Raw genomic sequence first — 122,891 nt, forward strand, 5'->3', positions numbered from 1 at the left:
CTGTTTTTAGCTACATATTCAAATTCATATCAATTATAAAATTTTGCTGTGTAGTATGTTATCTAAAAGTAATGAAGGGATAAACTATGTATCTATTATTTGAGAATAAAGTTTTCAAACAAGGAACTTATCATTTTGGAATTCTCCGGGAATTATAAATCAGGCAAGTGCAATGATTTTTACAATAAAATATTTGCTTGTAAATATTTTTTTTTTCATTTGATGATGGTTCTCTACAGAATGGTTTTTTACGTCTGATTAAGAACTATAAGAATAATAAAAAAAGAAACAATATGAAAGTTTTTATTTCAATGTAAAGAATTCTTAAAATCGTTTTTTTTATCCTAAGAATTCTTTATTTTCCGTTTTTTAGTTTATAATTTTTTGATAAAAATTGTTCTCAAAATACTTTTTTTGAAAAATTAAATGGTATAACATTATGTGTTTATGTATACTTCTTGTATATTCCAATGTTTGAAGTAATATGATTCAGAAAAGTATGGAATAAAAATTCGGTACTTACGTATTAACGCCACCGCCGCTACAGATTTGGCGGTTTTTAAGTGCCGCCAATCTACACTTAAAATTTTTGCGACAATTCATAAAATAAAACACTTTATTTAAAATCAAAATAGTCAATCGGATTTCGGTGGAAAATTAGCCGATATAGAGTTTAGCATAGATTCAAAACAATCATATCGCCATATGGACTCTGATAAATAAGATTCCAAATGAAATAACATTTCCAAAACGTACGTTTACCAAGATAAAGTTTCATGTTGTGGGAATTGGTACATTTTCGTTTTTTCGGTAAAATATTTCCCTCCTGAAAAAATAAAATTGCATCTTGTTTTGTTGTTGGCAAATCCCAAAGACGAATTTTCGTAGCACTAAAAATGGCGACAAAAAAGAATTGTTTTTTTGTTTTTGTTTCGTCAGCATTCTTTATTTTACGTTTCTTAGTTTCTAAATAATGATTTTTATTGAAATTTGAAATTTTTTGATAAAAATTGTCGTCAAAAAACTTTGTTTACAAAATTAAATTTCATAAAATTATGAGGCTTATGTATACTTTTTGTTCATTTTAATTTTTGAAGTAATATGATTCTTAAAACTATAGAATTTAAAGTTTAAATGGGCCTTTCATGTTATATCATTAAATTTAGTAATACTATTTCTCGGGCATTAGGTTTTAACTCTTATAAGAATATACATATTTTTTTCTATTAATGTACAAATATTTTTCCGATGTGTTTTGGATATTCCTTCTCTAATAAAAAGAGATACCATTTTGTTTTCGGTTGTACAAGAAAGAATATCAAGCATTTTTATTTTTTAAATCTAATAAGCCACATTAAAGAAGGAACGTTGCAATGCTACACGCTACATTAACGACGTCTCCAGAGTAACTGAATGACGGTTCATATAGAAATCGCAGGTATGCGTCTCATACAACAACGCCCCCTATAGTTCGTTGCGATCGCGAATACTTTTATGACTTTTATTATTTTTATGCTAGTGAGAACCAAAACAATATGGAAATGAATGAGGGAAAACTGGATCCTACCACGTGATTTCCCGGCCAATAAAAATGTAGCGTTAAACGTTTAACGCAACCTTGTTGGAAGTCGCATAAGAAGTACAACTATTTATAGATTAACAATACTTTTATTATTTTTATGCTAGTGAGAACCAAAACAATATGGAAATGAATGAGGGAAAACTGGATCCTACCACGTGATTTCCCGGCCAATAAAAATGTAGCGTTAAACGCTTAACGCAACCTTGTTGGAAGTCGCATAAGAAGTATAACTTCAAAAACAATACTTTTATGACTTTTATTATTTTTATGCTAGTGAGAACCAATATGGAAATGAATGAGGGAAAACTGGATCCTACCACGTGATTTACCGGCCAATAAAAATGTCGCGTTAAACGTTTAACGCAACCTTGTTGGAAGTCGCATAAGAACTATTATAGAATAACAATACCTTTATGACTTTTATTATTTTTATGCTAGTGAGAACCAATATGGAAATGAATGAGGGAAAACTGGATCCTACCACGTGATTTACCGGCCAATAGAAATGTCGCGTTAAACGTTTAACGCAACCTTGTTGAAAGTCGAATAAGAAGTATAACTTCAATTATTCCAATAATAGAAGCGCAAAAATTGTAAAATCTTCGCTCCACTTAAAAACTCTGTCTGTGAAGCTTGAAGTTGAACCAGCTTTTGAAAGTTATGCAAAAGATGAATGAAAAAGATATCCAAACTGGTAAATTGTTTTGAATATTAAGTTTAAGTAACTCAATACTTTTATTCAATAATAAATTTAAAAATTTTTAATTAAAATTTTAGGGTTCAATCTATGATGACAAAGCTAAGAACCAATATCAGCTTAAACAATTGTTAATGCAAATAAAATATTTCTTAATTGCATAATTCTTTAAATTAACAATTTTTTAAATAAAGTGTTAATGATATATATGTATGAAAAATATGGTGATGAATAATTCAAAGTATTGTTAAATAAAATTAAAGAATGAGTATTAAAAGCGAATCTCGAATTCATTTACTGAATTTTACAATTTTATATGAAGTAGCATATAGATAATTAATAGATATTATCAAATTTAAAAAAAGTCCTTTATTAATGAATCGGCCATAAAGTGCACAGATAAAGAAGAATAAGGTAATAGTTTGCAATCAAGAGCTCTTCTTGTGTTTGGGGATTTAGAAATAAACCAATGTATGTGTTAATGATCAATAACTAATCGCATTACAGTAAACAAATATTCCAGTAACCCAAAAGTGACGTCATTGAAAGCAAAGACAGCAAAGAATATCATGGTAACCAAAAATGGAGCTTAAGCAAAACTGAATAAAGATTATCACCAAACCACGGGTTTGCTAATTCACCACTACACCTGAAAGGAGAATAAAAATTATCGCCACACCACGGGCTTCTAATTCAGCACTACACCTGAAAAGAAAATACAAATTATCGCCACACCTAGGGCTTCTAATTCCAAACTGCACCTTAACCCAGAATAAAAATTATCGCCAAACCACAGGCTTCTAATTCAACACTACACCTTTACCAAAAATAAAAATTATCACCAAACCAAGGACTTCTTATTCAACCCTACACATTAAAAGAGAATAAAAATTATCGCCACACCAAGGACTTCTAATTCAACACTCCATCTTAATCCAGAATAAAAATTATCGCCATACCAAGGGCTTCTAATTCAACACTACACCTTTACCGAGAATAAAAATTATCGCCAAACCACTGGCTTCTAATTCAGCACTACACCTGAAAAGGGAATAAAAATTATCGTCGCACGAAGGGCTTCTAATTCAATACTACACCTTAATAGAGAATACAAATTATCGCCAAACCAAGGGCTTCTAATTCAACACTACACCTTTACCAAAAATAAAAATTATCACCAAACCAAGGACTTCTTATTCAACCCTACACATTAAAAGAGAATAAAAATTATCGCCACACCAAGGACTTCTAATTCAACACTCCATCTTAATCCAGAATAAAAATTATCGCCAAACCACAGGCTTCTAATTCAACACTACACCTTTACCGAGAATAAAAATTATCGCCAAACCACTGGTTTCTAATTCAGCACTACACCTGAAAAGAGAATAAAAATTATCGTCGCACCAAGGGCTTCTAATTCAATACTACATCTTAACAGATAATACTAATTATCGCCAAACCATGGACTTCTAATTCAACACTACACATTGGAAGAGAATAAAAATTATCGCCACACCAAGGGCTTCTAATTCAGCACTCCATCTTAACCCAGAATAAAAATTATCGCCAAACTACGGGCTTCTAATTCAACACTACACCTTAACAGAGAATACAAATTATCGCCAAACCAATGACTTCTAATTCAACACTACACCTTAACAGAGAGCAAAAATTATTGCCACACCAAGGGTTTCTAATTCAACACTACACCTTAACCGAGAATAAAAATTTTCGCCATATTCAAGTTATCGCCAAATAAGAATTTCGGATTTGGTACTATAAACGAAACGAACTTTAACTGTTATAAATTTATTTAGGTTAATAAGGAAATAGGCAGATCTAAAACAGTAAGCGATACATGTAAAGATTAATTCAAATATAAGAAAAATATTCTGATTATCAGAAACGAGGTTTCAAGAAAACTTAATGAAAATTATCGCCAAGCCAAGGGGACAATGATATTAGGCCTTAAACAACAATAAAAATTCGCGTGTTACTCAAATTATCACTAAATAAAATTTTTTGTTTGAGTACTAAATGAAACGAGCTTTAATTGCTATAATTTCAGCGAAAGTTTATTAAATTAGCTTAATACTGTCTTAGTGGTACGTAGAAGAATTATACAGCTTAGTTAAGAAATGAACATTTAAGTTTAAAAGTTAAAATAAGTCTACATATGATACATGTAATTTGCAATTAAAATGGCCTTTTAAGTGAAAATAGGTTTTATTTACTTTTTTTTTTAACTTTAGACAAACTTTTTTTGGCTATGAATGCTTTTCTTTTCTCAGATACATTTTAGATTTAGACCTCGATTTTGTGACTTAATTTATTTGTCTTAAACTTGAGTACAAAAATATATCGCTCATGGGCTGCAATAGTGGCACAGTTAAAAAAAAAAAAAGGTATTTTGGACTAAGAACAGGTGTAAACATGAAAAGACACATTCTTTTCAGCAGCAATACTATCACATCTCATAATTCAACTTGAAGGTAATCTTAATTGAAGCAAACTAAAGCACTTCATATGCATTTTCATTAGCAATGAAAACTTTAAATCCACTCAAAAACTTGATTTTTTGAGTTGTGCAACTGGTATACAATTGGTGTATCTGAATAGATCTCATCTGCATCGATGCGGGGCACTTCGTGGCTTTGCCGACTCCGAAACCGCCCGGTATTGGAGAGCTAGAGAACGCCTGAGGCTTCAATGACTTCGGTCAATATTTGTAATTGCTTGCTCATTGTTTCATACGGGCTTGTTTTTATAAATGCATGCCATTGGAAATATGAAAAAAATAAAAAAAAGTGCATATAGACGCTTTAGTTGTTCTACCTTAAAAAATTTCTATTAGTTTTCTAAATTTTATAATACTTTCATTTAAAAGATAATATTATTAAGTTAGAAAATAAGAAATTTGTGTTTTAGAAAAAGCGTTAAAGCATTCTATAAGATGTTGTTAAAGCAAAGAGTTTTAGTATCAGAGTTTAAGAAAATTAAACGTCTTGAAACTGATATACCGTTTGGACGATTAAGAATTAGCATATTTTTAATTAAAATTACCTGTGAAAATTAAATTCAGAATTTCTTAATTTTTGATGATTAATATTAGCCTGCATGCTTGTTTCTAGCACAGGTTTTTACTTCATTATTTTACGCTATGAACTTAGTGAACCATTATTAGGCCAAGAAAAAAAAACTCGTTTTTTAATGACATACAAACTACTTAACGTGGCGGGCTGGTAAACATTGAAATATGATCCAAAAAATATTGGCAACATGCAACAGAAAATGACGTGGCAATCGTTGAAGACTTTCAAAAAGTATAAAGAAAGATTAGTCTGTAATAATGGTTTTGAAAAATCGAATTTCGTATTTTCAGTATTGCACCCGACATAAAGTGTTTTTGTCTTTTATCCATACATCTATACATAATAGTAAACGCGGCTGTGTGTGTGTCTGTTTGTCAGTCTGTCTGTTTGTAATCACAATCTATCGCCCCAGAAGCCTCGCCCAGGCACGAAACTCGGCACGTAATTGTGTTTTGACATAATGAGGAAGAATTTTTTTTCTTTTTCAAAAATTTGGATTAGTTTTTTAGTTATCGGTCATTTTGTAAGAAAATCTATGCTTTCTCGTCTTCAAAGAGCCATATTCAAAAATATATTAAGAAATGCATATACATTTCTCCACTCTTATAAATGTATGCTAATGCGAACCTTACAATTGAAATATTAATTTTCGTCAACTTAAACCAATAATATACGAAGGAATTAATAATTTAATTGTAAGGTTCGCATTAGTTTACGTTTATCAAAGTGGAGAAAAGTTTAACTTTTGTATTAAAAATGTGGCAACATATTCGATACGTAAATAGAACGCTTCATATTTGTCGCTGTTTATAATTGTTATAATAAGTTTTTCTTCTTCTTTCCACGCTCTATTTTTATTTCTTAAGCGAAGACGATAATTTTTGTAGAGATATAGAAATAGAAATTCATACCATAAAAAATTAATTCTTTTTCGTGTTCTTTTCATGTATTTAGCATTTTAGTTTTTTTTTCTTAAGCGTTGTAGTATAATATATAAAATAGGAATTTAATTGTTTTTGAAGGATCGATCCCACTTACCTTGGATCTCTTTGGTTTTTCTATTCTTTATTTTAACAGTTTTTATTAAATGCAATTAGTTATTTTCAGAAAGTTTCAGTTTGCAGGTAAGCACTCAGATTTTAATATTGAAGTTTCATGATTTGCTTTCATAGTAATTGTTGTTCTAAAGTATTCGTTGACTTCTTAAAAACCCGATTACTGACATGGCAGAACCGCCTTCCAAAAAACTTTGTATTTTGTCAAAGAAAAAGATATTAAGAGAATCTCAAAGAAGAAGAAAGGCCCAAGAAATTCTGTGGAACGTCAAGGAAGGATGGAACATGACCGAATTTCGACAAGCAATTCTAGAGCCCAAGAAGTATCAGAGAAACGTAAAAGAAGATTAGAAGAGGATCGTGTCTCAACTAGCAGTGCTAGGGCCCGAGAAACATCTGAGGAACGTCAAAAAAGATTGGAAGAGGATCGTGTTTAATATTCAGCTATTGGCCAATGATGAATTCGAAAGCAACTTTTGTATGCTTTTACAATTTCTGAGGCCTTAAAAAAAAAAAAAAAAAATCTCCACCTGATAGTTATATTATAGGTTAGGTTACCATAGGCCTTAGGTTACCATTGCAAATTTACATCTCCAAACATCCTCAAGAGCTATAACACATCTGCAGAACTGGATATGAAGACAAAATTGCAGGACAGGAACACTTTAATTGTCCACTAATCTTCAGATTTCCTGCTATGTTTCAAAAATCTTTATTTGTGAAAACCTTTAGCGTGGTGGACAGCTGGCCGCCTTAGGCGGCTAGTATAATATAAAGATAAATATCATAGATTGTTGACATCGTGTAAAACTGCTAGAGCTTGAAATTTTCATGAATTCTTGAGTAATTTAAAATCTTTTATTTATGTAGATGAGAAACGTATTGAATCGAGAAGTAACAATAATGAGGTTCTGTCTGGTGAAGAAAAAAAGCCCTTTACTCTTGAAATTCTATTCAAAGGTAAGAGAATAATATCATCATTAAGAAAAATATCACTATTATTAGTATTTCTATTAAAGCAAAAGATTTGCTTTAAATGAAAAGTGGTTTGGTTAAGATATTTTTGGTTTAAACTAATAAATCTGCAATTATTTTTTCTTCGCAACGCACCAAAAGATAAATAATTTGCTGGAATCTTGACGATTTTTCACTTTTAAAAACGAGCATGACGGACCGTTTGGTTTCCAGATGAATCAAGCACCTTTTGTCTGCAAAGACACTCACAGTTTCGTCAGAAGTACATAAAAAGTGGGTAAAATTTCTTGAACAGTGTCATTTTTATCCATGTGAAAATTATAATTCTCAAAATTCCCTTTTTAATTACCATAATTCTTATGCACACCATTGAATACATTAACTTAGAACTTCTACCTGCAATGACAATATTTTTTTTCAATTCCAGTTTCTGATGTTAATTGCCACCTCTATCGGAAAGGAAAAGAAGTCAAGGGAAAAGGCATAAAAATAAATGTCACCACGGAAAAGGCTGTCATCACCTTAAAAAGACCTAAATATAACGACAGCGGACATTATGAAGCTCTGCTCAGTAATTCTACCATCAAGGATACATTGAAGTTTTACTTCAGTTTTTATAGTGAGTTCTAGAAATCTAACACTATTACACACACTATATATATATATATATATATATATATATATATATATATATATATATATATATATATATATATATATATATATATATATATATATATATATATATATATATATATATGTATATATATATATATATATATATATATATATATATATATATATATATATATATATATATATATATATATATATATATATATATATATATATATATATATATATATATATATATATACATATAATGGAAGTAAACGTAAAGGTTCTCATCGGGACAAACTGAATTGTTTAAGATATTAAAGAAAAAAAGCAGAAAATAATCTAATCGAATTGAAGTAAGATCAGTGCTCCATTAGGCCAGACTAGGCCATGGCCTGGGGCCCCCAATGATAAGGGGCCCCCTTAAAATGAATTTTTTGAAAATAAATTTTACAAAATTAAGAAAAATAATGATTTTAAAAAGAAAAATCCATTTCAAATTTATATTAATAAAATAGAATAGTTTTTTTTTTATATAATGTTAATCATATTTATTTATTACTTATTAAAATTTAATTTTATCCTTATTTATTTTTATTTTAAATATGCTTTCTTTAATGAAAAGATATATAAATACTTTTATATTTGAATAAATAAAAAATATACGAGGAAAAAAAAATTTAATCCACGGGCCCCAAAATTTTGAATGGCCTAGGGCGCTTAATCCGACTCTGAGTGAGATATAAAAGCTTTAAAATTAGATATACTAATCTAACAGTTAACATAAATCCCTAAAAAGAATAAATATGATCCAACTATATTTCAAAGATACATTCCAATCCAAAATCTTTAACTCACTCATTGTCTCGCAACCCCATAAATATGACAAACCACGAATATAATTTTTAACACTTATATAGCTTTCGGTTACCAATGAATTTCGTCACCGGCAAGATGTGTGTTTTTAGATCAGTTTCCGGATACTTTACTTTAAAACCGGAGCTTATTAACTTCGTCTAAAAATAGACTATTGAACTTGATCTGATGGGAAAAAGAGTATAGCTTTGAATATAGAGATTTTAAAACTTAATAGAAAAAGTCTTATCAAAAGTTTTTAATACCTTTCATTCTAAGTGAATGTAATGTCGGATTCCCTAAAACGGATTCCCGAACGGAAAAAATCGAAATAGAACGATTTTTAGTTGGACAATAGCAACACAACTATTGGTAAACATAAAATTAAATAATTTCTATCGATAGAAGTAACGTGTCTATTTCCGGTGAACTATGTCGGTGCGATGCTATTTCTGGTCATTGCAATTCTCAATCCTTATAAACCACCCTGCATATTATAATTTTGGAAGAGTAAAATATAACTTTCTAAGCATCGCATGATGTTTAACGTTAATGAATGTCTCCAAAAAATTGTAAAAAGGAGGATATAACAAACTTTTTAAGTTCTAAATTAATGCTAAATCGAATTTACATATTGTAATAAATCAAGTCATATGGCGTCCAATAGTTTAAGCAACATGATAAATTCAGTGATTTACGTACATTATTGAGAATCTTCCGTAACTTTAATTTTAGGATTCTACAAAGTGTAGGTTGACCACTTTGAAGGACTACTCAAGAGACCTCCTAAGAATTATTGGGACTCCTTTAAGCCGAGTAAATCCTTCATAAAGTGGAGCGAAAAGAATCGCCAGTTTGGATATAAGACAGGTAAGAGAGTCTGACCCAATTTTAGATTCATTTGCAATTGCTATCGTGAACACTAATAAAGCTAAATTTGTTCCTGCTCAAAATTGCAAAATCAATTGTTTCAAAGATACCATTGCAAAGAAATATAATTAGAATGTGTTAACTATACTACAATGATATTGCTTTTATGACTTTTTAAACAATTATTAAACAATTTTGATTAAACAATTATTGAACAATGATTTTTAAACAATTTTCGAATTACCAAATCCTAGAGATTATGTGCTTCTTCATCTAATACAGTAAGAGAAGGGGCAGATATTCAATGCTATAGTGAGAAATTAAAAATAAATTTTTAAATGACGACAAATTCGACACGAGTTTCCAATTTTAAGGAAAATTATTGAATATAGTTTCTCTTTTTGAAGCAGATTTCTGTTAAGTGAAGTTAGTTTTTAATTTTAAATATCTAGACCACAACCGCTTAATTTTGCAAGGCCAAAATCTTTCATTTTTAAGCGGTATTTAATCTTAGGGAAAAAAGTTATTTTGGTAATTAGCAACCTTAGTTCTGCTTTTAAATCTTAGTGATACTGAGTTTTATTTTCCAATTGAAAAGATAAACAAAATTACTTAGCAAATCAAATAATAGAAAGCGTATTGTCCTTTATCTTTATCTTTTTTTGAAAAAAAAAACGCTTTTTTTTAAAGGAATCTTAAAAAAATGGATTAATCACAAAAGTTAATCATGGGTAAATCAATATTTTTTTGGAATATTTCAAGCATTCATAGCTTTACTAAGAGCAAAAATATAGCTTTAATAAGTTTTGCTTCAGATAGTATCTATTAATACATGAATTAATTACTTAATTAAATGTTAATTTGCACCACTAGGTAGCGCAAATAACTGCTCTGGTTCTAAATAGAACAATGTCTTCCATATTTGAGTCCACCAGTTGAACAAATCCCTTAAAGAAAACAGAAATAACGTTTTTATAGTTTATTTATTATTTTATCAGACTACTTGAAATACACCTCTTATCATGAAACATATTAAAAATTTCTAGTAGAAAAATAAAATCTAAGTATATTATTTTCACATTTTGTTATTAAATTAAAATATTTAACAGAACAGACCAAAATAAAATCTCTATGTTAGAATACCGGCATTTTATTACGGGAATATTGAGCTGGAGTTCCTTAAGCGATGACTACCCCATATATAATTGGGATTTCTTATTTTATGAACAGTTATAGATTGAAGAGATAAAAGCCATGACTAAAAAGTATATTTAAGGGTTTTCTTAAATTTTAATTTTAGATTCTTTTTTTACAGGTCATAGACTTTGGCTTGCAGTTTTCCCAGGAAAGAAGGAAGAGCGTATAAAGCCTTGGCAAGGAATAAATATTTCTCTTCTAAAAAATGAGATCGGCCGTAACATCGTCGCTGAAACAACATTGCCAGATATCTCTATCAGCAGTGTCTGCAATCAAGACTTAGAGAGAATCCCAGAGCCACCTATATCAGGCCAGCTGTCTTTAGCACACTTTGAAGAGAATCCGACATCTTTTGAGAGTGAAGAAGAAGAAAAAGGAAAGCTACCAACAATAGAAGGTGAAGCAAAAGATGCTCAGAACACCATGTCTGAAAGATCATTGGAAGATGAATACCATTTCTGCATTTCAGACCTAGAGAAAAGCGATGAGCTATCAAAATCCAGTCAGCTGTCTTTAGGAGGAATGGTTGAAGAGGCATCAAAACCTTTTGAAAGTGGAGATGAAGAGAAAAGAAAATTACCACCAGAGTTGATTGAGAATGAAGCCAAAATAAGCAATAACATCATGCTTCAAGAAACGCCAGGAGATGGTTGCAATTCTTGCATTCGAGACATAAAGAAAACTTCAGAGCCATTAAAATCAGATCAGCTGCCTTTAGAAAGTTTTGAAGAGATGCCAATTTCTTTTGGAAGGAGTGATTATGAAGAGAAAAAAATGTTGCCAACAGCAGAATTGATTAAAGAGGAAGCAAAGAAAGACCGTTACATCACGCTTGAAACAACGCTAGAAGGTGGTCGGAATTTCAGCATTCAAAACATAAAGGAAAGCTTTGATCTGTCAAGCCAGCTGTCTGTAGGAGATTTGGATGAAGATACACCAAAACTTTTTGAGAGCATGCTGGACACTAAAGGGAATAGTTTTGATCAAAAACTGAAAGAAATATCTTTCACCTCTCAGCTTGAAGGGACACCAAATGCTAAAGAAAGCGGAGATAATGAAAAGGAAATAATGTTACCAACTATTGAGATCAATAAAGATGAAGAGAAGATTTATGACATCATGCCTGAAAGATCAGAGGTAGATGGTTACAATTTCTTCTTTCAAGACCTAAAGAAAAGCTATGAGGCATCAAAATCTAGCCAGCTGTCTTTAGATACATCAAAGCTTTCTGAGAGATTAGACACAGCAGATAAAAAAACAACTAATGAGTCATGTCCTGAAAATAAGGATGAAGAAACTGAGCTGAAGTCTATCTTAAATAATGGTGTCCACTCCCACAGCATGTTGCCAACTGAAGGGATTAGTCCAGATCCAGATATTCCTAAAAACGCCAAACCATCAAAAGCTGGTCGCCGGGATGTACTTTCACCTTTACGGAGAAGATTTAATAAATTTCGCAATAGGTAAATACATTTTGAACTATTCCATTTATCATTATATAAATCCAGGGATATTTGTATGCCAGAAAAAAAACAGAAACTGGTAGTAAAACTATTCCATTTCGAGCTTGTTTTCTCAAAAAACAAATCTATGTGATTACCAATATTTATCAAATTATAGTTTAATAGTTAAATTATTGAACGGTGATGAAATAGCTTGCGAAATTATGTTTAGAACAGTTAAAATGAATTGCTTGATAAAAAAAATTGTCATGAAGTAATTTTTTATTTGTTCGCATATACGTTTTCGAATAAATACGTTACAGTATTTTTTTAAACAAACTTATACAATGACTGAAAAGGAAAAAAAATGATACTATGCCCGTATGATAATAAGTCTTATCTATAGAACTTTATGTAAAGGACTTGATGATCTATAATAGTAATAAGCATTTTAATTTTAGATATTTGAATCTGAGAAAAATGAAATTTTGGAAACAATAGGAGAAATTGCAGTGTTCCAGTTGTTTACAAGTATGAATTTTCATTCCAAATATTTATTACTACATCTCATTTCGTTATAATTGTTGAACAGCCAGTCCAGTGTTTTGGGTTTACGGCTATTAATCTTTAACTCCGTAGCCTTGCAATTTTGAATCCAATTCAGAAGACAAGGGAACTCCTGGATCAAGTATAGGGAGAAATTAGCCTACTTGGAGGACTTTTTTGATGAAACTAACCTGCAATTGCGTTAGACTGAGGGGAAAAAAAGGAAAACCTCTCACGGCTAGCCTGACGGTCAGGGGACTCTAACCCATGAACCTCTGAGGATAATTTGACGTCAGCACCGGGATCAGTGCAAGCCGGATGCGGAATTTGTATTGACCAGATATAGTAGGGATTCGAACCTTGTTCACCTCATTAAAAGACAAACGCTCTATCCCCTGAGCCATCCCGAATCGACTACATCTTATTAGAGTTTATTGTAAGGGGCGAAATTAATGGCTACTCTGACCTTAGGGCATCTAACTATAATTGAGCATATTACTTTCTCAGAAATATTGAATAATTGTTGTCATTTTATAATATTCTGAAAGTTACTTTGTTACACGTTTGTTTCTTAAATTGTTTCATCATTTTTAGAAATGAACCTTGATGTTTACCATATTTTAAGCAATGCTTCAAAAATAACGCTTCGCAATTTTAATATCAACCATTTTCTTTTAATCGTTTAAAATTTTCAGTTTTTGGAAAAGTGGGGAATTGTTTTAAGAAGTGGTAACTGTGAAAAAGAAAACTACAACTGTCCATATATGGCAACGTTACTTTTAATAAGTAACGAGTAAAAGTACAAGTATTTTTAAAAAAAGTAACGAGTAAAAAGTAAAAAGTTCTTATTTTAAAAAGTAACGAGTAGAAAGTACAAGTAAAAGTACAAGTACTAAACAAAAAAAGTAACGATTTAAAAGTTTATTTCAAGGAAACCTAAAATTCAAAGTAACCTAAAATTTTATTGAATAATATTCTTATGTTCTATAATGTTTTTGCAAAATTGTTGCTATTTATTTAATTATTTTTAATTTTGAAAGTTATGGATATTAATTTATTTTTAAATTCGGAAGAATATTATAATATAATTTTATAATATAATCGTATAATAGAATTTCAAAATCAAATATAATTTTAGTATCAAACTTTTTATGGATTTGCACGAAAAAGAAATTTTATCTATTGATTTTAATTTTAATTTATTATTTTTATTTATTTAAATTACCATTGATTTAAAATTATTTTACTCTTTAGAAACGCGTTTTAAAAGCACAAACATAAGCAAAGCAAACAATAGGTTTCACATAGCTTTGTGATCTTTGAGCTAGTAAAAATAATTGAATGTGCAATATAAGTTGAAACAGAAGGTATTTAAACACGAAGTTAACTGTGAATGCATGTATATTGCACATTAATTTTGTAAATTAAAAAAAAAACATAAGCATTTATTTTTAAATTTAATTTCTTTTTTTTTTTAGAAAGCTTACCGAGTTTTAGAAAAAAGTAACGATTTCATTCGATATTTCCGTTACAAATACTTGTACTTTTTTCCTAAAAAAGTAACGAAAGTACAAGTAAAAGTACTAAATTTAAAAAGTAACGAAGTACAAGTAAAAGTACGTACTTTTTACTTGTACCGGCGGTACAAGTAACGAAAGTAAAAGTACTGCCATGTATGCAACTGTCTACTGGTCAGTTGCAAACCTTTCAAATTTTGCTTTATAACTTATTGTTTTTAGTAAAACTAAATAAATGAGCAGTATGAAATCACTATTTTGACAGAGGAAAAACATCTGGCACAAAATATTACAATGCTTCGATCTCTAAATCCAATGACAATTGGTGAATTTTCATATAGTGAGCTGTCATAACAAGATATACATAACATTATTTTCGTATTTGCACAGTGTTGTGGACAACGTACAAAATGGGTTGTGGACAATGCCTGTAAGTTGCCAGAACTATGGGCCTCGTGAGATGTTTCTCAGAAAAGTTAATTTTTCTATGGCTAACTTGCTATGTTTGCCAGAAACAAATTGCTTGTTTACAATAACTTTTGTTCCTTTTTTAAGCAAAAATTATCAAAGTTTAAATTAACTCTCGAAAATGTTTCGCTAATGTAGTTGTCTAAGCATGAAGTTGCTCCATCAAAAAAATAATTTTCTATTGCTTATTTGTCAAGAACGTATGACTTATTTTTTATGACTTGTTGAACTTGCATGACTTATTTTTTTGATATTTTCTAATCCACGAAAAAACTCCTAAACTTTAAGTTTGTCTTCAAAATTGTCTCTCTAAAACATCTTTAACATAAAAGATTGAAAAGATTTTGAGGAAATGTGCGATGAGATTAAATATTTTTCGCATGCTCTTCATGAAATAGTTCTATTATGTTAAGGGTTTAATCATTTTAAGTTTAGTTAAGTGGCGACGAATTAATAATTGCAAAAAAATGTTTTTTACAAGTCTTCAAAAAATTGTATTCCATTGTCACAGGAATTGTAATGTTTAAGAGAGGGTAAAGAGTGTTTTGAATGTGGTTAAAATAATAAATCACTTATGCTGTGTGATGCATAGAAATATGAAAACTAACGAATTTTTCCTTGACGGACAAAATTTTTGTACATATCCTGTGAATTATTAAATTGGCCATGAATGTATTATTATATGCGTGAAAATACTGTAAAAAATAAGATAGTATACTGTTCAGCTATTGCGAGAAAAGAACTGAGGATATCTGTTTCTACGGAATTGAAAGAAAACTGTTTGGAATGAGGAAAAATTGCCTAAAAGATATTAATCTCACAACATAAACCAATGCAAAACGGTTCACCACGGTCCTACATAAGCAAGGTAACAACCAGTACTTGAATCTAGTCTATGGAGGACTTCTCGTGACAGCTGGATAGTAGAATGAGTTTTGTTTATTGCCTTTGTATATAAAGGGTATATTGTAACACACTCGAGCTTTCGGTAGCGTTTCTAATCTGATATTAATTTTGTTTTTAGTAAGACTTCTTTTTCCTCCATTTTGTTCATATTGATTTGAAGTATGCAGTACATATTATCTGCGTGTGACTATAAATACTTGAACACTATTCTAATTCAGTATGTAACTATTTCAAAATTGGCGGAACACATGTAAAAAATCAAAAAAACTTGGATCAAAAAATTCCACCATCCGTACTTGTATTTTTTCTTTAGTAAGTATATTTTTAAATTTGCATTTAAAAAATTCTTTTTTCAATAGGATGATTCTTGTCAACAAATGTTTTGCAATTTCCAGAACTTGTTTATAGATAATATATGAAACACAAATGTATACATTCTTGCTAAACTCATGAAATTTATTTCTCTTTCTGGCAACGAAACGCTGAAATAAACTAAGAGGAAACATTTTACAAAAGCTACTAATTTTAAACAAGTTTCCTCTTTATTACAAACGTCAATATTTTTTGAGTGGGGTTAAGAGAAACAACGAGCCACGAATGCTCAGTGGTTAAGGCACTAAAGTGTCATTATGAAGAACTAGGGTTCGATTCTTGGTGGTAACCCATCCAGTTTTAGATCGATGGTTACCAGCTTGTGCAGGAAGTTAAGACAGCGCTGTGGGTAGTGCTGGCCACACTGTTCCAATCAGGCCATTGATCACGAAACTGTTAAGCCTTAATCTCCATGGACCCCCTGAACCACAATGATCTGTTGCGGGAATACTTTACTAAGAGTAACTTCTATTCTTTTATCTGTTCTTTTGACAAAGGCGATTCAGCTGAAAGCATTATGCACAAAATAAGTGTAGATATACGTTTCCACAACTATTCATTTGAATTTTATTGTGGAAAACCATCTCATTTTCAAACTCGGAAACATATTTCCTTTTTAAAGAATTGAGTTATTTTATTTTTATTTGAAAAGCATGATAGGATATACTAATGTAATATTTTATAAATGCTTGTTCTTTTCATAATTCAAGATATTGTTATTAGAAATATTGTATTTTCTTTTAAAAAATATAACTTTGATGAAATTTTTGCTCGGAGCATGTACAAGGAAATGGTTTCGTTAGAAATAAAGAAAATGCCTCTATATTTGGGTATCCACATTTTAGCTTGTATCAAGAAGTGCTTAATAAATTAGAGATTTTTAATAGATATTACACACCTATTTTCCAAATATATTTTTTAAGTGTTGCATTTTCTTTATTAGTTATTAATCAAAAACAGGAATGAATAAATATTTAAAAAAATTTAATGCATACTTAATGTTTTTTTTTTTTTTGCATCTCAAGGCAAGTTATGAAACTAATGAAAACACTTCGATTCTAACTGCATGTAAATAATATTTCTTTTAGCAGCGAATCTTTTGAAAATTTCACTGGACAAAACTGTTGAGTCAATTGAAAAGATCATATTTGAATACAAATGCTGTTTATCCAGACAAAAAATTTTATTGACCAAAAGGAGTATAAAAAATAAAAAGATTAATTTTTCTTTTAATACCACTCTAACTGCAAAAGCATTCTTAAATAAATATTGCAATAGTACGAATAATTTCAAAACTGCGAGTATTAAAACTTTAAAAAAAATTATTAATTTTCATCGCTTGTTTAGGTCGATTCGAACTTTGCATCGAGAAAAATGATACCATTTATAAAATATTCATATAAAGTCTTTTAAATTATGTCAATGATTTTGCCATGTCAAATCTTCCAAAATATTTGCTGCTCGAAGAAAAATTATTTGCATATTGTTACTATAGAATAGTTTGCATTATTTTGATCAATCCTTGTTTCTAAAAAAAAGTAAACTAATTATTAACTAAGGAAAAGAACTAATTATTTTTTTATTTATTTGTTACGAAAAAGTTTTTAATATAAATTATTAATTACTTTCTTTTTACAGACTACAAATTGAAAAGCAGCAAAACACTGATACAAAAGAAAGTTGAAAAATAAGATAAGATTATTCTGTTGGCTGCAATAATTTGGTTATAAATTGTAAAATAGTGTTCAAGTATTTCATGGAAAATTTAAAACATTTTTTAAAAAAAAGTTTTTTTCAAAACAGTAACGTTATTATTAAAAGAAAGGCTAAAAAAAAATTTTTGGAGAAAAAACACTTCAAGAGACACTTCACAGACTCATCAACAACAAAAGATATAGATTTTCAAAACCCATCTGCCATCTGAAAATCCCAAAACCAAAGATCACACCCATTACTCAACAGTACGAAAATTTTTAATTGATATTGCATGCTTATTTTTAAATTAATGAAGAATTAACTCAGTTCCTTTCAACTCCAAAAATCAAAATTCTGCAAACAATCAAGTCAAAATCTCTGGTAATGTTCTTATTTATGAAACACTTAATAGGTCGGAAATTTTTAATTGATGTTGCATTTCATTTTCCATCCAATATTTATTCAAAATTTTAATCACCGCCTAATTAAATAGCTTTTAATGTTTAGTGGAGTTGAGCTGTAATTTTTCAAAAAGAATTTACAAAACCATTCATGATTCACTAGCTATGCTTATAAATAGCTATATTAATAAGCAAATAAACAAAAATAAATAGCTATATTTTTAGCTATAATGTTGAATAGCTATAATTATATAGTAGCTAGATAATAGCTATATAATGATAGAATTAGCTATAATAGCTAAGATAATAAAAAAGTAAAGTATAAATAATAATAATTAAGTGATCAATGACAAGAGCTGTTGCAGCAGTTCCTTTTACAAAATAAAACGTAAATTCTTTTCTTCAACAAGTTAAAAAAAAAATTAAAGCAATATATCAGCGGCGCTCACAAAACATTCTTTTGGAAAAAAAACATTCATAAAAATAAATAGTAATAATAGTTCATAATAGTAATAATAGTAAATAATAGTTCATTACCCAGCATCTACTTAAAATGCAGCAACTGTAAATTAAAAAGTTCTTACGAAACAGAAAATTACCAAAATTAACAGAATTAAAGTTTTAGGAATAACAAAAGAAATATTCAGAAAATAGTAACAAACTGTGTTTTGCAACATCAATTAAATAGTCCTCTGAAAAATAATTCTTATGAAGACGGATACAATACAATAGAACTGAAAGATGTAAACTAACGATACTGAAACTCATTTATCATCAACAATATCCTAAAAGCCATCAATATCCTAAAATAAACCTCCTCTGAGCAAGAAATAAAAAGTTTTGATCTGCATCTCGGTAAAATAGTTTCATAAAAGAGTTTTAATAATTACCCAGATTACAGCAAGAATACCAACAATCAGACAATAGTAACAAACAACAACCACTAACAATACCAAATAAATAGTTCCAAAAAACATGTCATGGAGTTGAAATTGCTGATAGAATAGAAGTTTTAAAAAAAACATTTAAATATAAATGGTTCTTCGTAGTTTAGCAGACAAAAGTAGTAGACGCTAATTCACCTAAATATCAGTTTATAAACTTCATCACAAAAATATACCAATAGAAGACATGAGCGTAATTTACTATGTCTGCATAACTAATACTATATTCACCAAACAATAACCGATAATAATATTGCTGCAATATCAATTAAATAAGTCGTATTAAAAAACATCTCTCATCGAGTAATGGAGTTTGGATGATAATCTCACAGTAACAATAGAAGTTGAAAAATATTTATAAAAAATGGCTAGTTCAGTAGACAAAAACAGTAGATGCTCAATAAATTAAATATCAGTTCATTAACTACATCCAATAGAAAGCAAGAGCATAATTTATCATGTCTGCATAACTACCAAACAATAATCCCACCAAACAATAATCAACCAAGCAATAGTCCAATTTCGTAGCTACTGCAATATCCACTTTATAGTTCGAAAAAAACGTCTTTCATGGAATAGTGGAATTTGGAATATGGAGTGTAGGTGGAATGATGAAGATCTGAAGGAGTAACATCTCATGGAGTTAATAATAACGTTACTGTTCCCTATAGAAATTAAAGATGCCTATAAATGGCAATCCATAGTTCAACAGATAAAAATGTTAGATGCTCATTAACTTAAATATCAGCTTATAAAGTCAGTATTCCTGGTAGATATATCAATAGAAGGTATGAGCATAATTTCATATGTCTGCATAACTAATTATATAAAAGCTTTGAATTCACTGAACAATAGTTAATTTAAATTTTGATAAAGATTAAAATAGTTAGACGTATTCCATGAAATGCTTGGACTCTATTCATATCAGTGCACTAATATTTACCTGGCTTTGATGAAAATTCTTCACTTATTGTTATGAACTAACCAATAGTTTTTTGCTATTGCACTGTGCATTTATGAATAAAAAGTTATTCTGATATCAGCAATGTCTCTTTTATTAAAACGTGCATTTATTTATCAATTTTGTTTCTCTTTTTCAATATTTTTCTATGTGTTATTCATAAATAGGAACAAAATATTTTCCTTTTTTTACAGGCTTAGTATAAATTTATCAAAACCTATGCTAATTGTAAATGAAGCCTTTATGTAAATCAATTCTCATGCAAAATCATATTTTTAATATTCAAGTGAGATAGTAATGCAAAGTAATATTTAAGCAAGAAAGGGGAAAAAATAGTATCAAAATCAATCGAATCACAAGTGAGGAAAGCGGAATGAAAAATATAATGAGTTTGACTTCCTGAAGAAACTTGGAGGTGTTCAATACCTCTCCTTCTTCTCGGATGATTGAGTGTCCATCCCACTAGTGATCCGACAGATTCCAAAAAAATAAATACTTTTATTCTTCTCTTAATATTCCCTGCTTTAAAAGAATTGCTTCTCGGGGAAACTAACATTTCTGAATTACTATGCTGGTTTTAAAAATACTACTTTATTGACATAAATACACAGAGAATTAAACTACATAATTATACACTCAAAAATAAACATTTAGTAATCACGTGACTTTATGCTGCCATTTATGTATCATTTTGAGAACTATTTCGAACAGAAACAACTTACATCTAAATTTTAAATTCATTACTTTTGTATATAACTCATTAATACAGTGTTGCAGCAAATCCAATATCTAAATCTGTACTATCTAAAATATATCTACAATATTTTTTTACTTTATTTTCTTTAAGCTGCTTTACTTCTCTAACCACAAAAATGTTTCTGTTACGCTGACAAAATATCAAACATGGTGCAATTTAAAATAATCAGCCTCTATGTTTATTTTTAGAATTCTAGCAAAAGATAAGGTAAAGAACTCTTGGCACATTAAAAGTCACAAAATATTAAAATTTAAAAAAGAGAAAACAAAAAAACTGATTAACTCATTAATACAGTGTTGCAGCAAATCCAATATCTAAATCTGTACAATCTAAAAGCTATCTACAATATTTTTTTTTACTTTATTTTCTTTAAGCTGCTTTACTTCTCTAACCACAAAAATGTTTCGGTTACGCTGACAAAATATCAAACATGGTGCAATTTAAAATAATCAGCCTCTATGTTTATTTTTAGAATTCTAGCAAAAGATAAGGTAAAGAACTCTTGGCACATTAAAAGTCACAAAATATTAAAATTTAAAAAAGAGAAAACAAAAAAACTGATTAACTCATTAATACAGTGTTGCAGCAAATCCAATATCTAAATCTGTACAATCTAAAAGCTATCTACAATATTTTTTTTTACTTTATTTTCTTTAAGCTGCTTTACTTCTCTAACCACAAAAATGTTTCGGTTACGCTGACAAAATATCAAACATGGTGCAATTTAAAATAATCAGCCTCTATGTTTATTTTTAGAATTCTAGCAAAAGATAAGGTAAAGAACTCTTGGCACATTAAAAGTCACAAAATATTAAAATTTAAAAAAGAGAAAACAAAAAAACTGAGTGGTAGCGTGAAGATGCATGTGGAAGCACGTTGTAAATTGCTCAAATTGTTTCCTCCCGAAGCAATGAATACAGTCACAAGGGGGGGGGGCAGGAATCTTATTTCATTAAAAAAGACCTTGGAAAAATATAGACTTAAAACACAGCCTATATCCATATTTTATGCATTACTCCGAATTCCCTAGTATAGGTTATACGGAGAAAGATACAAATCCAATAAAAAAAAATATCAGGTTGGTAACGATAGCATATAAATACAGATGTAAGGATTATGCATCAAATTAAAATTTAAAAATCACAAAGGGACTATAAAATTATTTAAGGCTCAGTGAAATGAAATGTCACGTTAGACAATGAATTAAAGGTAAAAAGTGCTAAGTCAAATTCAAAAGTTCAAATAGTAAAATAAAAAGATAATTAAAAGTCAGATCTAGGTTCAAGGTTAAAAAAAATCGAAAAGTTGAAAGTGCAAGAAAAAAATTTGGGAGATAAAATGGGACGAGTGTTAATCAAAGTGATGATTAAAAATCTGGTTAACTCTAAAGATATATAGGTTCTGTTAATCGTCAGGTCACATGAAATCTTTTAATGGGCATTTTATAATTTCGTTAATAACACACCTACAATAAATAGTACAGAACACATTGCATTAGATGTTCCGAATTTATTCCGGCTTAGGAACCTAAAATGATCGAACTTTAATTGATTAATGACTCTAAATAAACCCCAAACAATATAAAACAAAAATTAAATTTATATGCAGCCGTAAACATTTTGACCAAATAATAAGACTATAATTTATATTGATAATATTTAATGTGAAAAAAATTGAATTTTTTTCAATAATCGTTTTGTCGATGAGACTCTTAAATCACTAGGGTTTCATCCTAAGGAGAAAAGCAGTATACAAATATGTGTCCCTGGGATCCATGCTTAATACAGATTCTTGCATGTCCCTTAGTAAATGACAGCCTTCAAAAAAAGTTAGGCTAGTGAGACCAGACTTTTTTTATTGCTTGCTGATGGTACCTGTGTAAAAAAGTCAAAATGGTGCCTAAATACTGTGTATATGCTTTCAGAACATCTTACATAACAGACAATTCAAGAGTTCAAGATTTTGTTCGTAATCTTACTGAATAAGAAGTCAATAACGAAAGATGGCAAGAGAGCTAAAAAGCTGTAAATCATCCTAAGGTGAAAAGAAGTAGATAAATACTTGTCCCTTGGATCCACACTTAATACAGCTTCTTGCATGTCCAGCAGTAAATGGCAGCCTTCGAAAGAAATCGGGCTAGTGAGACCAGATTTTTTTATAGCTTGGCGATGGTACTTGTGAAAAAAGTCACCACAACTGTTTTGGTCTTCCGGCGACATGTTTTCCCACATTTCGTTGGCATGTTGCTCGTGGCGTGACATGATGGATGTCAGTTTGGCATAATCACCAGGTTGCACTATAATTACCCTGATGCCATACTGATCATAGAGTTCAACCCGGAGAGCGTTGTTTAGTCCTTCCAGGGCAAATTTGCTGGCACTGTATACGCTCAGACTAGGGTAAGCAAGGAAGCCGTTGACGCTGGTCATGGTGATTATTCGCCCTGTCAAAAATAAAAAAAAGATTTTATGAATAACACTTCAGCAAATAATACGATTTTAAATTATTCAATTGTAGGATAAACAGATGGAAGTTAACAATATTTTTACAATTTTGTTGGGTGTTCCAAACTGCAAAGTTCCATGAGAGTTCACAAGATACGGTTTGAACTCGATGAGATTTCCGAATAAGGAGAGATACCAACTTTCCCCGGATAGCGGGTAAATATTTTCGAGTGATTGTCTGTTAATGTATGATTATGGATTTTGTAAATTCGATTAATAGGGTTTTGCTCACCATCTCTTCTAAATAATCCGAAGACTTGTGTGATACGCCATTTTGTTACAGTTAAACCTTGTTGAGCCTTTTGAAAAGTCAGAAAAATTAACCGAAAATCTGCAAATTTTAGTTTCTAGTTCTCTACCATTTCTTAAAATATTTTGTTGAATCCGAAGCAGTTGGCATTTCTAACTCTGCTATCATTTTAAAATTTTTATTGGAATTTGACCAAATATAAATCTTAATATCAGATTGCATTATAAGAAATATGTTCATTGGAATACCCAGCAAAAAAGTAAAAATCAAATTTCATCAGGAAACACCATTAAATTACATTGGTACCAAGTGCGCTTAGAATACAAGAAGTAGTAAAAACTTACTTCATTTTTATTTTTTTAATTAATCAGTTATAACTACCTCCAAGACTGACTAATTGAAATTATGAATGTTTATACCGAAAATGGTCTTTAAATCCTTCCCCTTCTTTTACAAAATTATTATTTTACAAATATCATTGGCAATGCGTTTTACTATTATTCAACTGCGCTTAATCTGTTATTGTCGCTTTCGGAGGCAAATGCTGAGATGCTGCATTTTTCGTAAGCTTGTAAACTCTTTTTGTATCCACTTTCAGAATTCTGAAAAATCTTCTCCGTCTGTAGGTGATAGGACCAAGACTAACATAGGCTTCGTGTGCCTGGGGTAATATATCACCTGCTTTGCGTTAGAAATTGACAAGATACCCAAATAAGTTTCTACGAAAATAGACTAAAGCCAGCTGGTTCATTCATTTCTAAAAAATAAAAAAAATTCTAAAAAGTTTCTTCTATTTCTTAAGAACTTTTCTACTAATTCTGCTAAAATTTTACTCACTCTCATTTAAAGTTAGATCAGAGTTAGAGTTATGTTACTCTGTGTGCAAACACATCAATCCTTACGGTTGTGATAGTTTTAGTTTTGTAACACCATGCACAAACATCACTCCTTACTGTTGTGATAGTTTTAGTTTTGTTACTCCTTGTGCTAACATCACTCCTTACACTTGTAACAATAAGTTTTGTTATACAGTGTACAAATATTAGGCCTTACAGTTGTAACTATTTGTGTTGTTAATCCCTGTACAAACAGCACTCCTTAGAGTTGTAACTATTAGTTTTGTTACATTGTGCACAAACATCACTCCTTACAGTTGTGACTACTATTTCTTTTACATCGTGTACAAACATTACTCGTTACAGTTGTGACTATTAGTTTCCTAACACCAGGTACAAATTCATCACTACTTACAGTTGTGACTACTAGTTTTGTTACACCGTTTACAAACATCATTCATTACAGGGATGCCACAGGTGACTATAAATTAAAAAAGTGGTAGAAGCTGAACTAGTTTTTGTTTATTTATTATCTCTTTAATTAGTCAATCGTAACTTACATTTCAAATTATTCATATTTAAATTAAAAACACTCGTTTTAATGACTTTCTATAGTAAACTGAAAAAAGTATGCTAAGAAAAGTTGCAAATTTTAATCTCTTTTAATAGAATATCGGTAACAACTTTTTTTTATTTATTGGTGTACGTGGCAACCCTGCATTACAGTTGTGCATATTAGTTTTGCTACAACGTGTACAAAAGTAGTATATAGTTGGGATGTTGTAACTCAGTCTGATCATTTCTGACTCAATATCGATCGATTCGTAATGTTAAACGCCATAGAGAATTGGTGCTCGACCGAAAGTTTGTTTGACCGGTGGCAACGGCCTGTTCGCTCGATATTCAGCTCTGGTGTGAGTATCGATCGGATTTTTCTATGGGAAATATTTTCTGACTCGGTCTGACAGTGTTTCAAGTTGTTCGTTTTTGTTTGATTTTGTCTGCTCTTGTTTTCTTGCGCTCTCACGCGCCCGTTGCCACGCTCGATATGAAATAAATACGAATCAGACTTTTCTATAACAAATATTGTCTGACTCAGTCTGATGCTGTTTCAATACATTCTTTTTTTTAAAAAAAGTCGGAAATAAACATTTGATAGAAATGAAAATATAAATAAAAACTTACCGTGCTTGTGCAGTGCAGATTATCCTTAATGGTGCGGGCAGGGTGCGGCAGTGCGAAGCGTGGCGGGTGCGAGACGTGGCGGTGCTGTTTATCTTTCTTGTGGAGGAGGTGGAAGCGTTGCCTCAAATGGCGAATAGCTCGCAGATCTCATGAGATAAATCTCTACCTCGCTAAAGTCCCTCCTATCGATTGGGCGATGAGGAAAACAACTATGTAAAAAATGAAGTATCTGCAAGTGCTGGATCGTTCTTTCAATCTCGATATTATTGATTGTGCGATTAGGAAAATAATTATTCATAAAATAAAGGATGTGCAAATGCCCAATCGTTCTTTCGATCTCGATAATTTGAGCTGTTGAAATAAATGTCATAAGTATTTCACATAGATATGTATATTATTTTAAAAGAGAGAGATTAAAGATATAAACATACGTCTGCGACTCATGATGCTAAGTAATGAAGCACACTCTTTTTTGCAACAGTATTTATATGACTTTTCATCGGTCATTCCCTTTCATCCCCCGCATATTTATTTTGCACAGAATAAAAGGAACAGATGCTTATAACGGATTTGTGAATATTTATATTTTCAAAATTTGTCAACATGTGAGCATTAATTCTGACCTTGGCAATGAGTTGGCGCAAAAGTCCCCCCGAGCGCAATGGAATATAAAAGACATTAGGAGGCTTATTATCATTATATCTACATTGGTGTGTTACTGAGATGGATTTCGTGAAAAATGTTCCGCACAAACGAATATCTCTTATTATTTTGCTGAGTTTTGTTTGCATCCTGGAACCGCTGATTTTATCAAAGAGTTGTAATTACGACGGAGAAATAGTAAATTTGAATAATTCGAGTTGCACCTTTTCCGCAAATATCGGAAGAAGGTTGTTTTTCCACATCTGCTCTAACGGAACACTTTTTGATATTCGCTATTTCTGGCGAGACGAGCCGGGTTATTTAAAACCGGAAATCATAGGCGTTCAGTTGAATGAAATAGAATTTCGACGTTTGTGTTTGAAATGCTAAAACTGAAATTTCCAAGTTCGTGTGTGATAGTAGGACCTAGTCAGGCAGGAAAGACGTGCCTGGTTCGTCAAATGATAAAAAACGATGCATACGAAAAATCACCTAGAAAAATTAAATGGTGTTACTTGTATACCGCTCCGTGGTTCCTAGAGGAACCCGATTTTCAATTTATCAGGGGCTTGCCCGATAGTTACGAAGACGGGGATCTTGTTGTCATAGATGATTTTATTCATCATTTGGACGAAAAAATTGCGGATTTATTTGTCGGAAAATCGCATCATTCTGGATTTTGCGTCATCTTGATTCTACAGAATTTGTTTCCTCGCTCCAAGGTGATGCGCGACATCAGTTTAAATTCGCATTATCTCATACTCTTTAAGAACCCGAGAGACGTGAACCAGGTTAACTGTTTGGGGCGACAGCTGTATCCCAGAAACTCTCGCTTTTTAGTCGACGCGTATATAAAAGCCACCACTAAGCCGCACGGTTATTTAGTTGTGGACTTACATCCTCAGACTTCGGAACAACACAGACTGCGAGATAGCTTGTTTCCAGATAGCAGGGGTATTTACTGGACTTTTCAGCCGCAGTAATGGAGAAATTGAAAAAGCATTCCCATTTTCTCAACTATCTATTAAAATTATTCGGAAATTATTCTATTAGCACTTATTCGGAAATTATTCTTCTTGAATATTCATCGGATTATCTGGGATCGCTATTCAGCTGTTTTCGCAAGAGCAGATACATATAAAAAACGAAATAACTAGTTTCGAAAAAAAAAAAAAATGTTTCAAGTTCCGGACTTAGACATATTTTTTTTTTCTTTGGTATAAATAAAGAAAACATCTGTTTATATGCTTTTCGGCTTAAAACACAATTCTTGATTTAAGAAACAGTCAGTTTAAGAAATGGAGTAGTATATTATTCAGCAAATATTATTCGGATGCCGCCGTGCTATGTATAGGCAACTACCGCCTATCGATTATACAAAAATTCGACAACCTAGAAGAAGTAAGTAAAACATACTAAAAGAAAATGGAGCAATCATTTTTTAACAAAATGAATTTTTATTTGATACATCCCGTTTCATTTCTCATAGTGTCGAAACTCGTGTTATTAAACATGATCAACAAATGTATGCAAAAGAACATGCGAGAGTTTGAGGAGTATGTGAAGAAAATTCATTAATTTTCCCGCACCCACCACGCTTGGCACGCCGCACCCGCCACGCTTCGCACTGCCGCACCCTGTCCGCACCATTAAGGATAATCTGCACTGCACAAGCACGGTAAGTTTTTATTTATATTTTCATTTCTATCAAATGTTTATTTCCGACTTTTTTTTAAAAAAAGAATGTATTGAAACAGCATCAGACTGAGTCAGACAATATTTGTTATAGAAAAGTCTGATTCGTATTTATTTCATATCGAGCGTGGCAACGGGCGCGTGAGAGCGCAAGAAGACAAGAGCAGACAAAATCAAACAAAAACGAACAACTTGAAACACTGTCAGACCGAGTCAGAAAATATTTCCCATAGAAAAATCCGATCGATACTCACACCAGAGCTGAATATCGAGCGAACAGGCCGTTGCCACCGGTCAAACAAACTTTCGGTCGAGCACCAATTCTCTATGGCGTTTAACATTACGAATCGATCGATATTGAGTCAGAAATGATCAGACTGAGTTACAACATCCCAACTATATACTACTTACAAACACATCATTCCTTACAGTTGTGACTATTAGTTTTGTTACATCGTGTACAAACACATCATTCCTTACAGTTGTGACTATTAGTTTTGTTACACCGTGTTAATAAAAAAAGAAAAAGAAAGATGAGTAGTACGAAATTTTCATTAACCACAAACCCAATTTTCCCTGCTTTTACATTCAAACTAATGAAAATATGTGCTTACCTTTTGTTTTTCTCAACAGAGGTATGAACGCTTTAGTTAGGCGCATGGTTCCCAAGACATTAACTTGGATTTGAGTTTCGCATTGCTTCCATGTCTGCCATTCAAACAGTCCAAAAATACAAACTCCAGCATTGTTGATCAGAGCCCATAAATCTGTGGTAGAAGAACAATAGGCATGAGGAAAAAAAAATACATTCATACGAAACCTCACTAACTTAAAATATTAATTTTCAGGAAACTATTATTTCTAGATATATATGAAGCGTATATTTGATATAGCTGACAGATATGAAAAAATTTACGGTATAAATTTAAACAAATTTTTTTTTGTTCTATTGACAATAGATATTCCTCATTTAAACTCTTTCATATATGAACAATAGCTTAAATTCTCCCTCTTAATTTTTTTTTCTTTTTTTTTAGTGGAGGGGAGATTAGGTACGAAAAATAACTTGTCTGAACATATTTGCTCCATAACCATAAAATGTTAAGATTATAAGGTGAAATCATTTCCGTTTTTGACCTTACTGCATCGAAAACAGAATTGAGAAAAATTTCTTCCATTTCACCATTTTTTGTATAGCTTTCTTCACTTTAACAGCAGAAAAATTAATTTCCGTTTAAAAAAAAAAAAAAGAATTATGCGATTGCGGAAGGCAACTTACTTTCAATTCGTTATTGACATACAATTTTTGTATTTTCAACATTAGCATTTTGACGTTGTTTTGGAGAACTATCGTTAGAATGGTCTTCGGACTTCTCCTAATATGCCGTATTCTCAGATTTAGCTTTCACTACATATTACGATTAATTGTTTTTAGAAAACATCGGAGAAAAGTAAAATTGTTGGTATGGTTATTTTCATCTCACTTTTACTCGCCAACCATTGCTTTGTTTTGCGATTTGCCAAGTTTTAAACTTTTGCCATTAAATCAAGTACTAAGTATGTGCATATCAGATTTTAGTTAAATTGCAAGATTTTTTATTTAATTACTATGAGCCATGATGGCTCGGGAGATAGAGCGTTCCCCTTCTAACGAGATAAACCGAGTTCGAATACCAGCGATATCTGGTCCATACGAGTTCCACATCCGGCTTGCAACAGCCACATTGCTGACGAAAAATGTCTTCAGTGGTAGACGGATCATGAGTTATAGTCCCCTTGCCGTCAGGCTATCCATAGGAGATTTCCGTGGTCTTCCTCACCATGTAAAGCAAATGCGATTTAGTTCCATCGAAAATTCCTCCACGAAGGCAAATTTCTCACAATACTTCATGCAACAGTTTCATTGTCTTCTGAATTGGATTCAAAATTGCAAGACTACAGAGTTGAACATTAGTAGTCGTAAACCCGAAAATTGGGTCGGCTGTTCAACGATGGTTATAAAATATTTAACTATTACGAGCCATAGTGACTTAGGGAACGAATGGATTGGCCAGTCAAATCCCCTGACCTGAATCCTATTGAAAATGCTTGGGGTGCTCTTGGGAGAGCTATTGCGATGCGCCATTAATAAATTTATAAAATAATAATAATAAATTTTAATAAATTCATTTTAATGGATTTTTATCCACCACTATTTCTAAATAATTCGTAGGCTTATATAATTCACTACTTTATAGTATTGATGTCTTGTTATACCTTTAAAAAGCATACCTGCCAAGATTTATTCTTTTCGAGAATGGATTTTCCAAGTGGTAGTAAAACAATTACCAAAAAAAAATTTTACTCAAAAAGATATTTATATTTTAACCAGGTTGAAAATCGCTATCGTGAAGATAATAGGCTTTTTATATATTTGTTGTAATTATTTATATGTAGTGGTGGTCAAACTCATTTATAATTATTAATGTAACTCAAAAGGTTTAGTGAAATAACATGAATTTTGCTAGCACTTTAAATATGAAAAAAAAAATCTTCCGGAAAAACTGGAAGAGTTGGCAGGTATGAAAAAGGCATGCAAAAATAGTCAAATAATTGCAAAATTTAATCTGTAGTTATTTACCGATTTTTTAATTGTTTTGGTGTGTCCAGAGCAGTTGGCATCTTTGTAAATGACTACCAGATTTTAACAAAATTTTAGTTACAACATTTTTAATGTTTTTTTTTTTTTATATTTTAATATATAAAACCTGAATAAAATTAAATAGTTAGAAATACTGATAGCAATAGTGCGAACTCATTTTACTCCTCTCGATAAATAGCTATAAATAAAATGGCCTATCTACCAGTATTTTGTTTACTTTTTAACTTTTCTATCCAACTTCCAGCCCTGTCATCAAACCTTTCTGATATTATTAAATAAAGTTTCAGCTCAAAATTCTTTTGTTCAGCTTATGATGAACTGCTTACAAAATGAACAATAATTGAAGCACAATAATTCCAAACAGAAATACGTATCTTAAACTACATTTAAATAAAGTTCATAAAGGAAATTTAAAAAGAAAAAGTTGCCGGATATTAAATGTTTGAAGTAAAACTTAATTATAGAGATAGCTATTCACGGTGAACTTTCTAATTTATTATTTTAAATTTAATAATTCCTTTTTGATTTCGAAAAAATTTATTTTAAATCACTTTAACTACCTTTACATGTAAATAATTAACTTAATATTTTAAATCTTTGTTATTCATTTCAAGAATTTTTTAGGTGCTTATGAAATTTAAAAAAATTTCGTCTTACAATTATTAATGCAATTTTAATTTCGAAAAACTTCTTTCAAAAAATACTAATTTTGGCAGCTAAGTAATAATTTATCTTACCTTGATCATTCTGCTTCAGAGAGTCTGTAACTAATTCCACTGCATTCCGCACGCTTTCGTCATTAGTGATGTCTAAAGGAACGATGTGGACGCTATCTGGAAGCGAACCCTTAGCTTTTTCGGGATCCAAACAACCGGCGTAGACTTTGCATCCTAAATCCGCGAAATAAATTGCCAAACGATGACCAATGCCAGTATCACAACCACTAATAAAAATCGCTCGTTCTTTCGCGTCAAGGTATTGATTTCTTCTTTCCTGTCGCCAAAAGGACCATAAAAGCCAAATCAGCAATGTTAAGCCACCGATCAGCAATGTAAATAAAAACATATCGATGCCTCGCTCGATCAGCAGCTTTTTCGTTCCTTCGCTATCATAACGCTGGGGGTAACACTAGAAGCTGGAAAAAATAGCAGTTTTTATATTCTTAAAAAGATAATGAGAAACAAAAACTAGATAAAAAAAAAATATCAAACTGGTTCCCGTATTACTGATCAAAAACAACCCATTTTTTTATCATTTCCCCTGCTTCGATATACAACAACCCCAGGTATACGAAGATGATGATACTAATAACACCTTTTTACATCAGTTCACCTTGAGGGAACCAATACCCCCTATTCCCTCTTTTCTTCCCTCCCACTTAGATTTATCAAAGAAGGTTATGACCTTGAAAAATTGGAATCTATAGAAAGGAAAAGGATAAGAAAATTTTTTGTTGGGCAAGAGGAGAAAATATTCTGAAGCATTCCAAGTCGCTATGAGTTCGGAAAGAAAGAGTTATTCTTTTTTTCTTTTAAACTTGTTCTATATTGATTTAAAAAATAATCACGCGCGAAATACGTGTCTATTACCTCTTCTCAATATTCGCTTTCTAGTTTATCTTGCACTTATGCGTTAGATCGTTTGCGTTAATTATGGGAAAGATAAACGATAAGCTTACAGCTTTCATCGACAGAAAAGGGTTTGGATTGAATTTTAATTAACTTTTAACGCACTTATGTTTTTCAATGTAGGTGGGCTTTCGTATTTATAATTTTAAAACTACAGTTCCAATTTTTTTTTTAACATTATACAAATTTTAGCATCTGTAAAAATTCAAATAGTGGTATCAATTTTGTAATAAAAAAGCTGAAAATTCCTCAGACTCAGCTTTCAATTTAGAATTAAACATTCAAATCCATTGCCTTCGGATCTACGTATACATTTATTTAGAGTAATATATTATTCTAGTTGCTACAAACATGAAAAAAAAAAATGCAGTTTTCCACCTTAATATTTTTTTTTCGCCTTAAATTTAATATTTCTGTAATTTTTTTTTTCAGACGCTAACAAACTAACTCTAGTACATTTACAATAGGAAAGTTTTTGTAAAATTCAGTAACATGATTTAAAAATTTCAGTTATTAAAATTGTATTTATTTAGTTTTATAAATTTATTCGGTTATTTAGATTTATTCTCTGTATAATTATTTTTTTACTTTATTCATTATTTCTAACATTTTAAAAAATAAAGTCCAGAGTAAGCTAACTTAGAAATCAGTAAGCGTTTAATGCAGAGCTCTTAAAGGTCCGCTAAAACATTTATGTGATAGCAAAACTTGAATAATAAAGTCTTTTTTATTAAAGTTTTTAAAAGAATCTTCATAAAACTATATTGATTGCCATAATAATTTAGAAATTATTTCATACACAGAAATCTGATACATATAGAATAAAAATATTATTTTATTTGAATCGGTTACAAAATTATTGAAATTACCTATTGATTTAATGCTTAGCTTATTACCAGTTAAATAATTTTGGTGGACTTTTGGGAGCTTTATTTATGAGTTCTGACTGGAAAAAATAAAAAGAAGTGATCAAGGTTTCATGATATTGATTGTTATTTTATAGATTTTAATTTCCTTTTAACATTTGGATCATAGATAAGGTCAATTGTATATATGTATTTATTTTAGTTAGCAAAATATTGTTGCTTGATATTAATTTATTAAATAATTCCGTTTTCTGAAACGGTATCTACCACTATTCAATTTTTTCCAGACTGCAGCAACTGGTTTACTTTTTAACCTCCTTTTTCATTTATCCGAATGACATGATTGCTACGTCCAAATACATCAACATCTTATTTTTAAGTTACCAATCCTATTAAAATAAGATTAATGAAATAATATAAAAAGTAAAGCGTCATAACTTAAAATGTAAAGTGGTACCTACTCATTAAAAACAATTATTTTAATATTCTATTAATTGCTACTTTTAGCTTAAAATGAGGTCATAGCGTAGATTTTTTTTCAATATGTATTTCATAATTCAAATTTTTATAAGAAAATTTTTATTAATTTAATCCTCTAAACATCTATTAATTACGAGGAAATAATTTTTTTCAGCAGCAAATAAGTCATGGAGGAACTTTGATGAAAAAAAATTAAAATTAAATTTAATTTTAAAAAAAGTTCTAATCAATTGTTATAGGACAGCTGCATAAAAAATTAAAGCACTGGTAGTGAGAAATTGAAGAAAAAAATTGTTCTACAAATTCCTATCTACCAAAGTATATTTACAATTATAAAAGACATGTATCTGGATGCTCAAAATTGTTTAATTCTAAAAATTAAAATGAAAGCGAAACCTTCAAAATTTCCATCAGCCTCGTGAAATATTTGTCACCAGTTTCAAAATTTTTTCTGGCTGTGGTCAGCCCGAGACCTCCATAATGCTTTCAAAATATCAAGTTTTCTGCAAATAAAAAAAATAGCGTTTAGGTCTCTCATGGCATGGAAAGAATTCGGTCTCAAAAGATAAACTTTCAAAACAAGCCCAAAATTTCACTAGATTAAATTTTGCAGTAACTAAAGTTAATAACTTCTCTCGCAAAAATGCTGAATATTTTTTTTTATTTTTTTTTACAATATATATTTGAAGCATGGTAAATTTGTTTTTGGCCTTTCAATTTTATGTTTTGTGAATTTAATTTCAAATTATATGGGCATGTATAATTGGCTCTAACGTATAATAATGAAAAAAACATGCACGAGTTGAGTTACTCACGCACTAATTGATAATTAGCCGAGTGCATAGCTAATAACTTTTTTGAACATTACAAAAATGGATTAATAATAATATTTATAGTTGAATTATAAATTTTTTTCTATTTAATATTTTTACTGATAGATTGCTATACTTATAAATATGAACCATAAAATTTCCTTTAGCAAAAGTAGCTAAATTTAAGATAACCGCACCTTAAAACATGGTTTTTATTTAATTATATAGTTGTTCACATACATATCAGTAAAGTATTTCTAAAGCTTGGAAATGGCTGATTTTTTTATAGTACTATTTTATTTAGAGCAGCTCCGTTGAGGAAAAAGAATAAAAAGAAGCTACTTTAATTCATAGATTTGTTTCGTTTAATACTGTATAGATGGCAGCATTTAAAGTTTCAATCTAGGTTGTTTTTGTTTTTTTTATTAATTTGACTGAATAATATGAGGTTTCTAGGTAAGTGCCATCTATTGAATTAAAACAGAAACACTTAATCACCTTGCGTTTACTGCTTAATGTTGAGAAAAGGTAAAACTAAAATTTTTATGTTTTCTCCATTGCGTCTGATAACAAATAAAATTTCCTTTTTTAATTACGAATTTCTGTTCTCATTCAAAATGTATTTTTACTGTTCAAGAACTATTTTAAAATATATGGAAAAAAAATTTTTAGTTTTGAAATTATTTTCATTTCCAAGCGTTTTCATATTTAATTTACGTACTAAATTTGACAGTTAGGAAAATGGAACTCCATGATCCTTTTTCTCCGTTCTGTTATTTACAGGGAACAAGAATCTCAAACAGTACTGTACTTTTTACTTACATCGCGTTTATTTTTCCGTTTTCATGATTTTAGTGGATGTCCATTTTATATATTTTTTTCTGAATCTCTAATTACAAGCAAAAATATATTTTGGTATTTTTTAATTATGAGAAACAGTCTAACAGTTACTGAAATTATATAATTTGGCATTTTTAATTATGAAAGCAGTCTAATAGTTACTAAAAGAAATCTATTAAATTATAGGAATTATAAATTATAAAATCCAAAAAAAAAACTTCATTCATATTTAAAAATTTATCAATAATTAATTTTGCAAATTAAAGAAATTTCAATGATGGATAACTGTTTCTCTAAGATCTAAATGCTTGTAAATAAGTGCAAATTGGAAAAATTCTTATTTTTAAGTGAGTCGTGTTTGGAAGAATTTACCTTTGACGGAGAAAAAAACAACAGCATTTCCTTCATAATTATAAATTAATAAAATGTTAAATGTAATATTTTTCGTTTATTTATAGCTAATTTAATAGAAAATAACGAAAAATACTTTTTAAAAAATTCTGCGTCAAAGCGTTTATTATCAATTTTTTTTTAAAGTAAATCCTATTCCGCCATTTCGGATTCGTATGAGAAATTATATCTTAAGCATTCGATCAAGAAAATAAAAAAAAATCGGTAAATTTAGAATTTGGGTTACAAACATTTTATAGACCAGTGCACGCTCTTTATTAACAACCATTATGGGAAAGAGTTACGCTTCTTGTTTTTCAGTGGTTCAACCTATGGCCAAGAATACGATTTATTTCACAGGAAGGACCCAATTTCACAGGAAAGACCTACTTTTTCTTTTCCAAAAATTATCTTTTATTCTAAACCTAAAATTCTTCCGAATGAAAAAGTCAGGGGCGGATCTACTTAAGGGCTTTTTGGGCTGCAGCCCAGGGCCCCGTAGATGCAAAGGGCCCCAGTCCTCACTGAAAACAGTAGGTGCTATTTTGAATTAAATAAAATATCTAATATTAAAAAAAAAATATTATAAGGTTGGAAACCCTGAGATCAATCAACCCATGCATGTGCGCGTCTATCGAACGGAATGCTGCTAATAGGGCAGGTCACTACAATGGTGTATAAGCGCTACTAAAACAAAAAAATAAATCCGCGAATTATGTGCCATGTGCTGCGCATTCCCTTAACCTAGTTGGTGAAGAATCTGTTAAGGTTGCAACCGAAATTGTGAACTTTTTTGGAGTAGTGCAAAAAATATACGTTTTCTTTTCTAATTCGCCCCATAGGTGAGAACTGTTAAATCGTGAAATAAAACTCAAATTTACGTTAAAAAGTTTTAGCCAGACCTGATGGTCTTGTCATTATGATGCTGTCAAAGCTTTAAAAATTATTATTAGGACATTATGAAAATTTTCGAAAGTTTCAGCGAAAATGAGGATGAGAAAGTTGATTTCCGGAAAGAGGCATTTAATTTAGTTAATAAAAAAATACAGAGTCCTGGTTTAGATGTTTATGAAGGCAATAAGCTAATTGTGTCCTTGAAGGACTTCGTGAACAACATAAGACACCAATCAGATCAGAAGCTTAATAAATATGAAGAGAAAGCTAAAAAAATTAAGTACTAGTGTGGGAATAGACTACAATGACATAAACAAGAGACGCATCACTCCAAAATTTTCAGATAAGTCTTCAGATAAATTCTCAGTATACGGTGCAGAAAAATTTAAAAGTGACACGCTAAACGTTGAGTTGGATAAGCTGATTATGGTTTAAATAAAAGGAGCCAAGTCTATGAGATTTATAGCAAGAAATTCAAATTTTTAATGGATTTGCAAGACAAAAATATGGAAAACATAAATCTGGAAAGTGTATGTAATATTGTTCATTATTATCCAGATGACGTAGACGAGCATTTAGTGAATGGGTGCATTCAGTTAAAATCTTATTCAGTCTAAGCCAGAGTCTTACACCTCTTGCAGTGAAATTTTTATGCTAATTTATGAAAAGAAACTTGTTGATGTTTTCCCAAACGGCTATACTATCTTAAAGATTTTTTTAACTTTGCCAATCACTAGCTGTAAAGTGGAGCGCTCTTTCTCCAGGATGTCATATATAGAAAACAAATATAGGACAAAACAATGTCGAACCACACACACAAAAATGCAGAAATGTTGCTTTATAATTTATATAACATAACTACACATAACCTGTCAATTTCTTTTGCAATAATGTTGTACAGTTGCTGTTTGAATATACAAATAAAAATAAATAAATAAAAAATAAATAAAATTATTTTATTGTTTTCGATAGTTCTACATCACTATAGAAAACAGTTTTTTTTGACAAAATGGCTATTAGGGCCCCTAAGTAATTTCAGCCCAGGGCCCCACAAATTCACGATCCGCCCATGGAAAAAGTCATACAAATTTGTCGGTTACACTCATTTTGTAAATGAATATGATATGAAATATGGAATTAGCGAATACTGTTGTTTCTGTAATTCCAAAATTCATTTCAATGCATTCACACAAATACGATGCAGATATGTTTCCTCATCTCTTTAAAATTATTATAAATACAAAACTATTAATTTAGAAATGACACTTACCCAATAAATTTCAAGACGTATCGTAGAAAACTGTTAAAAATGTTATTTATTCCCAGAAATGTTGATTGTTTAAAAGAAGAACGGATAAATTATCAGTCTGAATTTTGGTTTTATAAATTTCATCACAAAAAATCACTTCCGTATTGATAAGTAATAACAATTTCACTGAAAACTTCTTTTTTTTCATAAGAAGTGGGTTATCTTTTTAGATACATTTATTAACAATACAGTTGGATTTCTAGTAACGAGTCATTTTTCAGAGTTAAATAATTTTTACACCTCTCAGCCCATTTGAGCTTGGCTTCCTTTTTTGAATGACGGTTCTTTTATTCAAAAAGGAATAAACTGGTAGCAGAAGTATTTCATTCTTCTATTTCATTGATTCTATTCCATCAATGAAATAGAATTTCATTGGTTCAATTATCGTCTACTCGTTTATTTCATTGATCCAATCCTTGCAGAGAGCTTGCTATTTTACTTTCTTTTTTTTTCTCTCGTTTGTTGTAAAATTTCTAATATCATCTCCCATTTCGGTTTTAAATTCATCTAAAGCCTGTTAAGAAAACTGAATTTCTATTTACAAATTAACATCAAAACAAAATCAAGCAAAATCAAAATTACATTTCTTTTAGGTTGTTAACAAAATTAAATTTCTAATATCACATGCCGTTTCGGTTTTAAAGTCATTTTTAAGCCTGTTGACAAAATTAAATATCTGTTAACAGAAACAAAATCAAAATTGAATTTCTGTTAGCTTGTAACAAAATTAAATTTCTGTTGACAAAATTAAATTTCTAATATCCCATAATGCTTCGATTTTAAAGTTATTTTTAAGCCTATTACAAAATTAAATTTCTGTTTACAAAATTATAATCAAAACAAAATCAAATTGAATTTCTGTTCACAAAATTATAATCAAAGCAAAATCAAATTAAATTTCTGTTCACAAAATTATAATCAAAACAAAATCAAATTAAATTTCTTTTGACTGAATTGATTTTATAAAATCCTCTCCCGTTTCGGTTTTAAAGTCATTTTTAAGCCTGTTAACAAAATTGAAATCAAATAAAATCAAAATAAAATTTCTGTTAACCTGCTAACAAAATTAAATTTCTGTTAACAAAATTAAATTTCGAATATCGGTTTTCGAATATCGATTTTCGGTTTTGAAGTCAATTTTAAGCCTGTTAAGAAAATTAAATTTAAATCCATTAAAGATCCTATTATTTATGATAATCGCTGCGTTTACCATATTTTTTGTCAGTGCGACCTTGGCTACATCGAACAAACTGCACACGTTTAAAACTTTCTTGAGCACGATCCATAAGTCCATTTCCAAGAATATGTGAAATTATTAATTGATGTTCATTCATAGACTTTTGGGCCTAATTCCCTTTCAACAATGCCGAAATTATTTCCACTCCAGTCACATCAACTCATCTTGATGCCCTGGAATCTTGTTTTATTCGTATGAATGCTGATTCCGGCATTAATTCCTCAACATGTCTCCATAGCGCATGGCTATGCAGTTTATCCCGATTTGCCTCTCTTAGCTACTGTGGTTTTTAATGTCCCATTTTTTTTCATTTTTATTTAACCGGTTTTCGTTGGCAACTTTAAAGTTGCCAAGTGGCCGATTGGTCAGCATGCCTAACTGCAAATCCCATGGTTGCGGGTTCGAATCCCACGGAGGACATGGATGTTTCTCTCTCTAACTGTTGTTCTCTGTTGTGTGAATGTGGCCAGCCCTGTTAACGGGTATCTTTGGCAGTGTGGCGTGGGTAATGTTGCTCGCCTCCGTGACGTAGATTCACAGGTGCCCTCTAGGTAACGATAAATGAGCAACACTTCCGGCATCTTCAGAGGTAAAGAACGAAAGTTCAGTGCCTGCCTTAAAAAAAATTATAAATAAATATAAAAAATTTTACATTTTATATTTCAAATAATGTGTGTTTCTTCTCATTTACTCCTGGCAAATCATGAAACTAGGCACCTATCTTTGGGCACTTGAAACATGTCGACTATCATTTTCAATTTGTATATTTTTAATGCGAATGAAGTTTTTAATAAAGGTCTGGCTACAATAATATTTCAATGTGTAGCTCAATATTTATTATATAATTCGGATCCGGAGTCAAAGCTGAGTGCGTTTATAATTCTATAGCTGCCAACTTTTACTATTTTTGTTAAAGATTTTTCACGGTAGGGGTAAAAAAGCGAAGTAAAAGTATTAAAGCAATCTCGCAAATTTTTAAATTTCGAAATCACTTTTAGGGTGTTCTATTTCTATTTCTCCATTTCATGGTAGCATAATAATTTTAAATCAATTATTTTTAAAGCAAAAATCATATATTAAAGTAAAAAAGCTTCTTACCACTGGGAAAATCTTTTCATAGAAATCGTAGGCATATGTGTTACTAATGCAAGGATGAAACTGGAGACTAAAATTGTAAACTAATAAAAAAGCAAAAATCTTTTAAAAAATATTAAAATTGACGAATTTTTCTAGCATCTATCATTGAATATTTAGTATAGAATGCAAATGCAGAGTGCTACTTCGTTTTAAAAATGAATAATTTGCATGATTGAGTTCAGTATTGAATGCATATGAGATTTTGTTCTAAAATTGAATAATTTGCTATGTATATCATGGTGGTAATAATGTTATAGTTTTTTTTTCTTATCTTAATATACATAAGCGCTCAGAGCTTTTTGTGTTATCACTTTTTTGCCTTCTTTTCTTCAGAAATGAATGTGCTTTTAAAAGGACGTTAGATATAAAGGATTTAAAATTTTCTCGAAGGTAGGTGCATTTTATTTAATATAAAACACATTTCTTTTGCTCACTACTTAGTAAAAATGTGATTTAAGAAAACCTCAAATGACAGAGTATATGTTCTTGTGTTAGTTAGTAAGTAGTAAAGATTGTCTGGGTTAAAAATCGAAAGGAATATTCATTAAGCAGGTCTGCAAAACTATTATGTTTTTTGAAAAATATTTTATAGACGGGTACACAATTAAAAACTAAAGTTTTCAGAATGTCTGTTAATTTTGTCAACCTTTTAAAAGCCTCACCATAGGAGAGCTGGAACAAAAAGGAGTTTGACGCAAACTTTTGAATCATTTACGTGAAGTCCAGTGGAAAATAGTTTCAAGTGAAATTTACAGAACAGAGAATCTTAACTGAAAAATTTTATCTGCCACTAAAAATAATTTTCCAAAAAAAAAGTTAAAAATCGGCAGTCCTATATTAAATATAGTAAACAATACAGAAAAATTTACAGATATTGTTGTTGTTTATTCACGTCGCACTAGAGCTGCACATTGGGCTATTGGCAACGATCTGGGAAACGTCCCTGAGGATAATCCGAAGACATGCCATCACAATTTTGATCCTCTGCAGAGGGGATGGCACCTTCGCTTTGGTAGCCCGACGACCTGCACGCGAAGTCGAGCACTTTAAGATAGAACAGTTTAACGAGGACTAATACCGCACACCCTCTGTCCCTACGTAGACTAATCCAAGTGGTCACCCACTCTCACACTGACCGCAGCCAGTGATGCTTGACTTCGGTGATCTGCTGGGAACCGTGTCTTTACGATCAGCCCACTGCGGGACTTACTGATATTGAAGCAGTTAATTTATTATTACTGCTACTAAAATATTTACTATCAAAATATTAAGTGAAATATTAAAATATTATGTTAACTATTAAAATATTTACTATTGTATAATAAGTGAACTATTAAAATATTTACAAATTAAAGATGTAACAATAGCAATATTAATTCTTAATATTAAAAAGGTAATAAAAGATTATGAAAATCTAATCAGACCTATGTAACATTTATCAACTTTTTATAATTTTTTTAAGACTGCAGCACTCATGGTAATACATACGCCAATTAATATTTTTTTTTCATCTTGCATTTATAAATTTCTTAATCATTTGCATAAGCTAAGTAGCGCTATTCTTTTTTTCGAAAATTACCTTGACTTTCAAAATCGGGATCGTATGATGCAAAGTTTGATTCGAATTTCATACTACATGTCTCGTTCAGGTTCAATACAAAACCTGTAAACAGTTGAAAGAATTCTACTTAACAAAACTAATAACAGATGAATAAAAACAGAGTTTTAATCAAAAACATCGTCTTCCCCAACATCAAATAGAAGTTGCGTCATGTTGTTTATAAACGTTTGGCGACCTTTTTCTGCTTTCAACGCCAACTATTTATTTTTCATTTCGTTAAAAGAAAGAAGAAAACAAAAAAATAGTTGTTAACAAGCTGCGCAAACGAAAAAAATATTTCAGGTTAAGTTACGCCCAAACTAAACGATGTAAAATGCTGAATAATAATGATATTTCACACGAAAATTAATTTTTCCTTAATTATGCTTTTTTTCTATGTGTAGAATGCCACTTGCAAATAAAAATTTTATGGAATGGTAAAACACTGCCTCAAGCACTATAAGAAAATGATACTCAAATTTCATGAAATTGTCTTCGTTTTTGACGAAACAGTTTCCTGGTATATGCTCCGTTATGTTATATATGCATGTATTTAGTAAAATATATGTTATTTCGTCAATTATATGTCAAGTATATACATGTAATTCTTCGGTTAATGTTATTTTGTCAAAGTGACAAAAGTTATTCAAGTAAACTAATTTCGTCAAAAGCAAAGAAGTTCTTCGCTAATCTAATTTTTTTGACATCTAATGCTGGCTTGTAATTAGAGCGTTTAAAAATATCTATATAAAAGGGACACCAGTGTCCCATCTACTGTTTAAAAAAAAAAGATATTCAAATTTCACGAAATTTTCTTCGTTTTTGAGAATACCGTTTCCTGACTACCGTGTCCTCCGTTATGTAATATATATAAAATATTTCGTTAAATATATATTATATATGTTATTCCCTAGTACATATTATTTCGTCAAGGGGACAAAATAACCATTGTCACTTCTTCAAGGAAACGAAATTCATCAAAAGTTAAGAAATACTCCGTCAATCTAATTTTTTTGACCCATCATGGTGTCTTGTAATTTATTAATTGTCACTGTAAAAAATGGATAATCAAATTTCACGAAGCCGTTTCCTATTATATGCTCCGAGTGAACATTTCTTCATCTTCGTCAAAGTGACGAAATAACTATCGTTACTACTTAAAAGAAATTAATTTCGTCAAAAGTAAAAAAATACGCCAATCTAATTTTTCGACACCTCATAATCCTTAAATTATTGAACACTTCTTTGTGGACAATGTAGATGGCCTACCGTCGCCCCAACATAGATAGATGGACAGATAGAAGCGGGATTTGAACCCGAGACCTTCCTGGTATGAGACCGACTCCCTGACCACCCTTTAACATTCTTTTTGGGGTAACTGTAAGACTGTTTATTATAATTTTTAAAAAAATATTTTTGCTTGAAATTTGAGAGTCAGAAGAAAATACATAAAAGGGGCAATGGATTCTGATACAGATATAATTTTTCTGAAAAATACGGATATAACTTATTTAATTTTTTAACATTAAGGCCTTTGTAACCCTGGAATAAATTGATTAAGCACCGTGTAGCTCAGTTTGAACGTAGAAAAAGGTTAATGCGTACGAAGGAACGTTACTGTTCAAAAAAAGTAAATAAACAAAGTAAATCGAGGACGTTTAAGGTCTCTTAAAATGTAAACAAACGTAATATTATCATCAATGAAACAACAGAAGATGACTTTGCAAGTTGACTATCAGATGTAGTATTCGGTTCGTGGGAGAATATTAGTGGAGGTCAAGTCGCAGACAATGTTGATTTCATCAGTTAAACTCAGTTTAGTCACGTGATGAAAGTTTAGGGAAGTACCTAAATATAGAATAAAAGGATGATAGAAAATAATAAATGCATTAATAAAGGCAGGAAAGGCATTATCAATACGTCGATTGATTTATTCTAAATTTAGTATTAAAACTTGTTTACTAATGATTGCAATTATTATTTGTTTGCAACTAAAGTGTATTGTTCAAAAAAATATTTACCACAACCTAATTTTCGAATTTACTAAACAAATCAGCGTTTCTATAGTTGAACGAAAATAGAAAAAAATCGCCTAAAGTGTTTTTGAAAATTATCAAAACAAGACGAAACTTAGAAATACGCCATCAGTACTTAAAAACTAACAAAACATGTTTTCTATTTTGCTAAAACCACAACACAAATATTTTTAAAAGGTTTAAAAAAATTAAAAAAGGCAGAGACTTGTTTTAGCTAACAATACATCTTAACGCAAGACAAGAAAAGTCATTTCCACGGTTTTACATTGGGGCCCAGTGGGACCATATTATTGCCCATTGTGTGGTCCCAATTCATCCTCAATTTACTGTTTTGCTTTGTATGGTAGTATGCGTAATTAGAACAATATATTTAACCAAATTTCAAAATTGTTGGCTAATGTTATGAGTAGAGCCCTGATTTTGATGACCTGAAAAATCTCAACTAATGCCCTTAAAAATGCCTTAAATAAAGTAAAAATATTGAATTAAAAAAATGTTTTGCTCTTTAAAATTATTATGAGTCATTTAAAAAATATAAAGCAATGCAATACTTGTTCTACGTTCACTAAAGTTTGAAAAATATGTTTTATATCCTAAGATAACAAAAAAAGCAAAATATATTGACACCAAAATATTTTTCTTTTGTATAGAAACTTTGATGGATATAACACCAAAATATTAGTAACATAATATTACTAAATATCAGTATTGCATTGGATTATTAAATGTTTTTTGATAATTTGAAATGTAAACGAGCGTCTCTTGTCTGAAAGTAAATTTTCATTCCTGCAGAAGCTTCTTTCAACGTCTACTGATGCTATAGGTGTGTACTTGAAAAAGACGGTCTCACTTACTGACAATTCTTCTTCAATTTGAAAAGATTTTGCTTCACCTGTTAATATCCTATAGATTTTCTTCATTGTTTGAAAGCCAGTGTAATGATGAAAATTGATAAAAAATAATAAAAATTGGAAAAAATTAACAGAAAACTTTAAAAAATGCATTAAAATGCAAAATACGCCCCAAAATTTAAAGAAAAATGCTATATAAATCTAAAAAAATGCTCTAAAAGACAAAAAATGTCCAAAAATGCAAAAAATGCAAATGTCATCAAAATCCGGGCCTTAGTTATGAGACTATATGGGTCTTAAAATACATTCAGAACATGACCAAAGTTTTTCTAATTTCCGACACATTTGCCGAGCTATTTTTTATGAAGGTTAATCCGAATTTTTTTGGAACAGTGAAAACTTCTTAACTTGAGAGATGCCAATTGCTCTGTACTGTACTGTACTGTATTAAACATCAGGGCATCTGAGGCCGCTTTCGGCGCTTTTCCCATTCATCTTCAACTTGAACTTTGTGGTGTTTCGATGAGGTGGTGGAATGCAAATGAAGTAAAAACGTGTGGATCATTGAGTTCTGACTGTGTAATTATATGCAGATAAGACCATAATGTAAAAGTATGAGGTATAACTTGAGCTAAGCTGATATGGCGAAAATGACGTTATGTATTTGCTATTGCTGTCGAGAATATGATGCGTCACTGCAGTAGTATGCTGCTATTGGTCTGATGTTCTAGTCTTCAGTTAAGTTTTCATATAGGAATATTGCATTGAAATAAGCTGCAGAGCAAGAGGGAGCTTTTTCATTGAATTTGGCAAAACGGCTTTCAGTTAAAAATTAAAAAAAATAAATAAATAAAAGCACTAGAGGACTACTAACTAAAATTTGAAGATTTCATGTTAGTTTTGCCATCTTTTTTAAATACTCAACAAGGCTTAACTGTAAGAAAACGATATATCACATAAGCCTTTGAACTATTTAGAAGTAGTGGCGAGTAAAAAAACTCTTAAAACAAACATAACAAACCAAGAATCATACATTAAAAGACTACCACTCGAAAATATTTATCCGCTGTCAGGAACAATTTTGCATCTCAGTAACTCTATCTTTTTTAAAAAACAGTTAAACTTTCAGTAATTACCATTGATCATTAACATTTAAAAGATATATATATATAGATATCCACTTTTAAAAATACGTGTTTGTAAACTTACCAAGATCCTTAGAAAAATAACCTGCGTCAAATGGTTCTTCCGGAATACCAACTCTATCACAGCCTATATGAAAACTAACGCAGATTTTTTCGATAAAGCCATGGAATGTAAAACAGCAAATTCTTTATTAAATTTTTAGATTTGAAAATTACAGCGAAGATAAAAACTACAAATCAATAGCTGCACGTTTCACCTCTGACGCCTCATGTCAAAACTATAACTAAATAATTACATCAACCCTTCTGAAAATATCGTTTCCTCATGCTGACACAACTCTGTACAACTTCAAACATAGTTCAGAGCAAGCTGCTCATTTTATTTTTGATTCCTGTTTAGTTATTCAAGCAAAGTGCTTGAAGCATTCACAAAAGCAACTCCACTGCCTGCTTACTTCAATATTCAACAAAAATAGAGCTTAAGTTCCGCGATGAATGGGGTAGGGGCCGTTTCCCAGTAAAATTAAAACACTGGGACTAGTCCTTGTAATCTTTGAGACCCCTCATGGTAAAACTCTCGAATATGACACTTCACCTAAATATGTGTAAAGCAATAATCGCGTATGCTTCACCAGCATGGCGCAGAGCACCAGATCACTTATTGGATAAACTTATCATTGTGCAGAATAAAATATTTCAATCAATTAAAAATATTCCCTACTACGTTAGGAATAGAACATTAAAATTTAAGTTATATCTCATTTGACTCTTCCAATATATTGTCACACGGAACACTAATTTTTTCAGTAAAACAGAAAAAATTGACTAAGTAAAATTTACTTCTTAACTGGTGAAACTGGGGAGCAACCCACCAAAAGGCTGTGGGCAGCAGCATGGGAAGTGGCCCTACCAGCCGTGCACAGGGGTGAAAGCGAGACGGAAAAGAGGAAAGGCTGGTAGTAAAACCATTTCAGTTATAGCTAGTTTTGGGGAGGAGTTTACTTATTCTTTTTTTAAATTTTTCAACAATATATACTTTGTCTTGGAAAAGAAGCAGTTTTATATATATGCCAGAATTATAAAAGAAATCTTGATAGTTACAGATATTTCATTTTTTTCGAAAAAAATGCTGGAATGAAATGTTTTACGTACCAGGTTTTTCTCTTTTCCGTCTTGCTATATAAGTGCTTTCACCCATGGCCGTGCACCAATTTCACCATTTTTATTAACACGTTCACGCCGGGTGCTGCGCCTGAAAGCGGGACGGAAAAGAGAAAATACTGGTAGAAGAACTATTACAATATTAGATAATATTCGGGACGAGTTAATCAATTCTCAACAATAACAATTCACTGTAAGAAAATATATCACGACGATGAAGCAATTCAATATAAAAATTGCATCCGTTAAAAACATGGTAGTTATGGATTTTTATTATTCCCGGAAAAAAAACTAAAAACTGAAATTTATTTGTTACCAGTTTTTACTCGGGTGAGCCGCCCGATGAGACAATCTAGCGTGACCCACCGGTGGGTCATCCCGGCGTGAAAGTGTTAATGTTTGTGTCTCCCATGAACTCGACTACACGCCTAACCATGTCATTATCTTATGTCTCATAGTCCTCAGCACAAGTTCGCCAGGGGGCTAGTACTCTGAGCAACCTGTAGATTTTTAAGTATGTCAGTTATCAGTGCAGTTCTTAGGTAGAAGCTACATTTACACAGTTTTTGGTTGCTTTGAGATGACTTACTACCACTTCTGAATTCATCCTACCAAAACACCACTATAATTCACACTGTCTTTGAAAATCTCATGCTAGTATCACTACCAGCATTTACTGACATTACAAAAAGCACCCATCAATTCTCTCCAAAAATATTAAATTCGAATTTTATATACAAATAACTATAATTTTTATAGTGGTAGTATAAAAATTTCCATTACATTAATTTTTCTGAAACCTTTTCGTAATGTATGCGGATGGATAGATAAACCTGTCTCTTTGATCCTCGCTTTGAGGAAACTTATAAACTTCACTTATAAACTTCATCAGAGCCGTCAGATCATTGATATTTGCAAATGCTTTATCAAAACACGAGCTAATTTCTTCAGTAGCATTTTATGAAATTTTTATTTGCATTAAAAATTTGTTATCATCATCATCGAAATATATCTGGGCACCTGGGGCCGTTAACAACCTTTTTCCCATTCGCCTTGTATTGTGGTCTTTAAGGTGGTTCTTTTTGATAATTGGAATATAGATTTAAACCTTGTTATAAATTTTAGAATTTTATATACAAACAATTATAATTTTTATAGTGGTAATTTAAAAATTATTTTTTTGATTATTTTTCTAGAATATCCTTCCATAATATACGAAGATGGATATTTACAGCAATCGCAGCATAGGTGATAGAAGTCGTTTATTATTTTTTTCCTTTTCCTTCAATAACGACGAACTTTTCTCTTATTACGAATCAATGAAACTAGATAATTTAATTACTGCTGAATTTCAGCGATTTAAGTAATAATATTCAGTGTATAAAACTGCAAATAATGTCCTTTTTAAAAAAAAGTAAAATATAAAAACTAAGTATTTCAGTCTTCTCCGACTAATATTCCTAAGTCTAATTAAGTATATGTTGTAACTGTTAATAAATAGGGGCAGTTGCCCCTATTTATTAACACTATTTATTTACACTAGAAAAATAAGAAAATGCTCTTTCAACCAGTACTTAATTTTTCCAAAAATTAACAACCTACTTCTAAACGTTACAGTGGAATCTCAAAAAAGAATTTTTTACAGACCCATGACAATCACAGAGATGTCAACTTGCTCGGACAGCAAATATATATTTTAAAGTGGCAGTTTATCAACTGTGATTCTAGGTTTAATAAATTCCATTTAGTAGATTTTTATCAACCACTATTTCTAAATAATTCGTAAACTTATACAATTCACCACATTAGAGTACTTACGTCATGCTATACCTTTTAAAAAGCAAGCAAAAATAGTAAAATATTTGCAAAATTTACTTCGTAGTTATTTACCGTTTTTTTTAATTATTTTGATTTGTCCGGAGCAGTTGGTATCTCTGCAATCATGTTTAAATTTTAACCAACAACTTAGAATCTTCATTTTGTTTCGAAGGAAAAAAATAATTCAATAAACAAATATATAAAATAAAAAGAGTAAATATTTAATTAGAAATTGCCTTTTAAGGTTTCATTGATTAAAAGTTATTAAATTATCAGTAATGATCTTTGAAAAGATAATATCTAATCAAAATTAAACTAATAACTTATATGAAATTGTATTAAACTGTTCAGCTAAAAAATGGCGACTAAGAAGAAACAGAATTTTTTCTAATTGTTCTTTATTTACTTTTTCAAGTTTTTAAAAACTTCTCACCTAAGTGATGCAATATTTTAACCCTTAGCAGTCCGTTGTCGCCTACAATCAAAAATCACCATTCTGATGTTTAAAAATTTTTAACTTCTAATATTTAGAAACCGTATAGTTTATGAGCTTCATTAAATAAAAAAATGTTATTACGTTCTTAAATGATTTATCGTTTATTTTAATTGAAATTGAATAACGTCATATCTTCTTACGAAAATAAACTACTTCAGGAAAAAAGGTGTCCTTTGCACGTCAATACTTGGAAAAGATAATTCGTTTTTAAAAATATATTACACACTTTGTGACACATCTTTGAGATAATTCCTGGCAAAAGCACTTACTTATCGAATGTGATACTGTATTTACTTCGATAATTTAACAAAAATTTAAAAGCGAAAATGGCATAACTTAAAATGAGCTTTTAACTTGTCACAACAGGGGTAAGCTTAATCTTCGAAATGATAACGCTGATAACATTATTTATCACAGAGGAAACGCCTAAAATTTCTTAGAAAAGTTTATAAGATTTTGACTTAACTTTTGACTTAAGAGACTTAAAATATGTATATTATCTGGCGTTTTTGAAAATTATGCTGTCAAGTCGATTACTTTGAGGTAGACTCATCATAGTTTAACATTACGTCCAACAATTTTATTAGCCTATTTTATTGGTTGTTAAGAACTCGACAATCTTAATCAAAAGTTATCTTTACACATGGAGTTTTAGTTCTTATTTTTTGTGTTGTATATCTACGTGTTATACATATGTTACGTAAACTACAATTCGTACCATAACGCAGATAAGTGCGATTTTCGCTTCTAATGATCTACACGCCACGTAATTTTGACCATGGTCTTGAGGGCAGTGCCTGATCTGGTATAGTTTGGCTATAACAAGAACTCCCCTCACCACGAAGTCTACTCCGCTTGCTACTATGGAAACAAGAAATAGCGCATTTCAAAGAGGGGGGATTCCTTCTCCCCTGATTCTCCTTCTCTAGCCGACCCGAGCAAAAACCTGTTTTAAATAATGACCCAATTGAAATTGAATCCTTGAAATTATCAAACCTTGTAGCCATAGTCCTCGCCACTGCTACGGACGAATGGCTAGGGGAGCTCTTCACATAGTAAAACTATATTCCTATCCCCAAGCAACTAGCAAAACAGTTTTCAGCTGCAAAATATTTTACTAAGGATGGCCTCAGTTAGGTAAAATTTAAAGAGTGATGACAGATTTTTTTTATTTATTTGAGATTATCAATAATTTTATAGGCTTTACTTATAAATATTTTTTGTCGACCATAACTATTCTAAAACATATAGTTTCCTTGATCTTTTTCTACCAATTTTGAAAATTTTTTTCAAAGTGGATATTTTGTTAACGTGCATTTCTGCGCTGAATACACATCAGCTGTTTAGTCAGCCGTTAGGATCGAACTCACCACAAGCGATCATGATATTTTAAGAGAGCACGCCACCGGAACAAGAAGTCAATATATTCCCACTAACTAAATATGTTACTAATATTTAATAAATAGCATGATCAAGGGGACTTATGATCGGCTGTTTAGCTAATAGAATTTTTCTTCGAAAAATTGTTGCATTTTTCTTTGTTAACTCTACTGTAATTCTCAAATAGAATTACAGCAGAGACGGTACAAATTGTGACAAGAAATCGTAATGGGTTACTTGTTATTTAATCAACGGTTATTTATCTAAAAGTTTAACATAATTTTTTTGCCAGTAGAATTACCTATAATTTTCCACATAAAAAAGAATACGCTGTACAATTTTTTAAATGAAACAGATTCTATAGCCTTCCTGGTGGGTATTGTCTGTCCTCAAATAAAAAAGAAAATAAAAATTTGTTGAGAGAAAAATAGCTTAAATTCATAGCAAAATGTACAGATTATTCCTTAATTTATATTTTTAGAATTATGTTAGTAAAAAAAGTAACTCATTACGAGTTTTTCTTTAATATTTAAGTGAGGCAGAAACAAAAACACCATCAAAATTTGTTGAATAATTAGTTCTATAAAGGACGAGATAAAACAAAGACCAAAACCAGTTTGATTGTCTGATGAAATTTAGTATTGTTTTTCAAATATCAGCTTTCAAATTCTCTCCGTTTTATCCTGCAGTCAAACAGGGTTTCCTTCAGAACCACCATTCGCCAACACCAATCTTCAATAATAATTCGTTATATTTTGATAATGTTTTTATGATTATCTTTCCTTAAATATTAAATATAATACTTTTACCTTAACTATTAAACTGCGCCCCTAAATCTCTTTACATTTTAGGAAAGGATTGAAAACTATATATTTTAATAACGGAGATTATGAAAAGTCCTGTCTTTAACCCCCGGGCAGAAGATCGGTACCGATCAAAGGGCACCGGTTTGCTAATTTGCAATCCAGCGGTCTTTAACGACTCGCTCTCTTTTTTGCAGATTTTTCTCTCGGATATAATTGCTACTAATTATAATAGAAGCTTTCATTTCTTTTAAAATTTATTACCTGAACTAAAAAAATGTTAAGAATCTAAATTTCTTTATTAAGTAAAATGCCAGACAAGAGAGCTGGTTGTTAAAGGTAGCTGGAATGGAAATTCGCCAACGAGTCGCCTAAGGAACATTAAATTATTTCCATTTTATTTATTATGGTGTATTTCTCTCGAGTTTGTACGACTTTGCATTGCCGAGAGGTTAACCAGCTGTCACCTAAAGCAGCACTAATACCACGCATAGAAATGTACTTTATTTTGAAGGTACAGTGCCGCTCAAAAGTATCAGTACACCTAGAAACTTATAAAAAAATGGCAAAATTCAAAGTGTCATAACTTCTTTAAAAATGATCAAAAATGCTTCTGCTTTATCTCATTTTGAAGCTTAAAATCTCTACTTTTATGTACTTTAATTGTTTTTAATTAATATATTTTGCAACTATGTACAATTACACTCTAAACAATCATAGAAAATTGTATTAATTATTTGTGAAGTTTGACGCGATGTACGGGCACAAAGTGGTTAGATATTGTTAATTTTTATTATACCATTGAAAAATTTGGACTTTTAGCTTTCATTTAAAAAAAAAATTCCAAAAAAACATGTTTTTTGACGAAGTTATTGTCAAATAAAAAAAAAGTTTTTTTTTCAGAATTTAATGAATTTTCAGCAATTATAATATGATATGAAAATTTTTTAATTAAAATAAATTAAAATTTAATATTTCTCGATAATATTATTTCATAATTTATTATAAAAATTTTAACTTTTTTTTTGGAAAATATAATGATGAAATAAGAATCAACGTACAATGTACATACATGTACATACAATGTACATACAACGTACAATGTACATACATTTTTGTTTTCAAATTTTTTCTGAGAAAAATACGAAAAAATAAATTTCAAAATATTAAATTGTAAACGTTGATTCTTATTTCATTATTATATTTTCCAAAAAAAAAAAGTTAAAATTGTTATAATAAATTATGAAATAATATTATCGAGAAATATTAAATTTTAATTTATTTTAATTAAAAAATTTTCATATCATATTATAATTACACTAAAATTCATTATAATTGCTAAAAAATCATTAAATTCTGAAAAAAAAACCTTTTTTTTATTTGACAATAACTTCGTCAAAAAACATGTTTTTTTGGAAATTTTTTTTTAAATGAAAACTAAAAGTCTAAATTTTTCAATGGTATAATAAAAATTAACAATATCTAACCCCTTTGTGTCCGTACATCGCGTCGAACTTCACAAAAAATTAATACAATTTTCTATGATTGTTTAGAGTGTAATTGTACATAGTTGCAAAATACATTAATTAAAAACAATTAAAGTACATAAAAGTAGAGATTTTAAGCTTAAAAATGAGATAAAGCAGAAGCATTTTTGATCATTTTTAAAGAAGTTATGACACTTTGAATTTTGCCATTTTTTTATAAGTTTCTAGGCGTACTGATACTTTTGAGCGGCACTGTATGTTTAAATACAATTAAATAACAATCAAGTTAAATCAAAATTAAATTAAATCAAAACAAAGTAAAATATGAACAATCAGGGTCCCTCCACCCTCCTAAGCCTCCACACGGTCTTTTATAAGTAGTCCGCGCAGACTGTTTAAAAAGTGAACCAGTTGAGCGCATGAACCCGAAACCTTTTGTAAAAGTAATTGAGAGAAATTCATCATATATATTTGAGAATTGAATCTGTAGTGGTTGACAAGTGAATAAGGCAAACCAATAATGTTCATAAATAAAATAAATTTTTAGTCATATATTTGCTACCACTTTCTTTTTTTAACTAGATTTTGTATTAAGTGACTCGTTCGGAAAGTGGATATCCTTCACAATGGTCTGATCGGACTACCCATAAAAAACCGTGTGGAGGCTTTCAGTTATAGGAGACGTTGCCTCCTCAGCGGACGATAGTAAAATTATCCAATGTTAACCATCTGCGGTGATAAAAAGTTTGAGGAGCACTGACCGTTTTCAGAGAGTTTAAATCATCCTATAGGATAAATCTTAATGATGTTCTTTCTAAATGTCATATATTTTATAAATTAAAATATCAGAAGGCACACGAATTTTTTTTTTCTGTATTCAGCTCTCAAATTGGTTACATCCAATTTCGAATTATAAAATATTCTCGACAAAGGAAACATTCAATAACGGAAACCATTATTTCATCATAAAATAAAATCACGCTTTTGACGCTCTCTCTCTCTATTTATTCCGTGATTATAGGTCAAGGTTAATTATTCAGTACTAAATCCAAATGCTTTGATGTCTTCTTAATCTGCGAACGGGTCAAAGAAACAACGTAGCTAATCAAGTAGTTTACTGCGTTGCGCCCTTTCTTTGTTATCATTTCACCAAGTGTTAAAAGATGGATCTTCACTGGAGCAATATCCGCGAGAATCTACTTTTGCGTTACGTTCTTTTTTTCCTTTTTAACTGGATTAAAGAAACAATGCTTAAAGGAAAAGAGAATGGGTATAAAATATATGACGTTTGCTATTTATGCTAGTTTAGTAGAACTGGCATAAACTGTCCATTCGCGGTGCATTGATTTAGTAGTTGAGAAACCGGGTCAATTTACAGAGAAGTCATTAATTTTTCAATTAATTCTTGCAGTGAAAATTCCAGGAAGGACCACCTCTATTTGCGAACATTTTTTCGGAGTCACGGAATTTTTTGCATAGACTTTGCGTTGAAGAAAACCTTTAGGAGAGACCAATTGAAACCTCTCCCAGTGGCCGGACAAACATCTGCACCAAACGCGGAAAAGGTCAAACAATTACTTGTTTGACCTTTTCAAAATGTACAAATTATTCCTTATTAAAAAATGTACAGATTATTCCTACACGAAAAAATATCATAACAAAATATTTGACAAAATAAATAAGTAGATTGAAATCTATTCAAAATATTTGTGTGAGATTCTAATTTAGAGAGCTCTTTTTGGCCGATGCAACCACGTGTTGCAATCAGAATGCATTAAAGACGATGCTATCAATGATTTACTTTTAGAGTTGAGAGTTAAATTAGAAAGAAAGGCTATTTTAGAAGAAGAAAAAAAAAACAATCAAACAAACCTCTTCTCATCTTTTAACGCTAACTAATTTTTATGATTAAAATTATATGCAAATTTAATATGATTCTAATTTAATAAGATACAAAATTAAATTCAAACTTAAACAAAAAACATAATTGTTTATTTATTTAAAACAGCTTTATAATTCAAAATTGGCAAATTTGTTTTTAAACATAATTATATCAGTTGGGATCATTTTTAAGGACGCTAAATTTTATTCATAGATCCATTTTTCCATGACGCCAACAGAAGTGGCATTTCCGCACCAAGAAATGGACACTAACTAAAAATAAAAGCATATGCGAATGGTATATGTATATAATAAAATAGTTTTTAGATATTGCACTGGAGAACATTTTTATTTTCTGTGGCATGAGATTATTTTTAAACAGTTCATAGATACTATCGCATCGTTGATTTCAAATTTGCAATCGGTCTATACAAGCTACATTTTTTATGCAGTTTATTAATTTAGTCAGAAGCAGGATTTTTTTTAATTCAATTGAATGACTGCTAAGCATCCCCACTTCTGAGGTACGTAAAGCGTGGTAGAAAGAAGGCGAATACACTTAAGTTCCATACGATAAGGACATATCTTTTATGTCTGAAGTGTTATTTTCAAAGTAAAAGACTATAGCTGCTGTGGCTCAGGGGGTAAAGCGTTCGCATTCTAATGAGGTGATCTAGGCTCGAATCCCAGCGATTGCTGGTAAATACAAATTCTACTCCCGACTCGTATTTACCATAGTGATGACATGAAATATCCTCAGTGGTAGGCGGATCATGGGTTAGAATCTTTTTGACATTAGGCCAACCGTGGGATGTTTTCGTGGTTCTCCTCACCATGTAACGCAATTGCGGATTAATTCCATTATAAAGATTCTCCATGATGGCTAGTTTTCCTAATGTTTGATACAAGAGTTTCCTTTTTATTTCAGTTGGGTTCAATATTTCAAAGCTACGGAGTTGAACACGGCTCATGCTTTTGAAATTATTTATAAATTTGTACAGTCAGATAAAAAATTAACAAAAATTGAGAATATATTTAACTTTCGGAACAAAACTGGTGACAAATCTAAATACACACCAGAAGACTAAATATATTTATAGAATTGCGACTTGACTTGATATATTTTATATATTAAAATTGAATAATTGTAGGGGTAGACATAATACATTTTGTTTTGTAAATTTGGATTAATGCTTTCCAGGTCTAATCTGCCACCACTTAATCCAAATATGCGAAACTATTTGCTTCGAAGCGTTCATAAATGTTTATCAACCACAATTCTTTAAACAAAAGTTGACTGAATGAAGTTTGACTCTTTAATTTAAAAAAAAGAAGGTGTTTTATGTCAAAGTTGCAAATATGTTGCTTCACTAAAATTTGTAAACCGAAATATGCCGTTACGCAAAGGGTTAAGGTTATTTTCCACTCCACTTAAGATGTAAATGATTCGAAAATTTATATGAAATGTTTTGTTCCAGCTCTCTTGTGGTGAAGCTTTTAAAATAATGAAAAAATTACCAAACTTTCTGAAAGCTTTTGAAGACTGTGTAAAATATTTTTCAAAACGTAAGAGAGTTCGCTACCTTCTATGACACAGTGGTATACAAACTTTCTAATTTTTTTGAACTTATGAGGGCTTAGAATACCTGGGTTTGTACGCATCTGGAATAAAATTAATAATTGAAATCAATTTTGTTTTAAAGAAGGTGGAAATTTTTTAATATTAGCTTCTACTATCGAATTAAAATTTTTATACCCGCCTCCTTCGGATTTATGCTTATTTAAGTAGAGAAAATAAAATATCCTTGTAACTACAAGCATAATAAAACAAAAGATTTCATATTAATATTACTAACATTTTTTAATTCTTTCTAGGTACGTATGAAATCCTAATAGGGTAAACTAACAAGCGATGGAACACTTAAACTTCGCTTGCCTTTTAAAAAATCATATTAATTTCAAAACTTGTAATTTTAGTTAAATGACAGTGTCAGCATATTTGTTACTAATTGCAAATTACGTAAAAAAATTGTAGGGAACTTATATAATATTGTTTTAAAGTTTTGGAGGTTCAAATAACAAGTAGTAAGAAGACCAAGTGAAGGAACAGCTTTTACCAGTGAATAAACAACCTGTAAAGGAACACCTAATTTAGGTCATTTTTTAATGCTCTTTATGAATTAATAAGCCATGCAAATATTTAAAAACAAGCCTATTCTTGAAATTATAACATACAAATACTTTCTAATCATGAATTGAAAATTAAAGTGTCAACAAATTAACACATACTGTTCATTCACTGAGAAATCTATGCCCAGTAAGGAACATGCCTGTTACCTCACTGGTTAGAATTTGTTTTTCGTATTTTTAACATACTTTTGATGCGGAACATCACTAAAAGTACAAGAAAATTAAAGTTTATCTTTTATTTTCATTAACTTAGAAAAAAACCTAGTAAAGGAACATTTGTTCCTTCACTGGTTTTTCATCGTTTGGTGATCCAGTGAATAAAAAACCCCTTATCTCAGTACTTTATTATGCTATGATGCTTTAAAAAATATAAAACGTAACTTCAATAACTATATTTTGAATTCTCTTTTTTCACAGTGAGAAAAATAAAACTATTACGTGCAATTAATTCCACTTCAAACATATAAGTACAAACACTCACCTTATAATTTTTCTCAAAGAAACAAGGTGTTGCAGAGATAATAACAAATTCAAAATTTTTTCCAGAGAAGTCTATTTGACCAGGTAATCTAAAGCACTGCTAGATGACTTCCTATTGTTTGGCAGTAAGCTATTGTTAACAATCAATCTAAAGAAAAACTTACAAATTCTTATTTTTAATCAATATATATGAAATGTTCCTTCACTGGTTGGTTTACCCCAGGGGTCGGCAACCTTTTGAAATGAAAGAGCCAAAAGTTACAATTTTACAAAATTTCCCGCTTTTAAAGAGCCACTAAAAATTTTGATTTAATACTATAGTATTTTTTTTTATGTATATTTGATTTTTAATTAAAAAAACGGTTTTGAATACAGAATAATATTTATTTATTCCTTATTTTTAAAATACGTTAATAATTTTTTTAAAATTTAGTTTTCATTTAATTTTCATTTTTTTTTAATTATTTTTTTTTCTTTAGGGGGGGGGGAGATAAGAATACTTAGGTCATTAAAATTCGATGAAAATTGTAAATTTTCTTACTAATTCTTGTCAAATTTTCAGCAGAAAACGCGATTTTTTTTTTTTTTTTGTATGTGCAACGAAACACAATCTTATCAGATAGATTTCATAATAATTTTTTTTAATTTTTCATAGCCATTCCGCAATAATATTCATCTATATTATATAGTTTATATTAATTTAATATTATATCAGAATTTTTTCACGATTTTCCTTTTTTAAGAAATATGTATCGTCTATTCTTGTTATTGTTAAAAACAATTCTTAAGCACTTAATTATTAAACATTTAAATAAATTTTAAATTTTTTTGTCAAAGTAAACGTTAAATCGATTTACGATGAAGTGCTAGAAATGATGGTCTCATATTTATTGTAAAAAATTTTTAAATTTATAGAGCCTCGAGCTTTCCAACTCAAATAACTTAAAATTTTTTGAAAAATTAATTTAATAAAAGTCACTGAAAGTAACGATCTTCTATTATTTTAAATATCTTTTATACGCAAAATTACAACAGTAATGTATTTGATTGCTAAATTTAATAATATGCAAGTGATTCGGAATGACCGCTCTTAACATGCACTTAAAGAAATTTTGTTTCAATTGAACGCGAAAAAGAACAGATAGAGGTCACACGTTAGAATTTTAACAATCAAAAACAAATCACTGTTGAGGAAAGAGTGTAAAAAGGCGATTAAGGATTTTTTATCAAATTAAATAACTTTATAAATTAAAAACTTTAACATTCACCTAGCAATTAAGCAGGCCTGTTATTATTATTATTATTATTATTATAAAGATTATTATCAATATATTGTACTAGATATTTTTTAAATTCATATGCTTGTTTTTTCCCTTATAAATTTTAATTTACTACATCCACTGAAGTAGATTTTAATCTTTATTTTTGACAAGGTTCATAAAAATAAGGTGTGGTATTAATAAAGGGTGGTATTTTCATAACATCATGCATTACATAATAGTTACATGTGATACAGATCAAAGGCTTTAAAAAATGTAGATGAAAATTAAATTAGTATTTATTCATTAAACTGAAACATTAAACTGAAAAATTATCAGATATCAATTATGGCTCGTGCATTTTTTTTTAAAATTCTTAATCTAAGTATGATTCTTTTTGATGCATTTCAAATATTATATGCGTATTTATTTAATTTTAGTAATTTTAGTTGCGAATAATTATTTTTAATGCTTATTTATAACTAGAATTTCATTTTTATTTAATAATTTTATTCATTTTTATTATTCGTGTCTTAATTTACATTGTTATTAATATAAGAGCTGTGACTAAAATCTTGAATGGGGATACAGAAATAGTTCCTTTTTTTCTGGGGGGGGGGGAATGAACTAGATTTGGAAGTACAGATAAATTTTTTCACGCATTCTTGCCTTAAATAATTTGTAAAATGCTAAATTTTTTATTCGAATATTTCTTTAAATAAAAATAACACAATATAAATAATAAATAAAACTTTAAAAAAAATTTAACTATGTATTCAAACATTGTAGCATGATAAATCATAAATAAATATTTGTAAAATTTGATGATTTGTAAATACCTAAAAATGCTTTACCGAAGAATGTTTAAGTCTTTTTTTAAAATAAAAAAAAATACCCTTAAATAGCAAAATAATTTTTTTTTCTAGTTAAGGCAGTTAAAGTACAATTTTGTTAATTATTTATTTTGTTAATTATCCTGCCTTTTAATACAAAACTGTGAATTGAGTTTTTACATAATTACAAAAATATTAAGTTTTTTTTTTTTTACTAATAACTAACTTAAACAAATGGAAAATTGTTAACTTAAGTCTAAAATATAATATAAAAAACATTAAATATTAAATATATACGAAATACATCAACATAGTAACAAAAAAGATTTAAAGAAAAATTTTATAAAAAAAAAACTGAAGCTTTTATATTTTTAAACACATTACATTTTTAATAAAATAGGCATTGGTACAGTTTTGTTCATAAAGGATTGCAGTTTGAAATTATTATAAAAACAAATGCTACGAACAAATATGGAATTTGATTTTCGAAATTTCAATTAAATAAGATCTATGAAAAATAATCTCAACTGAAAAAATTAAATTTAAATATAAATTACTATTTCAAACACAAAATTAAAAAGCTTAGTAAATAACTATTTAAAAAAAGGAAAATTAATTCCTATATTTGGAATTTAAATGTGATTTATCTATTTCTATCTCAAGCTCCTACTAATGAATATAAATAACATAAAAAAATTTAATTGCTTTTTTAATCATTTTACTGCAGAAATAAAAGAATTTTATCTACTTCATAAAAATCAATTTTTACCCATATATATTTTAAAAAACAACAATTTTTTTTCTTTTTCGAAAAAAAGTCTTATACCTAAATTTTGAAGCTAAAATTGAGGAATTAATTTACATGGAAAATAACAACATATTTAATGTAATTTTATTTTACCTTAATATTTAAACAATAAGACTGCAAATAGTAAATATTCATAAAAAATTTATACTTGCATTCAATAATAATAATAATTTATAAAATACGCTTTCAGTAACTAAGTACTACTTGTGAACGGGTACTTGACAGTTAGAGACAGGTCAGTGAAATAACTGGTGGGGTGAGTGAAAAGAAACTGGACAGTCATATAGAGAAAACCACAGCTGTATGAGCATTGAGCCCTTTCCTTCCCCTTCTTAAAGACAGTGGACAAAGATATTGTCTTTATTCTTTGAAAGAGTAAGAGAAAGCGTGAGAAAAAGGCATTCCCAGCTAAATACTTTTAAAGCACTCTTAATTTTTCAAGTTGACAGAAATTTCCGGGATTTTGTCTGCTGTTTCACAAGATCAGATCCGCCGGCACCATCCTTTTTTTGTGCCCTTTCATAGCGTCGGACCGGTAACGGCATGCTCGAACAGACAACAGACTTGCCACTTTTCTGTGTGAATACTCGGCATCGGAATCGAGTCGGAATGAGACATCCTTCTAACGACGGGCCTGAGCGTAGCGGTTTTTAATTAACTATTATAAGAATAGAAAGCTCTTGAGATATTAGATACTTAAAAATATTTTTTCTTATTTTTAAGGGTCTTGGTAACAATTTATTAATTTTTTTCGTATAGAACTGGAGAGCCGCAACTTTACATCAAAAGAGCCACCTGTGGCTCGCGAGCCACAGGTTGCCGACCCCTGGTTTACCCTATTTCAGTGTAAATCTTTAAGCCCGCTTTTAAGGACTAGTTATTATTCTTAACATCATTCCATCTCATGATTTAATTATTAGATATAACCATTTAATTTTATTTTATGTCATTCCATTTCTGAGTAAAAGCTTTTAAAATATTACTGACTAGAAATAAAATCTATTTTTAGAAATTCTTTATTTGGTCAAAATTAAGTTCTGTGGATGTATAAATGGATCCACCCTATAAGCGGACAATGGCGTGTGTGTGGCTGAAGTCGTATTCTTGACCATAGATGATGGATGACCCTTTCAATTACTTTTAATTATCACTAGTAGAGAGAGAGTAAATTATATGAGAGAAAGAATGAAATAATTAATCAGTGAAGGAAGATTAAGTAAAATATTAAGTAAAATATATCAGTAAAAATATTAATAAATGAAGAAAGAATAGAAAAGTTAAAAAAGATTTATTCAAGGAAGGTATTAATAAAAAAGAAAGAGTAAAATAGTTTTCCTTTGTGAAAAATAATTCATAAATGAAGAAAAAATAAGTAGATACTTTTATTCAGTGAAGATATTGATAAATGACGAAGAATTAGAAAAATTAATAAAATGAATAAATAAAATAAAATGATAAAAATAAAATATATTCAATAAATATATAAAATTCAATAAATGATTAATAAAAAGGAAAGATTAATAAAATGAATATTTTATTAATCTTTCCTTTTTATTAATAAAATCCTTTTATTAATAATTAATAATAATTATAAATAATTAATATTAATAATATTTCCTTTTTATTAATAAATGAAGGAAAATTAATAAAATGAATAAATAAAATAAAATGATCAAAATAAAATGTGTTCAATAAATATATAAAATTCAATAAATGATTAATAAGAAGGAAAGATTAAAATAGTTTTATTTAGTAAAATAGTTAATATGTGAAGAATAAGTAAAATATTTTTATTTAGAGAAAATGCTGATAAATAAGAAAAAGTAGCAAAATTTAAATAGCTTTATTTAATGAAATGGTTAATAAACTGGAAGAATAAATAGTTTTATTCAGTGAAATAATTAATATGCTAAAAAAGAGTAGGTAAAATATTTTTATTCAGTAAAAAGGTTAGTAAATAAAAAAAGAATAGAAAAATTAAAATAGATTTATTTAATTAAACGGTTAATAAAAAAGAAAGAGTAAAATAGTTTGATTCAGCATCTATCATATTAAACAAAAACATCTGAGGAATTCGCATAAAATTAATGAGATTCATGATGACTGGCTACCTAAAAACATCAGATTGGCGAGGCTTCTTCATAATTTCGCCAAACAAGTAACCCTGAAATTTTTCCCGCTGTTTCCGTTTTCATACAAATGTGATTCTTTCGTTTTAATCCGACAGTTTTATTTTAGATTGGAAGGACCACAGTTCCTTCGAAATATTCGAACAATATATTTTTATATCTTTTAATTTATTATAGTTTTTGTGATATAGTAAAATGGCAGTTGGTCTCTGGTTTTATCGAATTTCCATTGCAATAATTTTCATTATTTATTCCATTCATCTTATTAATGGTAAGTTCTAACAGTTTTAATTGATTATAAATTAATTTTGAGAATTATTTCAATAAGTAAAAAGCTAACATTGTTATGGATATCTGTGTTAAATATGGAAAAAAAACTATAGCTCTTTAAAGCTACTTCTTAAAAAAAATTTAATGCTTTCATTTATTTATTTTTATCGAAATTAATTTTAATAATTTAAGATAAATTTATTTATTTTAAAAATAATTTTGTGTTTTACAAGCTAATTTTAATTTGTTTTATTTCATTTTATTTCAATAAATTTCTGAAATTCTTTTCAATAACACGACAGCTAAAATTGTTTGTAACATCACTTGTAATAAATATGCTTTGCTTTTAAAAAATTTTCCTTTTCTGCCGATAACCATGTCCGATTAATTTACTTTCTGGGGCATAAATGCCCTATTTTCCCTCAAAGTTTTGAAACTACCTCTATGAAAATTGTGATAAGCCATTTAAGATTCAACAATGACTTACATTTTTCATTATAATTTACAATAAGTTTTAATTCTTATAATTGACTTAATTTAAAATATAATTAAAATTATAAATAATTGAGTAATAATAACACTGGGGAAAAATCTCTTGTTGTACTATTTATATATACTAATATAATTTATACAAGTACTATGTATAATTTATACAAGTTATTCTTTTTTACTTAATTCGAGTTTGGGGACTTCAAATCTGAATTTTTTTTTTCAAAATGTTTTTTTTTTTTTTTTTTTGCTTATTTAATTTTGTCTGGATTTACAGGTTTATAAATAACGTATAGGTTTATATGCATATATATATATATATATATATATATATATATATATATATATATATATATATATATATATATATATATATATATATATATATATATATATATATATATATATATATATATATATATATATTTGTTTGCTACTTTAAAAATAATACCCAAGAGGATAAATAAAAATGGCTTTTACGCATCAAATGATTAACTTAAATGCATTATTGCCTTCCTCTTACCATTTCCTACGTAGCAGAGGAGTGTGGACGCTTAGTGTTCTTTCCAATGACTTTACAAAAGAATCCTAATAAGAAATATATTATTGAATTGCATAAAAACTATAGCTTATAGAGAGAAGCGGATTGCAAATTTATAATGAAACGTGAAAATATTTAAGGTCCGTACAAAAATTTCATGCAACAGGAAAAAAAATGTTCCCCGGTGCTTGATGCTAAAAATATTAGTTTCCAAATCGGAAAAATTCATGCCCATCACGGTAATTACAGCAATAAGCGGTATGTAATGGTAATTTCTTATAGTTGTCCATTCAGAATAGATTAAACAGCGTTATTAATTAACGATTTATGAGAATGTAAATTATTTAAAAAACACACAGTTGGAAATACTAATATACGTAATTCTTTAGTGATGTTTTGTTTGCAATAAAAAGTAGAGTTCATCATATGAATAGAAATAACATTTATTATTTATTAACATTTATAACATTTATTCATAACGTTTTATTTTTATATACATTTAAATTTTTGCAAAAATGCGTGCATTAAGTTTAATTTTTCTTTTTAATTTTAAATCGAGTTACTTTACTACATTATGTTAGTTTTTTTTTTCAAACAAATGTATCATGATAATCGTGAACTATCTTATTGTTGTCCAGCCGTAAAAAGTGGTTCGACTTTAATGAAAATAATTTATGAAAAACTCCTACATGAAAAGCATGATATTATATATTGTTTATACCAAGTGGATAATTTGTTATGTTACCTATCACAATAGTTTTTTTAAAGCATTTAACTTTTACATTAAGGCACTATTATTTCGTGACATCATCGTATGTTATAATCCTTTTTCGACATTTGTCATGCCAAAAATTGGTTTTTAAAGGCAAAAACCCAATCTTACTTAAACGAAAAATACTTTTAAAAAGCCTATTTCATTTTCACTTGTAATTCGAGAGAAGAAAACTATTTGTTTGCTGTTGTTGCTTCTATAAGCAACTTGTCAATACCAGCAAGCCTGTTGGGAAACCAAGCGAATTTAAGGCAGAGGGTGCTCTTCTTGTTTTTCAGTGGCGCCATCTATGGCCAAAAATACGATTTTTAACCACACACACACGTCACTCTCCGTTTTAAGAGGTAGTCCCATTCATTCATCCACCTATCGTAATTTTGGCCTGAACCAGAGAACGAACAATATCCAATTCAGTAAACCCAGATATAATGATTTGTTATGGAAACTTGAAGGACTTTGTGACCCTGACAGATTTAGCGTGCACTAGTCACCATTTTAAACAGGGTTTCTTCGTCGGAGGGATTAAAACTCCCGTTCTCACGAAAGCGAGTTCAACCAACCAGGCAGTCCGGTCCCACTTGTTTGATATTATTACTATTGTTTAAGGTTATATTTTTCATATTTAAAATTATACAATTCATTGAAAGATTTTTGCAAAAATATATTTACATTTAACTTAAATAAAAAGAATTAGTAATAAAAAAAAATTTTAAAAAAATATACGAATTATTCCTATTACTACCAGTTTATTAATTTTTTCGCTTAATTCAAAAATAATTTTCCAAATTGACCTGAATCACTTCCCATCATGCCGATCCAAGACATCCACAGCACACCTGTGATTATCTTTTTACCAACATCATTACAGGCGCCCACGGGCACTACCACAGATGAAAAAGTCAATTGTCCGCTTCGCGGACAGGCACTTTGTATTCTACTCTAGTTCAAGTTCAAGACTTGAATCACTCACGCGAGTCAATTTCAGTCGATGAAGAGTTCTACAAAGTTGAAGAAAGTGAGGCAGGTACTTGGAATCAATATATAACAAGTCAAAGTCATGATTCACAACAATCTTATTTACTGACTTTAAGTCAAAAGCCTTTGATTTTAGCTCTTAACTACCATATCTCAAGTATGCATTATTTGTGAAAAGTGAAAAATGGTAACTCAATTATTTCAATTTTTTAGTTAACTAGGGACATTCGCGTTCGACAAAATGTATTAATGATATAAGTTGTAACATTTTGACTAGAAATTATGGATTTGCAATTTTTTTTAATCAAAAAAATACTTTTTTACACCAGAGCAATGCTGTTGCTGAAACGCAACGTCAGTGGTAAACAAGACTGGAAGTAAGACTGTAAAAGAGAAATTACGGTTCTAAATTAAGCTGTAACTAACTAGTTTTAACTATAAACAATTCATCATTATTTTCTTTTATTAAATAGAACAGTCCAGTCTATCTTGCTTCGCTTAGTGGGCTAATTTTTGTCTAATGGTAGCATAATTTGTGTTTTAATATATGATTTTCGTTCAGATAAATTTGTCTTATTATTTGCTCTCCGTTACGTACTGCATAAAATTTATGAAATCATTCAAAAGTAATATTAAACGAAGATATTTCTGATTATATTGTCTAGTTACATCTAGTTATGTCATTACCTTTATAACTATAAGCATCTAGTTTTATACATGTATATGCTGTGATAATTTGTAGGGCAAGGGAGGAAAAAATTAATAAAGAAAGAAATAAGTATAACAGCGACATTAATAGCTCAAAGGTGCTGACACGCAGAAAGACTGACTAAAAATACATAGTTTTTAAGAGATAATAAACAGTTAATTAAGAATTCCGGGACTTTTCCCTTCAAGACAATCTGGGTTCCGTTCAACAAGGAAGTAGATGGTTGATGAAGGATAATGTTCAATAACAACTACTGCATACACCTATATATATATATATATATATATATATATATATATATATATATATATATATATATATATATATATATATATATATATTATGTATATATATATATATATATATATATAGGTATATATATATATATATATATATATATATATATATATATATATATATATAGGTGAGCTTGACCTACCCGACGCCTCCTATAACAGAAAGCCTCTACATGGTTTTTTATAGGTAGTCCGATCTGACCACTATGAAGGTAAACCACAGTTAACGAAAGAGCCATTTAATAGAAAATCTATTAAAAATTTGAAAGTGGTAGCAAATATATGTCTAAAAATTTGTTAAATTTATAACTACTATTGCTTTGTTTTATTTACTAGTCAACCGCTACAGATTCAATTCTCAAATATATATGATAAATTTCTCTCAATTACTTTTAGCATTTGGGTTCATGCGCACAACTCGCTCACTTTTTAAATAGTCTGTGCAAGCTACTTATAAAGTACCATGTGGAGGCTGTCTGATGTATGAGGTGATGGCTTGACAGTCCTATAAACATAGAAAAGCTGAATGAAATAGGAAACAAGTTCCTAGTTAATAAACTGCTGTTTGTAGAAAATGCAACACCATGAAAGAATCATCAGAATCAAATGAAATTCGCAGCAAATGTCAATTATAGGATATTATGCAAATTAATAAAGTTTCAGAGCCATCGCGCGTGCGTGGCGTGCGCAGCGCCCTCTGAATTGATGCTGAAAGCGTATAAATAAAGTGCTGTAGCGGGACGTTGAAAATAGTCTATGATTATTTGTTAGTGGCAAACGTTTAGTGAGACCTGAGTATGCCTCCACGACGGAAGAATAAGAAATTCAAGCAACTTACGGAGTTTGAACGAGGGAGGATAATCGGCCTTCGAGAAGGAGGATTTTCCTATCGCGCAATAGCAGCTCGTATGCAGCGGAACAGTTCCACAGTGATGCGAGTTTGGAAGCAGTGGACCGACGAGCACCGAACAACTCGAAAAACAGGCACTGGACGACAGAAGGTGACGTCAGAGCGCGATGATCGACACCTGCTCCGCATGGCGGTGAATGATCGCACAGCTTCCTCCAGGCAGCTGGCAGCACATTGGTCTACTGCTACAGGTGTACAATTGTCGGCTTCGTCAATTCGTCGTCGTCTGCTGCGCCGTGGATAGCGTGCAAGGGTGCCATTATACAGGATTCCCCTCACGGCGGATCATCGACGGCTGCGTCGGCAGTGGGCTCTTGAGCACAGAGACTGGCGAGCTGATTGGCACCAAGTTGTCTTTTCAGATGAATCACGCTTCAATTTGTGGACCCATGATGGCCGTGTTCGTGTTAGACGTTATGCCGGTCAACGCTGTCTTCCTGAGTGTATTATTGAACGACATAGTGGTCGAACACCCGGAGTTATGGTCTGGGGTGCGATTTCGTATCATGGACGATCCAATTTGATACGAATTGAGGGTAATCTCAATAGCAACAGATACGTCCGTGATGTGCTACAGCCCGAAGTCGTTCCTTTCCTTCAAGGCATCCCTGGAGCTATCTTTCAGCAGGATAATGCACGCCCACATGTTGCGCGGACTGTTAGAGACTTCTGTTCAGCACAACGCATGCAACTTCTTCCTTGGCCTGCTTATTCGCCGGATATGTCGCCTATTGAGCACGTGTGGGATATGGTTGGTCGGCGTCTCACTCGTGATCCGCGTCCTGCAGTTTCCAAAGACGAACTTTGGTTGCGCATACAAGCGATATGGAATTCTCTTCCTCAAGCAGATATTCAACATCTGTTTGACTCCATGCCACGTCGTATAGCAGCACTTATTGCAGCGCGTGGTGGCTGCACCAAATACTGATTTCGGACGCTTAATTTGTTTCTTTTGTTTTGAAAATTTCATCATTTATTTGTATCAGTACAAGTCGTTTCTGCATTAAATTTCATTTGATTCTGATGATTCTTTCATGGTGTTGCATTTTCTACAAACAGCAGTTTAGTTAATGGACAAAAATCACAGCTTCCAATTATCCAACATAAAAAAAACATCCTCCCAAAAAAACAAGTTGTTCCATTTAATGGAACTATCCTTATTTTCAAAGGAGCTAAATATCTCGGTCCTGTTATAAATAGAAAACTCAATTCGAAAGATCATAACAAATTCATCAATGAAGCCACAAACAGCGAATTTTCTTTCAAAACTTTAAAATTTCGATTGAATTATTACATCTCAATGATCCGTACCTTTCTAATGTAATCATCACCAGCCTGGCGCAACGTTACTTCCAGAGAAACTCAAAAGATGTCTCCGAAAAATAACACGAGCAAGTTGGTTTATCCGTAATAAGAATTTGCATCGCGATCTCAACATTGATTATTTAGATCATCATATTGCAGAAATAAATTGCAATTTTTTTTTAAAAAAAAAAGCCTTAAATTGCGATGCCGCAGTATTGAAATATATACTTTTGAAAACTCTAGAAGTTATAAAGCTCAGATCAATGGCTGTTTATATTTGTAGCAATGCAACTTTATCTAGCATACAAAATATTTAGTTTTTCCTTTTACTCTGATTTGCATTCCTGTTACCTAAACGTACTACCACAAATCCGAAAATGGAAAGATGAATGAGAAATGACCGGAAACGGCCTCAGACGCGAGAATTTTTAATAATTTTGATGCCTCTGATTGAAGGGAAAAAAAGTCTTGGTATTCGTGAATATTTTAATCTTCTAAAAAATAGTACAAAAAATTATTTTCTTACCAATTTTTGCTCATTTGTGTAGAGATATAGATAACCTTTCAGCCCTGGTGGAAAACGTGTAAAATCAATAGATTCGCCATAGAAAATTTGAAGCGAGAATTGACTCATTAGATTACATTAAAGCCCCCAAACGTTCACATATTCTATTTCAGAAAAGAGTAGCAACTCGAATTTCTATTCTTGCAACAAATTTCTTTGTCATGTGACAGCGCAAATACAATTTTAAAAAAATTAGAAAATTGGGGATGAAAGTCCTAGGACTGTATGCTATACCAATAATCGTAAGCCAATTTTTTAAATTGTTAAGGAGAGCGTGTTTTAAAAGTATGAAGAGTAGTATTTTCATTTTGGCAGTAAGATGTGTCTGCTATATGTAATAGCAATTCTGAAAACTGATCTGGAAACGATATTTAGTAAGAGTTCGGCGTAAAAATGACACCTTTTGGAAAATATTACTGAGCCTTGCACTACCCGAATCTCTGCATATATAGTACCCTAGTCCATGATTAGTTTTTAGCATATTTTTTCGACTTCTTTGGCTTCAAAAAAAGTCTAAAGATGGTAAGAAAAGTTTACAAGTTTCAAGCGCTAAAACATAAGCGGTCATTCTCAAGACTATTGAATAAAAAAGTGATTTGATGTGATTAAAAAAAGTGATTACCATCTTTGTATTTTTTGAACCCAATGAAGTTTTTGATCAAGTTTATCATTTCGCTTCTGTTTCTTGGGATTAATTATTTAATATTTTTCTACTGTTATTAGGCTCTTGCCCACCCCATCAGTTTCAGTGCGAAAATGGTAGGTGTATTCCCGTAACATGGCACTGTGACGAAGACAACGACTGTGGTGACAATACCGATGAGACTAGCTGCGGTAAGTTGGAATACTTTATATCATGTTGAACGTAGTCAAGTTTAAGCTCCCAACAATATGAATATTAAATATATTGAATATGTATTATTTCGTTCATTACTTCAAATTAAATTAGGTTTCATCATGTATTAAAATAGTTTAAAATAATATCCCCCCTTTTTTTTAACTTTCTGTAATATTTTTTTCCAAAGCTGCAATTACAACCATCCAAGAGCATGATTTAAAAGTTGACACTCAAAACTAAGTAATTTCGAATGGTTTTTATGTCACTGATTATGAACATTTAAAAACAAAATGGTGGATTTGCGGTAGAATTGATTTTGATTCGAACATTTATTGCGTTCAGGGCCTTATCTAGAAATTCTGGGGCCTTAAGCACAAAGCTGTCAGGGGCCCCTGGTCGTAAATTTAAACCAAATTTACTTGTTGCTTAATTATGAAGTGCATACCTGCCAACTTTTAATCTTTTCTAGGATGACTTTCCGCAGTGGTAGAAAAATGGAATTTAAATTACAATTTAAGGCAGAAACATACACTGTATTTTGAACAAGCTTAGCAAAAGAAGTATTACATCGTAATATATATGATTAATTTTTTTAAAAATAGTGGTGGATCTAAAAGTTTATAAATTAAGTTTATAAATGCACGGAAATATAAAACGCATACATTTTACTACCACTTTAAATACAGAAATAAAATTTTACGCCAAAATGCGTAACAGTTGGCAGGTATGGCAAGTGTTTTAAAATTATTTATACAGTAAGTAAATTACGATATATTAATAAATTGGAGCTTATATTTATTTCAATTTTTGCTTTCTCATAGACCATTCATAAGGGAAAAAAACAATTAGAAACTATTTATAATTTTTAGGGGGCCCCAAAAAATGTGGGGCCCTAGGCCTCATGACAAATCAGGCACTGATTTTGTTATTGTAATATACATAATGTATCGTGAAGTGCTTGAACTTTCCTATTAATACATTTCCTATTAATGCAATATTGTTGTAGTTTCCTTAAATTAAATTCAATGAAAAACTAAGTAAAACTGTGTAATTTCGAGTCTTTTTATGTCAATGATTATGAAATTTTAAAAACAAAATGGTGGATTGGCAGTGAAGTTGATTTTAATTCGAACTTTTATTGTGTTATTATAATATACATAATCTATCGTGGAATGTTTGTACTTATTCAGTTCCCTTAGATATGATTTAACTGTTGCATTGTCTGCTGTCTGTCCTATGAAGGAAAATATCTTTTCTTGTTTAGCGCTCTTTCAATTTTCAGCAATGAGGAAGACACATAATTGGCTATGAGCCAGAAAATAAATACCGTCATTTTATAGAGCAAAACACTACAGCAAATTGAATTATAACGATCTTCAAGTGAAAGATTCAAGAGCAATATCTTGTTATATCATTTCTTCTTCTTCTTTTTTCTTTCCTTTCTATTCTTTAAAATGTAAAACTTAGTCTGTTATCAGCATTAACTTAAGTCTTCAAAATGTTTGCTTTAACTCAGGAAAGTATTGATAACAGCGATTAACCAAATAATGAATCGAAATGAAATTTTTAAAAAAAAAGCGTATCACTTTTTTTTCTATCAGTGCTAAGAATTTTATATTTTATTTGTAACAAGTATTTTTATCTTAGGCGTTTTAATCATTTAAAAAAAAAACATTAAAGTACAACATTTATAGGTCTGAAGATATTTGAAAGTTTCATAATTGAAAAGCGATAAGCGGCACAAAAAAATAAATAAATAAAAAGAGAGAGAGAGATAGATTGGGATTTGTGTAGTGAGCTGTTATTTATTTATTTTTTTTGGCTAATAATTTTAATTGTAATCAATCTATTTATTTTATAACCGTCGTTGAACAGCCGAGCCAATTTTGAGTTTACGATTACCAATACCGACTACCAACCAATACCAATTGCGACTGCCAACTCCGTAGCCTTGTAATTTTGAACCCAATCCAGAAGACAAGGCAACTTTTGGATCAAGCATTGGAACAAACTAGCTCTTGTGGAGGACTTTTTGATGGAACTAACCAGCATTTGCGTTACATGGAGAGAAAAATCACGAAAACCTCCCAATATTAGCCTGACAGTAAGGGAATTCTAACCCATGATCACTAAAGATGTTTTAAGTCAGCACTGAGATCGGTGCGAGCCAGAAGCAAAATTCCTAACAACAAAACACCACTGGGATTCGATCCTGGGTCCTGAGGTCTTAACTTTTCAATTGCTATATTTATAATTATTCCTTTTAATTTTTTCTTGGGTATGAAAGGCACTTATCACGCCCGCTGCTAAACTATGACGAAATTTAAAAATATTGATGGTTACAATAGCAGGGAACCCTGTGCTAAAATTGTTATAGTGGTAGTTCACTCCTTATCAAAGTAGTGGAAATTCAACGAGTTCAGTAATCACTTAAAGCCATAATATGTCCTGCAATTGCGGTTCGATTAAACTTTTGCTACCACTTGGAAATATCTTCATCAAAAAGAATGCGTTGTTGCTCTAGTACAGTGCTTCCCAAAGTGTGGTACGCGTACCCCCAGGGGTACGGGAACAGTTTAGAGGGGATACGCGTTCTTATGCGAAATATCTTGCAACAAACGAAAATTTCAAAAATTTTTATTTAAAAATAAAGCTAGCCAGGAAAATTTACGATTACGTATTTTTCTATTGGCTATTTCACAGTTAATAATTAGTAGTATCAACAGCCAGTAGTGATTTTTAACTTTTGTGCAATTTTTTTAAAGTAAAAAAAGCATTCTTTTTTTATTAGTGGTACAAAGAGTTACGAAAAATTTACAAAGGGTACACAGAAGTCATAAGTTTGGGAAACACTGCTCTAGTAGTAAACAAATTTAAGTTATTTTTAGTCTAGCATTTCTCATTTTAAGTAATTTTTCCACCACTACATAACAAAAATTCGAAGTATTATTTGAAATGCAGCTTTAATGCATTAATTTCGTTCAAGCAAAGTGCTTGAAACATTCATAAAAGCCACTCCACTTCCCGCTTACCTCAGTGCTCATCCAAAACAGCGTTAAAATTCCAGATGAATGGGATAGGGGTCGCTTCACGCCCCAGGTTCCCTAGAAAATCAAAACACTAAGACTAGCATTCATTTGGTACTCAACTAAAAAGTAGTTTTCAAGTTTAATATATTTAAATAGCTACCAATTTATTAAAACTTTTGCAGTTGTTTGCATTTTTATCCCCAGGTATCATACGTAATTAATTGTTAATAATATTACACACAAAAGGTTTTTTAAAAAAACTGGTATATTTGTTTATTAATTTGTAAAATTTATTAAATATTACGACTTACTAACAGTTGTAACTTATAGATTTTATTCAGATAGATTTTTATTGACACACGTAAAAAGCAATTTCCACATGATCAGAATACGTGGTAATAATTCTACTATTATTAATATTTATTGAATCAATATTATTAACACGTTGAATACCACACTAATTTTGCGTGGCTTGCCCGTCTGGCCAAACGGTAAATAACTACAAACAAAGTTTGCATAGATTAGACAGATTTTACTAGTTTTTTTAAAAGGTTTAGCTTACGTATCTGAAAAAGTGGTGAATTATATAAACCTACGAATTGTTTAGTAATGGTGGTGGATAAAAATCTACTAAATTGAATTTTTTAAACCAAGAATCACAATAAATAAACTACTACTTGAAAATATTTATTCGCTGTCCGGAGAAAGTTGGCATCTCTGTGCAAATAAATAAAACTATTTTTGTGTGTTTTATATTGCGTTAATTTTTTCAAACCATTTTAGTAACAATAATATAAAAAAATAAAAATTTACTCGAATTATGTATTTCTAATAATCTTGACTTTGTCGGTCACCGGTGATCCCCGTGGCGCTACGAACAAACTCAGTGCCGGTCACCGGTGACCCTCATGGCATTCAACCTATTAATATTCTGTCAGAAAAACATGCTACAAGAGCAAAGAATAAAATTCTACAGAATAATAATATTCAATTCATGATTAGGGAACATTTTTATTGGATCTGGCTTATCCGTTCTGTCTACAATGCACCAATCAGATTTTAATTCATATATAATATGAATTTTCATTTTGAGGAAAATTTACAATAAAAAATACAGTAGTCATAGTGTTGAAATTTTGCATTAAATTTAAAAGTTCATTTTCAAAACAATTTATTCACACAAAATCGTTTGCTTATAAGAAAAAGAGGGGATATCTTCACTCTACTTCTGGAATTAAATACAATTGAACTGTTTTGACTATTTACGAACAACAGCTGGTAGAAAATTTTGGAGTGCGCTCCAAGTCACCCATTGAATCAGTAATCCAGATAACTGGTAACACTCAGGTAGGAAAAATCCCAGGACCTCGATTTCACACAACTTACCCCCTTTCCTGCTATTGAAGGTTAAATTGGATTGCGATGACATCCGGATGAAGGAAATGAAAATTTTTATATTCTTTCGCTTTGTTTCGGTTGCGCTTTTCACTTACACATTAAGGAAATAATTAATCAGCATTTCAATTAACGAGAAATCAAATGTTAAGGGGCCAGGTAAATCTAGATTACACATTTCAGGGACATTTCCGAGCTTTCCTATGAAATTTTAATTTGATGATGTGCCCTTCTTCTTCAAGTCGCAATATCTAAGCGAGCCCTTGTTATATATAAAGTTTTTTTTTCCTTCGAAGAAAACTGTAACTGTAGCTTGGAGATAGAATCCGAGTGCAGATTTAAAATCAGCGATACGAAAGTATTTAAAATCTGTTAAAAAAGAATCTTATGAAATGAGAAAAAAAAGTGCTGTAAATGAAAATATGTTTTATGAATTATTTTAAGAAAATGCCACGGTAAAGCAAAAATTTCCTGCAAAGTTTAAATGCCGATATTATACCTAGTTTAAGGAGTATCATTCATACTTTCTTTAGAATATTTTGGACATCAAAACAATTCTCTGAAGATACTAACTTACTATTTGTGAGCAATTTTTTCCCATCGTTCAAGAAATTTAAACTTCATTGTTTGATTCGCAATTTAGTTAATGTATTTTAAAGTGATTTTGTCCAATACGACAGACATATAAAGAAATCAAACATATAAGGAGTATTATCTAAAAACCGCCATTGATAGGTATTCTTAAAATCCTAATCGAAAATGAAAACATTGGGGTTGCAAATTAGTATTTAACAGACAAAAAAAAATTCTATCAATATTTGACCAATTACAGTAATGAAAGGCAGGTGTAATAAACAGCAAAAGATTTTTAATTGGAGGCAAGAATGTTGTCTATTACATTCACCTTCCTGTATCGGGATATGTTAGATTTTAAAAGCGTTAAATATTAGTTAACGATTCCCTACTTTAGCACTTTTTTGTCTTTATTTCCGATGAGAATTGTTGAAATACATATTAATTATCTTTCCTCCTCATATACCCACCAGCAATCAAAACCTGTTTTGTTGCCTATTACATTCGCCTTCCCGTACCGTGATTTGTCTGATTTTAAAAGCACGTTTTCCTCTGTTAAATATTAATTTGTGACCCCCTATTTCAGCATTTTATGCTTATTACATTCGCTTCCTGTACCAGGATAAACTATCAAAATATGCAAGAATTTGTTTTTTATTTCTTGAAAATTTTACTGTCTTGTTCCACCTTACTCTAGTTAGCTTGCTGCTAGATAACGCATAATTATGAGGCATTCATATGTATCTACACATCTAAGTTATTCTTATGTTATGGTTAGAAAAATATTTTTAAATACCATTAATTTAAAAATAAATAATGACTTTTAAACCATCAATTTTGCTAGCAAATAAAAAATACTCCGGCTGAAAAGCACAAGCTAGCAGTTATGACTGCGTTAAATTGATTATTGATTTTTAATCAACATTAAAAATCAATTGATTATGCATTTTTAATGTCTGTATATATTATATATTAGGACAATAATTTCGAAAATTCATATCAATTTCAATTTTAATCCATCAGATTTTTATTTTCAGTCGATTTTAATATTCTTTTTGGGTAATGATGATTCCATTATAATTTTTATCTATCATTTATTAAGAAAAAAAACTAAAGAAATTAAATTATTTGCAAAATGTACATGCAGCAGAAGCTCCTGGTGACTTTTACAGATTCATTTTCAAAAGATGAGGAGTGCACATTTTTTTCACCTGCAGCATATAGTCATTATTTCTTTGTCGCCGTGATAAGCAATCATAAGACCGGTTGACGAATATTAAAATCTCAAAATGTTTATTAAGTAAATGGTAATTATAGGCTTCATAAAGACATCTTACTGCACTCTATGGATTCATTTTATAAACAAAGATTGCATTTCTAACTAATTAACAATAATTTATGCGTGAAGTGATTCTTTTATTATGTTTAAGAGATTATTGAATGCTAAAAGTAAGCATGGAAAACAATATAATAAAGTTTAATGAAAAGAGAAGAAGAGAAATCATCAATACAAAATATGTTGAAAATATTTTTAAAAAATTATTTGTTAAAAAAATCATTGTTTTCTCTAAGCTTTTAACTTATTTAATGATTTCTATATACTTGCAGCTTATGCGCAGTAAATAATACTTAATTTCTTAATTTTCTTCGTTTGTCTCTGTTTTCTTTTTGTTTTTATCTTGCTTTATATAATCTTTTACTAAATCTTAGCTAAATCATAAATTTAATTAAAAGAAAGAAACGCTTTCTTCCAAAGAGAAGAAAGTTTTTTTTTTAAAAAAAATTACATTAAAGTTTCAGTTTTGATACAAATCTAATAGAAATTTTTATCTAAATTGACAGATGTTATTCGGTAATTGATAACAGGATGCTAAGTAAGTTTTTAAACACTTCAGATAGATGCGTTTGCCAACAAACCGTGCCAACATTCTGTTACGCATTTATCTATCTACACTCTCTTTTTTGTGTGTCCGATGACGATAATTCATAAGTGTTTTATCGATTTATTTATTGAGCTTCCTTATGTCTCTGTGTCGCAGTTATTAAAGCACTGAGATCTATGCGGGTTTTTTTTTTTTTTTCAATTCATACCGAACATAAAATGACCGACAAAAATGCTTCGGTGATTGTATTTCAACCGCCGTTAATTGTTTCATTGTCATACAGATGTGAAGTTATTTTACTCACTGTGCAATTTGAGCGATGATTATAGTCCAATGACTGGTAATCAATAAAATATTTGTTTCAAATTTAACAAATACATTTCAGTTTAAAAATAAATCTACTGCTCATTTGCTCTGAATAACTAAATTATGAATTATGTCTTTAATTTAAGATTGATACAGGGATCTTAATTTGTAATAATACATATTTTATTGGATAATCTTTCATAGAACTAGTACGCCACTGCTAAAAAGATTAATTCAAGTTTCTTTACGCAGAATAGTACAGCAGGTTTTGTTTTCCTTAAATGCAAAAAATCTTAAAATGTGGAACTAAATCTTAATGTATTCGGAGTACAAATTAGTTCGGTCCGTTTTTTTGTGGTCAAAAATGTATTTATTTCAGAACAAAATGAATAAACAGATTAATCAAAGTATTGTCTATCGCTGGCTACTACTTTTTCTCACCTCTCGGGTAATTTTCGAATTCCATCTCGAAAAAATGTCTCGTCTTTTGAGGCGATCCAAGTTAGGAGCCAATTTTCGATTTCTGCGAAAGAAGTGAACTAGTGACCTGCAAAATCATGCTGCATCCGTCGGAACAACCAGTAATCAGAAGGAGCACTGTCCAGTGAATACAGCGGGTGTGGTAAAATATCCCACTTGAGCGTTTCCAAATAGTTTTTTACGACTTTTGAGACATCAGTCCGACCGTTATTATGCAGAAGAATAACTTTGTCATGTCTTTGCTCGTATTTCGCACTTTTTTCTCGTAATGCACGGCTCAAATGAATCAATTGTAGCCTATACCGATCTTCCGTAATGGAATCACCAGTTTGTAGCAGCTCATAGTATACAAAACTATTCACCATTTACCATTCTTTATTCACCATTAACCATTCTTGAAACGTCGAAACCATATCCTATATGATTTATCAGTTGGAGCATTGTCAACATAAACTTCTACAAGCATTCGATGCGCTTCAGCTGCTCTTTTCTTGCAATTAAAGCAGAAACATAAAACCTCCCTCAAATGGTGCTTCATTACAGCAAAATTTGACATATTCAACAAAGTAAAAAACGGGGGCTTTTGTATGAAACTCAAAGTGATGTAAACTGAATATTATTGACAGATGCTTAACATTTCTGAAACCACCGAAACCAGCTGTCACTATATAACATTCATAATAGAAGAGCCATTTTTTTAAAAACGGAATCGAACTAATTTGTACACCCAATATTAACACCTAATAAATTATGCTAAACTAATTTTGCTAAAACTAACAGTCAATTTAATACAGTCATAACAGCAAGCTTGTGTGTTTCAACCGGAGAACTTTTTCCAGTGCTTGAAAATTCATGATTTAAAATTCATTCTTTTTTTTTTAATTAATAGTATTTAAAATAGATTTTTCTAACCATAAGCAACGAATAACTTAAATGTGAAATATCAATCGATTTTTGATATATTTACAACATTCTTATATCTTTAACAAAATTATATTCTAATAAACATGAAGGTTTTAGATTTGAAGTGTTAATACGAAGAATTAATTAATTAATTTACGACTCTGTGTCTTAAAAAAATATAAAAAATAAATTAATTAATTAACATAATGTCATTAACATAATACCTTAAATTAACATAATTTCATAATTTATTTTTTGCTGTCCAAAAAGTCTAGTTACTACAATCAAACAATCAACACATTAGAAGATAGAATCAATCATCAAGCACTTAAAAAAATATAATGCAAAGACTCAAATATTTAAAAAATTATTAAAGTTAAAAAAATTTACATATTTTCGTTTGTTTATTTTTGATTTCTGAAAAATCAAAACAATGCAATCAACAAATAAGTTTATAGAATGTAAAAAAAGAAATAAAGCATTTCCACAACAGCCTAGGGGTCATAGAGTTGCAGGCTTTACAATTTCGTGACCAACACCCTGATTGTGGCAAGGTGGTCTGTACTGCGCACAGACTTTACTTCCAAGACAAGCTTATACCCATCGATTTGAAGCTGCGTGGGCTTCAACCTGCTCAGGGGATCGAACCCCAGTTCTTCACAATGACAGTTCAGTGCCTTAATCCTTGAGCCATGAATGCTCAGGCGATAAAACTTAAACGATACAGAGAGCGTTAATGCACAGCATTAGTTACGTAAATAAGGGAAAACACTTGATTCCACACTTAAACGGTTCACCCTTGTTAATCTACATATTATCATGGTAATATGGATATTAACGGCTTTCGAAATGTAGCGGTAATACATCGATACATTGGGAAGCTCTTAATTATTTCGCACTATAGCAACAAAAATATCAAAGTCAAAACTCGAGTTTATAGTTCATGCGCGTGCCTTCCCTAAAAATAAACTTTGCTCTTATTTTTATAAAAGAACAAAGTACTCTTATAGACATCTGCAATGGAAATTTTGAAGGTCACTTTTTGCAAAAAAAACGAAGCAATTTATTTTTAAATAAAAGTGTTTTAATGACTAACACAAGCGATGAAATACCTTGATAAATGAAAAATCGCGCATTCCAAATAACATTATGTTGATCGCTGGTGATAAAATACTTGAGTACTTCCAAGTATGCTTTGAAAATGTCGAAATCTTTGACTTCTAATGAGAGGAATGCTAAAGGTGGTTTATACACACTTATCTATTTAAGTGGTTGACCGCTGTTAATAAATAAATATTGCATGAAATCTGAAGTGCCCTAAGCATTTTCCGAAGTGTTAAAAATAGATATCTTAAAAATAGATAATTTTTCGTAATTATAATCATAGTACCATAATGAAAATATTTACATTGCTATTTATAATACTTATTAATTTGTTGCTTGCTATTTAAAACTGGCCTTTTTTTTCATTTTATCACAAATATACAAGTACATTTTAGTTCTTAAAATTTTTCGTTTAAAAAAAATCTACACACTAACACACTGTTACAAAAGTAGTTAAGACCGTTTCTGGTATTAAGATAAACTAAAATTTATTAAGATAAACTAAAATTCTTTTCAGTGCATGTAGCCACATTTTTTTTATTTACTTTTTCACTATTGTAGTTTTTTTTAAAGTATTTATTATTTCTGTGTGTTTTTGTTTATGGATAACATATATTTTTATGAGAATTAGAATAATTTAATAGCGTCATTGTAAAATCATTTCCTTCAAAAAAGTAAATACATTTCTAGCAATTCATTCACAATAATTCTTTCAAACAATTGTTATTTTGCCAATTTTAAGTAAATTTTTTATGTCATAACCACAGTTCGGTAGTTATAAAATGTATTTGGGATTAAAATATAAAACTGTTAAAAATACATTTTTATAAACAGATTGCACAAAAAATTATACCAAATAGAGGAAATAACAATTGTTTGATAGAATTAGTACGAATATATCATTAAAAATGTGCTTGTTTTTTTATCAAAATATTTTTGTCATGAGGCTATTAAATTAATTATTATGTGTATTATAATGTGCTCATGAAAATATGTGTTGTTCATGAAAAACGTACGAAAAATGAATTCAAAATTAAGAAACACTTTGTCAGTGAAAAAGTTATCAGTGAAAATGTGACTACGTGCGCTGTAAAAAAATATTTCATTTCAAAACAAAAGACTCTGACCACTACTTTTTTATAGTGTACGAAATACACTAAAAGCACCATAAACACATTAAAACCACATGCATATAGAGTATTATTAAAAATTATGTTACTAAGTTAGCAAATTAATCAAAAAGTTACTAAACTTTTTTGCAAGATTTAAAATTGTGTCACAGCTAATAGTCATAGATAAGGATTTGTAGCTATTTTTTTTTATTCGAAAATTATCACTACTTTCAATATTTTTAAGGACCGTTGGAGCCCTGCAATACTAACAACGAGGAATGCGAAATATTTACTTTTTCCTCAGTTAATTTTAACTCAAATTTTAGAATCCAGCCTCAAAGTTAAATCTAAAAATGTAATTATACTGCGAGCAAAGAAATAAACGGATTCCCCAGAATAACTTTTGATCTAATAATCGGATCCTTACATTCTAGGATTCAATCTTTATGATCCGAAAGGATGACCTCAAAAAAGTCGTTTCTCGGAGAAAAAAAAACTATTCAACCAATTTCACTCAAATTTTGTACTTAGCGATGCAAAATAAAAATTTTTTAAATGATGTAAAAAATTTTATACCTTACAATTCAAATTTTTTTCTTTTATTCGATAAAATTATAAAAAAATAATAAATATTTTCTAGAAGTTATATTTTGCATGACATTTTATTTGGATAAATGAGTTTTACAATTTTGTGCACAAATTTCTTAAATGACTTAAAAAGCTCTCCAGATATGGTAAAATACACAAACAGTAAAATTAGCATTACGATGTCCAAACTTTGGATCACTTTCCTGACCAAACTATATGGACTATATTTTCTGTATTGTGGCCACCCCCTTTGCTTTGGGGATAAGAAATCCAAATCCATCGAAAAAAAAAGTATGTTTACTCAGAGAAAGTACGTTTTGATTTCATAACTTAAAATATCGTTTGCTCTAACTAATTAGCATATTTGAGGTTACCGCTTCGATCCATTAAGATTGAGTCCTAGAACGTACAGATCCGATCATTAGATAATAAATTATTTAGGGTGGTCCGTTTATTTTTTTTTTTTGCGCACTGTACACATTATAATAAACGTATATCAGAGTTTGTTCTGCTTCGTACGTAAATTTTTCTAATGGTTGCAAAATTTAAGTTTCTATGTATCTAGTAAATTTTATTTAAAGTAACTATATACAAACAAATATTTCAAATGGATATTTCAATTGCAATTTCCTTAAAATTTAGCAGGTAATTTCCTTACAATTTAGCTGTGGGGAAATTTTGAAAATTATGTTAAAATTTCACAAAATTCTGCAAATTTTTAACTTTTGATTCCTGACGACTTTATAAAATCTTATGCGGCGAAAGCGAAGCAATCGGCATTTTTCAGTGGTTGCATCATCCGATAAGAAATTAAAAAGTGGTAGCCAAGTTAAAACTTATCAGATTTTTGATGATCGGACTGTGTAGTGGTCAGGGAATACACACGTACCTCAGAAAGGTCCTAGGTTCGAATCTCGGACAAGACATGAATATTCTTTCATTCTCTGTACTATCTTTCCTTACTATGAGAGCAACGTTGACCCACCTAATATGGTGCCTCTAAAAGAGTGGCCAGCAAATCTGTCCTACTGATGCCTAACTGACGAGTGTCAATTGGGTAATCATTGGAAATAAAAAAAGAAAAACTTTTCAGATTTCACTTTAAATTGAAAATAGCAAGATGCGCAGTTTGTTAACATGCAATAGTAGCTAAAATAAACACATCTTTCAAAATGTAAGCGAGGGAAAAAAATTACAAGTCTTTAATCATTTCTTTTTTATTTTAATGAGACACTGCCACTACTGTTTTTGGAATACCTAAATTTTATTATTTGTATGCTTGTTAATTTAGTCTTAGGTATCGCTTAAACGATACCTTATCAATAAATAAAAAATTATTTAAAGTAATAAGTGATTATTTAAGTAGTAATAAGTAATTAGTTAAGTTATAACAAGTAATTAAGTAAGCTAGTAATTAAGTAGCTTACTTAAATGAAAATTTTTGTAACACATATTACCTTATCGCGTAGAGAATAAAAACCGAAATAAATGTCATCAAATTCAGGTTAAATCGCAACAAAATTTGTCGAGCTTAAGATTTCGATGACTTCGTTACAACGCGGAATACTTAATGCGCACATCATTAAGCATTAATATTTATGTTGATATTAGTTTTCAACAGCTTTTGACCAAAACAAAAATATTATGTAATCGATATCGACTTATTACTCGGCGTTGACTCAATTTATTAGTTTCTACGCCTTAATATACTGATTACATAAAGGAAGAATCCTCTATTCAAATTTGATTCTTTTGGATGTTGATTGTCCTTGATGCATTGGCATCATCGGTCAGATAAATGTCTGACTAAGCTGTTTCAAATGATCATGTTATATCAGAGTTGAAGGACGATAACGTTAGTAGGAAACTCTGAGAGTGATTGCGCTTATTGATTTGTATTCAATGAATCAAATACATTCCGGGTTACACCGCAAGTTCCTTACATGTAAAATAAATATTATTTATTTCTGTCTGCGTGACATTTTTTTCCCTAATTTTTTTTTAACCATTTACTCGATCTAAAAAAGGTTATAAATGAATAAATATATTGGATATTTAATCTGATTAAAGAATTTGATATATGAGTAAATTTTTTTGTCGACATAAAAAATAAAATAATTTTTTTCTTTCTTTTTTAGAAAAAATATTTGATATTTACTTTGCTTAGCATTAGAAAATATGTGATTGTTTGCAAATTTGTCATCAGTTTATACGTAATACATCAGATCACAAAATATTTCGTGATCTGATGATCAGTGAATCATTAACACATTGTGAATCATGAATCATTAACACATTGTGAATCATGAATCATTAGCACATATATAGGTGTCAATGATTCGTATTTTCTGACGAACGATTTTCTGATTCGATGTGAGGTCATTCGCACAATCAATCATTGCTTAAAATCTTTTGCAATCCGATGTTCCCTCTTACGGGTCTGAGCCATCCCGGCTCTACCTGAGCATTTATTATGGTCGTTGAACAGCCGATACAATTTTGAGTTAACGACTACTAATGTTATTTTGTAATTTTGAGCCCAATCCAGAAGGTGAGGGAACTTCTGGATCAGTACTCCCAGAGGTATTGATTTGATATGGGAACTTCGAGGGCTTTGTGATCCCGACAGATTTAAAGTGCACCAGTTGACATTTAATACACAGGGATCCTGTGGCTGGCTGGATTTGAACTCCGTTCTCAAAAACACGAGTTCAACGCCCTACCAACCAGGTTATCCTGGCCCCTATCTGAGTACTTTTTAACAGCTGATATGATGGGTGATTTTGAGTAATTATTGGTTTAACAATAAAAGTCACCACCCCTGTCATATGCATTTAAACCACGAAAAACTCGTCCATCAATTCGCCTTTCCACATTAGCATATGCAGTCCTTTTGCATTCAGTGGAACTGACCCTGAAATGCTCATGCATGTGCGAATTGTATCGACTTACGCATGCAGTAAAAATAGTTCTAGAAAATAAACTTTTTCAACTAAAAATTATTTGGGATTTTTCTTGATGCGAAACGGAACAGAAATAGGTAATCAAATTTTAAAACATTTTGGGGCAGAAATAGGTTATATTATGATAATATAAAGAATAAAAATTTGAAGTACTTAAGTTTTTCTTTTCAAAATATGGAATATTTACTTTTAATTTTGTCGATATTCTATTATCATTCATGTAAATTTACAAAAGTTAGTATATTTTCAATGAGTTGACGAATATATTTAACTGTGTATAATGTTTTAATGAAATTGTTTCATTTTTCAGAATTTAGGACGTGTTCTGATAATGAGCTTAAATGCGATAATTCTAAGTGTGTTCCTAATAGATGGATATGTGACAATGAAGATGATTGTGGTGATAAAACAGATGAAGATCCTAAGTATTGTCGTAAGTCAAATTATGGTTTGCCAAATCTTGTATAATATTTTTATGTAGTCTAAATTTCTAAGGGTACATAAAAATGAAGGATTTATATGTAATTTTTTATAAAATGAATTGTCTGTGTTAAATGACATTCCAGTGAGATAGAAAAAATTCACGTTTTTTCTATTTATACTTTGCACAAATTTCATTACTTCATTCTAATCTTTATTTATGTTTTAAATTTACTCTGTCTCTATGAATATATTATTATTTTTTGCTCATTATAAAAAATAAAAATCGTAATTTTTAATTTGCCAGTTACAGGAAAATTCAAACCTATTTTTTTAAAACTTCTTTTTTCTTTAAAATTTTATTTAATATTTTTTATTATTCTGTTCAGTGTTTTTTTCTTTTAAAAAAAAACATTATTACTATTTTTTTTTTGTATTAAGAGGAAAATTGTTTGTGACATAACACATAATACTGTGAAATGATCTATGCTGTGATTTCTTGTCTATTTACATAAAAAAAAAGTTTTTTTAAAAAAATACATAAATGTTAGAGTTATAGCTTCTATTTATTTTTTAACTATTAAAAGGTTAAAAAAAATAAGGAATACTATTTAATTTTTACGAACTTTTAAGTTTGTGCAGGAAGATGGAAAAATATTAAAATTTTTCTAAATTTTGACAGAAAACAAGACTTGTGCTCCTGACCAGTTCAGTTGTGGTTCTTCAGGCCTCTGTATTCCAATTACTTGGAGATGTGATGGTCAAGAAGACTGTGCTGATGGATCTGATGAAAAAGTCGATTGTCGTAAGTTATTTTGATTATATCTCTGACCTGAGTAAAATTATGAAAAAAGGTTTGACCTATACTAAGGATGCTTAACCTTTTTTGTTTGGGCCACAAAAATTCAAAAAACCAAGCTGGAGACAAAGTATGCATGTCATAAAAATGCAAATAGTTTATTATTAAATGTATTGATAACCTATAATGAATTGTTAATTTGTTTTTTAGATAGTAATAAAGTTGAAATATTATGATATAATGAAAATATTTTTTTACATTAATTTATATCTAAGTTTTAAATCATTTTATAACTATCAACATTATTAAGGTATTTAATAAAAATGAATGCAAGCAAATTTAAAAGCAAAGATAAATTTAGATTGCTAGACTGAAAATAATGATGATTGTTATTGATAGAGGGTTTTCCTATTAGTGGTTCAAAACAAATAGCATTTAGTTCTAGGAGGAGAATGGCATTACTCTGACATTAAGGCTTAAAATCTTTTTCATTTTTATGATTTTTTTTTGTATTTAATTTTTTAGAATTTAATAAAGACATCCCTTTTGATACAAATGGAAAGGGGAATATAAGTTTATTTCAACGGTTAGCATTTTATATTAAGAATATTACTTTGTAATTGCTATGGCTTTATAAGTTTTAAACAAAAGGTGTTTTTGCTCTCATATAAGTCAAATGACATGTTCAGAAGAATAATTTACATTACTAAGCACTTTTTTTTATTGCATGTTCATTTTGATGATTTTATTTAAGAATGAATTTTTAATAATTTAGGAATTAAATCCATTTAGTTACAAATGGGAAGAGAAAAATAGATTTATTTCAATAGTTAAATTTTCATATTACAAATATTACTTTGTAATAGTTAAGGCATCATTGTTAAATAAAAGGTGCTTTTGCTCTTATCTAGGTCAGATAACATGCACAGAAGAAGAATTTACATGTGATAATAACAAGTGCATTACTAAGCGGTGGGTTTGTGATCAAGACAATGATTGTGGAGACTCTAGTGATGAAAGGAACTGCCGTAAGTTCAAACTTAATTACTTAATTTATTTTAGCCAATGCATTAGCAAAAAATAGATTGGAGAAAAAGCTATAGTAAATTAGGATGAGTTTGTAAAATATTTTGGCATAATAATAACATTAAATAATAAATGGTACCTAGTTAATTAAAATTAGAGTTAAAAAGTTTTAGTTATTCAACTTTTACTTTGCTTTTTCTGGTCTAAAATTTAAAAGAGAACTTGCATTTTTCCCTGCTTTGTATAAAAAATAAAGTAAGCGATTACAAACTGAAAACGAAAAGTAATTTGTATTAGATTATTTATTGTCATTTCTGTGTTATTTAACTTTTTAATTTCTTTTTCTTGTCTGAAATTTATTAGAGAACAAATTTTTTTTCATCTTTTGGATAGAAAATATAGTAGATAATTACAAACTGAAAGCTAAAAGTAATTTTCATTAAATTATTTATTGTAATTTCTGTGTTTCTATAATTTCAGTATTATTTAACTTTTTAATTTGTTTTTCTGTTTTGAAATTCATAAGAGAACATACTTTTTTTTCTTCCTGTCTTAGATTTAAAAAAATATAGTAAACAATTATGAACTAAAAGTAACTTGTAATCGATAAAAGTAATTTGTACTTGATTGTAGATTAAGTTTATTGTATTAGATTTATTGTGAGAAAATATAGTAAACAATAACGAACTGAGAAAAAATTAATTATATTTAATAAGTTATTGTAATTTCTGTTTTTCTGTAATATAAAAATTGTAATTTCTAATTCTGTTAATGATTAATTTTTTATGTGAAGTAGCAGTTGCATTAAAAATATTTACTTATTGAATAATGTGTAAATGATAAATTAATTCCATTATTTTCTTAAATTTCAGCAAATGTGACATGTTCTGCATCAGAATTCATGTGCACAAATGGGAAGTGCATACCAGAGAGATGGCGTTGTGATGGAGATGTTGATTGCATGGACAGGTCAGATGAACTTACGTGTCCTAAAGTAACTCTGAAGAACTTTTGCAGTAAAAATGAGTTTATGTGCAAATCTAGAGAATGCATTCACTTAGATTGGGTCTGCGATGGTGATCCTGATTGTTCAGATAGCTCTGATGAAGCTAATTGTAAGTATGATATTATTTTAATACTGTAAAAAATTTCTATGTTTTTAAATTTTATTGAATATTTCATTTGAAGCAGAAGCTTAGCTACTAAAACAGAATTCATAATGCTTTTTTTTAAATTTTCTATTAAAATCAAATTTCAATTTTTTTTTCTCGAATAATGCATAGTTTGTATATTTTCCTCTAAGACATCAGGATAATTTAAACTTAATTTTGTCATTACTTTAACTTAATGATGATTCCCTAAAATGTTTTAGATCTTCAATCCAATTTTTATGGCAACCAAAACTTAATTTTATGAAATGAAAAGAAGTCATAAAAAAATTCCAAGATATTGCAAATCTTAAATGAAAATCAAACAATTCATTCTAATTTTTCTCCTTTGGCATGTATTTTTTTTTCTCTTCCTTACATTTATTTTACCTTGTAATGAAGGTTAGATTTTCATTTTTATGTAATTTTAATGATTATTGTAATTTTAATGATTTAATTTTAAAACAGCTGAGCCTTATTGTAGTGTTTTACATCTCTAGCAGCTATATTATGAGGCCTTTTCCTCCTTACTGAACTCAACCGTCAGAAAAAAGAGTAGAGAGAAGGAGGATTTTTAAATATATTTTTCATCAACTTCATTTGATTTTCAAAAATAAACTAAATGAAGTGTTTTACTTCACTCAACAGTATCTTTTGACGACTTGCTAAGTCTCTCCATTTGAAATTTAAAAAAAAAAAAAAAAAATTATGGCTGGCGAATTCGGGAATTGTTTACCTTTTTTTTAGTAAAGTTTTTTGCAATTGTCATTTTGTTTAGATAGTTTAGAATTATATTTCACTCTTTTGCTTTTATATTAAAAATTTTTCCATATGTTAATCTCTTTTAAATGAGTTTTACTACTATTTTGTTTTGTTCTAGGCACAGTAACTTGCAGCAGCCACCAATTTACATGCAAAAATAATCGGTGTATAGATGGTACTGCACAATGTAATGGCTTCAAAGATTGCACAGATAACTCTGATGAGCTAGATTGTCCCAGTAAGTTTAAAATATCATTGTCATAAATTGGATGAAGGAAGCATGCCAGCAATGACAGTTTAGTTGTGCAAAAATATAATACGGTAGACAAACTTGAGAAAAAGATCGAACTTTACTATTACATAATTATTGTTATGGTGCACATCAAAAATTGTTAATTGCCATCCAAAATTAGTTAGGTTCATTACCCTATAATAAAAGCTTATTTATTAAAATTATGTGAAAAATGCTATAATAATATTAGTAAATAGATTAAAATGCTGAGACTAATTGAAGGAGGAAACAGAGAAAGTAAAAACTAAAGAAATATTAAATCAAACATTAATTATTTAAAAATTATAAAATTTTGAATAGAGTCGATTTTAAAATTGCAAAAAATATCATTTTATTGATGAACAATTAAACTGCCATTATATGAATGCAAACCACAACATAACATGTAAATTTGAAATTTAACATTTAAATATAAAATTTTTTTTATCTGACCCTATCAGTTATTTTATTAGAATGTAATGCTTTTGAATTAAATGATATGCATAGAACAATAAAATTAGCACAACAAATGGTTTTTAATTGCATGGAATTCAATACTAAATGTCAATTTATTTAAAGTTATAATATTATATCAAATCTTTTTTTCAGTAGAGATTCTTAGAAAAATAAATGTCTAATTTTTTCAAGAGTGTCTGTGTACTTTAATTTATAGTATCAATTCACATATTTAGCTCATTTTAGGTGAGATTCTTGATTTTTAAATGTCTGTGTTATTTATTTCAAGTTATAGTAGGAAGTCAAGTGCTTTGTTCTTTTTTCATACAGATTCTTTGAGGGTGTTAATTATCTGTCTAATTTATTCCTAGTCATACTATCAAATACTCTCTTCTTTTTAACTTAGATTCCCAAAAAGTCTTAATTGTCTGTGTTAGTTGTATTGTATTTCAAGTTATGGTATCAAATCACATGTTTTCTTTTTTAGCCCAGGTTCCTAGAGAGTGTAATCCAAAAACAGAGTTTGATTGTGGCAACAGACAATGTATACCCATTGAACTTGCTTGCAATGGAAAAAACGATTGCGGAAATTGGGAGGATGAACCACGAGGAAAATGCAGTGAGTAGAATAATAAGATTATTGCAGTTATTTTTTCAAATAAATACATTAAAGAAAACGATGCATAAAAGATAAAAATTCCTTTTTTCTTCTTCTAATTTATTCCTTAATACATAATGAATAATTGTTAGGTTAACAAATATTGTGAGGTTTCAAATTTTTGTGTAGTTTTCTTTTAAAGTAGTTGTAGATAGATAGTTAATAATTGATATAGCAACAATAGATAACTGAAGTATCCTGATGTATATATATTTTAGTTTGTTGGATTTCTTATAGATTTACAAAATTATTAATTTATACAATGCATAATTTTTTCAAGAAGACACAAATCTTTATTGACGCTATTTTATGCTGAAAAATGCTAGTTAAAAGTTGAATTTTTGCGTTATTTACTTGGTTTCTTTTATTTAAAAAAAAAGGGGTAGTTGACAGAAAGGTTGTTTGTGTAATAATATAAATGCTGAGAAGTAAATTATCTAGCATTTTCTAGATTCAATACAAGTTTCAATAATGTGATTGTATATTGTTTTATTATTTATTTTTTAGTTTTAAAATCATATATATTGCATTGAGATTTCTAAAGCAAAGGAATAAACAAACCATTCATGATCTTATGTTTTTGTTTTATTACCAATCTCAGATATTTTTCAAGTTTTGATTTGGATTTTAATGTACATAATGAAATAAAAATGTTCTTTATCTGTTGAACCTTCTTAATGTTGGCAATTATGTGTTACAATTTGAGAAAAACGTAATTTTCTTGTGATGAAAATATTGATTGTATATCTGTTAGTTTGTCCCCCAGAAAAAATAAAAAGAAATATTGATGCTATCTAATTTGATTTTTCTCCCTGATTAATATTTTTTCCTCCTGCAGTTGTGAATGAATGCCATAGGAATAATGGAGGATGTGCCCAAAAATGTGTAGATGATATAATTGGTTTCCACTGTGACTGTTTTACTGGATTTCAATTGCTTGATAACCAAACATGTGAAGGTAAAATAGCTATCAATTGTATAAATGCAGATTCTTTATGTCTTTAAATTTGTCACTTGTGTAGTATGAATGCATATTAATATGAATCGAATGCTATGCAGTGAATTATGTAAATCTGAAAATCTTCCTTTTTATACAATCAAAGATTGAAAAACCTTCTGATAGAGGTAATATTCACTTTACTTTTATTTTCATAAGTAAAGTATTTCAAATATGATATACTGATAGTATGAATATTACTATACTCTATATCCTTTAATCATATGTATTTTTTACCATTACTTATTTTAAACAGATAAAACATGAAATATTTCTTTAAAAAAATCTTTTTATTGCATACAAATTTTTGCTTTAACCCTTTCGCAACACAAGTTGCAAAAAACAATTATTCCTGGGGCGGAAAGTTTCTTCCTCCACAAGCAGCTGTTGAGAACCATAGAGGTTATATCTTTAATAATATTCTGTAAAATAAATGGATTATATATACTGTATATATTTTTTGTTTATAAACTTTATTTAAGTGTTGTATTGTTTAAATACATTTTTACTCAATTTCTCCTATTTCATTAAACAATTTTAACCCAAATGCACTACACTTTTGCGAAATAAAAATTATTCCACTAACTATTAAAAAAAACAATGTGGTCTCTATAATATTAAAGCATGCTTTCAGAAACATTCTTTTCGCCATATTTTATATAACGTACATGTGAGTCATAAATCAGAGGCAGGCCCCCTAGTAGAAGGCTCAAAGACATCAAAAATGCCCTTAAAGATTAGAAATTGGAAGGGAGTTGCCATGAATAAGAGGCGCTGGCATTTGTTAGCTGTTGAGGCAGCCAGGGCCTGCAAGGGGCTGTTGCACTGATAAAGAAGTGAGTCATATAACTCTCATTTCAAGCACAAGATCAAATCTGCTTGTATCTCAAATCCTATAGGCGTAGCATGCCATTTTGTGCCAAAAATTATAGTTTTGAAAGTGTTCCAGAACATCGTCACAAATATGTGATGGCCAAGACTGAACAAAAAATCTCTGTGATATGCCAATGTGTCTGTTTGTTTCATACTAGCTCCCCTATATGATAGACCAGTGATAACCAACTGGCGGGTCGCATCCGGCCCGCAAAGCCTTTTTTTGTGGCCCGCGAACCAAAATATATTAGTTGTCATTTTTTTGTGGACAATTTTCATAGAAAATCTATATAGGTTTTAAATACTTTTAAGGTTTATATCTTAACAATTTGATATCTGTTGCACATTAATTGTTTAATACATAGGTGCACATTAAAGTTATTGTAGCCAGAATTTTTTAATATGTAAATAAATATTTTTAAAAATCTACTTCTTATTTTAATTTGTAATTCAATACTTTTGTTTTGCACAACTTAGTAAAAGTCTGACAGTAATTTTTAATGTTCCTTCAAATATAAAAGAGTCCTATATAAAATTTTGATAAAGTTGCGGCCCGCTATTAGACTGGCGTTCATAATTGCGGCCCCTGGCCTCATGTAAGTTGGAAACCCCTGTGATAGACAGTGCAGAAGGATTAGTCTTAGAATGTTTTTTGAAAAAACAAACTAAGAGAAACATTTTTCATACAATTTTTAATAATCTACAAATCTTTTAGTTATTTGTATAATAATAACTGATGTTCAATATTTTAATAACATTCTTCTGAAAGTTTGTTGTTTAATTTTAAGAAAAATTCCTTGTATTTTTGATTTCTTGTTTTGTACTATTTTATTTAATTTGCCATGTTAATAACTATGGTCATTTTACGTAAAAGATTTCACTCTAAATTTTGTTAAATATAGAGTTTATCTAAAATATAGAGTTTTTGGAACTTCTTCTTTAAGGAAAAAAATAATAATATTAAAATTTTAAAAAAAAAATTCAATTTAAATTTTTTCCAAATCAATTTTTTCAAATCAATATCAATTTTTCCCCTCAATATATTCAAATCTGAAATTTACAATACATATTTCTTTTTAATTGTTTCTACCTTTTTTAAATTATAATTCAAATCATATTAAAAAGAGTAATTTTTGTCTTAGATATAAATTTTGACTACTGTCATATTTGCTTATTTTATTTTAAATCCATTGTTATGCTTCAATAAAACGTTTATAGCTATTTGTGGTATAAAACTGAAATTATATTTTTGTTTTACAAAATTTTAGATGTAGATGAATGTGAGCTGTATGGTTCCTGTTCCCAAGTCTGTAATAATACAAAAGGCAGTTATAAATGCTCCTGTTTTGAAGGCTACAGTATTGAACCTTCTAATCATCGACGCTGTAAAGCACAACGTAAGATTCTTTTAATGCTGATGTAGTTTTTCCTTTTCTTGTTCTTCAGAAGTTTTCTTACAGAAAGCTCATTATTTTTGAAAAAGCAATGTAATAATGCTGACTTAATAATAATGATAAAAATCAGTGAAGTTTGTACTACTTGAGGCTTGCTGACTGATACAGAATCTTTCTTCTGGTATAGAAAATAAAAACTTGAACAATAAGTTGAATTTGGTATTAATGTTGCTAAACTTCAAACTGTCAGAAATTTTACTTATTGTTTGTTTATTGTTTTCAACTTTTAAATACTAAGAATTGTCTTCTGGATAATAGGTTCAGAGTTTCATATGATTTGATAATATTTAGAGAATGATATGATTTTGTCATTCTCTAAATAATATCAAAAGCGGAGTTTCTTACTTTATGGTTGGATTTCTATTCATACTGAAATTAAATTTATTATCCAAATTAATAGTTTTCAAATTTTGCTGAAACCAATTTTGTGATAAATACTTCTTTTTATACAACATCTGACATCAAATAATACACACACTGTTCAGACAGAACTTGGCGATTTTAAAATAAATTAGCTTAATTCAAATGCTTACACGTATATTGGGTCTTTTCATTTCTAAATTTCATGACAACACAGTTTCAATATTACTACAGATAATATGAACAATATGGAATAAAGTAAAAATATTTACATCTTTTTGAGTGTTATTTTTTTCCTCTACTTATTATGACAACAAGTTGGGTAAGTGTTCTTTAGTTTTATAACAATTGTTGAACAGTTCACCCAATTTTGAGTTTAGGGCTGCCTATCTTCAACTCCATAGCTTTGTAATTTTGAACCAAATCCAGAAAACAAGGAAACTCCTGGGAAAAAGTATTGTCTTTGTGAAAGACTTTTTGAATTATATTAAATTGATTATACATTAATTTAAAATTAATAATAAAAGAAGAAATGTTAAAGGTTTGTTTTTAATTTTGCTATTTATTTGATTTATATCTCAGTGTTTTCATTACAGAAAAAAAATGGGAGAGAATTTCTCACCCTTTCTCAAAAACAGGGTGAGATTTCAAAAAGTTGAGTGAGATTTCTAAAAATTAAAAAAAACACGAATAGACTTGGAAATTTTTTTTTCATTAATTATAATACATTTTTAACATCTTGTAATTGAATATTTTTGCTGCATCATCTTATGGAAAATGTTCTATATCTACTTTTTCATCAGTTATTATATTTGTTTGGCTGAAAAATATTCGTATTTGTTTCGACCGTTTCTACCGACATTTGTTTAATTTTCGCTTGTCCGTTACGGAGTAGAAGATGTCGCCTTAACAAGGTATTTGTCCATCTTACATTTATGCAAAAAAAATTTAAACGTATACGGTGAACACGTGGTTGCAGAGAAATGTGTTCTGAAAGGGGTTTGGGGGGGGTGTTCCGCTGTTCGCACCGGTTCTGAACAATACTGGTAAATAGGGATGCTAGATAACAAGGATCGATATTCAAAATAATGAAAGATCGAAGAAGAAAAGTGAAAATTTTTTTATTCAAAATGGCAAAAGACGAAATTTTTTCCCAAATTCGGGCATTTTGAAATTGATTAATAGAGCGCGCGAACTTCTCGCGTTAATAATTTTTTATTGCGTGAAAAGAAAAAAATATGCGAGATTCTCGCGCTGTAGTGAAAACACTGTATCATTTTATTATGTGTGTTTGTCATTAGATTTAATTGTTTCAAATTTAATTGACAACTTAAGAACTTTTCATTCATTGTAGAGGGCCATGCTGCTGTGCTGTTTGCTAATCGACGAGATTTGCGAAAAATCCATTTGGAGTCCTCAGAATATACTCTAGTTGCTAGTGCTCTTCGTAGTGCTGTTGCTATAGATTATGATTATGAAAGAAGAATAGTTGTATGGAGTGATGGTCTAGAATCAAAAATATACAGGTATTTTATTGCTACATTGTTTGACAGTTGACTGTCTTTTCAAACTAAAAAAATAGCATTAATAATTAACCACAATTTTAAGGAAAGAATAATTATGTTATGTTAAATAATGCAAAAGCAAAGATGTTGAAGTATCCCTTAAATACGCTTTCTATAGAATTAAAAGAGGAAAAATATTATTTGTAATCAAAGTTTCTGTATTTAGATATGTTTATAATTTATGGTACTAATAAAGCATTCCTGCAACAACCAGTTTTGGGCCGGGGGGCTCATGGAGGATAAGGCTCCAGAATTTCGTGAGTGTGTGGCATTGTGGTCCACACTGCGCACAGACGCTTTAACTTCCCAGATAAGCTGGTACCCATCAATCTGAAGCTGGGTGGGCTTCAAGCCTCTGCTCGGGATCGAACCTAAGCTCTTAACTAGATTATTCATTATTACAGAACAAATATAGAATACCTTAATATCACAAAAAGTGTCATACATTTAATGACTCATCAATCCCTATATTTGATACTGTGGGGATATATTTATCGACCATGCCAACCTTCATCTATGCCAAGGTACCACGACATAGAATCGAGCTGACGTGTCTTATGTTAGTGAATTAGAATTTTATTTTTGTAGTGGTAGACACACTACATAACTCCCCCACCAGAATTATAGCTGTTATAATATTCTGTGAACGGATACCACTAGTTGATTCATTGCTGTTTTGTGAGGTCGGGAGAGCTGTATTAAGATCACTGAACTTTTGAGTGCTGATCGTGAGAGCTATATTAAGTTCATGGTTGTGGTCGCTCCTGTGTTGCCTTTAGCAGTCGAGTGAATGCGTTGTACGTGATCGTGACTGAGTAGCAACAGCGCGTGGGGGTGGATAATGTCGCAGTCACAAGTAGCAAGCCAACTGCTCAATGTGATCCATCCATAGAAGAAGGAGTGTTCAAATCGAAGTGGGAGTTTCTGTCAAGGCTGTTATATCATGTCCGGGTCACCAATGTGGTGATATATTTATCGACCATGCCAACTTTCATCTATGCGAAGGTACCTTGTCATAGAATCAAGCTAACACAGGGTTCCTACACGGTCAGGAAAACCTGCAAAAGTCAGGCTATTCTAAAATTAAGCTAAAAATTCAGGATTTTTCTTACATATTCATAAAGTCAGGATATTTCTTACGTATTCATAAAGTTAGGAAAATAAAAAAGAAACTATAGTTTATTCAAAGACTGACAGGCAAAAATAAAGTTTCAAGGAAAATTTCTGTAATTCAAAATATGTAAATTCCTCATAATAACATTCCTCTTTCCCTGGTAGAGCCTGTCCTGTTAGCAATTTTCCTCCTGTTTATCCAAAGATAAGAAATTTTTGATAGGGTTGCTAGGTTTATTGCTCATTGTGTGAATAACTGGTTTACAAACAACAGTAGCTGAAACAACAGCAGAAAAATCAAAAAAGGAATTTTTACGTTTTAGTGATGCTGCCAAAAAAAAAGAAGAGCAAAAGAGTTTCTTAGAGTTTAATGCACAGCAAAAGAGACTAGATAATTTTTTTTCGAATTATTTGCACGGAGAAAAAAAATGTGAAAATTTGTGGGGGGTTATAAAAATTGTTCTTATCTTCTCTCGTGGTAACGCAACAGTCGAAGGGGGGTTTACAATCAATAAAAGCTTATTGGTCGAAAACCTCAATGAAGACTCTATTATTACATCAAAGGCGTGTGTATGATTATGTTTCATTTGTAAATGGAATAAAAAAACATAGACATTAATGAAAAAATGCTAGATGCTGTAAAAGGATCTAGAACAGGATGGAGACAGCATTAGAAGCTAAAAAAAAAAAAGAAGTAAAGAGCTGAAATTTCTAGAAAACGAATAAAAGAAAAGATAGATGATTTGAAATTAAGAAAATCTAAATTGACAAAAACTGCTGCAACAGAACTGGATGTTCTTAATTCAGAAATTGTCAAACAACAAAATATGTTGAGAAATATTATGTCACATAGGAACCCCTGAGTTTCTCCGGAAGCTTACAGTATTACAGAAATAAATTTAAAAATACTGCAAAAAAAAAAAGATATTTTTGATTTTATTTTTCTAACAAGTTGCATAATTTTTCTATCTGAATTTTTATTTGTATATAATTAACTTTTCTTGGCTTTTTTCCGCTTTATATTTCAATATTATCTTTTAAAAGAAAATGTGATTTTTAAAAATTAATATTTTAATGTAACAAATGTTCTAGTATGTTTTAAGAGTAAATATTATTTGAGGATACTGATACATATCTCGCAGATTTGATTAACCCTTTATATCCTGACGACACTCATGCATTTGGTTCCACTTAACATTAAATAAAATAATATTTCCATAATACAACAGATTTTCTTGATCTTTTTGTTTAAATAGTTTTTCGTATCTAACTACAAAAACACACTAAAAGTTTAATCTAATCATGATAATTAAAAATATTTTTCACAAGTTTTCTGAAAATATAATTTGGGATATAAAGTGCTATTACGCAATTCCACTTTAATATATAAGTGTTTATCCTATTCAATCTATGATACTTATGACTAAGTAGCATATTATTACTAATTGAAACTGCAATGTTAAAAGTTTTATTGGAGTGAGAAACGGCAGGTCAGGAATTTTATTGTAAAAAGTCAGGGAAAACCTGCAAAAGTCAGGATATTGTTGTCTCACAATAGTGTAGGAATCCTGCAACATGTTTTGTATACTAGTGAATTGAAATTCTATTTTTGTAGTGGTAGGCACACTACAGATATATTATATTTAAATATAAAGGGTCAGCACACAATGTATGCTCATGAAATTAATGCTTATTCTGGCATTACATGTTTACCTTTTCTCTCAATTATTTCAATTTATGTACAATTTTTTTTCTTTCTCAGTGCTCCCATTGCCTATGGTTTTCCTATAACTGAAGTGGTTTCAAACATTTCTATGCCAGATGGCATTGCTGTTGATTGGATACATGGCAATGTGTATTGGACCGATACAGCTCTTAATACTATAAGTGTTTCTCAGCTCTATGGAAAGGCAAGGAGGACTTTGTTTAGAAAAGACGTCGATGAACCTCGAGCTATTGTTGTAAATCCTTTAGAAGGGTAAGGCATTTATGTGCAGTTAGTGTCATGTATTTCTTTTATTTGCATCTCAATGAAGATGCGTTAGATTTTTACTTCAAAATATAAACTAGTAGTAATTTTGAACCCTAACCAAAAGCCAAGGGAGCTTCTGCATTAAGCATTGGGACAAAGTAGCCGTCGTTGAGGACTTTTGATGGAACTAGCTCGCATTTGCATTACATGGAGTGGAAAACCACTAAAACCTCCTATTGTTGGCCTGACGGCAAGCAGACTCCAACCCATGATCCTTTTACCACGAAGAGTATTTTCACATCAACACTGTGATCAGTGCGAACTGAAATCAGAATTCGTAATGACTAGCCATTGCTGGAATTCGAACTCGGGTTGAACGCTCTTCCCTGAGCCACCGGGACTCTCCTATGATAGTTGGAAAATCTTCATTTATGACTTGTCAGTATAATTAGCGTTAAATGACTGCTTTCATAATCTTCTCAATAACACTTATTACAATATTTCGCACAACAAATTGACTGAATATTTCAAAGTAGATAAAGACTATTTTTTTGGTATAAAATAATTCAAAATGTTTCAGGTGGTTGTTCTGGTCCGATTGGGGAGAACCAGCCAAAATTGAACGAGCTGGCATGGATGGCACTCATCGCAGTGTTGTTATTTCTCAGGATATAAGGTGGCCAAATGGACTTGCTATTGGTAAATTTTTCAAAGACTCTTTCTAATTAATGTAAAATAATCCAGTATTTTAACTATGCAGTGGATCTGTGGAGATAAACTTATCTATTCAATCTATATATTTATTTAAATAACCTATGTAGCATTCTTATGTAGTATCTATTGTTCAAAGTTGTTTTTAGATATTTTCTCATTTTCTTAAAGTCATGTCATTAAAAATAAAACTAAATTCATACATTTTTCATTGCAAATATTATGAGCAGAATCATAATTTTGCTATTTTCCTGTGTATTTAAAAACTAAGATTTTATTGCCATTGTTTTGCCAACCTCCATGTAATACAAAAATATCAAGGTCTGAAATTAACTCTGGTTTGTTTGTCCAGGTTCACTAAAATCTAACTTGAATCAAGGTGATAATCAGTTGTTCCTTGGATCAGCTAAAAGGGATTATATGTTATTTTGCTTTTTTGATTTTCAGTTTCATGTTTTGGTCTTTTACTGTCATAAAATAACCTATTTTATTGTAATTATTAGTGTAATTCTGTTTTATTGCTGTTTTTTCTTCTGTGTACGGCAAAGTTATCTGGTTTTGTAACTAACGGTGGTTTGTTTGTTTGGGACCACTAAAATTAGTCTCGGATCACCATAAAGTAATCATCGGTTCCCTGGACAAGCAATCGATATAAAGGGTTGATATGGTGTTTTGTTTTTTTAATGTTCAGTTTCATGTTTTGGTTTGTTTTATTGCCACAAAATAGCATATTTCATCAATAAATCATTTACACATTCTTAGTATTTTAATTTTTCATTAAAATTAAATTTTTCATTTAATAAAATAAAAAAATCAATTATAAACTGACTAGTAAAAATGTGGACAGACTAATATTACCTTTTAACATCTGGTTCTTCGGACCAGTAAGTAAATTTCCTTCTATGATTATGGTATATGTGCCATGTCATTGTTTCTGGTTTAGTTGTTCAAGTATTTGATGCAATGATTATGTAATTTATTTAAATAATTGAAATGTATTTTGTTTATTAGTTGAAATCATTCAAATAATTATATTTTATCATTCTAATTTAGACATTGTGACTAAAAAAATCTTCTGGGTTGATGCTAAGCTTCACACACTGAGTAGTGCTGATTACGATGGTTCTAACCAACGTGTGGTATTATCTTCATCCTTTGCCATCAAACATCCATTTGCTTTGGATGTATTCGAAGTGAGTTCAGTCAAATTTAAAAGTCACCCTATTTATTCGAATATTATTTTTTTGTAGCTGTGTTCTTAACCTTTCAAAAAGTGTAATCAATTAGTTAGTAGCTTTGTGATTTTATTAAAATACAAACTGAGTGTACTATAATAAAATAAGAGTTTTGAATTTTATTCTCACTATGACTGATCAGCATGTGCTACATATTAAATAATATCGGAATAATTGAATAAGTACTTGTTGCCGGAAAAATGTAACAATGAAATATTTGGGAATGGAGGTTAAAAGATAGACACCGTACTGAAGTATGAGGATAACTTGATAAAAGAGTGTTTTAAATAGTATTTGGATATTAAATATTTTCAGTCATTGAATGGAGAATTAAAATTCAAAGTAAATAAACAAACAAATTATGGCCAAAATATAGAATCTAAAGGAATTAATAAAATTTAGGGGAACATGAATGTTTAAGAAATGTAGTAATTTGAAACAGAAGTGTAACACAATAGGCTCAGAAGTCAATTATGTAAGGTTGACTATGAGCAGATTTGTACATCAAAATAATAAATTAATGAGTTATGAGAAAAAATAAAATGACCAACATTATTCAATAAATAAAAGGTAACATTTTCAAAGAAAATAAAGATGTTTCGAAATTTCATTTCATAAAAATATCTGACAAAATGTATTCTTTAAAAAATATAGAATTGAAGAAAGAAACAACACATCATGATAAAAATGAAGAAAACATTCGTTTGCATGTTAAAATATTATACTTTATTTTTGCTCAAACATATTGAATCCCACACGAATTAATATTCATATGGTCTTATTACTTGACGAATTAATCTTCATATACATACAATATGCTCAGTATTGACATAAAAATATGTAAAAAAGAGTTTACAATCACACATAAAAAAATAACTTGGTGTCTTAAGAAATGGGTCTTACGTTTAAATTTACAAGAGTAAGAGTCCTTAAGAACCAATAGAGAAAATATAATTTTAAAAACAGATACTAAAGAATTTTAATCTAGTGAACACTAAGATTGAGAAGAAGAAAATTGACTTTATCATTAACTAATTATTAAAAATATAGAGGTTTATAAGTGCTGAAGGTCAATCATTTACATACTTATGAATATTTGTATTATTTTTTTAACTTAAAGAAAGCAATACCTCTTTTAAAGGATTTTAATTACTATGATTTTAGGAAAGAAAGATAGAGAAATTAAATGAAAAACTCTTTCAATGTGAAAAAAAGTTTGCATATCAGATAAACAAAAGGAACTCTTCAAAGTCAATGTTAGAAACCAAAGTGGGGCAAAATTAAAAAAAAAAAATTGTTGACGGAGAAAGTACAAAGGCATGTGATAACCAATGAAAATTTAAGAAGTTGCAAGTTTGAAGAATCTGATGGTTGAGATTGACTTAGTAAGCCCGACTTTAAAAAATAAATAAATAAATGGAGAAAAAGAAATTAACAATCTGCAATTTTGTGAAACAGACATTTTCTATAGTTTCAAAAATGTTGTGTTAAGAAAAATTAATCAAAGCTTTTTTCATAATTTAAATTTTTTTTCAAGTTAAAGAAATATAGATAATTTATTTCTATAATATTTCTTTAAAACAGGATATATTAAAACAATATAATGTTAATTTTGTATTTAGAAAACATTATTTTAATGAAATATTTGATTTTTTTTAATGCTTCTAGGATTGGGTGTATTGGTCTGATTGGGAATCAGAGAGTATATCCAAAGTAGATAAGTTTACCGGCAAAGATGTAGAAGTTGTTGCAAATGGTATATCTTCGCCCATGGGACTGCGTGTCTATCACAGCTATAAGCAACCAAAAGGTAATATTACCATTGTATGATGCTTGAAAAGTTTCAAGTCATATATTGTTTAACACTATTAATGTATTCTTTAACTTTACTTGAATTTTGCATCAGAAAAATGTGTTTTTTATAATTGTGTTGTGTTTGATCAGTGTACTAAATTTGATTTAAAAGTTACGTTTGGATGAAGCATATGCATTAAACAAAACAAATTTAAGATAAAGGTAAAAAAAATGCTATGATTTTAAATCTTGTTTTAACAAATTAATGAGTAATATCTTTCAATAGTTAGAGGTTATATTCGTTATTTGGATTTAATTTTAAAAAAGAGCATGTGTGATAGTTTTCTTTACTCGTGTATCTAAATTGTAGGTGCTAAAATTTTATCAGCACATTCATTAAACGTACAGGTAGATCTGTAGATATTTTTAAAACCTGTCATGTTTTTTCATTTGAGGCTTCTTCAAAATTGAATTTTTCTTGATTATTTTCACATTTTTCTGATCTGATTGGTAAAATAAATTCGTTCCTGTCTTCTTACATTATTCTATTTTTTTTGTTTGCATGGAAATCACACATTTCTTTATCTATAGTAAAAAAACTATTTTGCAATTTTTTTTCCAATTTTTATTTTATTTTATATTATCCATTTCTTTGCTCTAAAAGATTCTAACATTTGTATCAGCCAAATCCTGCCTTTCTTTAAGATTTAGATCGCACATTATGTTGTCATTTAGCTTACAGTTTCACCTTTTGTTGATTAATTTTATCATTTTAATGTTGTTGAATTGCAGGTAAAAAAACATAAGTTGATGATTGTAGTTAGAGATATTTGAAAATAATATTCATATTTTTTTTTAATGTTATGAAAGAGTAAAAGCAAAATGTAATTTGTGCTCAACAAAAATATGATTAAAGAGTTTCAGTTAAAATGCATTCAGAATGAAAATAAATTTATAAATAAAGAACTCGAACTTCACTTGTAAGGAGAGAAAGGTCTACTTGTAAGTGAATACTTTGGCATAGATCTTTTTTTTTTCTTTCTTAAATGTATGATTATTTAATACTATATTGCGTTTTGGTAAATGAATTACATAAAGTGTCTATGAGAAAGAGCACATATTTATCAAAGAAAAACAACACAAATATTAACATATTATGGCAATTACTAAATGGTTGTTATAGGAATTGTAGAAACTATGAATTGCTCACGTGGAATTATTTATTTATTATGAGTTGTCTTTTTATATTCCAGGGGTAAACTATTGTGGATCTTTGAATGGTGGTTGCTCTCATCTTTGTCTACCTTCGCCCCACATCTCTAAATCATCTGCCAAATACACCTGTGCATGTCCAGATGGAATGGTGCTTTCAGACAATGGCCTTAACTGCTTGTATTTAGGTAAGTTTTTCTTTTAAATATCCTTTTAGTTTAAGCTTAAATGTAGATTAGACATTCTTTTTTATTTTGATATAAGTCAAGAGCCACTTGTGTTTAAGGTATTAATTTGCAATATTTGTTATTCCTTTTAGATAAGCCATTTCGATACACTACTACAGTATTGCCTGCCACTAAACCCCAAGTTGTTATGAATAACTTTTCTTCAAATACTTATGCACCCACAGTTCTTGCCCCCACTGAAACCAGTACACTTTCGAAAGTTAGTTCTACAGTTTCAACTACAACAACTACTAAGTCCACCCCTTCATCAACCACCGGTTCAACATCAGCTTCATCCGCTATGGAAACTAGTGAGTGTTATATTTTTTATATCCATACATTTATTGTGGTCACCCTATTTTTTTTTTTAATGTTATCAAAGTTTCAAATGTTGAGTTACAAAATCGTCAACAGAACTTTTTCTAAAATAGTTTAGAAAGATGGATATATAATCATATTGGATGAAGGAGTATTCAATTTTTTTCGTAGTGTCTATATATTTATATTGATAACTCAATTTTTCTTCTTCTTTTTGAATATTTATTAAGATTTTACTTTTAGCAGTCTATTTTGAAATCAGTCATCAAACATTTTCAATAATGGAGCAAAAGGGGAAAAAAATTAACTTATTAGATATAGGGGAAATAAGAAATTTTTTGCGTACTTAAACAGCAATAATGAAAGGAATACTTATAGTTTTAGATATTTTTTTCAAATTTCTCTAGATGGAGAATTATTTTATAAACTTTGGAGTTTAGATCATGCAAGTGCTCAATTTCTCAATAAAGTTTAAATCTTACAACAATAAATTGGAACATAATTTATTGCTGGTTTAAGGTGCCCGTAATAAATTATAAATGTAAAAGATTTTTTTTTAACACCCTATGGCAAAAAATATAGCAATCAGCTTGTAACTTGTATGAATTGGTTATCATATACATTAACTGCATGAAATTTCCTAAACCCAGCTTAAGTATTAGTAGAGATATAGATGTTTTTTTACTTAACTAATTTTTTTCTTTATATCTTTTTTAATTGAAAAAAATTCTACAAAATTAAACTAGATTTTTATAAGCAATTTTTATTTAATAACAAAAATATTATTTTAAAATTCAAAAAAAAAAAATTTGCAAGATATGAGCATTTAAAGTGTTCTTTACATGCTTCACATATGTGGTAAACATTTAAAAAAGAAAATGTTAATTTTATTGCAAACTAGTGGGCTGTGCCCCCTGCTCGCTAACGCTCGCCAACCCCCAAAAATTGCTACGCAATCTCATATGGTTTGCTTCGCAAACCAAGCTCGCTTCGCTCGCTACTAACTTAGGTACATTGCAAATGCACAAAATTCTAAGAATTCAAAACAATCATTCAAATCCATATAACAACTTTTTTTTTAAAGAAAAATTACATCTTTTTAGTAAATACTAAGTCATTAAAATAAATTTGAATTCAAATAAATGACATGTAATTCGTTTAACCTATTAGAAATGTGCTATAGTATAAAATCTTAAGATAAAATTTCTAAAACTGATATCTCTTTAAAAAAGTTAAAATTTTGGCTATAATTAAGTCTATTAAAAATTGAACTAAGTGAATTGCAATGGAAAAGGATGAAAGGCAAATCTCATTTGGTGAGAATGTCAAAAAATTTTCAAAAAATACAAAATACTCTTGTCAAAAAATACAAAATAAACTGACCTCAAATAAAACTCCAAGGACTTCGAATCAAATAATTAAGGAAACTACTATCACGTTTAATATAAAAGGAAGGTTTATTAACTAAACAATAAAATTACAGCATCGCAGTTCCAAAAAACAAATCTCACACTCACTCAAAAAAACAATTTACATTCTAATTAGTCACCATAGCAACCATAAAACTCTTCTCGTTACCATCTATAAACTGATATATAATAAATAAATTATTTAACAAAAAATACGATGCGCATAAGCACATACTATTTTACACTCTGGTTATTTCAGTTTCCGTTTTTAGAAGCGCTATATGTTGAGCCACCTAAACTAAATTTCGCATGTGATATTTTTAGCTGCAATTATTGGTTGATTTTCTAGCGTTGCCATTCGGGGAGTTGTAATGAGGCTTTTTTTTATCGCCGTGTAAGAGAAATATATATATAGATTGTATTTGCTAACTTATGGAAAAATCCTCATTTGAGTATCTTGAAAATTTAAAAAGTTTCTAGTGTATTTATAATACTTTTTTTTTTAAAAGAAAGCTCTGTCTGCTAAGGGGCTATCCATAAATTTCATTTTGTATTATAAAACTAAATTTAATAATAAGAGACACTACCCTACAATAATTGACCTGACAGCAAGATGTTTTATTTCACATGTTTTCTTTCCTTATATCATCACTTAATGGAATTAATATGAACATAGCATTGTGAACTTACTAGCAAATATTGAGTGACTCTTATTTCGAGAGCTCTTTTTGACGATTACTGAAAGAGGTTGACAACCTCATCTTTATTCTCAGAATGTGTATTTTTGTATCGCTTCGTAGTTTAATTGATGGGAATCACTAAGGGTTTTTGTGGTTTTCCTCTCCATGCAATACAAATATGGGTTAGTTCCATTAAAAAGTCCTTTATGAAGGCTAGTTTGTCCTGATGCTTGATCCAGGAATTCCCTTGTCTTCTAGATGGGTTCAAGATTATAATAAAAAAAATTAATTTATAAATAAAAAAAAGCCTTGTTTTTCCAAATTTCTCAGGAATTTTCAAATTTAGTATAAATTTTCAGCTTGCAATTTCTTAATATTATTCAGGGCTCAAAATGAGTAACTTTTCTTGCTTAATGTTACTATCTTAAAAAATAGTAACTTTTATTTACAATTTTTAAGGCTTAGTCACTTATCTCAAGTTTTTTTATTTATTTGCATTTCACAATTTTCCCCCTTTTCAACTAAAAGAATGATTTAGAATTGGTAAAATCCAGTTATAGTAGTTATTATACATTATTTCCAGTAATGGTAGAAAATGTCTACTATTAGAATTTTTGTTTCATTACTTTTGGATTCTTAACTAATGCTTATTGGATGAAGGAAACAGAATTTTTTTCAAAAGTTCGAGAAATTTGAAAAAAAAAATATTGTGGGGACTTATTTTCGATCACTAAATGTGTTATTTTTAATATTTACGAAACAAATTGTGCAAATCTAAAAGGGATACACATAATTCCAAATATTGGTAAAATAAATTTCATGAAAAAAATATACATAATTTTTTAATTTAATAGTTATTGATAAATATTTTTATTTTGAGATTCACAATATCTGCTTCATGGTAATCAATTAAAGTTTTTGAGAACAAAACTAAATGAATAGGTTTTGAGAAAACAATGGTAAAATTCTACTTATTTATTTATTTAAAAAAAAAATCTGCATTTTTAAATTGTGATCTTCCAGGAATTATTTAATAAGGAATTCTATATTTTGGACATTAAAATTTACTTAAGACCCCTAAAAAGATTACCTGGCTAATAAAGAAATTAAAAAGTTAATGTTAAAATTGGTATAATTAGCATTAGTGAAAAGCTAAAAACCCAAAAATTACAATGTTTGAATACAGATTTCTTCTGTGTCATCTTATTTCTCCTCCCAACTAATTTTGGCATTAATTATTTCGAATTTGCTAAAAAAAAAAATTTTTCTTTTTCAAAGAAAGTATATTTTGGTATGTGATCAAAAATAAAGCAATAGTTTTTTTTTGTTTTTTTATATAAAATTCCATACACGTAGGAAAGAAAAAACAAAACAAAAAAACAAGTAGTAGTTTTTTCTGTTCAGACGATTGTTTTTTGACATCAAGTAACTCTAATAAAAATTTCCTGTTGTAGTCCTAATATATTTGCTTTGTCATTTCAAGAATATCTCAATTTCATTCATGAAATAAATTCCTTAAAAATGATGCCAAAAAGCCCCAAATCACCATATCTGTATCGCACATACAATTCCACTTGTTACTACCCGCTTTATTTGACAGTATGACTCATATACAAATGAATCACCTTGTTCTTGGATATCACGATTATTGAACTTCGAACATTACGGCCTTGCTTTTATATGTTTTCACGCATATTTAGTCCAACGAAAAACGAAAGAAAAAATATGCTTCATCAGCTCAAAAACTGTCACGTGAACAAAGCAAACGATTATATATTACAAAACAGGAACACAGAGAGACAAATAAAGCGTCAATTTGAGACAATTTACGAATGCGAATTGTTTCGACAAAATACACCTCGTGACCGCTACCGCGCGTGTCTTAGTCAACTACACCAGCCAAGATTGAAGAAATGTATTATCTTAATATATTTTTTTCATTTTTCGTTCTTATTTTCTACCAATTGGAACTCGAATGGAAATAACCTTGGGTTTTCAGTTTTGATGAATGGAAGAATGACTCAGGGTGACGTGCTTTTATCATATACACGCGATAGGTGAAACTTCTGGCGACCTTCGTTTAATCAGAGATAATGGATTTTTGTTGTTTCTTAACTTTTATCTTTGGACTTAAATATAATTTCGTCTTTTTTCCGACTTTTCTTATTATCGTATGTAATTATATTTTTTTATCTTAACATAAGAGTACTGATAATGTAATATTAAGTGTTTTTTGAGAGCTTCGTAATTTTTTTTTCTTAATCTTATTTTTTTCTGAATTAAATAGCATTTAAGAAGATTATTATAAGCTTAAGATTTCACAGTCATAATAGTTCTTTAAATTTCACACATAAGGAAAAAAAAATCTTAAATGACTTGCGAAAAAGATCAGCTATTTTATCTCTTCCTTAGAGAAACTTAAATCGATAAATGTATAATAACTTTATATATTTATCGATAAATATATATAACTTTAAAGAATTTAAATCTGTGATAATTCACGAAAGTTTTCCTTATTGGTCTGAAATTGAAATATTGAGGGGGACTTAATAGAGATTTCTAATTAGTGAAGGGAACATACAATCCCCCGTCAACGACGCCCATGGTTTATAAAGATTATGGACCCCCTATTACGCGTCATGTAAAAAAATTTAATACATGCCGCTTACATTGAAACGGCAGCCACTAAATCATTTATCAATTTTCTTACCTTTGTACCCTAGAACGATAGATAATATCGTTCTAGTAGTTAATATAAATACAAAGTTTTCAGATTTTCAGCACTGAAAAGAATTTTTTTTTAAATGAACTTTTTATAATTATTATTATTATTTTTTATTTATTTATTTATTTTTTTTTCGAATATTATATCTAGGAATGCCAGACCTGGTCAAATGTCCCATCCTTACTACGGATCTGAGGGAAAGCTTAAGAAATGTTTACATAAGACGCTAAATATAAAAATTTTACTAAACTATTCTAATTTATTTAAAATAAATAATAATAAAAAAATATAGGAAAAATAATACCGATTTTTAGCAAATAATTCCATAACTATCGAAATTTTCAATGTATTTTCAATTTTGAACTTCAATTGAAAAATTAATAATTTTAAAAATTACGATATTTATAAAAAATTGTTTTTGCTTCCAAAAATTTTAAAAATATTCTTTTCCATTTTAATCACATATGATATCCCCGCAGAAGAGGATATAAAACTGAAATAAAGATATAAAAATAAATAAATAAGTACAACTTGGGATGGTTATAAATATGTAAAATATATATATATATATAAATTAATAAGTAAAACTTTTGGCTAGCCTAAAGATCAAATCGCACCTGGCGAGGGCGATTGTGGCTCCTTTTTCTTTATGAGGGCGGAAGGGAAGGGCAGGGGAAGGGTCGGGTGTCAAAGTCAGCTGCCGTACTGCCTCTGCGCAGTTTAAAGATGGTTCGCCTTACGGTTTGTTTACTATTTTCCGTCTGCGTATGGCGTTGTGTTTTTTGCGAAGGTGAAGATGTTGGCGGTAATCAATTAATTAGAATCTTATTAATAGCTTTATTTATTACTAATCTTTCAATTTAAATATTAATTCTAATTATTTTATTTGTAGTTAGCTTTTTTTTCTCTCTATTACCTGCTGTTAACCATCCTTTTGAAATTGTTTGTAATGCTTTGTAGTTAGTAATTTGAATTATTTTGCGCATTCTCTATTTGCATATTTTGGTTAAAGTTTATCAATATTTGACTACATTGTATTCGTTGTTGCTTCTTTTTTTTGCTGTGCAGTGTTAGAAATTGCATACTTTTTCGACGCAAGCATTTATGAATAAATATTGCTAGTTTAAAATAAATTTCTATTGATATTTTGACACTATCTTCACATTTATTTTAAATCTAGGTCAAAAATTAATTATTTTTATTGCTAAATGGTTTTTGAGTTTAATATATTTATTAGAAATAAATAAGACATATTTTTTTATTTGGTTTAAAATGAAATATTCAAAAAAAAAAGGAAGAAAAAAATGTTTAATTATTTGTAAAAGTTTTTACAATTATTTTTGCATTCTATTTCTTAGCTAAGCTTGTATTGCGCACAATATCATATGTTTTTTTCTTTCTTTCTATTTATTTCTAAATTCTTTACAGCATGTCATTACACAATATACTATTGAATTTGTTTTTCAATGCTTGAATGGAATTAGATATATTTCTAGCATTTGTTTACCTTTTTAGTAATTTTATATTTGTGGTCGACTTTAAGAATGTTACTTTTATATTTTATGGAATAAATTAATTTTTTATAAAGTAACTATTGTAAATGTGAAATGAATTTTTAAGATAATTTTGAAAAAGATTTTATTAATTTATCAAACACTATTTTAGTAATTTAATTTTCTTCCTTTTGTGAATAAATAGCTATGTTTATAAACAGTATTAAAATTCATTTATTTACAATAATAAATGTTTAACATTGTATTGCAACTTAATAAACAGCATAACTATTTGTTTATTTTTTTTTAAAAATCACATGTGCAATGTAGTCTGTGTACATGTATTAAATCAATCATTATTATTAGAACCTCATATATATTTAAATACATTGCAATATTATGAGTTTGTGTACATATTTTAATATTGTGTTAACTGCATATCAACTTAGTGGAACTATTTCATTAAATGTTAAACTTTCATAATTACAGATAATATAGCTCGTAATTGCAGTCTTAAATACATAATAGGCATTATTTGTATAAAAGTTATTTTGTAACAGCAACTAATTAATAATTTTTCCACTCTTTTATTATTAACTTTACACTTAGTAAATAATATTCATTTATGGTAACTACCACGTTAAAAGTTATTGAAAAACTATTCATCTACAGTATACACTTGGTATCTCAAAAACCTTGTTTGTCAAAAAAAAATATAGATATATTTTTCCCTTCCTCATTATATATCCACCTAATTTGAATTCCTATGTTGAAGAGGTTCTTCTAAATACCTTGTTATGTCCAAATTTTTTCAAAATAGGATTTGAATTTTTTCAGAAAAACCCTAATGCAAACTTATTGTACACTAATTCTTCTCTATTTAATGCTTAATTATTTTTGTCTTACTTTTAAAAATAAAATTATATTTGTTGCATTTAGACTATCATTACATTCAACTATCATTTCATACATATGTAATGGTAGTTATTCTTATTGTCCATGACTCAACTTTTTAGAGTAATATTTAAGAATATATTTTTCTACTTTTTAGAACACATTTAGTTCAGAACTGGTTATCTCGAAAACTCGCTGTCTAAAAATTTTTTTAGCGTCCCTCAATCTTGAGATATCAAGAGTAAATATATATATATATATATATACATATACAGTACAGAACCCGTTATCCGGAAATCAGAAAACCGGAAAACCAAAAAACCGGAACGAAATTTGATAAATTTTCCCGCTATTTTATTATTTTTTTAAAATTTTTTTTCCTCATAAGATTTTAGGATTTTTCTTTCTTTTTTGAAAGATGTTTACCCTAGCATCATTTTGGAAATAATCATTAGTGTATTACTTCGTTTTTTCAAGATTATTTCCAAATATTATTTTTTTTAGCTGGGTTTAACAATAAAAAAAACGACTTTTTGTAGCGATTCAGAAAACCGGAAAAATCAGTTATCCGGAATAGCGATGGTCCCGATCGTTCCGGATAATCGGTTTCCTACTGTATATATATTTTTTACTTCATCTACTTTCATTTATGCAAATAAATTGTTGCGTCTGCTCAGCTATCAGAGGCACTGTCCGGCCATATCATGTTTCAATAATGTTTTCCTGCTTTACTTTTTTTATTCTTACGTTGAAAGTTTTAAACATTTTTCAAATTGTAGTTTATGTACACTACACACTTACATACACAGGGCTGATTGTGCTCCTGAAAAAATCCGGATTTTCCGGAAATTAAATTTTCAAAGGTAGAACTTAAAAACACGGTTTATTTTATTTGTATGGGAAAGCCAGATACTTTATAGCTTATATTCAAGATTAATATTTCTTTTTTATCAGTAAATAGTTATTATGATCATAAACTCAAGAACGAAAGACATATTTGTAAATTTCAATCACTTCTCCAGGTCAACATAGGCAGGGGTCTGTCCAGACATTTTGTGAAAAGTCCGTTTTTGTAAAATTGTGAAAAAATTACTCGTAATTTGTGAATATAAAATAAACGTTAAGTCACATTCTTTCAACTAGGGTCTGCTTTTGTGAATTTGTGCAAATAGGGTCAGTTATTGCAAAAAAACTTTTTCAAGGAGTTAAATTGTAAAGACATACAAGATTATGCTATTATCTTGATTATGCTATTATACAAGATTTAGCCTATACTGCTGAACGCAGAATATTAATTTCGGATGAATAAAGGAAGAAGAGTCTGCCGAAGACAAAATTTAGTTCGTTTACATCTGTATTTCTTCCCCCCCCTTCCTGGGAAGGGTTTATTCAATTAACAAAACAATAATGAAAATAAGCAAATTTGTGAAGTGTCCGATTAAAAGAAAAATCATTTTGTGAAGGGTCCGTTTTTATGAAAAGATATTTTGTGAAGGGTCCGTTAACAGAACCAAATTCCTTCTAAACAGACCCCTGATAGGTATATGTAAATGGTATAGGTATGTGTAAAATTTTAAATATATTTTAAGTAAACTAAGAAATATTCAGAAAAAGGAAAAAACCTTGTTTAAATTTTTTTCTTATTTTTCGATTTATTTTTGTTTGTTTTTTTACTCAAGAAATTTTCTGGAATTTTGACTTGGGTTCATAATCACCTCTGCATGCAAAAAAAGAACACTTTAATAGCTTTTGATTTATTGATTGCATTTTTGCATAAGTGTTAATCATAATTTGATAGGACAAACCTGAAATATGCCAAATTTGTGCTCAAGACAATATTTTAAATTTTGAAATCAAAAAAAAAAAATAATAATCCTCTGAATAAGCACATTTTTTAAAATTTTTATAATGAATCTAACGATTCTTGACGTACAAAATGGTCAATGGACATCACAAAAATATGGTTATGTTCGTTAGTCGAAAATATTTTTGATTCCTTAATTTTAATTTCATTTTTGTCTCATGAATAGTATCACAAAAGTTGAGTTGAATAGTTAGTTAATAATTATACAAATTTATTTTTTATGAAGATTAATATTTGAGTAAAAGAGTGTGATAACAGTACTAAAAAATAATTAAATGGATAGTAAATACTTTAAATTTATACTCTTTTTAAAAAGTTATAATTACAGTATATAATTTTTTTTTTTTTTTTTTTTTTTTTTTTTTTGCAGTTTGATAAACTGAAAGTGTTTCTATAAAAGTCAAGTATCAAAGAATGAAATTACAAAACTTATCTTGATAATTGCTGCGCTTTATCTTTCAAGTGTATGAAACACTCTTCAAGTGCTCTTCAGCATTTTATCTTCCATCGTATTTTTTGAAACTAGAAAATGATAATTACATTATTATTCAAATATATTTACATTTTTAAAACTGCTAATAGTTGTCTCAAAATATTGCCAATTACGTTGACTTAAGTTGCTTCAAAGAAAAAATATTAATTTTTTATAATTCATTTGATAAAGTTGGTTTTATAATTAAGGACATTTTTTATCTTTTAAAATGAGGTAATTGTGTTTTCGTAGTTTCTTTTTGTTTGAATATTATATAGTTTATTGGATCAAAAAATAATTTATTAAATCTACTGAAAATACCTTTTTACAGAATATTCTTTTCAACTATTACTTTACACATTTTTTTAAGTGCTCTTCTGTGTAACTATTGAAAAAGTACCCGCTAGTAAGAACAAAAGATTCTAAATAGTCTAGATCTAAGTCAACTTGTACAGTGTCCACCACTAGTTAAATCATTGAATTTTAAAATCATTTTTACTAATCAAACAAAGATTCTAATATTTTACAATATTTTAAGATACAAATATAAGATAAGATACAATATATAAGATATTTACAAAATATTAAGATAATTTAGGTATATAAAAATTACAGTTCGTGCTAACACTAGTATCCCGCAGTGGACTGATAATAAATACACGGTTCACAGTAAAACACTGGTTAAGCATGACTGGCTGCGATCAGTAAGTGGGTGGGTGACCAGTTTTATTAGCCTGCGTAGGGACTGAGGGTGCGGGTATCGGTCCTCGTTAAGCTGTTCTACCGTAACGGGAGACCCATCTTCTTTGTAAAGGAACAAAATTTTGATAGTATGTCTTCGGATCATAAACGTAATGTGAATAAAATATCTACCTATGTAGGAACATAAATAAAGTACATACCAACCTCAGATTAACATTGAGCGTCTGTTCATGATCTAAAGGTTCCAGTGCTAGTGTATGATGGCATTTCTGGTTATGTACACCTATGCAGTTCTCAATCCTTATGATAATCTATTAATACATTCTTGAACAAATTGAAAATGTGCCTTATCCTTATAATTCCTCAAGCTCTTATTTATAGATGCTTTTGCTCTTATTTATAGATGCTTTTGCTCTTATTTATAGATGCCAAGCTTTGTTTATAGATAATCATAAACATAACATGAATGAAATACCTATCTACGTAAAAATGTAAATAAAGTGCCTACTTACCTCGGAATAATATAAGCAGTCTGTTCAATATGGAAAAGCTCCCTTGGCAGCGTACGATGACATTTCCGGTTATGTATACCTATGCAGTTCTGAATCCTTATGAAACACATACTTGAACGAATTGAAAATGTGGCTTAATTCCTCAAGCTCTTATGTTAAGTTGTTGAATAATATACATTTACAGTTGTTTTCTTTTTCTAGATTCTACAAGTAGCAGCTCTTATAGTTCTAGCACCGAGTCCTCCTCTTCTACCATGGTTGTTACACTATCCCCTCAAGAGTCCATCTTAATGAATGAAACAATCCAGGCAATGGAAGATGTGATAGATGATTCCGGGCGCATAGCTGGTATTGTTATTGGAGTATTAAGTGGCCTCTCCCTGGTTCTTGCCTTGGTAAGGCTTATGTCTTCAAAAATTTATTGCTTATGTCTTAAAGTTTTCTATAAATTGTTAATAAAGTAATATTGTTGTGAGAAAATGTGTTTTATTAACAACTTTCTGCTTTCATTGTATTTTCCAATTCTGTTTTTCTTAAATTTACCTAATTGTATCTTAGAATTTTCTATCATTATACTCTACTATTTATTTCAAAATATTTTAGAATGCTTAAAAATTTAATATAAAAGCCTGTTTTGTTGCGAAAAATAAAAAAAAAACTCAAATGTGATTTATTTCATTTTGGCAATTGTTTGAAGCTTGTTATAAAATGAAAAAAAAATTTAAAGTTTCACTTATGTTTAATTAATCTTAATTTAACAGTAGTAAGAAACATTTTTTGTAATAAAAAGTTAATACAAGTCACTTAAAAATTTAAGATTAATTTTATGGTTGCAGTTTGAAACATGCTTTCTAATTTTAAAAATTTTCTTAAATTGGCTCTTATTCTTATTGTAGCATTAGTTTTAAGTATTTTGTGATTAATACTTAAACTAGTATATAAATTGATAGTATTTTTGTTGATGTAATTTCGAACAAGTTTTATAATTAAAAATTTATTCTTTTTCTTTCTGAGCTGCATATAATTTCGTTTAAAGGTTTATTTATTTTTCAATATTTTAAAATAAATTTTGCAACTACTTTGACTACCGGTAGCAACTTTTATCCTATTTATCTCCTCAGGCAGTTCACCTTATTGAGTTAAACAAACATAGGTGACCTTTCCATTGCACAGTATTAAACTAATGATCTTTGACTTCTTTTCTCTCTTTGTTCCATTATTTTTGTTGTTGAATTAAATTCATTTTTCATCACAGTTTTTTATTACCTTGAGTGCCTAAAGTTGTTGCTGTTGTTAATGCAGTTAACAGATGTTTTTAGGTTCTTGTGTTATTCAATCCTGACTTCTGGTTTATTCAAAATCTTGTTCATTTGTACGCATTTTATTTAAAATTTATTTTATTAATCTATTTGTTTTACGTGCAAAAAATATATATGAGTTATTAAAACTGTATTTTTTTTCTCCGAAAAATTGTAACTTGATTGAAAAAATAAATTGTGTGACTAGTGATGTATGTGGATAACCTGCTTATGACTAGCTGAATAGATTATGATGCACGCTTATTTTTTTGTTAGACACAATTATGACAGGGCAAATTATACCGCATATTTTTTTACATTAAATTGAACTTAATGCGTAGTATGTACTTTATAAAGTTGAAAAAAATAAATAAATATATTTTTTTTTTACTTTTTAATCCAATAATTTTGTACTATTATTTTACATATTGTGTATGCATTACCTAAATTTAAATTTTCAATTATTTCATTCTGTGATTTTTCATATTTTGTTTTATTATTTATTCAATTTATACATGATATTTTTTACATAGAATTGCAATATAATATCGTACTGTTTATATATTTCTACTTTAAAAAAAATAATAATTCTGGTCTTCTTGATGCATGTTTTTATTCGGTCCAATTCAACCCTTCAGTGGTTGTCCCCCCACTTTTTTTTTTTAAAGAAATCCTATCCTGTTGGCAACTAATAAGAACACTAATTGTTATATTGTGTAAAAAATTAAATATATTTCCTCTAAGAAAATAGGCATATGTTTCCATTTTCTTGCAGTCTTAAGCTATGAAATAAATTTATTAATTAAAGTTGACTTATTCTTCGAACTAAAATAATTTTACTAACTACTTCAGTTAAGGTAATTTTAATTTTATTTGTGCTCTAACAATTTAGAAGTTAAATAAAGTTTTTATATTTTTTATCAGCACTAATTTAACATTTCAGGCATAAATTCATGATAAGTGCTGTCACTAATCAATATTGTCATTTAAATTTTCTGTTCTACTTATGCTATATCATTATTGTTGCTTTATTCTGCATTTATATGGCATTAAAGATTGGAATTTTTTTTAAACTTTAAACATCCATATATATATATATATATATATATATATATATATATATATATATATATATATATATATATATATATATATATATATATATATATATATATAAATCAGAGATATAACTTGTTTTATATTTTTCTTAAAAATTTCTAATTTATAGGTTGGGTTTTGTGTTTACAAGCAATATGTAAGGCGTAATGTTACCAGTATGAATTTTGATAATCCAGTATATAGAAAAACTACAGAAGACCAATTTAGTCTGGAGAAAAACCAGTATCAACCGGCCAGGTCTTATCCATCTGTAAGTGATTGAAATTTATTTAGTTTGGTATTATCTCTATTGTAATTGTTTTTCTTAATGTTATGTTCAAAGTTTTTGTTACTGGGAATCTTACATTGAATCTTATTAATCTCAGTGTTTGACACCTGATGCAGACATTGTGATTTATATTGTGAGTAGGCTTTTAATTGTTGATAACTGTTTGTGTGTATTCATGAAACAAATGCTGGCTTTATTTCAGAGGAAGGCTGTGAGGCTAAATAATTGTCCGTTCGAGGGCTGCAACAATGTCAAAAATTGTTTTATCAATTAAAAGCAATTTAATCACTCCTATGAAAAGTAGTTAAAAAAGGCTGAAAGTGGTTTTCCACTTGGAACTAAAAATAAAATAAAATCAGACATTTTTTATGTGTATCTGAAAGAAAACTGAGTCAAAATAAATCTTTCAGAGTAATATAATTACTGAAAAATTTATATCTAAAATAATATAGTAATATAACAATTGAAAATTACAAAGTAATAAAATCGCAAGAGAGTAAAAATCTTTTTAAAGCTTACACAATTTTTTTTTGTGCAAAAATTAATAATTTCTCTATGTAAAAATATTGTAATATTTTTGATTAAATATAAGTTGCAATTTTTTGTTTTAAAATAACTCTTTGAGCTGTATTTCTTTTAAAAATTCTATTATTAACCTTTATGTGATGGTTGGTACAACTGGTGTACCAAAATAACAAATTTGGGAACTGAGTTATGTTTGTACTAAAGTATAAAATCCAAAAAAAGTAGTTGGAACATTTTTTTTTCCATTCATATTTAAAAATGGATCATTGCTGATTTTGTAAAAAAAAAAGAAATATCAATGATGAATAACTGTTTCTCTTAGATTTAAATAAGTGCAAATTTGAAAACTTTTTGGTTGAAAGTGAACTATGTTTGGGAGATTTTATCGTTAATGCTGTAAAAGACACTGGCATTTCATGCTGTGTTTCATATGTGTAAATTATTAAAATGCTGAATATAATATTTTCCCCTTAATTTGACCTAAATTAATAAAAAAAATGATGAAAAAGTGTGGAAAATATTTTTATAAAATTTCTACATCAAGGGGTTAAGTGAAATTTTAGAAAATCAGCTTTAGAATTTGTAAAAACAGTAAGGAGGCAAACCATTTTTTGCAAGAAGTAATATGTTAGTGAATTTGAGAAAATTAAGCTAAGGATTTCTATAAACAATTGATGCTAAACATATTTTCTGTAAGTAAAATTTTACTTTGTTGGAGAAAATTGGATTAATATTTATAAAATGAGCAAGATCATTTTATTACAATTAGAGAAATTTTAGTTAACATAATAAAGTTCCAAATTTATAAAGAAAGCAGGGATAGATAATATTGGTTTTTTTCTCGATGAATGAAATTTTATTGCTTTAGAAAATACTAAGACATGTTTTATAATAAAAAAAACATTTGTTTTTTCTTCATAAATGAAATTTTATTGCTTTAGAAAAAACTAAGACGCGTCTTGTAATTACAAAAAAAATATCTTTTAATAGTAGCATGTTTATTCAGAAAATATGTTTTTGTGTTTTATTGTTTACTTAAATATATAATTAAATAAATAATATTATTGATAATTATTTGTTAAATATTGTCTTCTCAAATTAATAAGCATATTTACAGTTTGCCCTTTAAACTATTAAGATTGCATCTTAGTTTATGACAATCTGACCAATAGGTAGCTTAGTAGTTTAACTTTTCCTGTTTCTAAATTATTTAAAAATATTGGGTTTTGATTTTTCAGTGGGGTTTTTATGTTAAAAGACTGCTTCTGCTTCATTCATCCCTGCTTTTGTCGGTTATAAAAAGTGTTTCATAATTTAAGTTCTGACAGATTCACAGTATTATATATCTTAACTATAATTGTTTTATTGCTTTATTTCTTACCTTTTTGAAATTTTCTGTGCAATCGGTGCATGCTCTAGTGTGAAAATTTGTTTAACACGTCAAGTATCAGAGAATGAAATTTAAATATTTGACCTAAATTCCAAGATTGTGAGGGAAAAGGGAATTGGGCAAAATTAGGGCATTTTACTACTGGCCAGTTGTAGTATTTTTAACAGTGGTTACTTTTTGAAACATATGACCACTTTATTAATAAATTTAAAAGTTTAATTGATTAAAAAAACTTTTGGTATGAATAGAGTATGGCATTTATTTTAAAACATTTCTGAAAATATGGTAAGCCTGCCAAGATTCATTTCTAATAAAAATTAAATAAAATAAAATGGAAAAAAATGTAAGAAATAAGAGTGCAATAAAATTATTTTCATGAGGTGCATTTACAATGCAATAAGGGGAGATTGTATAACATTTAGCAGACAATTTTTTAATTTTCACTTGTGTTGCTTTTTGTGGCCGATGGTGGCTGTTACTTTTGCCCTCTTATAGAGAGACCACTCTATATTTGTATATACATTTTCATAGCTGCCAATCTTTCCGCATTTTGCAGGAGCTTTCTGCATTTTTACTTATTTTAGCTATTTTTTCCGCTTTTACGCGCAGAAGATAAGATCTTCTGCATTTTACCCGTCCGCCTGTTAGCTAGTATTTTCTTTAAGTCAGGCTATGTTGACTATTCCCCACAGCAATGCAAAAGGGTGTTTTCTGTAGTAAAAAAAAATAGGACTCAATTCCGCTCATCGATGTCTGATGAGATTCTCGAAAAACTTTTGATAATTAAGTCTAAAGAAGGTTTTCAAAAGATGTTGAGCAAAAGCAAAAGGTGCTACTAAAGCATCTTTCCAAAAAAAAAATTTTTTTTTTGATGTAATTCTTTTTCCATAATTTCTATTGAGTTTATGTATAGTGCATACTATTATAGTGTAATTAAACTAATGTTAATATATATCTTAAAATATTATATATTTTCTTTTAATCAGGAATTAATAAATGAATATTGTACCCTCAAGGATGGTCAAAAATTTTTTTAAATTTTTTTTCCTTTTCTTGTTTTTTTAAAAAAAGGGACTATTTTAAGTAAATTTATTAGTAATTAGAATGCAGTTGCGAATCTTCTGCGTTTTTATGCATTTCTTCTGCATTTACTTTGTCTATCTTCTGCATTTTTATAACTAGAGGTTGGCAGCTATGTATTTTTAAGATTTTTTGGAAATGTTTTTATAATAGTAATAAAAGGAAAACAATTTCTAATCCATGATTTTAATTATTTATAGAGTCTAGAACCTCTTACATCACCAGGGACCAATGAGTTTGTATAATCCATGTTTACAGCCAACTGATGCCAAAAGATGGTGTGATCAATTAGTGAGTTGTACATAAAAAAAGACTTGAGTGTGTTATGAGTGATAAATTCATTTGTATATGAAGAAGAAACTGAATTTTATGAAACGTTTCATGGATGACTGCGAATCGACTTTCGATTTTTAGATCTCTTGAGCTACTTTTAACAGTTAAATCATTTTTTTTTTGATAATTTTTATTTATTAAATTTTTGTAGTGTATGCATAAAATGATTGTGAAGATTTATTATTGATTTTTGTATATATAATTGCTGTTTAAGTTCGTAAAAATGATCAGCTTGCAGTGTCTAAAATAGTTGCAATTTTTATGCTCAATAATTTAATTATGTATGTTTAAAGCAAAATGGCTTTGACGTATTAGCCACCTTGTACATTTTAGACATGCAATATATGTTTTTTGCCAGTACTCTTACATTTGAGTCTTGAAATTGCACATTTTACGATGACTTTACAAGGTTAAGAGCACAATATATATCTTGTTGGGAAATAACTTTATTGTTCATAACTTTTATTTATATATATCAGACTAGTCTAATAGCTTATAGATGATTTAGGGATAATAAATATTTATCATTAAATTTATGGATTGATAAAAAATAGGTACGAGGAATTGTCTTTCCTAAAGCATCGTAAGAAAGAAGTGAAATACCAAAGCATCATTGATAAATTTATTTTTATTAAGTAATGAGTCAAATAATTTTTTTTTCTCAATTTAAGCGTTTAATATTTGATTAAAAAATATTTTACAATCCATTTTTATCTTGTTAAAGCTTTATTTTTCAATTTTTAGAAAAAAAAATTTTTTTTTTATTGGATGTTATCAAGTTAATAGCTTAAATAATTTTGATGTATCTTTCCAATATATTGTTAAGCTTTTAAAGTTAGTTCACCCACATGATAAAGAAGCTTAAACATCTTTCTTGAGTTCTTCTTAAAAAGAAAAGTTAAGACAGTTGTTTCATAGATAATCATGCTTTCATTTTGAGAAAGCAATGTTTTCATCTTTGAAATAATTAGAATAATTAGAATAAGAAATAATTAGAATTAGAATAATAATTTAAATTGATATTGCTCAAAATCTTAACTACATTTTATTTTGTTGTTTTAATATCAGTAGATTTACCATTTCATGTTTTATTAATAAAACCTACTCATATTAACAAGATGCAGTTATATATTTTAAATACTTCGCTTATTTTAATATTGAAATAATTTTTATTGATAATATATGATGAATTAACATTAATTATATTTAATTGTAATTCATAGTATATTTATTTAAACAGAAATTTTTTTTTATTGTATGGAAGTCTATAGTTAAATTTTATTTTGCTTTTTTATTGTTCATTTAAATAACCATTTTCTTGTTTATTAGTAAAAATACTAATATAAATTAAATGCCTGTCTAAAATTGAAATATTGTTGTATTATTTTTATTATTTTTGCAGTATAATTACATTAGTTGCATTTATATTAAATTTTATGCAATCAAAAACTTGATTTTTTTTTTCAAGTGTGAAAGATAGGCAAAGAACTTAAATTTCCTAAAATATTTTTATAATGAATTGATCTCTGAGTAGCTATAATTGTTTACAGCTTTTGGATTGCATGCATTTTAAGTGTTCAGTGTTTGTTCATTTAGTTTAGATATCAAAAAAATGTAAACTGATTTATGGATTGGGATTTTAATTTCAGTTCATTCGTGAATTTCTTTGTCAGCTTGTTTTGCATTTGTAAGTACTTTCATTATCATAATCTATCTGTGTAAGTTTGTGTAAAAATGAAATTTGTTTAGAAGGATTGTATTAAATTACGATGTTAGGAGCTTTATAACTAGGAAAACTATTAGATAAGGTTGAATCAAATGAGAGACATTTATGTACAGTCATATGGAACAAAATTTAGGAATAGAAGAAGTTAATAAATTTTAAATACCAAATCTGCTTTAGTATAAATTATTATTTTTAAATGCTTTCAAACAGAAAAAGTTTTTGATGAAATTTTCTTATGATTTATAATTTTTTTTCTTTGTTTTTAGTTTGCATGTCTTACAAACATTTATAAGGTAACAATATGGATTAGCATAGTTACCAAATTTAGTTGTGCTGTTTGACTAAATTTGGTTGTCAAACCAAAAAAA

At 29.2% G+C, this 122,891-nt stretch overlaps 3 protein-coding genes across 3 annotated transcripts; 2 read left to right on the top strand and 1 right to left on the bottom strand.

Annotated features, from left to right (window-relative positions):
* The first annotated feature begins 7,831 nt into the window (after positions 1-7,831).
* LOC139426580 (uncharacterized) lies at positions 7,832-12,411 on the top strand. Its single transcript, XM_087162918.1, has 3 exons — positions 7,832-8,023; positions 9,613-9,747; positions 11,063-12,411. Exon 3 carries the CDS (start codon positions 11,368-11,370, stop codon positions 12,409-12,411), a length of 1,044 nt encoding a protein of 347 aa, XP_087019044.1. The 5' UTR covers positions 7,832-8,023; positions 9,613-9,747; positions 11,063-11,367.
* Positions 12,412-20,768: 8,357 nt separating this feature from the next.
* LOC107443594 (short-chain dehydrogenase/reductase family 9C member 7) lies at positions 20,769-38,049 on the bottom strand. Its single transcript, XM_071184925.2, has 5 exons — positions 37,887-38,049; positions 34,077-34,183; positions 31,444-31,841; positions 28,680-28,832; positions 20,769-23,396 (listed from the first exon to the last, which is right to left on the bottom strand). Exons 3-5 carry the CDS (start codon positions 31,769-31,771, stop codon positions 22,900-22,902), a joined length of 978 nt encoding a protein of 325 aa, XP_071041026.2. The 5' UTR covers positions 31,772-31,841; positions 34,077-34,183; positions 37,887-38,049; the 3' UTR covers positions 20,769-22,899.
* A 24,693-nt stretch (positions 38,050-62,742) lies between these two features.
* Positions 62,743-121,694, top strand: LOC107444869 (low-density lipoprotein receptor). Its single transcript, XM_087164552.1, has 20 exons — positions 62,743-62,927; positions 70,212-70,322; positions 84,973-85,095; positions 85,765-85,887; positions 86,793-86,909; positions 87,780-88,022; positions 88,936-89,055; positions 90,032-90,163; positions 91,041-91,160; positions 93,341-93,469; positions 95,241-95,412; positions 98,327-98,542; positions 99,117-99,235; positions 100,301-100,440; positions 102,151-102,292; positions 103,530-103,676; positions 103,808-104,026; positions 114,986-115,179; positions 117,311-117,451; positions 120,665-121,694. The coding sequence occupies exons 1-20, from the start codon at positions 62,852-62,854 to the stop codon at positions 120,707-120,709; spliced, it is 2,829 nt and encodes a 942-aa protein (XP_087020678.1). The 5' UTR covers positions 62,743-62,851; the 3' UTR covers positions 120,710-121,694.
* The last annotated feature ends 1,197 nt before the right edge of the window (positions 121,695-122,891 follow it).

Source organism: Parasteatoda tepidariorum, chromosome 5 (genome assembly GCF_982258835.1).
Source record: "Parasteatoda tepidariorum strain Cologne lab strain chromosome 5, Ptep-v5.0, whole genome shotgun sequence".
NCBI classification, from domain to species: Eukaryota; Metazoa; Arthropoda; class Arachnida; order Araneae; family Theridiidae; genus Parasteatoda; species Parasteatoda tepidariorum.

Coding starts and splice junctions, on each gene's coding strand:
- LOC139426580 (XM_087162918.1), top strand. CDS start 11,368: ATGTCTGAAAGATCATTGGAAGATGAATACCATTTCTGCATTTCAGAC.
- LOC107443594 (XM_071184925.2), bottom strand. CDS start 31,771: ATGTTTTTATTTACATTGCTGATCGGTGGCTTAACATTGCTGATTTGG. Junction 28,833..31,443: donor TCTGAAGCAGAATGATCAAG/GTAAGATAAATT, acceptor CTTCTACCACAG/ATTTATGGGCTCTGATCAAC. Junction 23,397..28,679: donor TCTGTTGAGAAAAACAAAAG/GTAAGCACATAT, acceptor TATTTTTGACAG/GGCGAATAATCACCATGACC.
- LOC107444869 (XM_087164552.1), top strand. CDS start 62,852: ATGGCAGTTGGTCTCTGGTTTTATCGAATTTCCATTGCAATAATTTTC. Junction 86,910..87,779: donor TAGTGATGAAAGGAACTGCC/GTAAGTTCAAAC, acceptor CTTAAATTTCAG/CAAATGTGACATGTTCTGCA. Junction 100,441..102,150: donor TTGCTTTGGATGTATTCGAA/GTGAGTTCAGTC, acceptor TAATGCTTCTAG/GATTGGGTGTATTGGTCTGA.